The following is a 144,179-nucleotide window of genomic DNA, read 5'->3' as shown; positions in this document are numbered from 1 at the left end:
GACACGATGGCCCCTTGAGGAGGGTTGCCGTGGAGAGGATTTTGTTTAAATGAGATCACCTCCATGCCTTCGAGCTCCGGGACTCTAAGGGTTAGTTCTATCTCTGTTTTGGGGCCCCTTCCGCATACACACGCCAGTCATGATGCAGAGTTGAGCTCTCCCTGCTGAGAAGCCTCAGGGCTGTTGTGAAGCAGGGCACAGCCCCAGCTAGGATGGAAAATCTGTCACCATTCTGGAGAAGCATATTTGTATCTTTGGGAAGGCAATGAGATGGAGGTTTGGCCATCAGCCCACAGGCCCCTAGAAACAGATGGCCTCTTCTCCACCCCAAAACCTATAGGGCCAGCACTTGGCTCTCACCCTCTCCTGGAGAACCAAGCATTGTGTTCCTGCCCAGAGCTGGGACTGGGGCGGGTGAGGGGTGGGGGGAGGGTGGTCTCTGACATCAGATCCAAGCCAGGTGCAGCAGGGGAGGGGAAGTGACCTCAGCTCAGCCAGCGAGGCTCCTTGGCCTCAGCTGGGCTGTCCTCCCTCACCAGCAAGGTCACTGTTATCTACTCTGTGAACGCGCTCGTGGGGCCTGGATGCCCTCCAAATATGTGGAGGGAGTTTTAACCTAACCCAAGACTAGAAGGCCTCCCACGCCTGACATTTTCCAAGTGCTGTAAACTGCAGGCAAGGACAAGAAAGAAAGGCACTTGAAAGCACTTCTGCAGCCAGAGGCTGTCCATTTTACCTACACACATGTACGTGTGAGTGGCACTGTGTGTGCCTATGTGTCACTGCGTGCAAGTACATCACTATGTGCCTTGTGTCTATCTGAACATGCGTGCATGTGTGTGTGTGCATGTGTATTGAAAAGGTACAGAGAATCCATCTGCCTTGACTTCAAGACTGGAGTTACAGAAGCATTTTGTCCAGAGACCTCTCCAAAGCTGGGAAGACAGAGAAAAATGGCAATTCTCAGTCTCCAAGTGCTTTTTGGCCGTGGCCGCCTGCAGTCCCCTTAAGCCCTTTTTAAATCTTGAGCTGTGAATGGTCTTCATCTTCCATAGGAACTTCCGCTTCCCCATTGCTGTCAGAGGGGCCATCACTTCTGGAGGGTCTAATCCTCTGAGCCCCAGGGAAAGAGTGAAATATAACATGTAACATGGGACAGTCCTGAACCCCCACCATCCCATTGCCAATTGTGTGACTCAGGGGAGTTAGCCTCTCTGTGCCTCAGTCTCCCCAGCTCCCCAGTTTGGAAATGGTCTGATAAGCTCATACATGGGCAACACTAATACTTGTGGCTTCCCACACCCCTGTGAACCTTCTCTCCATTTTTTGTGGTTCCTCACATTGTAAAGCCACTTTTGCAAAACAAAAACCAACAGAGCTGTTGCCCAACTTCCCTTCTTGTAAGGGCACAGGCCCATGACTCAGGTGGCACCAAGCAATGCCCCTGCAGGCAACTTTGAGCTGTTCACAGAGAGGCAGGCTGAGTGGGACAGCTGCCATGGGGCGAGAGGAGCTGTTGAAAGAGGCCACTGAACAGCGGCTCCCTAACCCGGCCCTTTCCGAGTGGTACTGGGAGTTGTTACCAGAGAACAGCCTAGAGCCCGAAGCTCATGCACATTCTCAATTTCTTTCCTGCCCTAATTACTAGCCAGTACTCATTCTGTGGTCTGCAGCTAAGCACCCACCAACCTCTGAGAATTCACTACCTCCTGAGAGCATCAGAGTGGGAGCAATTATGACTAGGTTAAATGAGATTGGATGTACGGAGTGCCTAGCTCTGGCATCCAGCCCTCAGAAGACAGCCAGGCTCTTTCCTGAAGCACGTGCCCTTTTCTGAACTTTGCCGTAAAGCCTGATGGACCAAGCCCCAGACATGTGTGCAAAGTCTCATGCCCCATATCTTTTGCTGTTGGTGTTTGGGGAAAGAATCCAGAGGTGTGCGTTATGGACACAGAGCCTCAACCAGACCCTGGAAACCATCCTAACCTTACTGTATTGCTTTGAGATTTTCCTCCATAGCTAATGAAGACCCACCAAGCATCGGGTTCTAAGTTAAGTAGTTTGGGGAATATAAAAAATAAAATAAAAAAAGGAAGACAAGACAATCCAGTATCTAGTCCTAAAGAAGTTAGTTGCATTGGGGAGACATCCCAAACGTGTGGGAGAAAAGAATGACCAATTTAAGAAAGGTAGATTTGATCTTTTATTATTGAAAGGAGCAGGTTGTACCCCTGCTCCATGTTGAGGGGGATGAGATGGGTCTTCTTGGAGGGGTCAGAGAGGTTTCCCAAGTGAAGCTAGACAGAGCTTGGGCCCTAAAGGGTAGGCAGGATCTGGAGGGACGCAAAGTCAAGGCAGGGGTCCCAGGATGAGGAATAGCATAGCAGAAGTGCAGAGTGTGGGGAGAGTCCGTCCCTGTTCAGGGCTAATCAGTTAGAAGAGAATGGCTAATCAGATAGAATGGAGGCTTATGGGGAAATAGAGAGAAATCTAGTCTGGAATTCCTGGGACCATCAAGGCCTGGATTAAGAGCTTGGATTTCAGTCCAGGATGAATTTGTGGTTGGATTGGATCAGAGGTGACATTGACTATGCCGGTTTGGTCCCACTGTTTTGACCCAGAGTATTTTAAGTACTTCATTTTGATCTCATCAGCTTCTCTCCTGGAGTCCAAATATCCTGGACCCATTTTTGGAAGATTACTTTCCTTTACTCCTTCTACTTAACTAAAAGTGCCTTGGCAAGAACACTCACGATGGCCTTCCTGCTCCCAAATTTAAGGCACCTCTTGCAGACTTTGTCTTACTGGACCTCTAGTGTTGACCGCCATGAATCTCTTCTTTGTTCTTTCAACTCTCCTCTCATGGCTTCTGTCCAGCATGCTCCTTGTCTCTCTTTTCCTTGCTCTGACCATTCTGCCACCCCTGGCCCACCACACTTCTCCCTCTGTGACCTGGGTGATGTCATTCGTTCTCATGATTCCAACTGCCCTCTATGTGCCATGACATATCACCACCCGGGGCTCTCCCAGAGCTTCAAGCCTGCATTTGACCAGCTCCTGATGAGGGGAACAAAATACTGTCATTCCAGACTCTCTCAGTTCAACATTTCTAAGAACAAAGTCAGGATTCCCAATCTCCCATCACCCATAGCTCTTCATCAAACTGTTTTCCTTCCCTCTGTTAATGAGCACTAACATCACCTAGTGCTCCAGGCCAGAAACGAGGGAATCATCCTTTTCTTCCTCCCTCAGCCTCAGCCCCTACTAATCAGCGTCCCTCCAGACTCCCCCTCCATCTCTGCCCTGTTCTCCCACATGGCCCCACCTCAGTCAAGGCTCCCAGCATTTCTCACCAGCTCTGCGCTAGCCCCTCCCTGGGTGCTCAGCCCCCGTGTCACCCCTTCCCACCCATGCTCACTCCACTAGCGTGAGCTCTTGGACATAACAGATGTGGCCATGTCACCTCCCTTCCTGCATCTTTCAGTGAGTCCCCATTGCTCAAAATAAAGTCCTAGCTTTTTTTTTTTAATATTTTATTTATTTATTTGACAGAGAGAGATCACAAGTAGTCAGAGAGGCAGGCAGAGAGAGAGAAGGAAGCAGGCTCCCCGCTGAGCAGAGAGCCCCACGCGGGACTCGATCCCAGGACCCTGAGATCACGACCTGAGCCGAAGGCAGCTGCTTAACCCACTGAGCCACCCAAGCGCCCCAAGTCCTAGCTTTTTAATGGAGAACATCTGCCCCTCTGTGACATTGGCCCTGCCTCCTTCTCCACCTTTACCTTTCACTCTTCACTGCACACTCTGTACTCACAACCATTATCTGCTTGTGGTTCCCCAAGACCGACATGCTGTTTTCTGTCCCAGTGCCTTTACCTGAACCGTTTCCTCAATCTGCCTTATGGACTGAATATTTTTGCCCACCCCCCCAAAAATATTTGTGTGTTGAAATCCTAACCCTCAGTATGATGGTATGAGGCAGCAGGGCCTTTGGGAGATGATTAGGTCCTAAGGGTGACGCCCTCATTAGTGCAACTAATGCCTTTACAGAAGGGACCCCAGAGAGCTCCCTCCTCCTTTCCACCATCTGAAGACACAGTGAGGAAACAGCTGTCTAAGAACCAGGAAGGAGGTACTCGCTAAACACTGAATCTGCTAGACCTTGATCTTGGACTTCCCAGCCTCCAGAACTTTAAGAAATAAATTTATAATTTTTATATGTAAGCTACTAGTTTATGGTATTCTGGAATGGACTACCATGCCTGGAGTACCGTTCCTTCCCCATTTACCTACAGAATAGCTATCTACCTTGCAGGATGCATCTCAAGAAACATCTCTTCCAGGAAGTTTTCTTACCCCAGACTGGATTGAGTGCTCTCCTCCATGCCTCAATGTGCCCCATACAAAAACACAGCCATGTGAATGTTCTTCTTACTACGGAACCATGCACTTAGGTAAGATAATGAGTTTTAGATTATGTATATTTTACCACAACTAAAAATAAAGAACATTTGCTGTACTGATTTTATCTGATTATAGCCATATATTCCCCACTAATCTTTGAGGTAAGGGCCTGGGACTATGTCTTATCCAGCTTTGCAAACCTGTCCCCTAGCACTCTGTCTGGCATGAAGTGGGAGCTCCATTCATTTTGTCAAATGGAATCAAACTAAACTGCAGAATGCTTTGGAAGCAGGGATGGCCAGGGAACAAGGAGGACAGAGCAGAGCCTGGTACAGAAGCCATAGTATAGGGATCAAGTTCAATCATGAGCACTTGCCTTCTTTCTCTGAGGAAATCTTCTGAAACCAGGAGGGATCTCTGAGGTAGGTGATTAAGCAAGTCAAGGGACAGATAGATTTCCTTCTGCTCGCTGGGACTGCTTCTCACCAGGGTTTTTTTGTTTTGTTTTGTTTTGTTGTTGTTTTTTTTAAAGGATTTTATTTATTTGACTGAGAGAAACACAGCAAGAAAGGGAACCCAAGCAAGGGGAGTGGGAGAGTGAGAAGCAGGCTTCCCGCCGAGCAGGGAGCCCCATGCAGGGCTGCATCCCAGGACCCCGGGATCATGACCTGAGCTGAAGGCAGATGCCTAACTACTGAGCCACCCAGGCATCCCTCTCACCAGGGTTCTTTGCCCTTTGGGGAGGTGTTCAGCCTAGGTCAGAACGGCAAGGTCAAGGTGGGGAAAAGGAAGGCATCTGGAACCCTTAGGCCACAGGACTTTCTGCTTAAAGGATAAGCAGAGGATAGAGCAACAAGCTAAAAGACATCATGGGCGAAGCAAGGAGACAAATCCAGAAGATGGGAGACTGTGTACAACTGTTATCTCCAGTCTCACCAGCACACCGGCTCCACTAGATAAAAGAGCATTAAGGGGGAGATGCCTGGGTGATTCAGTCAGTTAAGCCTCTGCCTTCGGCTCAGGTTATGATCCCAGGATCCTGGGATCGAGTCCCGCATCACATCGGGCTCCCCGCTCAGATGGGAGCCTGCTTCTCCCTCTGCCCCTCCCCAAGCTCATGCTCTCTCTTGCTGTCTATCTCTGACAAAGAAATAAAATCTTTTTTTTTTTAAAGAGTATTAAGGGGTTAAACAACTAGGTGCAGTGCATGATCACAGATTAGAGTCTAGATAGGATATCTACAGAAATTTGAATACAAAAATGGGTATGTAGAGGAAAATAAACAACTCATTAATTTTGTATTATAATGTTACTTCGACTATGTAAGAAAATGGTCTTTTTTAAAGTGATACATTGTGAAATACCTGGAGGCAATATGTTATGATAGCTGTAATTCACATTAAAATGCTCCATCAAAGATGGTGAGTTTGGAAGGGAAATGCTGTTTTCTCAACTTCAAGTTAGAGATGCTATGAGTTCATAGCAATTATCTTCTGAAAGTAATAACTGTTGAGTTTATGCTGGTAATAGATTTATATCATGTTGTCTGTGGTATACAACAAGTGAAATCACTTATAACTTTGTCATACAAAGAGCAGCATAGGTGTGCGTTATGGACTGAACGTTTCTGTCCCGGCCCCCCATATTCACATGTTGAAATTCTAAACTCCAATGTGATAGTTAATTGGAGAAGGGGTCTTTGGAAGCTAATTAGGGTTTGATGAGGTAAGGAGGGTGGGGTTAGTTCCCTTATAAGAAGAGGAGGGGCGCCTGGGTGGTTCATCGGGTTAAGCCACTGCCTTCGGTTCAGGTCATGATCCCGGGGTCCCGGGATCAAGTTCCGCATCAGGCTCCTTGCTCAGTGGGGAGCCTGCTTCTCTCTCTGCCTCTCCCCACCACTCTGCCTGGTTGTGTGCGCTCTCTCTCTCTCTCTCTCTCTGACAAATAAATAAGTAAAATCTTTAAAAAATGAAAAAATTAAAAATTAAAAAAAATAAGAAGAGGAAAAGGGGTGGTGCCTCGGTGAGTCAGTTGGTTAAGTGTCTGCCTTTGGCTCAAGGGCTGAGGTCATGATCTCAGGGTCATGGGATCAAGATCCGCATGGAGCTCCCTGCTCAGCGGGAGCCTGCTTCCCCTCTCCCTCTGACTACTGCTCCCTGTGATCCTCCCTCTCCTACTCCGGTTGCTTGTGTTCCCTCTCCCACTGTGTCTCTCTCTGACAAATAAATAAATAAAAGCTTAGGGGAAACAAAAGAAGAAGAATAGGAGGGGATAAGAAGCTCCTGGTCTCCTTCATCCATGTGAGAAACAAGGAATAGGGCCCTCACCAGACCTGACCAAGATGGTACCCTGATCTCGGACTTCCCATTCTCCAGAACTGTGAGAAGTAAGTGTTTGTGGTTTAAGGCCCTCACTCTATAATATTCCCGTTACAGTAGCCCAAACAAAACAAGTCAGTGTGAGTGAAGTCAATGTATCCAGTCAAAATTATTTTAATGACAAAAGGAGAGCCTTGGATGTCTGGGACTGTGTGTGTGCAATTAATGGGGAGTCTGAGAGCTAGTTGGGAAGGAGATCAAATGCCTGAGAAGTGACTCAGAGAATGAATGAAACAATACTTGGCAATGGCCAAGACCATTTAGCTCCAAAGAGCAACAGATCCCAGAAGAGCAACTCACGAATCAGAAGCTGTTTCTGGGCTGGGCTGAAAATCCAGGAGCCAAAACCAGGGAAAGCTTGAGCAGATGTTGCGGAAGCAAAGATGAGGAGCCTAGAGGAAGGGCTTTGGCAACACACAGAAACTATGTTTTGTATGTGCTGTGGTCCTCTTCTGCATGTGGCCCGTGTGACACCAGTTCAGTTAGGATCACAAGTATCAAACCAACTCTACAGCCTAAGGGTGGTCATGCTGGAGAGAGTGAGTGTCTGTGCTAGTGTGTATGCATGCCCATACGTGTTAACCTTGGTGTCTGGCCCACAGCAAGCAGAAAGGGTTCCTTGGAGAGCCACACACATTAACACTAGTGAAATCTGAATTGATAGTCTAAAAGTGAGTTTATTAAAACTTAAACCATGAAAAACAGACCAATATGGTAATTTAGCTTAAGGGCAAAGAGCTGTCCCTTTGACACATCAAAACACATCTCAATGGTCGTGGGGACATTATTGTGTTACTATGAAGCATTATGATGCCTCTTTATCATCAAGACAAAGTTATATAAAGTAGTACCCTTCATTTAGAGCACCATGGAGTTCTATACCAGTTTTGGGGTCATCAAATGTTATTGACATATTTTAAAGTGATATTTTCAAGAAGTGTCATTTATCAGAATACTAGAGCTACAAATACTTCTTGTACACACAAATGCCATGTCATTGAAGTGACTGTAGTAGAATTGGCCTGAATGAGTTTATTTCCAGGGTAGCTCAAAACTTTCAAAAAATACTGTTTCTTTCCTTTTCTACAACCCAAAACTCAACAGTTCTTGGGCCATAGAAAACCAGGAGAGTACAAAATGTTCTTTATCATGATCAAACATTATTAATGACTACTCAAGTCCTGAGAGATGTGTTTAGTTGGCATCCAAAAGAGCCCACCCCAAGACACATTCGAAAACTAACTTGTGTGTGTGGACTGAAATACATTTTTCTTGCAAAGAACATGTGTGTATATAATCTGTGTTATTAGAATAAGGAGTGAGAGAAGATAAGATGCCATCTATCCCATTTGTACTGAATGAGATTTTGTGTCCATCCTGCCTTGCCCAAATACCCAATGCCTCTTACAACGAGGGACACAGTCCCTTCCAAAGCAGTCCTCTCCAGATTTGCAATGCTGTTTTTAACACTTCTTCCCTGGGGCACCTGGGTGGCTTAGTCCATTACATGTACAAAACCCAGCTGAAGTTAACTTATGCTAAGGAGAATTTAGATTAACCATGCAGGATGTCTTTTGGAATCTCAGGGCAGAAGTGCAGAGAAAACAAAGCCAAGCATAAGAAAGACCCTGAGCATCTCTCCATATTACTGCCAAGCTCTTTTGGATGGATCCAATTCAAAGAAAGTCCAATTCAAGAAAAGAGTCCAATTTATGTCTCAGCAAAACACCTTTCTCTGTTATGGTGTCCCAAAAGTTTTGGGGGATGAGGGAGGTGACTGTCCATTTTTCCCAAGGTCACAGTTCAAGATATGGAGAAAAATGGACTCCCAATCCCGCAGAACTAAAAGGTGTCCCCTGAAAAGTCCAGCCATCCTTCTTCAGAGGAGCCTTTCAAATACCCAAGTCCAGGGTCATGTCTCCTTTGGATCTCCTGCCAAAAACTCTTCAGTCATTTGTCACATGACTTGACTGTATGTCCTTTCCCCATCCTGACAGTTACCCAACAAAATTGTTATGCAAGGCTTCATTGTAGACATTTATGGATATTGAAAAAAATCTAACTTTTCCAACATAATTACTATTCTCTATGGTTCTAGCTAGAAAAAGTGAGCTGGTCTCTGGATTTCCATAGCATCTGAGAGATACTTCCTACCAAGTGATATGAGCCCTGAGAAGAAAGAAACACACAAGTCATGAGAACAATACAAATGGCTCAAATGTTCACCCTAGGAAAACAATTGTTCCAACATTCTCATATTTTAGGAAGGAAACAAGTCAGCCAGAGATTGGAAAAGATTTGCCATATACAGAAGTTACTTTAGGAATAAAACAAAGGATATTCCCTGATTCCTACTCTTCAGCTCAAATAATGTCCAGGGGCCAGAGTCTTGGCTTCTCATACTACTATGTGAGTTTATACACATACTACTATGTGAGTTTATGTTCCCCTAATATATTTGTTCCACCTACACCTTCAAGGCACAAAAAGGCTTCATGTGCCTGTTTCCTCATCTGTAATGTGAGGATAATTTCAGATTTCACAGGGTGGTTGCAAGGGTAAAACTAAACATTCTACATATTCTCACATCAAACATGATCAATGAATAAGTCATCACCATCATCATTACTATCATTGTCATTATGAGATGCAACTTCATAGAGTGGAAGAGGTCCAAAGCCACAGAGCAACAAGATCATCTAATTATTCAACAATGGAGCATTTTCCACACACAAGTCCTTGTCCACCTACCTTCCTTTGGGAACTCCAGTTAAATGTAGACAGGCATACTTTGTTTTATGGTGCTTCTGCACTTTGCAGATATTGTGTTTTTTACAAATGGATAGTTTGCAGCAACTCTGCCTTGAGCAAGTGTCTAGGTATCATTTTTCCAACAGTATTGGCCCATTTTGTGTCTCTGTGTCACATTTTGGTCCTTCTCACAATATTTCAAAATTTTCATTATTAGTGCATGTGTTATGGTGATCTGTGATCAGTGATTTTTGTTATTCTTGTTGTCATTGTTTAGGGGCACCATGAACCACACCCATGTAAGGTGACAAACTTAAGCAATAAATGATGTGTGTACTCTGACTACTTTACCAACTAGCTGTTACTCCATTTCCCTCCCTTTCATAGGCCTCCCCATTTGCTGAGACACAACAATATTGAAATTAGACCAATTAATAACCCTACAAGTGTCTCTAAGAGTTCGAGAGGAAGAGTCTCGCATCTCTCACTTTAAATCAAAAGCTAGAAATGATTAAGCTTAGTGAGGAAGGCATGTTGAAACACAAGATAGGCTGAAAGCTAGGACTTTTGCACCAAAAAATTAGTTAACTTGTGAATGCAAAGGAAATGTTATTGAAGGAAATTAAAAGTGTTACTCTGGTGAACACACAAATGATAAGAAAGTGAGACACCCTTACTGCTGATGTGGAGAGTTTGAGTGGTCTGGATAGAATAACAAACCAGCCACCCATTCCCTTCAGCCAAAGGCGGATCCAGAGCAAGGCCCTAACTCTCTTCAATTCCATGAAACCATTCTAGATGCCCTTCAAAACATTTGTGATTCATGGGAAGAGATCAAAATATCAGCATTAACAGGAGTTTGGAAGAAGTTGATTCCAACCTTCATGGATGACTTAGAGGGGTTCAAGACTTCATGGGGAAAGTGATGGCAGATGTGGTAGAAATAGCAAGAGAACTAGAATGAGAAGTGGAGCCCAAAGATATGACTGAATTGCTGCAATGTCAGGCTCAAACTTGAAGAAATGAGGAGGTGCTTCATATGGATGAGCAAAAGAAGTGGCTTCTTAAGAGAGAATCTATGCCTGGTGAAGATGCTATAAAGACTACTGAAATGACAATGAAGGGTTTAGAGTATTACATAAACTTATTTGATAAAACAGTAGCAGGGTTTGAGAAGACTGACCTCAGTTTTGAAGGAAATTCTAATGGGGGTAAAAATGTTATATAAAACAGCATTTCATGCTAAAGGGAAATTGTTTATGGGGGGAAAAAGGGTCCATCAAGCAGTAAATGTCATCATAGTCTTATTTTAAGAAATTGCCACAGCCACCCTAGCCTTCAGCAGCCACCACCATGATCAGTAAGCAGCCATCAACATCGAGGTAAGACCCTCCATCAACAACAACAGCAACAACAAAAAAAACTGTAACTTGTTGAAAGCGGAGATGATGCAGATTAGTTTTACCTTCCAGGGTCCTGGATATTTTTGTATTCCTTGCAATGTTCTTGAGTTTTTTTCTGGGATTGAGTTAAGTTGCTGGGAAACAACTTGCTCCTTTCAGGGCATGTGTGCAAGATCTGTTAGGACCAGCGCATCTGTTAATTCTTGGGCTAGTCAGACTTATTGCCATTATGAAGGCCATAACCTCTGAGTCCTCTACCCAATGCCCCAGATATTACCAGGTGTTCTAATCTCTTTTATGGGAACATGAACTATCACTAATCTGTGTGAACTCTGGGGATGGTTATGCCTATTTCTTGAAAGAGTTCTTTTCCTGGCCTCCAGGAGTTTCCTTGCATGATGCATCTGTCAGTGCTCTTCTGACTACTTGAGGGGACCCTCGGAAGACCTCCAAAGCTAGCTCTCTGGGTACCTGTCTCCTCTCCACTACTCTATTCTGTGAACCCTAGCCTCCCCAAGGAAACTGCCCATCTCCACCTGCATCTCCCCTCCCAGTGTTATAGCCTAGAGACTTTCTCCTCTTTCCCTTCTCTCAGGGATCCCTGCCCTGCACTGTCTGCTATTTGTCATCTACAAGCCATTGTTTCATATACTGTGTCCTGTTTCTCAATTTTTCAAGGTGAAGTTGAATGTTGAATCTGATGTCTGTCCCTCCACCTCGGGTGAACATGAAGGTTCTGCTTCAGCTTTTAGAAGACATGGCTCTTCTTCCTCACTGAGCACAAAGCCTGGGAGATGCAGGGGTGGGTGTTGCTGCTGCCATTTTACCTCTTCAAGGAGCCTGAGTCCAAAGCCAACACAGCAGAAAGCAGAGCCAAGAGATGGAGAGAAACAGAGTCTTGGTGTTGTCTGAGCCCTACATCAAACTGGTTTGTTAGACATCCTAGCTAGATGACTTGGAGGGAGTGGGAGCGGAGAGCATAGGAAATCCTTTTGTTCAGGCCAGTTGGGGCCAGGGTTTCCTAGCATTTGAAGTGAATGAGGCTTACATGATTTGCTTTTCTATTTAAAAACACATATGAATACTAGCACATGTCTTTTAGAACTGGGACAAAGGTTGAAGAAAATATCCTGTCTAAAAGTGCCTGTCATCCTGTATAGGGCAGGTGCTCAGTAAATGCTATCTCTCTCTCTTGCCCTTGGGTCTCTGCTTCTTCTTTCATAGTATTGATCTGGCCTTCAAAATGGATCAGATGTTCTCTCCTGCCACTTCTCCAACTCCCTTTCTTTCCACTTAGTAGCAGGTCTGTTCCTTGGTTTCCCTCAAAGCAGAGGGCGGGCTTTATAGTTAATATCCTGCCGCCTCTGATTGCAGCTTTAAGAGGTGTAACATTTGATAAGCTCCATTTAGCTTGGCTGTGCTGCATTGTTTAAATTATTCAAAGACAGATTGCTCCCCTGCCCTTCCCTCCCCCTCCCCCAAGGATTTCTGCTCTACTGAGCCTGCCTCCTGCAAGTTACCAGGAAATAAGGAAAGGGAGTCAGCAGGGCAGTTTCTCACTGTAAGGTTGAAAATCAGTTCCAGCCGTTGTTCTACACCCATCACACCCCATTATTCCTTGCTAATTGCAAGCCTGGTATGCAGGTTAACTCTTTGAGAACAATGCTGGCTTTGATTGCTAAAGAGGCATGGGGCTGCCCCTTCATTCTCCCCCTAGCCAGCCCTGAGGCCTCACCCCCCATCCTCAGCTGACTCTGCCTGTCTGGGATTCCAAGGGTCTCACTCCGGGAAAGAGGAAATCTGTTGCCCAGGCATTCTGTGGGCAGGGTGGAACAGAGCCTTAGCTGCCACGGACCTCAATGATGACGGAGACAGACAACCCAGGCTTCACATCTACCCCACAGCCTCTGCTGTCAGATTCTGAAAACACTCACTCTTCCTGGCCCAAAACTGGGATGAAAAGCACTCAGCCATAGCCTGGAGACATGTCTCCCATTCATCCCTCATCAGAGCAGTTTGCTTAGAATTCATGGAATAAATGAGGATGGTGGTCAGGCACTTTGAACGGGGAAATATTATTTCGGGGACCATGTATTACATTGGCCTAGATTTGACAGCTATTCACTTGGAGCAAATAATAATAATAATAGTAAGAGAGGCTGTACAGCCTGCAAAGCCTAAAAGATTTACCATCTGCTCTTTAAAGAAAATGTTTGCTGATCCCAGACCTAGAATTCTGATTAAAAGAGACTAAGGACTGACATGCAACTAATGAACCATTGAACACTAAATCAAAAACAAATGATATGCTGGCTAACTGGACATAATAAAAAAATACATAAATAAATAGAGACTAAGGAGATCTGGGTACTGACTACAAGACATGAGCCTGTCCTGAACTGGATCCTGGGCCAGAAAAAGGGCATTAGTAGAACAACTGGCAAAATTTGAATAAACCCTGCAGATTAGATGACAAAGGGCATCGATGTCAATTTCTTCATTTTGATCATTGTACTGTGGGTCTGTAGGATGTCAACATTTTAGGAATCTGGGTATGTGGGAGATCTTTGTACCTTTTTTGCTCCTCTTCTTGAGTTTCAAATTGTTGTGGAAAAAAAAAAAAAAAGAAGAAAGAAAAAGACATACCAAAAAATGGTAAGGAGAAGGTGAATCTTCTCCCCAGAATTACAGGGAGCTGGGGAAGGCAGCTTTAGGATAAGGAGTCACGTTCACAACAGTGGAGGCTAAACCCGCCTGGGGGAGGTGGCTGAGTGTGCGCTAGGGGACCCAGATACTGCAGAAAACATAGGGTTTTTGAAAGACCTGGAGCAAGGAGGAAGGAGGAAACAAGATGATAGAAGGATGTCCACGTGCTGATTCCTAGGCATAAAACCTAAAGTCTCAGTAAATTCACTAGCCTCATGAAGTCCGAGTGTGATTAGATTTCTTGTTTAAGAAGAGAAGGGTCCAAAGAGATGCTAGCTGCAGGAGGCAGAAGGGACCTGGCACACCTGGATGTAGCAGTGGATCGGAGCACCATGGGGAAGAGAGGGTGGCCCTTCACACACCTCTCAGGTGTGTGGGCTTACCCAGCCTGGGATGCGGGATTGGAGCCAAGTTCACCCAAATCGCCAGGGGGTAGAGCGATCTCAAAAGCTGGGTTACTCTCTCCAGCCCACTTCGTACTCTGAAACGCAAAATGTGCTTGAGGTCCCTGCAAAGGAGGGGACCCCGATCTGCTGCCTTGAGAACACGCAGCCCAGACCGGCATCAAGATGATAAATGAGGCAAGGGTGAAGTCATCCCATCCTAACCCAGTAATGCACTGGTCACACATAGCTGCTCCCCAGGCGGTTTGCTTTCTCCGGCTACCAGAACCTGCTAACCAAACTCTGGAGGAGGTCCATTTGCTGTGTTGCAAGCAAGGCAGTGGATCTGCGGGTTCCCTGCAGTTAGAAGTTCCTAACTAAGAGCAAGACAGAAAGGCCCTGCGACCGTCAAAGTATCTTTAAGAAGAGAGGGTGTGAAGAGGCAGATTTTTATCGGGTAGGTACAAAAATGGCCAGATCAGGTAGCAAGGCCATGGGAATGGACTCTGCAGTCCTTCAACTACAGAAAGCATCACTGACCAGGAACCCCAGCCTCTGTGCTCTGAAACCCATGGCCACAGTTCCAACCTAAAGGGGGCTGCTCCCAGCCAGGGACTGAGCACTGGGCAGTATTCCTGGGACCGCAGGACCCCACTGATGGCCAGTGTGAGCTCACAGACTCCTCTCCTGCTGTCTCAAACTGGCCTTCAACTGCATCACAGTCGAGAAACTCCCACCCAATTTCTCTCCCTCTCCTTCACTCCATTTACACTTGCTTTGCAGACTGACAGCTCCCCCAGCTTTTCCGATTCCCTCCCCATTTTCCCTCCACAGACATTAAACCCATTTTGGCATCTGTTTTTTGGAGGACTGGGGCTAACCCAATCCTCCAAAACACCCTTTGAGGTGCCAACACCCAACCTAATACAGAAGGAAGGGAGGTGGGGTGCAAAAAGACTTAAGGCAGGAAGATATTTTAATACCAATTCATTAATAAAGTGTAAAATTTTGGGAATACAGTCTTTTTTTTTTTTCCAAGTTTGTACTTGGAAAAACAAGTTTGTAATTTTTTCTAATTTTGGGGAATGTAATCTTCACTGGAATTATAAGGAGGTATTCGTTCTAAAAAAAAAAAAAAAAATCATGGGACGCCTGGGTGGCTCAGTTGGTTGGACGACTGCCTTCGGCTCAGGTCATGATCCTGGAGTCCCGGGATCGAGTCCCTCATCGGGCTCCCAGCTCCATGGGGAGTCTGCTTCTCTCTCTGACCTTCTCCTCGTTCATGCTCTCTCTCACTGTCTCTCTCTCAAGTAAATAAATAAAATCTTTAAAAAAAAAAATCCATGAAGCTATTGATTTCTGACTACTACCATTTGAGGTGTTTATCACTTTTGAACTATCTAGTGGCTATGTCTTGAAATGTTTTGTTAGACAGTTACTGAGGGCATTTTATAAGGACAGGAAAAGCACCATTGCCCACCTCAAAACCAGGGAGAAACTATTCCAGATGAACAGGTTTCAGATTCAGGGGACATAAAGAGTCAAAAAGCCCAGGGGAGGGGCTCCCTGGTGGCTCAGTCCATTAAATATCTGCCTTGGGATCAGGTCATGATCTCAGGGTCCTGAGATTGAGTCCTGCCTTGGGCTCCCTGCTTAGCAGGGAGTCTGCTTCCCTCTCCCTCTGCTGCTCTCCCTGCTTGTGTGTGCTCTCTCTCAAATAAATAAAATCTTAAAAATAAAAGTCCCAGTGGAAGAACATGAGGTTGATGTACCCTCTATGTCAACAATTACATAATATTTGCAATTTGCCACTGTAAAGTGATGCAGCCTCACAGATTGGCTTTACTTACCCCTCTACAAATGTTTTCTCCAAAATAAAAATAGACCCGCTAAGTCGATTGACAATGCAGGAAGCTCCCTCAGAGATAGCACGACTTCGATGGAAAGGGGACATGAAAAATAAGGGAAAGAGGAGGGAGGAAAGTCAAAGGGGAAGACAGAGGAGAGCGTGAGGAAAGAGTCCCCTCTCCACCAAGCTCAGCTCTGTCAGGGGGAATTCAAGTGGCCTGCAGCTGGGACGTGGAAGGCTGTTAACCTTGTGGCTGGAGAACCCCCACAGAGGACAAAGCCAGGAAATGTCTGGGTTTGCCAATCCTGCTACTGACAATAGTCCCAGCCAAAACTGTCCAAAATGTCCCTCACATTATCCAAATGGGTGAAAAAAGTCAGTGTAAAGGGAGAATCTTCTTTCTCTGAGAAGTGGAGGGAACTGTTTGGAAAATATCTCCATCTTCAAACACTCCAAGGACGTTGAAGAGCTGTCTGAGAACCCGGGAGGAGGAAGTGGTCCTGAGGTGTGAGAAGACAAACATGGCATTGGGCTCAGCTCCTTCGCACACTGAGGAAAGGAAGCCAGGAAGCCCGAGGGTTCCCTAAGAACAAAGATATAGCACCCCCCAAAATGTTAGCACTGCAAAGGCCTTGGAGCTCACAGAAGTCAGCCTGTCCTGTTGAGGGTTAGGCAATGAGCTTCAGAGAAACTCAGAGCTACAAAGTTAAGAACTGGGGTTAGAACCTGCTTCATGTCACAATATTGGCGTCATGACACCATCCCATGACTCAAATCTAGAAGGCATTTCTGGGCTCCTCGCCTCAGTGACTCTGTCAGCACTCACTTCCTTGGCTGGATTTTGGACTCAAAGCTGCCCCAGTGAAGCAATCGTATTTGTCTTTGCTTAAAGCAGCATTTTTTGTTTTTTTAAAACACAACTCACAGGAAGAAATATCTTTTTAATTACAGTCTGATATAATACACATAAGGATATGTATAAAATATCTGAAACAAAAGTTTCATAAACCAACATCCACCCTATTTGCAATACATTCTAGTATTTTCTCTTCTGTCCTTTCTCATCTCTTTTCTCCATCACTAAAAAGAAATGCTGCATGTAGTTGAACAAACATTGGCTGAAGGGAGGATCACGGTGACCTGAGGATACTTTTGATCCCCAAAGGGGTCCTGGAAAAGACAGCAGGTCATTAGTGAGGCTCTATTCACAGGTGTGGCTGGACGTCATCATCGGGTCTTTCTGAGAAGACTGGAATTACGTCCCGGTGAGGTCCCCATGACTGTGATTTCCATGGGTCATGCCACTACGCTAGGTCCAATCGAAGTGCCTCAATTCAGATGCCCATACAGTTTTAACCATAATAACAATAATTTTTACTTCCCCTACATTATCTCACTAGAAATTACCTTGGAACAACCAAGCAGGATAGACAATGTTATTCCCTTGTTTAACAGATGAGAAGGGCCCCTGAGTGGCTCAGTTGGTTAAGCGTCTGCCGTCAGCTCAGGTCATGATCCCAGGGTTCGGGGATTGAGAACTGCATGTGGTGTGGGGGGGGGTCCCTGCTCAATGGGGAGTCTGCTTCTCCCTCTACCTCTACCTGCTGTTCCCCTTGGTTGTGCTCTCGAGCGCACTTTCACTCTCTCTCTCTATGGCAAATAAATAAATAAAATACTTTTTAAAATGAGAAGAGTGAAGGTTAGACTACCTAAGTGACTTGCCCAAGGTCTCCTGTGGCCAAGGCTAAGACCTGAATCTTCTGATACTCTTTCTACCATGATGCCTCCACCGTCCCAGTGCCTTGCTGATCTTCTGCTAGGAGTGGAGGAATCCTCTGATTCTGGAAATTCTCAGTCCTTCCTGCTCCTCCCTTTGGAAGTCCCTTCTGATTTTCAAGCTCTCACAGGACTAGGAAGGTCCCCAAGTAGGAGAAATTTCTAGTAGTCAGCTTACAGCAGTCTCTGCAACTGACAGCCCCTCCAACAGGGGCTTCCATCAAAGTCAGCTTCCACAAAGCGCCTGAGCAAATGTTCAGGAGTAATGGAGGGAGTGGATGGCTCAAGAAGAAATAAGAAAAAGCCACAGTATTCCCAGCTCCACCTACACTCTAAGCTGCAGCGGTCAGGGACAATTTGCAAACAAGCCCTCCAAGAAACTTGACCGAAAGACACTGTGTGTTAGGGGTTAATGTTTTTGTTAATTGATTGTGTTTGCAACTTCTTAAAATACTGTATACCCATTGGCATCCGCCTCCAGTCTCACTGTGACAACCTCAGCCCAGCTCCATTTATCAACACAACTGCATCGAGGGATCGCCTCCTGGCCTCATCCATCAAACAGGCCACTGTCTGCAGACATTCCGGGATTTGTTGTATTTGGGATTAAACGCAGAGGTGGGGGGTAAAATTAACGGGGTTTCTATAAATATAACTTCTCTGGCTCTTGTTAAAACTCTAGGGGTCACAGGAAATCTCTGGTTTCAAACAAGGCTATGCAGAGTGATCCTGTTTACTTGAAATGTCTAGCCAAGATCTAACTTAGCTCCATTAATACTAAATAAATAATTTCCACAGAAGCTATTTTTTGGTCACCTTTGCCAAAAATCTTGAGAAGAAGGGCCAGCACAGAAGCTTTACATGCATGTTTCATGTAAAACCAACAGGATCAGTGGGAACTAGTCTTTCTTATATTTTTTAAAGCTGTTTCATGACAGATAAAACTCAGCTGGTGAACCGATCTATATACAATGACCCATCAGGACTACTGCACTGGTAGGAAAAAAATCAGTGACACTTGTTGAAGATGGTGAGGCAGACTTTATCCAAGACCATAAGGATAGGTGTAGGGACCACTCTAAGGAGATTTATGGTGGGAGAGAGAGACTGGGCTCAACTCTGACTATAGCCTTGGAAGGTGGGCGTTTGTAGTCAAGATGTGAATCAGCAAACAGAAAATGAAGAGGAAACATCATGGGCGAGAGGGGTTCTGTCCAAAATCAACCTAATGGGATTCCTGCTGAAGGCAGACCAGGGTCTTCAGACATCACCTGGAGTTGTGGAGCCCCAGGATCCTGATCTGGTATGGAGGATGAGGGTGTTCTGGTTAAACTGACTTAGTAGGGTTCTTGCTAAAACTAGATTTTACAAAGAAGTGCACAGATGGGCCTAGGAAAAGTGTCAGGTGCCTAACTGAAGTTCTGTCAAGCAAAGAATCTTTTGTCACTGGTTACCACCAAGAGGTCATTCCATGAGCCTCCTGTTCTCTTCCTAACCAAACCTCTCTGAAAAGGGTCTAACAAACATACTTACCCAAGATGTCAATGTCCAGTACAGATTCAGCATGAAAAAATAGAGAATGCCCAGTTAAATTTAAATTTCAGATGACCCATGAATTTATTTTATTTTATTTATTATTTTTTTTAATTTTTAATTTTTTATAAACATATATTTTTATCCCCAGGGGTACAGGTCTGTGAATCACCAGGTTTACACACTTCACAGCCCTCACCATAGCACATACCCTCCCCAATGTCCATAACCCCACCCCCCTCTCCCAATCTCCCTCCCCCTCCCCCCAGCAACCCTCAGTTTGTTTTGTGAGATTAAGAGTCACTTATGGTTTGTCTCCTTCCCAATCCCACCTTGTTTCATTGATTCTTCTCCTACCCACTTAAGCCCCCATGTTGCACCACCACTTCCTCATATCAGGGAGATCATATGATAGTTGTCTTTCTCTGCTTGACTTATTTCACTAAGCATGATACGCTCTAGTTCCATCCATGTTGTCGCAAATGGCAAGATTTCATTTCTTTTGATGGCTGCATAGTATTCCATTGTGTATATATACCACATCTTCTTGATCCATTCATCTGTTGATGGACATCTAGGTTCTTTCCATAGTTTGACTATTGTAGACATTGCTGCTGTAAATATTCAGGTGCACGTGCCCCTTCGGACCACTACGTTTGTATCTTTAGGGTAAATACCCAGTAGTGCAATTGCTGGGTCATAGGGCAGTTCTATTTTCAACATTTTGAGGAACCTCCATGCTGTTTTCCAGAGTGGTTGCACCAGCTTGCATTCCCACCAACGGTGTAGGAGGGTTCCCCTTTCTCCGCATCCTCGCCAGCATCTGTCATTTCCTGACTTGTTAATTTTAGCCATTCTGACTGGTGTAAGGTGATATCTCATTGTGACCATGAATAATTTTTATTATAAGTATGCCCCAAACAGTATTTGAAACATACTTACACAGAAAGTTATTCATCACCTAACTGAAAGTCAAATTTAATTGACTGTCTTATATTTTATCTTGTAACTCTACTGGTAAGACTCCATAGACTACTCTTTCAGTGGACTTGGCTTATTAACATGGATAAGAGTAGATAATGATGTGGTTGGAAAGGAGGACCCCAGGGCTGTGCTACTTTGCCATGTTAAGAGGTCTTCCTTGCTTTGTATAGAAAAGGCAGCTTATGGGGTACCTGGATAGCTAGGTCAGTTAAGTGTCTGACTCTTGGTTTCAGCTCAGGTCATGATCTCATGGTTGTGGGATCAAGCTCCATGTCAGGCTCTGTACTCAGTGCAGAGTCTGCTTCAAACTCTCTCTCCCTCTCACTCTTTCTCTCTCAAATAAATAAATCTTTTTTTAAATTAACATATAAAGTAATATTTGATTCAGGGGTACAGGTCTATGTTCATCAGGCTTACACAATTCACAGCATTCACCAGGGAATAAATAAACTCTTAAAAAAAAAAAATGGGGTAACTTATCCAGCCATCTCCTACCTTGTCATTAAATAATTAAGCTTTGTGCCTTGACCTGTAGGACTGCTAAGAGCTGACATGATTGAGTCTTATCACTCTACACTCACGGTGAGGTGGATATTATGACCCTGTTTTTACAAAAGAGGAAACAGAGTGCAGGGAGATCAGAAAATATGCCCAGTTCACCCCCAGGAGAGGTCGCTAGAGCAGGCCAAGGTCAACATAGGAACATGTTCTTCCTCAGGCCACCACGCTGGGCAGGATGGGGACAGAGATGGACAGCAGGGAGACAGAGGGACATCCAGATGCTGGTGGATACATCCAATAAAATGACACTTACTGGGGGAGTTGAGGAAGCTTCAGGGCCAAAGGAATTTTGGAGAAAATCAGTAAGGTAAAAAGAGAGGATTTAATCGGAGGGAGGTGGAATGGGTGTCAATCTGATTTCTGAAAACTGTGATCCCGACTGCTGTCAGACCCTCTGCTTGGTAAACGTGTAGCCTCTCCCATTGGGTTTACACCCAATCTATAGGAAACTCAAGCTAAAATTTTAGAAACTCAATCTCCTCAACCTTATTACTGGAAAAGGACTCCCCATCACCCCTCCATTTTCTCACAGGCCCCCTTCAGCACAAAGCCTCCAAAATGGCTGTTCATCTCTGATTCTGTTCTAACATCAACATTGGTGTCATGATAACCTACAATGCACCAACAGGGGCGCCTGGATGGCTCAGTTGTTAAGCGTCTGCCTTCGGCTTGGGCCATGATCCCGGGGTCCTGGAACTGAAACCCACATCCCCATCAGGCTCGCTGCTCAGCAGTGTGTGCTTCACACCAAGCACATCAGACAGGGGGTGAGATGCTTGGAATGTGAGATAAATAAGGCAAGGTCCTTGATTTCATCAGCACAGAACCAGGAAGGCACAGAACCAGAGCATCTGCAAATGCTAGCTAGTGGTTGTGCACAGGACTGGGGAGGCAGAGAGAAGGGGAAGGACAATCATGTTCCTGGAACGTCTAGGAGGCCTTGCAAGAAGGGAGCACTGCAAAGGGGCTGTAAAGAATGAATAGGAGTTTGACAGCAGGAAAAAGAGGAAAATACTGAGGGAATGGGCCCACATCAGGGGCCCGGCGGCGTAAGAGTAACATGGCACATTCCAGAAACTGTGAAGGGTTCCATGCGGCTAGAACATAGCCTGCAGCGAAGCACAGGGGTTGGGCCAAGCAGGTGGGGAAGGGCTCGGTCATGTGATCACATTTGAACTTGAAAAATTAACTTGAGTATAGAGGATGTTCTGGAGCAGAGACAAGCACGAGAGGACACTGGGACTATAATGCAGAGGGAGAAGGTGGCCGGGGAGGTTAGGACAATGAGGGGAAAAGCTGGGAGATTTCAGAACTTAGTGACTGATGCTCTGGGAGGGTAGGGGGGTGGGGAGTCCTGCATTTAGAAGTTGGAAGAAGAGGGCAAAGGTTGATGTGGTTGGTGATGAGGGGTGTCTGGAGCAGCTTTGCTATGGGAATGTACATGAGTTGGCTAGGCCTGCCATAAGGAAGTACCACACACGGGAAGGCTTAAACTTCAACAATTTATTTTCTCATCGTTCTGGAGGCTGGAAGTCCAGAAGGAAGTCAGGAGGGTTGGTTTCTCCTGAGGCCTCTTTCTCTTGGCCTGCAGACAGCCATCTTCCCCCTGGTTCTCTTGTAGTTTTCCTCTGTACGTGTCTGTGTTCTAATCTCCTCTTCTTATAAAAACACTAGTCATATTGGATCAGGGCCCACCCCAATTACCTCATTTTAATGCAATTGCCTCTCCAAGGCCCTATCTCCAAACATAGCCACATTCTGAGGTACTGAGAGTTAGAACTTCAAAATAGGAGTTTGGTGATGGAAAGTCACAAATTAGCCCATAGCAGGACGGGAATGAGCTCTGTCTCCTTCAGCCCAGGGGCCATCAGCTTCTCACTGGGCAACATACCCACCTGATGACAGGAGGACTGCAGCAACTTCCCACAGACCATGCTAGCTAGTTCTCTAGTCCAGAAGGGGGGGGGAAAAAACCACATTTATTGAGCAACTACTGTGTGACAGGCATGTTATGTGCAGCATGCTTTTTTATCCTCACAGTAATTCCATGGGGAGCTACTGCTATCCTTGTTGTACAGATGGAGAGACTGAGATTCAGACAGCTTCAAACACTTGCCAAAGTGCTCATCGCTCAGATGAGCCACAGTAGCCTGACCACTGCCTGGTCTTCCCCTGCACATCGACGTGCCTGCCCCCCAACCCCAGTCTCCACTGGAGGACCTGGCACCCAGTTCCTCAGGGACATGCTTGACCTCTGTGTTGCCCATCTCTTGGCTGGCAGAGCCCAAGCCTAAGGTGTCCCCACTGCACCAGAGATGTGGCCGTGAAAACAACAGGTAGCTCCTGGGACACCAGAGCCTCGGGTCAATATTTACCCAGTAATTCAAGCAGGCAATAAACAGCTTACAGGTAGCCTCCCTCACACACCACACAGCCCTTGGAGTAGGCCCAGACCAGCAAGCCTGGGCTGGGGCCTCCTCGCTGTGGCCCCGAAACAGTGGCTTTCTAGCGGCTCCCAAGGGAGCTTTGAAAAATCCGAGGGCCCAGGCCATCCACAGACAGTTGAACTCAGAGCCTTGGGAGAGAGACTCAGGCGCCAGTAATCTTGTAAGCCTCCCCAGTGTGCAAGCAAGGCTGGAAAAATGCCGCCATCTACAATGTGGTAAGGGCTCCTCTTCTCTTTTGTCCCTGAGGGTCATGACATTCAGCACAGCGCCCCCTCCCCTCTGCATTCCCAGCTCGTATGGACAACACACTGATGTGTGGATGACCCACCCCACTGCACTGATGTGTGCAGCCTGCATACACCAGGACCACTTGTCAGAAGCCCATAGGAGAAAGGGCCATCGAACACGAGCTCCTCTGGGGCTTCCCCAAGTGGGGGATCATGAATCACACACCCTGGCTTACCCCACATCACTCCAGCATTGACAGTCTCAGCAGAGCAGTCCCAGCCCTCACTGCCAGCAGAAGGAAGGGTCCAGCCTGCCCCTGAGATGTCAGTTCCAGGGTCTGGGAGGGTGATTCCCATGGGTGGCTGGCGGGGAACATCACAGTTCGGGGAGGACAGGGACCTTGGCAATGATCCCAGCCCCTATTTTCTGTGTGGGAAAACTGCGGCCCAGAGATGTGCAGAGATGTGCTAAAGGTCACCCACAAAAGGGCTGACCATCCCCAGGCACCAGTACATAAGATGAAACTAACAACCCTGGCTGCTTTTCTCAGCTGTTAGACATGTTGACACATTCAACCCTCATGTCCTTGAAGGTAAGGAGAGGTTTTGCCCAATTTTAGAAAGGAAGAAGTTGAAACTTGGGAGTTTTTCCCCCTCTCTCTTCTTTTAACTACAAAATAACATATAACACGAAATTTACCACCTTAACCATTTCAAAGTATATAGCTCAGAGACATGAAGTATCTTCACACTGCTGTGCAACCATCATGCCCACCCAGCTCCAGAACATTTTTTTAAGTGAGGGCAGTGGGGGAGGGGCAGAAGGAGAGAGAGAATCTGAAGCAGACTCCCTGCTGAGCAGGGAGCCCGATGCGGGACCTGATCTTACAACCCTGAGATCGAGACCTGAGCTGAAATCAAGAGTTGGACACTTAACCGACTGAGCCACCCAGGTGCCCCCAAAACATTTTCATCTTCCCAAACTGACATTGAATGATAATCCCCCCTCACCACCTTCCCCCAGCCCCTGGCAACTACCTTTCTTTTTTTTTTTTTTTTTTAAGATTCTACCTATTTGACAGAGAGAGAGAGATCACAGGCAGAAAGGCAGGCAGAGAGAGGGGAGGAAGCAGGCTCCCCACTGAGCAGAGAGCCCGATGCGGGGCTCAACCCCAGGACCCTGAGACCATGACCTGGGCCAAAGGCAGAGGCCCAACCCACCGAGCCACCGACGCGCCCCGGCAACTACCTTTCTATTCTGCCTCTATGAGTCTGACTACTCTAGGTACCTCATTTATGTGGAATCATACAGTCTTCTTGGCGACTGGCTTATTTCAACTCACATAACTTCGTCAAGGTTCAGCATGCTGTAGCCTATGTCACAATGTCCTTCCTTGTGAAGGCTGAGTAGTAGAATTCCATCGTACGTATATATCACATTTTGTTTATATCATCAACTAACACTTGAATTGCTTCCATCTTTGGCCATTTTGGATTTTGCTGTGAACACGTTATACAATAGCCATTTGAGTCTCTGCTTTCCGTTCTTTTGTGTTTATTCCCAGAAATGGGACTAATGGTGATTTTATGTTCAATTCTTTGAGGATCCTTCACCCTGTTCTCCACAATGGCAGCCCCAGCCATTCCCACCAACAGTGCACAAGGGCTCCGATTTCTCCACATTCTCCCCAACACTGAGTTTCTGTATTTCGGATAACAGCCATCCGGGCGGGTGTGAGTGGGGTGGCATCTCAGTGTCACTTTCACCTGCATTTCCCTAATGGCTATTGATGTTGAGCGTCTTTCCAAGTGCTTGTTGACCATCTGTGTATCTTCTTTGGAGACACATGAAACTTAATACTTTTAAGTTAACTTGCCCAAGGCTGCAGAACTAGTGGCGGGAAGGTGGAGTCCACACTGAAACATCTAACTGTGGGAACTTGCTCTTAACCATTAACGCTGGGAGAACACACAGAGAGGTCTTGAACCAGTGCCTTGGATACGTTAGCTCGATAAATGCTAGCTATTGCTACCATTGATTCCTACTATTATTGCTACCATTAACATTGCCACTACTATTGTAACCATTAGTATTAGCGCTTCTATTAGTACCATTAATATTAGCATTACTACTGGGGCACTTGGGTGGCATAGTCTACGGAGTGAATGACTCTTGGTTTCAGCTCAGGTTACGACCTTGGGGTTGTGAGATTGAACCCTGTATCAGGATCCATGCCTGGGGGGGGAGTCTGCTTGAGATTCTCTCTCTTTTCCACTTGTGCTCTCTCTCTCTCTCATAAATAAATCTTTATTTTTTAAATTTTCTTTTTATTTTTTATAAGATTTTATTTATTCATTTAATTGACAGAGAGAGAGACAGCAAGAGAGGGAACCAAGTAGGGGAAGTGGGAGAGGGAGAAGTAGGCTTCCCACGGAGCAGGGAGCCCCATGCAGGGCTCCATCCCAGGACCCCGGGACCATGACCTCAGCCAAAGGCAGACACTTAACAACTAATCCACCCAGGCACCCCCAGGATAAATAAATCTTTAAACAAATATTAGCACTGCTGCCATTAATATTGCCATTACTATTACTACCATTAATAGTACTATTGCTGCTACTACAAGGCCCCTTAAGACTAGAATCAGCTAGTTCACTCTCACCACACAGCTGTGACCCCATCACAGTATCCGAGGTATTGCTAGCATGGTTGGCACTAAAAGAGAATAGATGGAGGACTATCAGGGATTTGTGATGCACTCTTTATTTTAGCATTTCTCAAAAAGTTGGCTGTGGACTGCCTGGATCAGAGTTTCCTGGGAATATGGTGTTCTATTCTTCCCCAAGATTTTACTTCTGAGAGAAAGAGAGGGAGGGTGCACGTATGTGTGCAAGAGTGCCTGAGCAAGGGGAGTGGGAGGGCCAGGGGGAGAGGGAAAAGCAGGCTCCCTGCTGAGCAGGGAGCCCAATATGGGGCTCGATCCCAGGCCCCCAGGATCATGACCTGAGCCAAAGTCAGATGCTTAACTGACTTTTTTGCCACCCAGACGTCCCCTGGTTTTAAACTCAGCTTCCAGATCTCTGTCTCAGACTTCCTGGGCCAGAATTTCCGGGTCGGGGAGCAGCTGGACATCTGCAGGACACTGGTGCCAGGGGATCCTGCACTCAGTATGACTGAGCATCTTGGTCCAGTGATGCTGGGCAAGATCCCCGCTCACCAGTGAGCCTCAGGCAACAGATGTGGGTTTGGTAATAATGATCCCACCACTAAGAAACAAAAACAGATTGTGATTTGCTTTTTTTTCCTGCTTTCATGAATTTCTAAATTTCTCTGGTGATCCTGTATTAGTTTTACACTGAAAAAATAAACATGTTAAAAAAGCAACCCCAAATTTTGAGTTACTGATAAACTCTTTTTTAACAGCTTTATGGAAACATAACTCCTGTATAATAAAGCTGCACCATTTAAGTATACAATTTGATGACGTTTTTTAAGATTTTATTTATTTATTTGAGAGAGAGAGAGCACAAGCTTGGTGGGGATGGGCAGAAGGAGGTGCAGGTGCCCCGCTGATCGAACCCATGGGGTTCGATCCCAGAACCCTGAGATCTTGACTTGAGCCAAAGGCAGATGCTCAACCAGCCAAGCCACACAGGTACCCCTACAATCTGATGGGTTCTGAAACATGTATGAGACCATCATCAGACTTGCAATAGCATATTCAACACCCCAAAAAGTCTCCTCGTGTCCCTTTGTAGAAGCACTTGTATTCATATTGTATGCTTTCCTTCCTTTCTGCCCACCGACCGACCCGCCCACAGACCGACCCCCTCTCCCGCTCCTCCCTAAGACTTCAGCATCAGAATGCATAGACTATATGGGGAAGCGATGTTGGTACCCTTTTCTAGGGATCACTGCCATTGAAACAATCCTGGTAACACCAATGGGAACAACAGACCAGGTCTCAGCAGCTGGCAGTAAAGCGGCAGGCCTAGGCTAACATGGGTTGCAGCGCTCAGTGGCTTGGTAACAGGAGCAGAAGCAAGGGGCTAAATCACCAAACACATTAGCAGGCACTGGTCTCTGCGTCCAGGGTACCCTCCTCTGGCATCGCCAACTTTCAAATTTCTATCCATCCTTCAGAACCCACCTCTTCTTCTGGGATGTCTCTCTTGGCCCACATCCCCACAACTCCCTTGTCTCAGGGATGGTGCCCAATGGCAAGGAGTATCTTTTGCTGAGCATTAAACAATGCTGAAGGACATCAACCTGGCCACCTCACAACAATGGGAACTGTGATTTCTGAACCTACACCCAAAGGCACACATCTCTCTCTCCTTTTGCTTCAACTTTCCAAGGAGGATTCACAAATGCCCATCTCACAAATGCCCATCACAAATGCCCATCTCAGTGCCTAATAGTGTCTTCATTTCACTCCAGCTCCTTGCAGTGACAGCGTAACACCTGGTCATGCTCACCCACCCCAGATCACCTGCCTGGCTGGCTCCACTGCCTACCCAACCCCAACTCTTGAACAGTGTCCCTGGAACCAAGACTGGAGCCTCTCCAGCCACCCTACCCTCACTTCAGCCTCCTATGGGGAGAAAGCAGAGGGGAGGGAGGGGGGGCAGGGCTGCAGAGGAGGCCAATCTGTATCCTGTGTGTTCTCAGTAACAGGACAGAAGTGGTGCGGGACCAATGGGCTGGATTTCCCTAGTGACATGACCTCTCTGGCCTCCCTACTAGGCTGCACCTTCTTCAACCCAGCCACTTGGGCACAATTCCGTGATAACCATCATCATGCCTACATCTGAGTTTTGCTGAGCACTTCCTGTATACCAAAGGCTTTTGTCCACAGTATGTCACCGCCTCCTCACAAACAGCCCCATGACGTAGACCATTATATCTCTATGCTTCACAGAAGACACAGAAGAGCTAACTCACCCAGTAACCTAGCTGAGATGGGGCAGAACCAGGATTCATGTGTCTACTTGAGACCTGACCTCCTCACCCCAAGGCTATGGCACCTCCCTCACCTTGAATCCCAGAACCGACAAGAAACAGGTGCAGAATCAGCATCCTTCTGCACACGTGGCAGCTGAGCTCTCCATCTGGGCCTTCAGCTTCCACCCCAGGAACCCAGCCCCAGGCTTCGGGGCAGAGCGCATCTTCTGTGCTGCCTCAGAGTCCAGGCCCGCTGGGAGGGCATGGGGGCTGTCCTGACCCTGTCACCCATGCATGTGCCCTGCAGCTATGGCCCCAGGGCCCCACTCATCAGGGAAGCAGCCCCCCAGTCAGGGCCAATGAGGAGGCTCATTGCTTGTGTCTGAACCTCATTCCATGCCTACATCACCTCCCTACCTTCTCAGGAGACACCAGACGGGGGCGTCTCAGAAGAGAAAGGTGTGTAGCACCTCCCACATCCCCAACCCCAGCCCTCGGGAAGTATGGCAGCTAGACACAAAGCTGCCCAACCGGTCAGCCGCGCATGGTAAGGTCAGAGGAAATTCGCGTTTCTGTGCCATCTGACAAGGAGGAAACAAAGACTCTGGGCAGAAGGAAAGGTGAGAGCAGGAGGAGGGTCTAGGGAGAGGCGGTACAACATGGCAGTTGGTGTTAAATTCCCTAGTGAGAGAAAATTCTCTCATGAGGGAGCTACAGAACCCCAGAACCATACTGCCCACTGTCACATTGAAGTGTGTCTGCTATGCTACCCTGTGAGAACTTCCCCTCCATGGCACCCAGGCCTTCAGGAAAAGTCAGTCTCACACAAAAGGGGGATTTCTCTGGTGCTCTGGGGCATGAAGGAAGAGGAACTGCATCCAGCAGGGGACAGCTGACAAGGGTGGCAGACACAAAGCTGAGAGGAGCAACACAGAAGGTGGGCCAGTGAATGAGATGACGAAGAGTTCTGAGGGACACCAGAGAGAATCTAGACCAACGATGGCACCATCTGCCCCGGGGCTCAGCCCACATCTTCCCCCAGCGCCCAAAGTCCTACTGAGGATCGCATGGGTGAACTCCTCCCTGGACTGGAGCCAAGAGATGACCCACACACCAAAAGTCTAGAGGACCTGTGTCTTAAGGACCATGGTTAGGAAGAGGGCTTGCAAACCCCATCCTCCAGATGAGGGAACTGATTCTTCTGCCCCTTTGCTCCCTCCACTCAACTACAACCCCCTCCCTCTACTTCTCTAAAACAAAGAAGTGGAACTTCAGGTCCCTCCCCACCCTGCCTCTGGCAAACCTCACCGACTCGCTCCCTGCCTGTTTCTACCTGCACCTTCTCTGGGGAGAAGACCCCCATCAGCCTTTCCTTAAGAACAGAGGCCTCAGAACCTCCTGAGTAAATTCTGCACCAATCCATGGCCACAGCTCTATTTTATTTTTAATTAACTGTGGTAAAATATATACATAACAAAAACCTACCCTTTTAACCCCTTGTAAGCATACAGTTCAGTGGCATTCACTGTTGGGCAACCATCATCAGGATCCATCTCCAGACATCTTTTTTTTTTTTTTTTTTTAAGATTTTGTCTATTTATTTGACAGAGAGAAAGAGACGGCGACAGAGGGAGCACAAGCGGGGGGAAAGGGAGAGGGAGAAGAAGGCTTCCCGCAGAGCAGGGACCCTGATGTGGGTCTCGAGCCCAGGACCCTGGGATCATGACCTGAGCAGACACCTAACCACTGAGTCACCCAGGCGCCCCTCCAGACTTCTTTTTATCTTTCTGAACTGAAACTCTCTATCCATTAAACAACATCCTCTCACTGACTCCTCCCTGCAGCCCTGGCACTCACCATTCTATTTTCCGAATTCTATGAACTTGACCATTCTCGAAATGTCAAGCAAATGGAATCACACTATTTGTCTTTTCGTGGCCAGCTTATTTCACTCAGCATCATGTCTTTGAATTTCATCCACATCAGAGCCTGTGTCAGAACGTCCTTCCTCTTCAAGGCTGAATAATATGCCAGGGTATGGCTGGACCACATTTCTTTACCTGTTCATCCACTGATGGACATACAGGTTCCTTCCACCTTTTCGCAATTGTGAGTGACGTTACTCTGAACATGAACACGTGAATATTTCTTTGAACCCCTGTTTTCAATTTTTTTTTTTATATATGCCCCAAAGCATAATTTCTGGATCAAATGGCAACTCCATGTTTAACTGTTTTTGAGGGACTTTCCACAGTGGTCGTCCCGTTTTACATTCCCACCAATAATGCACAAGAGCAGGAATTCTTCCACGTCCTTTCATTATTTTTTATTCCCTCAGCTCTTTTCACCTTAGTGGAAAAGCATAAGCAAAACACTTATGCTCCCTACTTATGCTGGTGAAAAGTGGGAATGTTCAGCCTTCCCATGTATTTTTCTGCTGGATTCCCAAGTTCTGGATGGTTCCTAGTGCTTCGATGTTTTACATCATATAAAACAAAGTCTGGATGACAATACTTCCTGCTTCACCTCGTTTGGCTTTTGGCCTGGAGCTGGTTGGAGGTCACTTTGCCCTGACTGTGGGAAGGTCAGGACACCTGTTCTGATGGCCGCCAACTCTGGGCCTCAGCGGCTAAGGGCTGGCGGTGAGCCCGGGGCTATTGCAAGGTCTTCCCCTCAACAGCCAATTGGCTAAAAAATAAACTCGCTGCTCATTGGTGGAACGTGAGGTTTTCATAGAGACAACCATAAACTCAATCAGAAAAAGACAGTCCTGAAGAAGCCCTCATACACAGAAAAGCCACACCTGTGAAAATCGGATTTTAGAGTCAGAGGATCCACAGAAGATATCCTGTCCTTGACCCCCCCTCCAAAACTCCATAGCAGAAAGACATCTGCCCTCTTCTTAAAAATCTCAAGGGAAAGGAAGGTGCTTTCTGTGTAGTTCTTAAATTATATTGTAACGATATGCGTGTTTGTAGTCCCTCAAAATTCATATGTTGAAATCCTAAGCCCCAAAGTGAAGGTATGCCGAGGTGAGGCCTTTGGGGAGTGATAAGCAGGATTAATACCCTTGTAAAAGGGACCCCACAGAGCTCCCTAACCCCTTCAGCCATATGAAGACAAAACAAGAAGATAGCTGTCTATGAGAAAGTGGGTCTTCGCCAGACATGGAACCTGCTGGCACAATGATCTTGGACTTCCCAGCCTCCAGAACTGAGAGAAAGAAACCCCTTTTGTTTAAGACACTCAGTCTATGTTATTCTGTTACAGCAGCCTGAACCCCCTAAGACATACTCCATTAAAAAGTAGGGGAGGTGGCTAAGGGAGGTAAGGTGTTTGCCTCCCTCCGTGTTTTATATATTTTATACTACAGAACTCTCCAGATCCTGAGGGATTTATAATACAGAGACCATTTTACAGATTAGGAAGCTAAGGCTTACGGGGTTAGCAGCTTTCCCATTAATGATGGCGATGCAAACCCAGACATGTCAGACTCCACCTCCAGCTGCTTCTCACCAATACTCTCTACTTCCGTTTCTCGCCTCCTTGCTGCGGTGGGGGTAGGGGAAAGGGGGGGAGGTGCTGTGGCTTCAGACCCTGGGCCTCTACTTTGCAGGTTCAGGCCTGGACTTCCACATTTCCCCCAGAGGTGAGCAGGCTCCAGAGGTTTGCCCGCACCCCCCACCCCCACCCCAACAGAGGAGATCGACTTGAAAACAGGGTCAGGTTTATCCACGTATTATGACCAGATGGAGACAGTTTGCCTGACTCCCCATCAGCCACCGTCCACTGGCTCAGAGAGCAAATAAGGTCAGAACCAGATCGGGAGGAAGAAAGTCAATGCTGAGTGATTTTCGGATTTTTTAAATGCATTTTAAAATGTAAGCGGGATGGCTGGTGGCTCCATCAGTTAAGTGTCTGCCTCCAGGCTCAGGTCATGATCCAGGGTCCTGGGATCGAACCCTGCATTGGGGGGGTCCCTGCTCAGCGGGGAGTTTGCTTCTCCCTCTGCCTCTGCCTGTCACTCCCCTGCTTATGCTCTCGCTCACTCGCTCTCTCTGTCAAATAAATAAATGAAATATTTTTTTAAATCCAATAAATAAAAATGTAAGCTCCCCATAAGATGTACTATCTTAACTATTTTTAAGTGTACTATTCAATAGCATTAGGTACACTGTCATCATGGTACAACCCTCAGCGCCATCCATCTCTAGAACTTCCTAGTCTTCCCAAACTGAAACTCTGTCCACAGGAAACGCGAACTCCCCACTCCACCTCCCACCAGTCCCGGCAGCCCCCATTCTACTTCCTGCCTCTGGGGATTTGACTGCTCCAGGAACCTCATGAAAGTGGGATCATGCAGCCTTTGTCCTTTTATGGTTGGCTTATTTCACTCAGCATGATGTCTTCAAGGTGGAACATACGGATTATAAGACCCTTCACACACCGTGTTGAGGCCTGGTAAGTCACCCCTCTCGGCTGGGAAATCCAACACCAACCGGCCTGCACTAGAAAACCACTAACAAACCCACGCCACACCTCCAACAGATCTGTGAGGGGGACATCCTCTTCTCCGCTTCTATACTTCCAGATCTTGCTAAAGTCCCTACATGTCCAGATCACTTCTCACTAATTTGTTTTAGTGGGCGGGGAGGGAAGACTGAAGGGTGAGGAGGGGGGATGGTTCCCTGTCACGCCTGCACGGGCCCTTCTTCTCCTCAGGGTTCAGCACATCCTCCAATTCCCCAGGGGCCGTCCCCGGGGGAAGGCATCCAGAATCGGCAGCCACCTCTCAGGAGTAGGGGCACTTGGCAGCTTCTGCCATACAGCTGGGCACCTGCTGGCCTTATTTGAGTCTTCTGCCCCCTGGTCCTGTCCACTCAACTACAGCCCCCAAACTAAAGCTCCTCCCAAATAAAGACGACCTCTGGGTCCCTCCCATTCTGCTTCATTCCAGCCACTCCACCGTCCTGCTCCCTGCCCGTGCCCACCTGTGCCGACGTGCCATTTGTCCCCTCACCGCTCCAGTCATTCCTTGTGGGCTGAGGCCACCTGTCCCTCCCAGTGACATCCTGGCTGCCCCAGACTGCCCAGGACGGCTTCTCCCTGACCTCCTGGAACACACACGGCCATGAGATTGCATCAGGCACACCTTTAGACTGCAAGTGCCACATGGGCAAGGACTCTGCTATTTGTCTTGGCTACACCTTTTTCTTTAATTCCCTGCTGCCCTCATTTACGGCCCCATAAAACTACAGGATTAGAAAGAAATAAATAACCAATTGGCCGTTGGCGCTCCCTTTTCAGGGAAGAGGTTGGGAGGGGTCCTACTTTCCAAGTTCAGAAGTGAAAATATCACCTTTCACCTAAACAAAGAGAGGAATCCAAGAGGCCTTGCAGAACTCGACAGCTCCCCTCCGAGCCCTTCTTGTCTGCTTGCAAAAGGACTTCTCCCGAGTGAGATCTTCTGGACTCTTCTCTGTCTCCCACCTCATCCTGCCTCCTCACTCCCAGCTGCCCGGTTACTCGTAAGTGTCCAGAGCTGCCCCCAATCCCTACCATAAACCTCCCCACCATTCATTTTCCCTCCTGGAGACTTCTTCCTCCACCAAGACCTCTTTCCTGTTTCCCCAACAAATCCCTTCCGTGGGACCTCTCTCACCTTGTTTGTAAGTGAAGGAGAATCAAACTGAGGGCCCTTCCCCTGAAGCATCCTCCCCACTTCCTCAGCACCTTGCGTCACCATATCCCACCTGCCCCCTCCATGGGAGGATGTCCCACTGGTGGAAGGGCAGGACCAGTCCCTGGTGCCCAGAGAACCTCTCACCCACCTTCAGTCACTCTAGCTGACCCTTGGAAAGGCCCAGTTGACAAAACCCTTATCACTTCTCTCCCTGGTGGGAACATTCCAGAATCCGCTTCCCACCTCCACATTTTAGAAACCACCTGTCTTTTCATCTTCCTCTCAGGCCTACTTTTAAGAAGTGAGAGCACCCCATTTTCATAAATATTTCATCCCACTGTTGGAGGTGTCTTTTACCCCTCACTCCTTCTCCACTCATCTCCAACCTACTTTTGTGACTTAAAAATTTGTAATAGATCAGGTCTCTTGCAGAGCATTTCTGCTGCGTTCCACAGCTACCTCCGCCACTGGGGACCTGGTCCTCTCTGGCCGTGGCTAGGGCACCAACCAGCCAACAGCTCTCCTGACCCCCTCCCCACTGCTGCTAACTAACCTCAGCAAGCCAACACAGGGACCCTCCATGCCCCTCTTCCTCAAAAACCCGAAGTGATTCCCCATCTTTTCTGGAATAAAGCTCGCGAAGCCAGCCTGCCCTTCCAGAATCACCTCCCACAACCTCAGTGCATTACAGCTGAATGTACCTACTTCTCCTTCATAGAATGTGCATGGTTTATCTTCTGCTTTCAGTGGACTGGACAAGTAAGAGAGAATTTAGTTTTGAAAGAAGGTAGCTCTTCTACCATGGCTGATGGCAGCAGGAATGAATCAGAAGGAGAGAAAGAATGCGTAAGTCAAAGGAGAGAAGGGAGGTTTTGTACGAGCCACCCTTGAGCATCGGGAAGGAATGGGGTCCAGTCCACAGGGGAGGAGAGAGAGGCCTTCCAGAAGAGCAAGAGCAGTGAGGCCACATGCAGATGGGAAGAAGGGTCACAGGCAGGCCCTGAGAGAAGTAGGTGGGTGGATGTGGAGGTAGGAGCACGTGGATGTCTTCTGTTTTCTGGATGAGATAAGAAGCTGAGAGGTGTGGAGTTCTGGGGAGAGACAGAATGAAATATAGGATGACATCAACTATGAAAATATGTACCCCTTATGCAGCTATGTCTGTCTGCCTAACTGTCTTTCTGCATACCAGCCCACCCCTCCCTCTACCAAACCTGGAGAGAAAAACATTGGAATGCAATGTGAGGCTACATCCCAACAGAGGTTGTACTGCTGGCTTCTGCTCTCTTCCTTGTATGTTTCTATTTTCCACCATTTGTCCTGTGCATGGAATTAATTTCATTGTTAAAACAGAATTTTTCAGAGTAAAAACAAAATGAGTTACAAGCTTGTATCTGAAGCTGAACCACAGTCAGAGAGTTCTCAAACAGAGTCAGCCTTGAAGGGAAAAGGCAGATTCTGGCCCAAATATGAACAGAAGGGTCTGCCTTCTCCCTGGGGAAGGAACAAAGTAGCTACAATCTTTCCCTTTCTCTCTCTCTCTCTCTCTCTCTCTCTCTCACACACACACACACACACACACACACATATGCCAGGACCCACAGGGCCAGAGGAGTACAGGGCTATGATGCTTTGTTCTCCCTCACCATCTGGGGCCCCATGTTCATGAAAATTCCTGCATCCCTGGCTCTCTGAGTCCAGCCCACGTCTCAAAATCCTTCCATTTGACACTGTAAGGACCCTGAAGTTGTCTCTGAAGTTGTGGTCTCTATGATGTGTCTTAAGAGTCAAAAAATCCAGAAAATAGTGGCTTTGGGATGAAAGATGACACCATCGTTGAAATAAGGCTGAGCTGGCTGAGCAGAAAGGAAATTAAACACCAAGAATGAATCTCAAATTTTGCCCGTGGCTTCGGAGAGAAGACAGTCCTGGATTGTCACCATCTGTCCCTCCAAGTACAGGACAGTAAATGTTGTGGAGATACAGGACAGAATCCTTCTCTCTCCAAGCTGGGCCAATGTTCGGAGCCCTGACTGCCTTCCCAGGACCAAAAAGAATGGCTTTAAACTAAGAAAGGATGGCACTAAAGGCACAGGCAACGAGAGAGAAAAAGAAATTGGACTACATCAAACTTTAAAACTTTTGTGTGCCCAAGGACACAATCCACAGACTGGGAAGGGAACCTACAGAATGGGAAAAATATTTGCAAATCCTGTATCTCATAAGAGGTTAACATCTGGAATCTCTAAAGAATTTTGACAACTAAGGGCACCTGGTTGGCAGAGTCGGTGGTAGAGTTTGCGAATCTTGATCTCAGGGTAGTGAGTTCAAGCCCTACTTTGGGCATAGAGCTTACTTTAAAACAAAATCTTAAAAAAAAAAAAAAAGATTTCTGCAACTCAGTAATAACAGAGAAAAAACAAATAACCCCATTAAAAACTGAACAAAGGACTTGAATGGACATTTCTCTAAAGAAGACATAGAGGGGCACGTGGGTGGCTCAGTCGTTAAGCGTCTACCTTCGGCTCAGGTCATGATTCCGGGGTCCTGGAATCGAGTCCCATGTCGGGCTCTGTGCTCTGAGCTAAGCCTGCTTCTCCCTCTCCCAATTCCCCTGCTTGTGTTCCCTCTCTGGCTCGCTCTTTCTCTGTGTCAAATAAATAAAATCTTTTAAAAAGAAGAAGAAGAAGACATAAGAAAGGTCAATAAGCACCTGAAAAGATGTTTTGCATCACTAACTATTAAGAAAATGCAAATTAAAACTAAGGAGGGAAACCATATTTAGACCAAGTGGCTGGAGGGAAGATTCAGACCAGCCAGCCTAGTACTGAAGTGGTTTCCCCAAGAAGAGAGAGGCATCTGTGTCACTGGGTCATCTGAAGCACGAGATTAGACGCCCCTCTTTGGGGGAAGGGTGGGGGTGCTGTGTAGTTCTCATAGGGTGCTCCTGGGTCATTCCAGGCTGCCCCAGGGTTTTCACTGTGACAAGCTCATTACTTGTATTCAAAAAACAAGTGCGCCTAGAAGCCAGAGAAAAGGCCAAGTCAAGTTGGATCAGTGGAAAAGACTCAAGGGGGAACAGCATTCCCCTGGCTCCCTGCATGCCCTGTGTGAGCTCTGGGGCCATCTACCTCAAGCCCGAGCCATGCAGACATGGGTTGCTGCCTTCCTGCACCTCAGGACATGGGGCACCATGGAGCATGGTCCTAAAAGACCAGTTCAGGAACCGAGAGTGGGAGAGATCCTTGTTCAAGGCTCCCAGCAGGTCAGGGGCAAAGCTTCACGCAGGTCTTTGACGCCTCCACCTGAAGTCCGCCCGCCACCCCCAGTGACTGCCTGTCACCAAGCCTGAGAGGCCACCAGCTTCTTTGAGCAGGGGCCCCAACATCTCAGCAACTTCGTCTTATCTAATGCACGTGGCTCTCCCCACTTGAACCCTCTTCCCTTTTCTGAGTCTGTTCCCAACCCTAATGTCTTACCACCCAAAGCCTGCCCTGCCCGGGGCTCCCCATCTCATCATTGTTGCAGGCATTCTCATTTCTGGGTGCGTTGGTGGCAGTGGCGACCCATGGCCTCCTCTCCTCCTCGGAGCTGTGCTCTCTCCCGCCGTGGCCCTTGAACGTCACAGAGCAAGTCTGCAGATCTTCTCCCATCAGGCGAGATTCTACCTGTTCTTTACCCCTGGGGTAGTCTAAACAAGCATCTTAAGAAAAAGACATTTATGGTCCGGACAATTGGAGATAAGCCAAGATCATCCGTCTGCCCGAATGGCCCGAGCTGAGCCTGAGCTGCGGCGTTGTCAGAGTGATTTTAGCACAGACCCCGCTAGACGTTAGGCTCTTACAAACTCGAGATAAGGCCCTCGTTTTTATAAGGCTTGGAGGAGTAGAAGGGAGACGGGGAGTTTCATGATAGTTGCCACTGTAGATAAGGAGAATATATATTTTGTTTAACCAAACCTGTCCTTTGGCTGGAGACTCCAATGAAGTAGTATCCATCAAATCCTTTTCTGATTTACACAAATACCTGATTCCCCCGATAAGGAAAAGTGTAAGTCAACACTGCTCTGTTGTAATTGGGTGTTACCTGCCCAGATACCGGACTTTTTATCTCCAGATCCTTCTGCAGGCTCCCTTCAGCTTTATCTGCCTCGTAGGTGTGACCAAATTGCTGTGTGTCTGTGTGTGTGTGTGTGTATTGGTTCCAAGGGTCCATTCATGAATATATCCCAAAGAAATGCCACAGAAAAAGAGTGACTTGAAATCTAAAGAGGAGAAAAAAGGGAGCTGACAGGACCATGATAGATCTATTTAATAATGACGCTTAAGCCGCCTGGTATTGTCTGCTTTTTGGAGATCTCGTCTGGGATCCATCACCCATAACACAAGCAACCGAATCCCAGGGCTGCCCTGATAAGAGACCGACACTGTGGAAAGTCATCCCACACCTCCGGACTCAGTTTCTCCTTCTACAAAAGCGAAAATTCTATCTACCACCACGTGTCTATTATGAGGATAGATGAGCCGCGTTACGCCAAACAATCTTACAACAGAAAGGTTGGTGGATTAAATAAAGATTTACAAAGAATTATGTCCAAAGGATCATTATTTATGACATGCTTCGTGGAGGTAATAGATGACACCTGGAAGGGACTCCAGAGAAAACCTACTTCCGATGCCTCATTTACCAGATGAAAAAAGGGAGGGGGGAGAACCCCCCCCCATCCCTCCCACTCCCACTGCTGGTCAAGGAAGACAAGTTGGTGATGCAAGTCACTGGTAACTCAAAGTCCATCCTTCCAGTGACTCTTAGGATTTATAGCAATATAGAGAAACAGCTGTGATAAAATTTTGAGCACCATAGCAGAATACAAAGTAGCACACATTTTATGACTATAGCTGGGCCATGTGTGAGCATGGGAAATGCAGTATTTCAAAATGAATGAAAATAATTGTGTTTGGGAGTGGCTTCTAGTTTAGAATTTGGCCTCTAATTTTACCGCTTAGTTACTGGCCTATCAAAAAATCATTACATTCTCTTTGTAAAAAGATTTTTTTTTTTTTGGCATGCAATAAAAACGTGTATAAGGTATAAAAAGTACAAGTGCCTACCCCACTCTCACACCCCAATCTCTTAATCCCATCTGCCCAGGTTCCCTAGCTTTGAATCTGCAATGCCTTTCCAGACCTTTCTTAGATAGAAACCTAAAGCTCAATGCTTGTATTTATGGGTTGTTTTTTTTTTTTTAATTTTAATGAAAAGGGCATGCCCTTTGAGATGCTGACTCTCAACTGCCACACTATTTAACAACTGGGAACAAATCATCCTGTGACAATAGGCTGTCAGAGGGTGCACTCTCCACCAAGTGACCAGGAAAAGGTGACTTGTAGAGCAGGGCAAGAAAAGAGTTCGTTCACCTTCCTAAGAGGAGACTTTACTCCCAGAAAAATACCAACTCAGCATGGCTCCTCCTGGCCCAGCTCCTTCCCTTTCAGCCTGAAAGCAGCACCAAGTGAGTTAGTCTATGGACTCGATCCCCCTCGGCTTAGTCACAGACCAGCTTGAAAGAGGGAGGCTCTGAGGCATTGGTGAATCAGTGTGCATGAGTGACTTGAGAAAAACAAATCATAAAACAGGAATTATGGGAACAGTAGGTGGAGCAGGCAGGGATTATGTCCAACATTTTATGTTATGTACTTGGATAATATTCCTGAGAAATCCACCATCTTTCATGACTCAATTCATAGGCCACTTTCATTAAATATTAATTTGTTCTTAACTCTGGGTTGTCATAATGTACTAATCCAAATTCTGGAACTGGGTACTTCCATAATGCAGTGCCCTAAGTACCCTCTAACTATAAAGACACCCCCATTTACACACCATGCCCATCAACACATGGCCCCATCTACAGACCCCAAAACAGTGGTAGTGGGTTCTCCATATTTAGAGTTGCCAGATTTAGCAAATAAAAGCACAGGATACCCAGTTAAATTGGAATTTCAGACAAACAAATCATATTTTAGTCTATGTCCCATATAGCCTGAATTTTACCTGACATCTCTCTCCAAATGCTATAGTCTCTGCTGCCCAGATGATTTGGTAATTTTATCTGATAACTTTAGTTTTTCAGAAAGCACAATCTGCGGGTACTTTGGTGGTTCAGTCAGTTAAGTGTTCAACTCTTGGTTTTGGCTCAGGTCATGATATTAGGATCATGAGATCGAGCCCCCACATTGGTCTCTGCCAGGTAATTAAAACTCTGTATGGCAATTTTTATTCCTTTTTTGTGTGAGATGTCTATTCATATCTTTCATCTAATTTTATATCAAAGCCTTGTCTTGTTCTTACTAATTTGTGAGAACTTTTAATTTATCTGTCATGCATAGAATAGTCTTTCCTTCCCTGAGTTTACATAAATGTTCAGACCTTTCTTAGATAGAAAGATAGATGTTTTCTACAACTTTTGTGGTTTTATTTATTTATATATTCCATCCAACTAAATTTTATATATACAGTGTGAGACAGCACTTGTCTCAAATGTTTACATTTGTTTACAAATTTGTTTACATTTGTTTACAAATGGTTAGCAGTTTTCCAAACACTTTTATTGCATAATCTGTTCTTTCTGAAATGCCACATTTATAATGAAATGCCATATTATAATATAGCAAACACCCATGTATATTTCTGGACTACCTATTTCTATTCCATTGATCTTTCTGCAAATTATTACATCAACGCCACATTGCTTTCATTTTTATAATACCTTTTTATAATACTTTTATAATGCTTTATAATACATTTTATAATGTTTCATAATACATTTTAACATTTAGTGGTCCCCTATGATTACTCTTCTTTCATCGCTATTTTTATTCCTTTAATGTTTTGAATAAATGTCAATATAAATTTGTGAAGTTCTAAAATATCAGTGTATCTTTCAATATTGAGTTTTCTCATCTAAGAGAATAGTATATTTCTCCATTTATTCCACCTATTCCTAGTAAGAGAGGATAATAGAGCAAGGCTAAAAAGGTATTTAAAAAAAATATGAAAATTTCCAAATTTGGCAAAAGACATAAACTTATATATTTGAAAAAACTGAGTGAACCTCAAAACAAGATAAATTTCGAAAAATTCATGTCAAATTTCATTATAGTTAAACTTTGGAAAAATAAAGACAAAGAATAAAATCTTGAGAACTGTGAGAGAAAAATGACACTCACCTGTGGGGAAAAACAACTGAAATGACAGGATATTTCTCAGCAGAAACCATGGGAGCCAGAAGAAAGTGGCATATTTTCTAAATGCTAAGAGAAACATATTGTTAACTCAGAATTCCATATTCAGCAAAAATATCCAATAAGAATAAGAGTAAATCAAAGCATTCTCAAATGAAAGAAAACTAATAGAATTTTTTGCCAAAGACCTACATTAAAAGAATGGCTAAAGGAAGTCCTTTAAATAAGATAACAGAGGAAGAAAAAAATTTTGGAACCCAGGAAGGGAGAAAGAACACCACAAATAAGGGTAAATACAACAAATTTTTCTTCTCTTTGAATATTTAGAATTCTTTTTTTTTTAATCACTCTTTTTTTTTTAAAGATTTTATTTATTTGATACACAGAGAGAGAAATCACAAGTAGACAGAGAGGCAGGCAGAGAGAGAGAGGAGGAAGCAGGCTCCCTGCTGAGCAGAGAGCCCGATGTGCAGCTCGATCCCAGGTCCTTGAGATCATGACCTGAGCCGAAGGTAGAGGTTTAACCCACTGAGGCACCCAGGTGCCCTGAATATTTAGAATTCTATTTGGCAAAAAATAAAAAAAAAAAGAATTCTATTTGGCAGTTGAAGCTGCAATTGTAACAGTGATATGATTGGTTCTCAATGTATGTAGAGGAAATACTTAAGAAAATACTATAAATGGGAGACAGTAAAGTAAGGTTTCTACATTTCACTCAAACTGGTAAAATGTTGATACCAGTAGATAGTGGTAAATTATGTACATATAATGCAATACCTATGCAACTACTAAAAAAGTTGTACAAAGAGATCCTTTTAAAAACACAGTAAGGGGAACACGGGTGGCTTAGTGGGTTAAGCCTCTGCCTTCAGCTCAGGTCATGATCTCAGAGTCCTGGGATCAAGCCCCACATCAGGCTCTCTGCTTGGCGGGGAGCCTGCTTCCCCTTCTCTCTCTGCCTGCCTCTCTGCCTACTTGCGATTTCTCTCTCTTTGTGTCAGATAAATAAAATCTTAAAAAAAAAAAAACACAGTAAGAACACCATTAACCAACAGGATATAATCAACACTTACACAGCATCAAAATACACATTTTATTCAAATGTCCATGGAACTGATATAGGCCATATCCTGACTCATAAGACAAACTTCAACAAATTTAATAGAATTGAAATCATACAGAATGTGTTCTTTGACCATCATGAAATAAAAACAAGAAATCAATAGCAGAAAAATAACTGGAAAATCTCCATATACTTGGAAACTTGGCAACATTCTTCTAAATAATCCATGGTTCAAAGTGGATGTTTCAAGAAAAATCATAAAATATACAAAACTGAATGAAAATGCAACATAAAAAATTTGAAGGATAAAAATACTAATTCAAAGAGATAAATGCAATCCCATCTTCACTGCAGAATCATTTTTAATAGCCAAAACAGGGAAACAATCTGTGTCCACCAACCGAAGAGTGGATAAAGGGGCGCCTGGGTGGCTCAGTGGGTTAAGCCTCTGCCTTCCGCTCAGGTCATGATCTCAGGGTCCTGGGATCAAGCCCTGCATCAGGCTCTCTGTTCAGCAGGAAGCCTGCTCCGCACCTCCCCAAACGCCTGCCTCTCTGCCTACCTGTGATCTCTCTCTCTCTCTCTCTCTTTCTATCAAATAAATAAATAAATAAAATCTTAAAAAAAAAAAAAAAGAATGGACAAAGAAAGTATTGTACATGCATAATGGAATATTACTCAGCCATTAAAAAAAGAATGAAATCTTACCATTTATGATAACATAGATGGAGCCTGAGGGCATTACTTAAGCAAAATAAGTCAGACAAAGAAAGATAAATGCCATATAATCTTACTTATATGTGGAATTTTTTTTTTAATGAACTCATAGATACAGAGAACAGATTGGTGGTTGTCAGAGGTGGGGGATGAGGGGTGGGCAAAATGAGTTGAAGACGGTCAAAAGGTACTAACTTTTAGTTACAAGATAAGTAAGTCATGGGATGTAATGTATGGCATGGTGACTATCATTAATAATACTGGATTGTTTATTTGAAAATTGCTAGGAGTCTTAAAAGTTGTCATCACAAGAAATGAATTGTAGCTATGTAACGTGATGGATGTTAATTAGACTTACTTATAGTGATCACTTCACAATATAAACAAATACCAAGTCCCTACATTGTTCACCTGAAACTAATATATTTTATCTCAATTATATCTCCATGTTTTTAAAAAAAAGCACTGAGAGGGAGGCAAACCATAAGAGACATTGAATTCTAGGAAATAAACTGAGGGTTGCTAGAAGGGTGGGGGGTGGAAAGGATAATTGGGTGATGGACATTAAGGAGGGCACTTGATGTAATGAGCACTGGATGTTATATGCAACTGATGAATCACTAAATTCTACCTCTGAAACTAACAACAACAAAAAAAAGAGTACACTTAACTTGATGATCACTAATTAACATAGAGAATTGTGAATCACTATATTGTTCACCTTAAACTAATGTAACACTGTATGCTAATTATACTTCAATTTAAAAAAACAATTAAAAAGAATAAAAGTATATAGCTGGGTGGCTCAGTTGGTTAAGCCACTGCCTTCACCTCAGGTCATGATCTCAGGGTCCTGGGATCCAGCCCCACTTCAAGCTCCTTTCTCGGCAGGGAGCCTGCTTCTCTCTCCTCCTTTGCTTGCCTGCTTATGCATGTGCGCTCTCTCTCTCTCTCTCTCTCTCTCTCTCTGATAAATAAATAAAATCCTTTTTTAAATAAATAAATAAATGATAAAAAGAAAAAAAGGCACTGTGGTAAAGTAAAATAAAATAACAAGGTAAGCTGTAGAATACAGGAGAAATAACTAGTCCTGGAGTCAGAGGTTTCTCTGCCACTGGCTAGTTGTGTGCCTTGAATTGCAATCTTGTTGTGACTTAGTTCTTCAATTTGTAAAGGAGGATACAATTTTTTAAGAAAAATTTTGAGGGGCATAGCCTAAGTAGTGCTAAGAAAGAAATTTATAACACTAAACATTTGTATTTGAAAAGAGAAAAAGTTCTCAAATAAATAATCTAAGCTCCCACCTCCAGAAACTAGAAAAATCAGAGTGAAATAAATACAATGCAGGTTAAAGAAAGAAATTATGAAGGCAAGAATAGACTTCAATGGAATTTGAAAATAAAAAAATAACAGAGAAAAAATCAATGGAATAAAAACCTGATTCTTCAAAAAAGTCAGTAAAATTGACAAAACTCTAGCAAAATTGAAAATTTTAAAAGGAGGTGAAGAGACAAATTGCCAAGATCAGAAATGAAACAACGAATATTATTTCAGACCCTACAGACATCATAAGACAAAAAGTGAATACTACAATCCATTCTACACACGTAAGTTTGATGACTTAGATGAAATGGACCAATTCCCAAAAAAACAAACTACCACAACTTACTTACTATTAAATATATCATTTAAGTAGCCCTATAACTCTTAAGAATATTACCTTTGTAATTTAAATACCCAAAAAGGAAATATCCAGACCCAGATTATTTTATTGGATAATTCTACCAAATATTATGAATATGAAGAAATGACACCAATTCTACACAATCTCTTCCTAAAAACAGAAGTGAAGGAGACATTTCCCAGTGTATTTTCTTTTTTTTTTTTTTTTTTTAAATATTTTATTTATTTATTTGACAGAGAGAAATCACAAGTAGATGGAGAGACAGGCAGAGAGAGAGAGAGAGGGAAGCAGGCTCTCTGCCGAGCAGAGAGCCCGACGCGGGACCCGATCCCAGGACCCTGAGAGGCTAGTATTACCCTGATACCAAAACAACACTAAGAAAGACACAAAAAGAACATTACAGACTAATATCCTTCATTTGTATAAAAGCAAAGTCCTAAAAAAAATAAATAAAAGCAAAATCTTTAACAAAATATTAGTAAATAGAATAGAGCAATATATAAAAAGAATTACACATCATGACCAGTGAGATTTATTCCAAGGATGCACAGCTGGTTCAATATTTGAAAATCAAAGCATAATCCACCACATTAATAAACACAAAAAGATAAATAATATGATCATATCAATTGGTACAGAAAAAGGCTTTTGACGAAATTTGACCCCATTCACAAAGAAAACTCTCTGCAAACCAAGAGTAGGGGAGAATCCTCACTTTGATAAAGATCATTTATAAAAGACCTATAGTTAACATTATACTTAATGGTGAAAGACTGAATCCTTTCTCCTTAAGATAGAATAAGACAAGTATGTCCACTCTCACCACTTCTGTTCAACATAGTACGAGGTCTATCCAGAACAGTAAGTCAAATAAAGAAAACAAAAGGAATGCAGATCAGAAAGGAAGAAACAAAGTATACCTATTTGCAGGTGACATGATCATCTACATAGAAAACCCCAAGGAATCTACAAAAATAATTTTCTAGAATTAAGAAATGAGTTCAGCAAGGTTATAGGATACAAGATCAACAATTATATTTTTATATGTGTTACAACGAACATGAGAACACTGAAATTAAAAGTACAGTATTATATACAGTTGCTCAAAAAATACTTAAAAGTCTAACAAAACATGTATAGACTATATATTAAAAATTGCAAAACACTGGTGAAAGAAATAAGAAAGATTTAAATAAATGGAGAGATATACCATGTTCATGGACTGAAAGACTCAACATAGCAAAGATGCCAATTCTCTCAAAATTCATATTTAGGTTTAATGTAATTCTTGCAAAAATCTCAGTAAGACTTTTTTGTGACTACAGACAAGATTATTTTAAAATTTATGTAGGTAGGCAAAAGAATTAGAATAGTTAAAATAATTTTGAAAAAGTGGACAAACATAGGAGAAATCACTTTACTTGATTCTCCCACTTTCTCTGCCCCTCCCCCTCACCTCTATGCACATACTCTCTCACTCTCTCTTTCTCAAAACAAATAAATAAACTCTTTTTAAATAAATAAATAAAATAAGAGATAAGTTAGAGACAGGAAAAACTTATTTGCAAGCCATATATCTGACAAAAGATTAATATCTAGAATATATAAAGAACACTCAAACTCAACAGGGAAAAAATGAAACTACCCAATTAGAAAATGGGCAAAAGACATGAAGAGACATTTCACTGAGGAGAATATACAACTGTAAATAAGCACATGGAAAGATTTTTGAGAAACATCACTAGCCATCAGGAAAGTGCAAATTAAGACCTTGGTAAATATCACTACACACCTATCAGAATAGCTAAAATCAACAATAGTGTGATACCAAATACTGATAAGGCTGTGAAAAAACTGGATCTCTCACACATTGATGGTGGAATATAAAATGGTACTGCCACCCAGGAAGACAGTTTAGCAGTTTCTTACAAAACTAAACATACAATTACCATGTGATGGAACAATCACCCTCCTGGGCATTCATCCCAGAGAAATAAAAACTTATGTTCACACAAAAACATGTACACAATTACTTTAGCAGCTCCATTTGTAATGCCAAGAAGTTAAAACAGCCAAAATTTTCTTCAGCTGGTCAAATAAACAGTGGTGAATCCATACTATGAGATTCTACTCAACAATGAAAAGAAATGAACTAATGATATATGCAACAACTTGGATGGATCTCAAGGATATTATGAAGATTTTAAAAAGCCCATCTCAGGGGCACCTGGGTGGCTCAGTGGGTTAAGCCTCTGCCTTCAGCTCAGATCATGATCCCAGGGTCCTGGGATCAAGCCCTGTATAGGGCATCAGGCTGTCTGCTCGGCAGGGAGCCTACTTTCCCCTCTCTCTCTGCCTGCTTCTCTTCCTGCTTGTGATCTCTCTCTCTCTGTCAAATAAATAAATAAAATCTTTAAAAAAATAAAATAGAAAGCTAATCTCAGAAGGCCATATACTGTATGATTTTATTTATATAACATTCTCAAAATAACTGAATTACGGAGATGGAGAAAACTGGTGGTTGCCAGGGGTTGGGGAGGGGGTTGGGTGTGAGTAGAAAGGAGTAGTAGTACAAGGAGCAGGGGGTCTTTGTGGTGATGCTATAGTTCCTTATCCTAACTGTAGCAAGGGTTATGTGATAGGATACATAGGATAAAATGACACAGAACAGTACACACACAACTGTCCAGTTTCATGGTTTTGATATTGTACTATATCTATGTGAGACATAATCAATGAAGGAAACTATAAAGTATAAGGAACATCTCTGTACTGTCTTTCAATCTTTCCGTGAATATATATAATATTATTAAATCAAACATTAATATATTTATTATATTAATTAATTGTTAATATATGTACATATAATGTTTATATATTAAACTTATTAGTTATATAAACTTATTATATTAAACATTATTGTATGTACTCCGTGGTGTATTAGCAGCCAAGAGACTTTCCTATGACCAAGGCCTATAAAAGGAAGAACATTTGGGTTATAATGAGTCCTTTCCTCTATTTTCTTTTCTTTTTTTTAAGATTTCATTTATTTATTTGAGACAGAAAGTGAGAGAAAAGATCATGAGCAGGGGGGAAGGGTAGAGGGAGAGGCAGACCTCCTGCTGAGCAGGAACCCCCCCCCCCCCAATGTAGGACTTGATCCCAGGACCCTGAGATCATGACCGGAGCCTAAGGCAGATGCTTAATTGACTGAGCCCCCCAGGTGCCCCTCCTCTATTTTAATTGTATACATCTCTTTTAATAAACTACAGAGGATGGCCAAAGATGAGAACAATGATGGCACTATCTTCCTTTTAAAGTATATAATGTCAAATGAGGCTTGATCACTTAGAATTTGATAGAAATTGTCATACAATGAAAAGAAAGGAAATTCAGTTTCTTCAATTCCACAACCTCCTCATTCATACAGCCTAGCCAGTTAATGAAATTCTAAATTATTCTGTGTGTGCAGCCCTATGTTGGTACTCATCCCATTTCAAGTGTCTAAAAAAATTCCAATCTGCTTAGTAAAGGTGTAGTTGCATTAAGGGGTTCAAAATGAGTCATCAAGGTCCTCATTACCTAGCAGACCCTCTTCCATGTGTGGATCTTGAAGATGCACATTCCACCAACTCTGGAAGCCCAAGAGACAGATGGCTTTTTCATCATTCACCCTGGCTGGAAATTCTCAGGAAAACTCTGAGTGCATCTTCAAATTGGCCAACTTGGGACACTTGTTCCAACTAAGCCAGTAAAAATAGATGTCCCATAGGAAAGAGGATTCTGCCACTTGAGGAAGGGAAGAGAGAGGCCAAGTGCTGGGACTAGTCCTCCATAAAAGTCCTCTCCACTCTTAAAAAGGAAATTTTCAGACAGTCCCTAACCCTGCAGACTTTATGTTCCACAAGGAGAAACAAGCAAACCCAAACATGCAATTTATATAATAGAGGAGCTTGCAAATATGTACACATTGAACCCCGGCTTTATGAAAAGACTGATCTGAGTAAGATGTCGGTTACGTGAGAATAACAAAATGTTGCCTTGGTCTTGGACACGACTGAAATGCCTGGAATCTGATGGATCTAGTCGGGGAGGGGGCATCTAGTTTCCAAGGAGGGAAAGAATTTTGGCTCTTGTACATACAAGGTTAATGGGTCACATGAGAGAACAGAGGTGAGTGCTTGCCAAACTGTAAACTGCTACACAAGTATTACCTAGCAGAGAGCACGAGGAGAACATCCTTGAGGAAGGGCCCAATGAGGTTCAGAGTCTGCTGGCACGGCAAGAAGAATATCAGGGTTGAGGCTAGCAGTCCCGAGTTCAAGGCCCTTCCGTGGAGTTAGATAAAAGGGTAAGAGAAAATGCACACGAAGTGCTCAGCCTCATGCTTGGTACATGATGAGAACCCAAGGAACTGTCGCCATTCGTAGGGACCTGGCTCGTCAAGTCAAAGTGCAGGACAAGAGGGAGGGAGACTGGGGGTACAGACACAGAAGATCAAGCTGCAATGAAATGAGACTAACAAAACCCCAAGGACTGCTCTAACTAGAGAGCCTGGGATTGTACTGAAGAAACTTTCAGTAAACATCTAGTGAATCCAGTTGAATTGCAGTAGGGTGATGGAAATGTTCTGGATTTAGATAGTGGTGATGATTGCACAGCCTGTGGGTACACTAAAAATCACTGAACGGTACATTTTATAAGAGTGAATTTTAAGAGATGTGAATTGTATCTTAATTTTTAAAAAATTGGAAATGGAGAGGCTAGAGAAGAGAGAGAAGTCAGAACAGGGTGGAAATGCAATTAAGTCAGAACCTGGCCCCGCAGACCATTGTTTTCCCATTGTCCTCCCCTCTGCTCAGGCCACGGAGACTGCAGGTGCTACTAGAGTCAAGGAGATCTTCTAAAGACCCAGGCCCAAATAAGGTACCCACCCTTACCAAAAGCTAGTCACCTTAGGGCCTCCTGGTCCCAAGGAGATACTTAGCAACAGTAATGTCATCACAGTAGGAGGAACTGCCTGGTAAGCACAGAGCAGCCATTAGCTCTCGAGCCTGGAAGGGTTCTTGGACAACTGGTCAGCACTTACCAGACAACTGTTCACAGATTTCCTGCCTGGACACAGGTTGGCACATGTGGCCAGAGCAGGGTCACTGGGCTAAAGGCAAGCCTCCTCTTCTGCCCACAGTTAATAATATATATAATATTAATAACAATTCATTCACTCGTTTGTTCATTCATCCATCCATTCATTCATTCATTTAATGCCAGGCTTCACACTAAATGCTTCCCATCTCATTTAACCTTCATAGGAACCCTGGGGCACCTGGGTGGCTCAGTCATTAAGCATCTGCCTTTGGCTCAGGTCATGGTTCCAGGGTCATGGGATTGAGCCCCACATTGGGCTCCTTGCTCGGAGGGAAGCCTGCTTCTCCTTCTCCCACTCCCCCTGCTTATGTTCCCTCTCTCACTGTGACTCTGTCATATAAATAAATAAAATCTTTTTTTTAAAAAAAGAAAATATTTTTTGAAACCCTCATAGAAACCCTACAAGATAAGAACTGTTATCATGCCCATTGTATAGATTTGAAAACAGAGGCTTAAAGATGTTAATTAATTTACTCATGCAAGAGGAAGAAATGTAATTTCTGGAGATTGTCTCTTCATCATAAGTTCACTGTCAAATACCCCAGAGAAAGAACAGTCTTCAGAAGGGAAGTCAGAATTTAAGAGTTATTTGGTGAGAAAAGAGGGGCAGGTGGTAAGAAAGACTATCGCTTTCCACCTTCTAGAGTACTTTTATTTTTTTTAAGATTTTATTTCTTTATTTGTCAAAAAGAGGAAGAGAACAAGCAGGGCAAGCAGCAGGAAGAAGGAGAAGCAGACTCCTCGCTGAGCAGGGACTCTGATGCACGGCTCCATCCCAGGACCTGAGCCGAAGACAGACGCTTAACTGACTGAGCCACTCAGGCGTCCCTACCGTCTATAGTACTTTCAATTTTAGCAGTAAATATGTAACACTGATAATAAAAAGCTAATGAAAACTCTGTGTGTGTGTTTGCTTGTGTGTGTGTTTTAAAGAATAGGGAAAGCAGATCTAAAAACAGGTGTTCCTGAGATCCTCGGAAAGTCTGTCTCAGGCTCTCTCCCTGGTGTAGGTCTTGAGTGATTTTTAGAGAGTTCTGGCTGCTCTTATTAGTTGTTCTGTCATCTTCTTCTCTGGGGTTACCTTCTGACTGAATAGGACAAGCACATGAACATGTCTGATACTCTGCTTTTTTCCAGATGTGCACACTGAGTAGTAGCTGGCAGGAGGCTTTGCTAATTCTGAGCCCAAAGCATAGCTGACTTCCCTGGTCCTGTCTCACCACGTCACCCTTCACCATTCTGGTCAGTGAGGGGCCAAGGACTCCTACCTCTTCCAGGAAAGGCCTGTGGTAGCCTGGACAGAGCCCCAAAGCAAGTCTCAGGACGGTGAAGTTTCAGGTTCCCCCAAATACATAAAAACCTTTGGAAAGTTTGAAACCACAGGGGACCAAAATGGGCTTTCCTCCACCTCACACACACACACACAGGAAAAAAATCAGAAATGGAGGGAGAAATGAAAACATGTGAAGTTTCATGTACTATCCCATGATTGTTTTTATTTTTAAAATTTCTGAACACACACAAAAATGTGCAGTCTATAGCTTGCATTTCCTGGGCATTGCTGGCCCCAGCGGTTATGCTGGGAGGCTCCTGGGTTCTTGTGGTCACATGTAGAAAATCGAGGCAAAAAGATGTCAGAGCTGGAATTCAAGCCCAGATGCTGTGGTCACTGCACCTTGATGTCAGAAGGCACGTCCCTTAATCTTTTAATAAAGAGGTAAGTGTTCTCTCTGCTGCAGTGTAATTCACAAGAGAATCTCATGCGCTACCTCCTTCTGTACTGCAAAATCCTTCCCTTTGACAAACTTCTGAGCAAGCAGGGCAGTCTGCCCCCGGACAGAACCCTAACTAGGATAAGTGGAAGTTGCTGCTTCCAGGTCTTTGCTGCTTAAAAGGATGGATAGCTCCTCTCCAAATTTTAGATCAGAACTCCATAAGGAGTGGGAAACAGTATAGCAGTTCCTCCAGAAATTAAACATAGCCTGTTTTATGGTCCAGCAATTCCACTTCTGATGATATGCCCATAAGAATTGAAAACAGGTATTTGCATACCCATGCTCAGAGCGGCATTATTCACAACAGCCAAAATGTCCATCCATGGATGAATGGGTCAACAAAAGCCATCTATTCATATGATGGAATTTTCTTCAGTCTTTAAAAAGGAAGAAAATTCTGGCACATGCTACAACACGATGAACCTTGAAGACATTATACTAAATGAAATAAGCCAGTTATAAAAGGATAAATTCTTTATGATTTCACTTATCTTCCACCTAGAATACTCAAATTCATAGAGACACACAGGAGAATGGGGGTTATGGGAGGGGCTGGGGGAAGGGGAATGGGGAGTTAAATGTTCCATGAAGACAGAGTTTCAGCTTGGGAAGAGGATACATACTTAAAAATGGTTCTGATGGTAAATTCTATGTTATGTATATTTTACCATGATGATTTTTTGAAAGTCCATTAAGGGAAGTCACGTGGGAACAAGGCAGTCCTCTCGCACAGACACCCTGCCCCAGGAGAAAGAAGGTGGACCCAAGCTTCTGCATCTCAGCCTTATACTGTTCAGCTCACTCTTTAGGAATTTTAATGATCTGACACCACAGAGAGTTTTACACTAAAATCTTCCTGTGGCGTAGTTTCTACAAGCTATTTGGCGAGGGAAGAGTGTAAAGACAGATAACAATAATAGACACCTTATTCATCACTTACGGAAACATTCATAACTGAAAATTCTTAGAAGAGAAAAATATTCATTTTCCCCTTATGTTTTCCCTTTTTTTCCCAGGCGTTCATCTCCCTTATTTCTTTTCCACCGTACACGTGCTTTTTAACTTCTGACAGTTCACTTCCCTTTTCTGTTTCAGGTTCCCTGGTCTCCATGTGGAAAAAAAAATCATTGCTTGCACGTTCTCTCCTCACTTTGCAGAGGATTGTTGTAAAGATTCTGAGAGTCTGGGAAGTGGGAAATAGGCTAAAATATAAAGGTGCTGTGTTTCTCCTTCTTATTAAGAATTGCCTTTGGGGGCGCCTGGGTGGCTCCGTGGGTTAAGCCTCTGTCTTGGGCTCAGGTCATGATCCCAGGGTCCTGGGGGTCCTGGGGGTCCTGAGATGGAGCCCCGCATCAGGTTCTCTGCTCAGCAGGAAGTCTGTTTCCCCCTCTCTCTCTGCCTACCTCTCTGCCTACTTGTGACCTCTCTCTGTCAAATAAATAAATAAAATCTTTTTTTTTTTTTTAAGAATTCTTAAAAAAAAAAAAGAACTGCCTTTGGGAGATACCAACTCCACAGATGAAACTCACTCTAACTCATGCAAGGCCTGAGTGGGTAGAATTCTCACCTGGTTGCCTGATGTCTCCAATCAGGCCACAGCCACCACCTCATTTCTTTTTGTGTGACTGGCACAGCCCTGCAATCCTGCATCATTTGGGGGACTGGGAAGTGTGGCAGCCAATAGAGCTGTACCTCCATGCAATGTAGAGTGATGAGCTCCCCATACCGGGAGTATTCAAACAGAGTACAGATAATCACCTCACTGGGGATTCCTGCTCTGGATAGGAGACTGGAATTCTGAGGATTCTTCCAACTCTAAAAACATAGTGAGTTCTTTATGGCCAGGTGAGGAATCAATGAATCACATACCCCTTCCTTGCTGGGTGACTGGGCCACGGTCCCATTTCTAACCTCTCTGAGTTCAATTGTCTCAATTCTCTCTTACTGTTACATGATCTGCCCACCTGCTCCTGTTGTGAGGAGCTCTGGAAATTCTACAGGAACTAGTGCTTTGAAAATCTGTTATTTTGGATTGCCATACTAGCAAGAGCAGTACTGCCTTTACTGTGATTTTGACCCTCAGGGGTCGGTGGCACCAAAGCTGGCCATGGGAAGCAGCCAGCATATACCTCAGGAAGGCAGGAGAAGCCTCTGAGAGAGACTTGGGGTGAAGAAGCCTCCTGCTGTGCAGCCAGCACTTTTCCCCACAAATGGTGTTTCCTTAAGTTTGTTTCCTGCCCATCTCAGTCCTTCTGAGTGACCTTCTGGAAGCATCTCTGGAACCTTGTGAACATTGACTTTTTAAAAAATGTCCTACTAGGAACATGTTCCCTAACAGGGTTTCCTTCCACTTGTATACAAACCACCCCTCCCCCCACCCAAAAAAAATGCTTGCTGAATTAATGAACCACTTCTCTTATCTATTTTTCCTGTTATCTAATTCCGAGGGGAAAGCTGGGAGCTCCGAGGGAGCTGGGAGACGCAGCTCACAACGCCTCCCTCCCACCCGGCTGAGAGCAGCCTGGAATCCCTGAGACTGAGGGAGGGAGACCGTTCCTGAGAATCTGCCTTGCACTCGGCGGCGGGGAGCCTCTCCCACCGTGGGTAAGTCCTTTCCTGGCCTTCCTGGGGGGACCCTCCATCGGGGGAGAGAAGGAGATGCAGGCTACCAGGAGGGCCCAGAGCCGCTGGAATAGATGGTCGGAGGGAGCGCTGAGTCGGAGAAATGTGGGGAAAGGGGAGGTGGAGGAAAGGGGGAGAGAAAGGACCTACCAGTGCGTGCCTGAGGATGAGCAAGAAGCCCTCAGACTTTCGAGGACAGGAAAAAAGGAGGAGAATATTGGCGGGCCAGGCCGCGGAGGCAAGGCTTCCTTTCCCACTTTTTCTCTTTCTCTTTCTCACAACCTGGTAGCATTTTAGTTTCTCCATTTCCGGGTTCAGCCTCCCACTCCAACAACCAGAAATCGATGGGAATGGTCCATCTCCTAAGAAAAAGTAAACAAATACATACCACACAATTAAACACATTTGACCAGGTGCTGGGGGGGTGGGGGGCTCTTGCCTTTGCTTCCCCGGACACACCCAGATCACTAGGCTTCCCCCTCACCCAGGGGGCTGTGCTGCTGATGCTCGGTCTTGAGAACCCCTGAGAAAACTAAGGCAAACCTTCCTGACCCATGTCAGACCTGTCCGGTATGCTTTCAGGGCAGAAAGTCTCACCAGTGTTTCCTGTTGGCTTCATTGGCTAGATCGTGAATAGGCCTCAGAAGTTGACACTTTGCTTTGCCTCTTTACAGGCCAAGGGTCAGCCAGGATAGGTGTAGGGTTTAATTTTTCATTTATCCTGGAGCCAGGTATGTAATGGGGAGGAGGAGGAGTGGTGGGTTTTGCAAGTGAACCGCAATGATTGTACAAAGCCCACATCATGCTTTGAAGAGCTTGGCTGCATATGCTTTTGCTCCCAAGTCAAAATTACCTCTGCTTCCTCTAAATCCAGAGCTGGGGCAAAGGAGCTTTGAATTCTATCTGTAGCAGAGGAAAGGGCTGAGTCCAAAAGAAAAGGACAGATGAGGGTAAAGACAAGAGGAGCAGCTTTGAGAAGACACAGTGGAGAAGGAGAAGACTGGGAGTCACAGTGAAGCATTACCTGACAGCTAAGGCTCTGGCAGAGTTCAAAATCAACTGCTTGTCTGATAGTCCTCCCCTTGCCCAAAGACTATGGCATATTTTAACTCTATAGGACTAAGCAAATGCTATTTTGGAATTGGATAGGATTTAGTGCAAAGCTTCTTGGTGTCTGTGCACTGACTACAAATACTAGCAGAGAATGGATAATTGTTCCTTCATGTTTCCCTCTCCCGAAGCCTTGCTTCCAGCAGGGTGAATTAAAAAGCTGTTTCAAAATTTACACTCATCTGCTTTACTTATCTTCCCCCGACATAGCTCCTGTTCCCCCTCTCTCTCCCCCCAACTTCTCTTTTCTTCCTGTGCAGACATTCTCACTCTTTTGCATATTCGCCAAAATTAAAGGAAATTGAAAGGTCTTTAGCTGTGCAAGATTAAGGAAGTGCTGATCTGAAAATAAGGGAAAACCTTACTGTGAAAGGCTGCTAGAATCTCACACTCTATCATCACAAAATCGGTTAGGTTTGTTTATTAGTAGTAGTGATAATTGTTTTGTTTCTATTAGTCTTATTTTGATAAATCGGCCTGTAGTAAATGGATATTTTTAAATCCCAGTTTATGAATTTTTTACAGAATACATTGCAGGTCATTTTTAGTGACATAGACATTCCCTCTGTCTTCTAAAGAATTTGTCTGTAAAAGTGATTTTGCATTGGCCCGTTCAATGCAGGGGGGAGGTAAGAGTTTTGTGGGGTTGGTATTGAGGAAATGGTAGTACATTGCTCTTTATCCTTGTTCTATTTTTCAAGCCCAATAAAATATCCATTTCAAATGACTTTCTAATGCCTAGTTATATTTGCCAAGCGATTTATAAGACGTAAACTTACAGTCTGTATGTCTAAGCCCAGAGATGTTTTAGGGCTGGGGACAGTAGAGAAGAGGGTGTTGAGGGCTGAGGTAGGACAGATACTGAAGAAATTCAAACCATCAATCTCCAACTGTCTAAACACAGCACCAAGTGGAGATTCGAGACAATTATCCGAATAATTGGGAGGGAGGGAGGCACTTTCACCTGCCTTATCTAGATAAAAGGGCGACACGGGAAAATGTCCGTGGCCCTCAAAGCTCTGCCTCGCTTCTCTTCAGAATCACAAGAATCAGGCGATTTTTCTGTGGGTTCTGGGAACGGAGTCGGGATGGGGCGGCAAGGACAGGTTTCTAGAAAAACTTAAGAAGGTCTCCCACCGTGCCTCTGGGGGTTGGGGGGTAGAGGGTGGTGGGTCGTGCGCCGCGGGACGCTCGGCCGAGGTTGATAAGCCCCGCAGCCGATCTAAGGTCAATAAACCCGGCGGCGTCAGGCTCTGGCGGAGGGTAGGAAAGGGAACAGCCCTCTTAAGGCTGCCGGCGGAATGAAAAGCAACCCCGGACTGCTGAGTTCCAAGTCTGGGCGCCAGCATCGGGCGCGCAAGGCAGGAGCCCTGGGCCACAGTACGGGAGGCAGCCGGAGCTGGGGAGAGGGACCCGGTCCAGCGGACTGGGTGGGGTCCTCGTGGCGCGGCCTAGAGGGAATAACGACCTTGAAAATGTCCCGAGCAGGCCTTAATGGGCCGGGTCTGGGACGACCAGTCCTAACCGCGTCGAGAGTTTGGAGAGGAATTGAAAAATAACCTTTTTTAAGGGACAGAAGAGCGGGGAGTGGGTAATGGACACTCCCAAATAAGGTGAACTCAATAAAGCTTCAGGGACCCCTCAGAGAGGCGGAGAATTGCCCCTAAAGCCAAAAAAAAAAAAAAGAAAGAAAGAAAGAAAGAAAGAAAGGCGATGGCCGTATTAATCAGTGATCAGCTTTAAGCCCTTTTGGATGGTGCTTCAAAGTTTACAAATTCATTTCACATCGAGGTGGTGTTTCTCCCACACCTCGTTTGACGGGAGAAATTACTCTGCCCAAAGTTACATTGCTGGGGTGTCCCGCAAAGGGCCTCAAATCAAGGACCCCTGATCAGAGACGACCTTGCCAAGGGCAAGCCCCAATGAGAAGTATGCAGCCTGGGATGGAAGCCCCAAAGAACGCTACTGTCCGGTCGGGTGCGTTTAACTTCCCTGAGCCTCTGGTCCCTCCGGCTGAGCCTTCCGTACAAAGCCCGAGTGACCAGATGGAGAAAAAGGCGGTGGTGGTGGAGAGGCCTCTTGGAACAACAGGAGGCTCAGAGGAAACCCTGAGCGCGCGACACTACCTTCTTGAACCAGCGGATCTTTGCAAATAAACAACTAGACCGTTTGAGTTCTTTGCCACTTAGCAGCGGAACTTCCTCTTATCATTTCTATTCCTGGCGAGGCCGAGGTTACATTGGTTTGAATGCCTTCAACCATTATGGCGCCGCATAGGTCAGGTCACCTCGGACGGGGATCGCTCCAGCTGTCTCCAGGGTCTCCTCTCCAGCCCCAGGATCCAAGCGGGATCCAACGTCCCCGAACAGGGCTAATGGCTGAGAAAGCCCAGGCCGCAGACTGCAGAGTCCAGGTCTCGATCAGTCTTGTGACCTCGGGCCTGGCCCTGGTACTGCTCAAAACGCGTCCGGGATCGCCCTATCCGCGGGAGCCCTTTGGCGGAGCTCAGAGCCCGGGGGATGCTCAACGCGGAGAGGGACCCGGGAGCTGCGGAGAAGGGGGACAGAGCATCCACCCGCCGCCTGCACGCGCCTTTCCAAGTGCGGGGGCTGGCGCGACCCTGGACCCGCTCGCCCCAACGTTGTTGCCCCCATTCGGTCAGGGCAGCAAGGAGGGAGCGAAGCCGCGTCCCTCTGCTGTCTTTCCAGGCGCTACCGCCCACGTAAGGTTCCAGAAGAGGCCAAGAATTACAACAGGAGTTTCATCTAAACGGGAATTCCTTACACACGCGCGCGCACACACACACACACACACACACTCCCCACGACTTAGGCTGCTCTACATCTCAGCATCCCTGTGCAGAGAGACAGCTCCTTCCCACCCTAGTCGAGGGTCACAGCGAATCCGACTCCAGTCCGCAAGGCACTGGTTCAGTCCTTTCTCGGAGGACTACTAAGGGGCATGGATGGCACCCCGAGCAAGAGGGCTTAGTGGCTACAGACACAGAGTTCAGAGATTCTCCCTCAGCCCGGTTCAAAGAGCCTTAATATTTTCGGTTCGTCCCCGGCCGGCGCGGAGGCCGGAAGTAGCGATTCTCGACGCTTCGGGACCTGGGGCTTGTGCAGAAGCCACTGCATTCCCAGGCCCGGGCAAGCTGGAGTTCTGGGGAAGGACACTGTCTTTTTTATCATTTCTCGGCCGCAAACTCGACAGTTCTCCAGCACCCGTCCTCCCGGTCTTAGAAAAGACTGCCCGCAGACCCTTCCCAAACCACACAGTTCGCTAAGCCCAGGGGCAGGGGCAGGGGCGGCAATCCCTGGAGCAGATGCCCGCGCTGGGGGCCGGGTGTCCAGGCGCCGGGTGAGGCGTTCGCAGGGGTCGGTGTTCGGCAGCGCGGAGTGTGGAATGGCTGCGGCTTTTTTTTTTTTTAGATACTGTGTTGTGTTGTTCTCTCTCATCCAGCCTACGCAAGGGTCTTAGGGATTTTCTTGATTCGTTTAGTATTGTCTTAACTTTCCTTGTTTTCTCCTTTCCTTCGTTCATCCTCACCCACCCCCGCCTCCCTCTAAGATTCTCGTTCTTCTCCCTCTAATTCAATTCCTGCGTTTCCTTTCCTAGCTTAATCAAAATCCTTCCCCTTCACTTTGTTCTTTATCTATAAAATTTGCCTTTTCTTTCTTTCTTTCTTTCTTTCTTTCTACCTGAGTGCCTTTCAGTTTCGCCCGGTCCTTGTCGGCTGCAGACCCTGCTGATTTTAGCGACTGCGGGATGATCCCGGACACACGTTCCACCTTTAAAATTTCCAGTGTCTCGTTTGTTCTTTTCTCATCCTAATTCTAGATCATTACTCCTCATGGTAAATTCGTTTTTATTAATTTGGATGTGCTGCTTCCATGTAGAACTTACTGGATATAGATGTCTTGTTGGGTGAATGAGAAGCCGTCCTGTTGGCGAGTTATTTTAATTTCTGGATATTGAATTAAACAGTAGCTGCGTGTTTGCCCTTAAGAAATTTCTTAAATTTCCACCTCTAAATAAATAGCACACTATAAAATCATTTTCCTATGACTAGGTGGGTGTCTAACACCACTGATTCACAAAAAAAAAAAAAAAAAAAAAAAAAAACCACCCACGATGCAGGTTTTTTTCTTTTAATGTAGAAACATTACATACTGAGCCAGCTGATTTGTCCTGCCACACCATTTATTATGGCTTTTCACTAACTGCAAGATTTAACAGGAAATTGATATGGTATAAATAGATAACTTTCCCTTGTTCACCAGCTAAGATTTTATTTGCTTTCTGTTATATCACAGTAATTCTATCTTAATAACGATAGAACAATTAGTATATCCTTGTAGATAAATAATGATTTTGAGCATTTGTCATTGTTTTATGTAGAATTTGTTGTTAGAGCATACATGAAATTTTCTTTTTATAAGTGTTAATAAATAGATTTTTTTTTTACTTTTAGATAATAACTGGAGACAGAAAAAAAATAACTCATAAGAAAAAAAACTTAAGGTTTCTTTAAGACACTTAAAACTCTAAAGAAACTTTTCCTTAAGAAACAGTCATTAACAGGTAAAAACTTGAGCACAGAGAATTAGGAAGGGAGATCAGAAAGGCAGCTATGCTTCCTCTGGGGTAACTTAAAAACAACAAAAAATTTAGGAGAGATACAGCCCTCCCGATGTAGTAGTCGCTGTGCAAATGTGCCTCTCTGATATCAAGGTGGGGGGGTGTCTTCCAAGTGTTCCTAGCTTCTTGAAAGTTGACAAGCAGAATTCAGGAGTTACTGTCTTAGTACTCCCTAGAATTCAGATAGTAACTACTGACCACATCAGATATCTGCTTCCTTAAATGCTATGGGAGTGGGTACAGGATCGAGGGTCCTGGGCAAGTTCTGAGAAGAGGCTCTATGTGGAAACAGCCTTGGGGCCCCAGGATTTGTCAGCAGCTCTCTGCTCTCCCTTGGCCTTTGGATTCCCCCAGGCTTCTCAGGGCTGCCTTAGAAAGCTCTCATCGTAGTGGCCGCCGGGGTTTGCTCCAGCCACGATAACGAAGGGGCTCGCTATCTAATCTGGACAGCGGCTTGAACAATCCATTAGACCTCGGCATTTATCGGGGCGGGGGTAGAGGGAGGGATGCGGTCTGGCTGCCCCACCCTGTTCTAGGAGGCTTTGAGTTGCCCCATTTGGCGACAGAAAGGATTAATGAAGTAGAGAATTTTGTGTGGACTCAAAACTGACCGCTTCATGGTATGCTTCTTGACACTGGTAAATAAAATTCTACCCATTGTCAGTATAAAGATGAATTAGAATCCCTTTGGGTTCAGGGGATCGCGTTTCCTTTTAAGAAGTTCAATATATTTTATATTGTCTCTTTCAAACTCCACACCAGTCAAGGGGCACTGGAAGAATCCAATATTCACCAGTATTCCTCGGGACTTGAGAGACTTAAATCCATCCACCATTCTTTCGTTCATTCATTCAGCAAACATTTACAGAGCTTTCCTCTGCGCCAGGCATTGTGCCTTGTACTGACAGGTTAAATTATTTGCCCAAGATGAGAACTCCACTGGCGACTGGGGTGGGACCCTAAATCAACTATTCCAGTCCCGTGACTGCTCACTTCTTTACTCCAACACATACAAATCAGAGACGTCGGGAGCTAGAAGGGCCCCAGAGGTTATCTGCTTCAGCCTTCCATTCAATGCAGGAATCCCCTCCCCAGAAGGCCAGCAACAGTCTCTACCCTCAACTGGCTCAGTAATAATCACTCCTGCCTGGGTTTTCCACTTGAAAGTGACTCACTGGACTGGCAGGTCTTTCCCTGAGAGAAGACCATCACTGCCTGCCCACACCTAAGCTCACAGTGCTAAGTCTCTCAAGCTGCTGCAACCCACAATACCCCAAGAACCCAGCTGTGCTACTTCCCCTTCAGACTTCTCTTGGGAAGGGAGATCCCAGGTTCTGGACACCATCCCCGTGAAACTTTAAGGCTCTATGGGCCTTAGTTAATCCTCATTTGTCCAATAGAGGATATCTGTTAGCATGGAAAACACTATAGGCAGTAGCCAAAGAATCACCAGAGTCTGTTTCTGGTCCCGATGCAACCACCTGCAAACTGGGTGGCATCAAGAGAGTTATTTCTCTTCTATTTCTGGCATATGCAAGAAATAAGATGTATGAATGTGCTTTTCAAAGTTGAGAGCCACCTTCTTCAAAGATAAACTTTCCCTTTGTAGATAATCCGAGATTATTCTCATTTGCTGGTTAAAAACATAAAGGCTATAAAAGGCAATTTCTGGACAATACGATCATGACAAAGAATGTCCTGGAAACTTTAGATCTGATGAAACACTAAGTGCAAATTGTCCCTGGGTCAGAGGTAAAAGTTTGGACTCCAGTGTTACAATAATATGATTTGAATCCCATCTGTACTACTTACTGGCTGTGTTATCTTCGGTAAATTTCTTAACATTTCTTTTTCATTTATGAATTCCTCATAAACTTTACAGTACAGGGCATGTGGGTGGCTCAGTCCTTTAACATCTGCCTTCAGCTCAGTCTGTCCTGGGACCAAGCCCTTGATCAGACCCCCTGCTCAGCAGAGATTCTGCTTCTCCCTCTCCCTCTGCTCTTCCTCCACTCAGGCATGCTCTTGCTCTCTTAGTCTCTCTCTCTCTCTCTCAAATAAGTAAATAAAGTCTTAAAACAACAACAACAACAAAAAAAACTTCACAGGACAGGCAGAACCTCTCCCTGGTCCCTGAAATAATCTTCATAGTGGGATTTATTCGTCTAGGCACCACTATCCCCCTTGGTTTCATGTGGTTTTGTTTGTTTTGTTTCTTGCACATAGTTTCAAAGCCCTTCAGAAATTAAATTTGTCTGGTAAAGGATAGAAATTTGCCTGACAAATTGATAAGTATATTTTTAAGTTATCTTACACAAAATTGATGCTGCTGGTGGTACTGGAAATTTTGGAAGCAACATTTCTAGAAGGCAAGTTTGCAATATGGATCCAAAACCTAATAAGTGTTCATATTCTTTGACCCACTTTTCCAGTAATAGAAATTTACCCCAAGGAAATAATCAGAGGCTTATAAGGTGCTCTACTTACCAAAATTTATATCAGTTTGACAAGGATACCTCAAACTTCTATTTATTATAGCAAAAAGCAGAAAATAACATGAACTCTAAACAGTAAGAGCTTGTTTACATAAGGCAAAACCCATAGTTAGCCATCACAATGTTTCCTTAAAATACTTAATGACATAAAGGGACACTTGGGTGCCTCAGTCAGTTGAACCAGCCTTGGGCTCTCAGTTTCAGCTCAGGTCATGATGTCACGGTTGTGAGATTGAGTCCTTCATGGCAGTGGGCTCCATGTTCAGTGCCCAGTCTGCTTGTGCCTCTCCCCCTGTATTCCTGAGCACAATCTCTCTCAATCTCTCTCTCTCAAATAAATAAGTAAACAAAATCTATAAAAAATAGTTAACGATATAGAAATGTTACATATTTTAAAAAAATAAAGGGGCGCCTGGGTGGTTCAGTGGGTTAAGCCGCTGCCTTCGGCTCAGGTCATGATCTCAGGGTCCTGGGATCGAGTCCCGCATCGGGCTCTCTGCACAGAAGGGAGCCTGCTTCCCTCTCTCTCTCTCTCTCTCTGCCTGCCTCTCCATCTACTTGTGATCTCTCTCTGTCAAATAAATAAATAGAATCTTTAAAAAAATAAAAATAAAAAAATAAAAAGAAGATTGCAAAAACACTATGCAGTGTGAAACTGGTGGAGAGAGGTGGGGGAAGGGAAAACACTATTGTCAGTGGGTGAGTGGTGAGGGATAGTTTTTCTTGTTCTTAATATGCTTTCCTGTATTTTCCAAATGAACTACAATGAGTTCCTGTTTCTTTGAAATTAGAGAAAGAAATGTTTTGAGAGGGGTGGGGAGGATTGATCAGATTCAACATATGTCTCTTCCTAAGATTTCATGACTATTGTGCTTACAACATAAGTGTATCTATTTTAGAAAATTCAGGGTTCACTTCCCTGAAACTCAATGGACTCAAACTCCAAAAATAGTTCTCCACACTTGATTCCTGGCTGGACATTTACAGTTGGTAGGAGTGATTTTTCCCTCCCCCCTTTAGAAAATGTTTTCACAGCCATCCAGATTGTCTCAGAATTTCACTTGTAACCTTGAGTGTTTCTGAAATTGAAAACATAGTCTAAGTTCTTGTAACTTTTTGTCTTCTCAAAACTCCCTTTGCTGGCAGAAGGATGTGCAGGAATGTAAGGCCAGGTGCTGGTCCAGCTGCAAATAAAAGCTGATTATTCTGGAAGAAAGGGAGGAGAGTTTGAACAGGGGAGGAAAGTCCGACCTTTAGGGGTGGCCCAAAAGCTGGAGAGGGTATTCAAAAAGAAGACCTTTGTGGAAGCAAAGTTAGCCGCTAAGAATGAGACTGAAGACCAAATGAGTTACAAGACAGGTTTTAATGAATGTCAGGTGCCTCTATTGCACTGAAATAGTTTTAATTTGTAGGTAAAGGAGTAGGAGTTTATAAAGATGAAGGCTGCTTTCCTCCTGCTTTATAAGCAGAGTGTGAAATGGAGTTGGGGGAAGAATGGTAACAAAATAAATTTAAACTTAAGGAACCATAAACTTAAGGAACCTTTTGGATGTCTGGGAGGCTCAGTGGATGGAGCATGGAACTCTAGATCTTGGGGTAGTAAGTTTGAGCCCCATGCTGGGTATATAGAGTTTCCTTAAAAATAGTAATTATAAAAAACTTCAAAAGATCTTTTACTGAGACTTTTAATTGAATGTAACACATTTGGTCAACAGAAGATAAACGTAACATCAAACTAGAGGTCTGTTTCATTGTTGTTAGTTAGCCAATAAACATTTAGCAACTAAAAATTGTAGTCTGAATACAGCAGGAAATATAGACTTGAAATACCACTCCTATTCTCTTTCTCCACACTTTTTTTTTTTTTTTTTTTAACATCAATGTCAGCCTTTGTGTGTAGGTTTAGTTGGCTGGTTGGTGGTAAGGGAATATGAATAGAATTTTGGTGGAACCACCAAAATTAGTTTTTGTAGAATTACACTTTCATAGACTATTCATCTCTTCCCTTCTCCTCTACAAGGCAGCAGAACCCAGTCAGTCACCATATTTATCTTCATGTCACATTTGCTAGCCCCTGCACATTACAGACATGGTGGTAGTTCTGTCTTGAAGAATAATTCTCAGAGGAGGGATGTTCCAGGCACTTTTGCTGACTGAATTCACTATGACAAAAATCTTCCACAGTTACTGTCTTCTCCACACTTGTCTCTGAAGGAAATCAAACCCAAATCCTTGGGTAGAACTTATGTACTCTTGACATGGCCAGGGTGCATCCCAGACCAAAGGGTAGGAGATGTGAGGAGAACCAGAGCTGGGAAGGGCACATATTTTCAAAACCTTTGGAAAATGCTTTATTTTCTACTAGCTGGGAGTTCCTAAGTCTCTAGGCCAGTAAGATATTGACTGATTTTCTTACCACTATCACTATCCCAGAAATTTCCCATCAGACACCAGTTTTTCTTGAAGACTCAACCTTTCTATATTTTTTATATAAAGATTACATAATCTCCATATAATTTTTAAATAATTTCAATATGTAATCAAAGTAGAATAAAAGAAGTCAAACAATTTTTCCCTTGACCCTGCTACAGACCAAACGGTACCTCAAATGGTTCTCTCATATGTAAATTTGGGGAGAGTGAATAACATCTATCAAAGTGCTTTCACACACAGGTCACACTTATCTTCACAGTTGATTGCTCTCTGGAGTAATCCATGTGTTATTGGAGTATTGTGTCCGTTTTATAGATGAGGTCACTGAGACTCAGAAGTGTTGCATTGCCAAAGGTCACAGCACTAATAAGTAACAGAATGCAACTGAAAATGCCCTGCTTTAACTACCAAGCGCTGCCTCCCCCACCCGCCAGGGATATGCCAAGGATTCATGGGATAGTCCATATAAACTGATTTGTAATTGCTCTAATAGGTGTTCCCAGGATCCCTTAATTCCCTCATTTGAAAATCATGGAATAAAGGAATAAGAGAGCTGCACGTCTCCTAAAGCTGATCTAGCACACTGTCCCCCCTTGCCGCCGCACCCCCCTCCTCTGCCTTCATTCTGCAGGTGAGCCCCAAGGAGGTTAAGTGATTTGCCAAAGGTCATCCCATGAGTTAGTGGAAAATGACCAATGTAATTTTTAAAAATTAGTTTAAAAAACTGCCTACCAAGCCCATTTTTATGGCTTATTTTAAGCAGGTTAATAAGTATACCAGACATAGCTTTAAACCCAACTGAGTAAATGCTGACACTAGTTTATAGATTTAGCAGATAAGTAGCAATAAGGAATTATTCATCTCTCATTTATCATCCAGCCTCTCCAAGGTGCAAGGTTTAAAGTGAAGCAAATAGCACTTTAAGAGCCCCCACACACGTGAGATCAAAACAGTAAAAAATAAAGTGGTTTACAAAGTCATATGTTTACAATGTGGCTCTGCCTGAAATGTGAAAAAAAAAAAAAAAGAAAGAAATTGAGGCAAATTTTTGCATTTCACAAATAGGCAATTTCTTATACAGAACTCCAGATTCGGACTCTAGATTTCCTCAAGCATTAATTCCTTCTTTTACGCATGTACTGAGTACCTACTATGTGCAGGGCATTGTGGGAGATCTGGAGAATTACTATATACTCTTCCAGCCATCAAGGACTTCTTAAGCTTAATGAAGTGACAAAATAAAGCACACACGCACTTGAATTTCGAAGGGAAGAGTCAGTGGCTGTAAGGGGAATGTTTATATGGGAAAAGGAGGAAAGGGGAGACTGCTGACTGCTGGGGTAGCCACAACAAGGAGCACACTGAGGTGGCCTTGCCACAATCTTGTCCCCAACACCATTTCTTTATCATGAAAACGAGGTTGTGAAACCACATGGGCAGGGAAAAACAAAACAAAACAAAACAAACAAAAAAAAACCCAAAAAACAAAATATGAGACAGTGAATTGACTACCCCAATTAAGAACCAAATCAGAAAATCCTGTCTCTTCCCTTTAGTTGGATATTAAATACAAACAAACTGGTAGGGCAATGGAAGAAGGACTCACAGGGGGCCGAGAACAATTTTAATATTTGTAACATATGCCAAAAATGAATGAAATTAACATGATTTATTCCTTCAGGAAGTGAGCTCTAATGAATTCTCACAAATTATTCAGAAGAGCTGGTTTATTTTATTATTTTTAGTCAATCCCAGGTTGTCAATGGTGAACCTGAAGCCCAAAGTTCAATGTCAATAACAGCAATCACCAATCCATAGGTGACTTTGCTCTCAGCTGCCCAGACAAAAGAAGCTAGGAGGGTTCTTTTGAGCTCCACATTCATACAATTGAAGCATTTTCCAATGAAAAGAAAACAAAAGATATTTACTCAAAACCCTTTACTTTGTAGATGGGGAACTGAGGCTCAGAGAGTTCAAGTGACAAACTGATTATGTATGCTACTAATAACTGCTCAGGATAGCTGGCATAAAGTGGAACATAGGATCACTCTGTGAAATGATGAGACTCAAAACTTGATTGTTGGATCAAGTCCAGAACCCTGCCCATTACATGGCCTCCAACATTGCTGTCTTATTTTCTTTATTGTGAAGCCTGGAATATTTGTAAGTCCACAGGGTATTTGGAAGATACTCAGTTTGGAAATGTAATATGTATTGAGAGCCCCTTTTGTCTTGATTTATCCTCAGTCAAAAAGAGGTTTGGAATGACTGGAGCTTGAATGTCTATGATTCCTTGAGACCCTGGACCACATCCTCATACCCCCTCCTCTCCCCACTGCAGCTGGGCCAGACTCACTCCCCCTTCCTGCAAAGGGCAGGCCCAGCAGTGCTACCCCAGAGCTCAGGGCTGCCTTATCGCTAATCTTCTCACCCAGGTGATTGTATCAGGATGAGGACAGTGTGGCCTTGGGGTTCAGATTTATAGAAAGGGCAGACAGCAATTCCTGCAGCAGCATGTTGAAATGGAAGAACAGGGCACACGACCTGGGTTTCAGAACTCCTGTTTCCAGCCCTGCCATGAAATACCTGTGTGACTTTGGATAAGTCTGTAGCCCTTTCTGAGTCCTTACTGCCTCATATATTGAATGAGTGGTTTAGACCAGAATCCCTGAGGTCGCCTGCAACTCCAGCACACCACCTCAATGTTAGTGTCAGAGAGAGGCTGTCCTGTGACCAATAAGTGAACCAAAGGTATACACGTGGAGCTATATAGTCACCCCACCAACAGGTACACTGGGCATCTCCTGCACGTGAACTTTTTTAATGTTTTCACTCAGTTGCTCTTCTTCAGTCATAAAGGAGAGGGATTTTACACTATGGAACAACAGTTTTCCCAGTTTAACTCAACAGACCTCTTAAAACATCAGCTACCTGTTAGGAACTATGGAAAATACAAAGATATCAAATATAAGCTTTCTGTCCTCAAGAAGAGTGAAATTTGGGAGAGAAGGGATGTGGAGGCAGGCCAACAAGTGGAGATAGTAAACTGAAATGCAGTATGTAAAAGGTTGTGAGACCAGAGGGAAGAAAGGGATTGATTCTGGGAATAGACGTTTAAACTATTTAGAAAAAAAAAATTTTTTTTAAAGATTTTATTTATTTATTTATTTGACAGAGATCACAAGTAGACAGAGAGGCAGGTGGGGGGTGGGAAGCAGGCTCCCCACCGAGCAGAGAGCCTGATGCGGGGCTCGATCCCAGGACCCTGAGATCATGACATGAGCCGAAGGCAGAGGCTCAACCCACTGAACCACCCAGGCGCCCCATAGAAAAAAATTTTAAGAAGGATATATAAGGAGGAAGCCCTTGCTTTTTGCCTTCTGTGTCGCTCACAGTACCAGTGCCTTGTTCATTTTGACGGTGTTTGAATTCTGAAGGCAAATTACTTGCCTTTGAATCTTGGCTCTGTTATCTATCAAGCAGGATGAGTTAATAGCTTTGTGCCTCAGTTTCTTCATCTATAAAATGGGGGAAATAGAGTGATTGTGTGGATAAAAGAGCTAATCAATCCATGCAACAGACTTGGCACCATGCCTGGCATATAGTAACAGCACAGTGTTAGCTGTTACTCAATAAATGTCTGCCTAGTAAATGGATTGAAGTTTTCCTCTGCAGTCCAAGCGTTTTATCATACACACTCAGACGGGTCTCATATTTTGGGTTCCTTGCTCAACATGCTCATTATCTGTGGCTAAGATTAGGTTTAGCCTTAGAGGCCTGGCATACTCACCCTTCTCCTGTGCAGGATCAGGAATGAGCCTCCTGGTATCAAATCTTTGGGGGGCACAGAAGGGAATGTTTTGGTGATCTCTACTCCAGAAGCCTTTTATGTTACAAATGTTGATGTAGGAAGGGGTTCAGTCTCTTCATCTTACAGACAGGAAATTAAAGCTTGGACAAGTTATGTGATTTGCCTGCAGTCTGGCTGCTCACTAGGTGGCAGTTGCCCTATTTGAGCTCAAACCTCAGGACTCCCAGAGTAATGAGCTTCCACTACCTGCTGCCTCGACTTTGCTTGACCCTGGCCTAAGGGGCATACTCCAGTGAGTTTGTTGGGCCACATCAACCTCTGCTCTCTCTACTCTCCCGCAGAGAAAAGACTACCAGTTTTCCAGTTCTTAGGTCACATCTAATCTGGAATTCGGGCCATTCACCTGTTAGCCTAGTCCTGCCTCAAGGTGGGGAAGACAACAACTTGTGCCCTTTAGTTCTTCAGGTTAAGTTGTCTTCAGTGTTGACTGACTTCTTTAATTCCCATTAGCTGAAGGTGCTTTGCAGGTAGCCTGTCCATGATCCTCACCTTCCAGACAGAGAAGGTGGCCTTGGGCGCTTTCACTAGAAGGCCAAGGGGCTAGGGCAACCTGCCCCTGTTCTGCAGCCTGTCAGGCGCCCACCCAAGAGCCTGGCAGCCTTTCTTCTCTTCTGAAAGGGCAGTGGGAAGAAAAGGAGGCAGAGCAAGATGGAATAAGGAGGAACTGGGAGAAATGAAGCCGTTGGCCTGAGAATGAACGAAGCTCGGTCGTATCACAAGGAGAGCCAGGGAAACGTCTTTGCTATTGTAAAAGAATACTTGCTCAATTAGAAAATAAGTGTACAAAACATGGGGGGGGGTGCCATGTGGGAACATTACCGTCTTTACGTGTAGATGTACTTACTTTTATTTATCTCCGTATCTTCTTATCTATCACTGTATGAGTGTCTAATGAGCTCTTGGAATATTCGCCGGCGTCCTGACTTCTCTCCACCCACGCACGGCTTCATTGCCATGAAACTGACTACTCGCCTCCTAAATTGTGTCGCCTTTGAGACGTGTGGCGGCGGCCGAGTCCCGCCTCGCTGGGCGCGGCCCCTCCGCTTAGGGAAAGCACTCTTCTCCCCGGGCCGCGCCGGCGGTAACCGCGGCCTCGGACGCCAGCACCGGCCTCGCCGCCCGGGGTAAGAGCGGAGGTCCGGGCGCGGGCCGAGCCGGAGAGGGGGCCCCGCCCGGGAGGTGCCGGCTCCCCGACGAGGCTGCGGCCGCGGCCCCCGAAGGCAGGCTCGCGGGCGAGCGGGGGGCGGGAAGCGAGGCGACCGCGGGGAGGAAGCGGGCCCCGCGCACCGGGGCGCCAGGCCCCGGGAGGCGCTTCCGCACTGGCCGCCCCCTCCGCGGAGCCGGGCCGGGGCGCGCCGGAGGGGCGGGCGCGGCCGGCCGGGGGCTGACCCCGAGCGCCGCCGAGTCTGCGGCCGCCGGCCGCCCCGCGCTCGCCTCCTGCCGCCTCGGGTTACGCGGCGGCCGTCAGCGCGCACCTCATCAATAAGGCCTGACAGGCCGCCGGCTCCGCGGCCATCCATCACGCCGGCCCCGCGCGGGCTGCGCGGGCGGAGGCGCAGGGCACCCCGCGCGGGGGGAGGGGGCGGGGAGGCGGTGCGCGCGGCCCGGGAGCTGGCGACCCCCTTGGAAGAGCGAGACCCGGGAGAGGCCTGCGTTCACCAGGGGGCCGGGCGACTCTCTGTGCGCCCCCGAACAGCCCCGCGTGGCTCGGAGGAAGCATTTTTCTATCAATCAACAAATATTGGACTTTATTCCACCTCTTAATCCTAGTGTCTTTTAAGGATGTGTTCATTTGTTTTTAAAGAGCTGCAAGGGAGCTTAGAAATGATCTAGCACAACATAGGACATTTCACAGATGAGGAAACTGAGAGCCAGATGGGAAGTGGGGGGGGGGGGGGGGCTGGGCATGTCTGAGGTCACACTACCAGGTGGTGATGGAACCTAGAGCCCACATCGTGGGACCCCGACTCCCAGCCTTTGCGCTGGGGACACTGGCACTGTGCAGGAACCATGTCGATAAGCATGTTTGACGTCAAATGTATGAAATGGGCGAAGTCATGCACCTTGGAAGTTTTGGATGTGCCTGTCAGTGCATGAATTGTGCTGGGTCCTCATAATTCCTACTCCCAATTCAGGACACCGCGTCCCTAGGTCTGGAAAGACATAAGGAAATGTATGGGGGGAGGGGAGAGACACCTACACAGACAAATAATACAGTTCCTTGATTCATTCACTTCCTCCTCCCACCTCCTTTCCTCCCACCTACAAAGAGTTTACATGGTTTCTCTCCATGCACTTATCTGTTTCAGAACTTTCTCCCGTGCCTGTTTGCTGGACTGTTTCTCACTGATCTGAATAGTTCAAATATAGAGGCTTGTGTTCATCCTTCCATCTCTGCAAAGTTTGCAGGGTGCCTGGCACATAGTAAGTATTCAATAAATGTTTGCTCTATGAATTGCAACATTTGTAAGAAAATTCAAATAATTCAGATGCAGAAAACATCGAAGCTGAATGCACTGTCAGATCATGGTGTCCAATTTCATTTCATAAGAGGAAGACTGTGACCCACAGCCCTGTCCTTGATTTACCCAAGGCCTTCCAGGGGGTAAGGTCAGATCCTTGGTGGTCCCCAGGGTTCCTTTCCTTGTTTCCCAGGATGCTGCCTGCCCTCATGCTCTTCTAGTTGTGATTCCTGCATCCATTTCACATCTGTCTTTCCCTTCCCACCTTTTGGTTCTTCCACTGATTAATTAGCAAGCTCTGCAAGGTCGGGGATGAGAGTAACAGGGAAATCGACAAAGCCAAACTGTTTGCTTTGTTTCTAACAGGAAACACGGTATTTTGTGGGGTTTTGTTCTGTTTTTGTTTATGATGGTATTTTGTTAGTGTTGGTATTTTGGTTTTTTAATTCAAGTGAAAAGGATAAGATTAAAGCTAATGACCAATGGGTGCCTGTTAACCTTAACATTCATTTTCCTTCCATGACCACAGTGGTTTAGGAATTGGAAACAATGATATTATCAACAACTCTGGGAAAGGGTAGAAATCAACCCACACGCACACACACACACACACTCTCTCTCTCTCTCTCTCTCTCTCTCTCTTATATTGAGCAGGAAAGGTAGCAGAGCCATCCTATGGCCCAGGCAATCAGTGGCTTTTGGGCTCCCCTGTGATGACCACTAGACTATGATTTCTATAAAATACATGTCCAAAGTGTGGTTTTATCTGCCACAGGCCACACTGTCTTCCCATCACCACCCACTCAATGGTTGCCCATCCCTGCGCACTTCCTAAACTGCAGCTGGGTGTAATGACAATGGATGTAAGAATCAGAGTCAGTATCACTTACTTCGCAGAACTGTTGTGTGGGTTGGGTAGAATCGTGTACCAGAAAGGCCATGTTTCAGCAAATACTTTTTCTTTAGTCCATTCAGAAATATAGTCCCACTCTCAGGGGTAAATTCATTTTTTTTCCAAGGCCATGCCTTGGCTTATTCTTGCCTCATGGGAACAGCTGGACAAAACCCAGTCTCCCTAGAAAGACTGGGTTCTGGCCAGCTGGGTCTTTTGCTCTCCATCCTCCACGTCTGCAGGTTCCCTGGGGAATGGTGGTGTTGTTGAAAGTGACTTAGCAGTTTCTGAGCTTCTGATACCTAGCTCCAGGACTCTCCAGATGAGAGAACAGAATAACCCTCCCTCACATATCACCCTCCCTGCAGCCCATGGTGAAACATGAATGCTCGCGTGGGACATGTGTGAAACAGGCCCCGGAGCTGTGTCCAGGAGAGACTGCTGTAGAATTTCCTGCTGGCCTCCAGGAAGGATGAGCAATAGGGAGAACCAGCCTTGGAAACTGGATCCTTCTGAAAAAGATGCAAAGCTTTCTTTTGTATATAAATCACTCTTCTGAAGTATTTTAGGTGGGAGTTGAACATGTACCAGGGATGCAGAGTCTCGCTAAGGACTGGGGATGGGTGCATGCACAAGGGTGGGTGGGGGGTGGGGAGAGAGAGAGAGAGTATAGGGCTGAACAATCTTATCCTACCCCAGCAATACTCGATTTTGCCTCTGCTTTTGAAAAATCTGATTTATTGAGATGAACTTTCCTTACAGTAAAATCACCCTTTTTAGTGTACAGTTCTTTGAGTTTTGACACACACGCAAATGATGTAACTACCTTCACAATCCAAATATAGAATAGCTCTAGCATGCCCCCACGTTCCCTCCTCCTCCTTTGTAGTCACCCTTCCCCCCCACCCCCTGCCCCTGGCAACAACCTCTGATCTGTTTTCCATCCCTATGGTTTTACCTTTGTGGCAATGTCATATAAATGGATTCATTTAGTCTTTTGAGTCTGATCTCTTTCGCACAGCCCTAGTGTGTTTGAGATTCATGTGTTTGCTGTGTGCATTGGCATTTCATTATCTTCTGTTCCTGAGTAGTATTCTGTTGTATGGACGTATACCCTTTTATCTATTTCTTAGTTGAGGATCGAAGGTCCTGAGATCAGTCTCATATTTCCCAGTTGAGAATCATTTGTGTGGTTGCAAGTTTGGGTCAGTTTTTGTAGGTTTTGAAGATACCAGCAATCCTCTTTTATAGATTAAAACACAACTTATGTTGAGCTTTTTCTTATCCTGAAGCAAACTGCAAAGAATACATCTCCTGAGCAACCACATTCAAAGAGTTTGGGGTGAAGATATCGGAGTCCCTGACAATAGTCGTATATGGAGGTTGGGGGGAAAAAGGGGGGGGGGAGGTATGAATGAATGAATCTGGGGAAGAATGAGTGTGTGCTAGCTGCTGAACCAGAGAGGGGTAGAGAGAAAGGTGGTGGGGGGAGATGATAATTTAGGGCTTTTGAAGTGGAGTGAAGACACTTCTCACATAGGGATTGAGAAATTGATCACTCTTGACTGATGAGGCTCTGTCTTATACTATCTGCTCTCAGCCCTCCAAGCAGAGTGTGGGCTTCTCTGCAGACTTTCTGGAGGGTGAGTGGGAGATTCTTCCCCTGCCCAGGGAAAGGCTCCAGCTCTGGAGGCGAGGTGGCATGAGATGGGCGGAGGGAGGGTAGGAGAAGGTTAGCAGAAACTCCTGGAGTTAGCTCCACACCTTCATGAGTGAAAAGCTCCCCTTTATCTAGGTGCTGATTATTCATTACATTTCATTCAGACCTTGGCTTCTGGCTTTGTCTCCCAGTATTTCCTTGCCATGTGGCAATTTGCTGTTTATTAGCACCTCTGCAGAAGAGGCCCTGGGGTTTTGGAAGAAAGCAAACTTTAAAGATAGAGCACCCCTGTCTTTCAAACACACAGATACCCAGCTGAAGACGCAGGAAAGTTGAAACTGGTGGGAAAGAAATGGAATGCCAGGGATCTTTCGTTCTTCTTTTTCTCTCAGGTCAGGGTTTAGAACATACCCTTGGAGAGAAATATGTCCCTCTAGTTGTTGCAAGCTCCATGCCCTCCTTTCCTCCAGCTGGTGCAAGAAACCAATTATTCCCAAACAATAAATACCTCCAAGCCAGGATGGGTGTTAGAATGAACAAGCCACTCTCTTTGGGCACCTGCTACAACTGTGGGGTGGTGGCGTGTGAAGCGAACTTTTGTCCGTTACAGGAAAACCCAGGCCTGTGTGGAGTGGGTCCTCACAGGCGTTAAGGACCTCAAGGCCTCCAGCCGCCAGCACCCCCTGCCGTCCCTGCCCCCTCCCGGTACCCGCCCCCCTCCCCGCGCTGTTTTCGCACTTGGGCTTCTGCTTCCTTGACACTTTCCTGTCTCTCGCTCTGCCGCGCCAGGTCGCGGCGCCTGCCTGGGCGTCTTCTCCAGCTCCGGGTCACCTCGGGCTCCGTGGCCAGGGGAAGGGTGCCGGGGCTGGCGGAGGAGGGGGCAGCCTGGGCGGAAACGCGCGGGAGCTGGCGATGGGAACATCATGTGTCCTGGTGGCCCCACAAGTCCCCCGATATGTGTGTCGGGGTCTGACGACTGGAAGCGCTCCAGCCGCTGGTGTCCTCGTCACCACCACCGCCCGCCCCGGGAACTGGGCGGTGTGGGGGTGGGGGAGCCCTCGACTCCGGATTGACCTCGTCCCTATCTGGTCCCTCCCCCCCACCTCCAATCGAGCTCTGGCGCTTTCCTGCCCCTTTCTCTTGCTGGCTTTCTCCTCTCCCTGGGGGTCTCGATCTCTTTCTGTTTCTGTTGCCATGTCTCCTGACTCCTATCTTAATTCTTTCTCTGAATTTGTGTTTTTCTCTCCTATCTTCCCCTCTTTCTTTCCTCTGGTCTCCGTCCCTAATTTCTCTCTCTGCATGTCCATTCCCTGCTGTGTTTTTCCCATAAGACTTCACCATTTAACACTACAGATTTGACTTTTTTTATTGTCTGGCTTCCGCTTATAGAATGGAATCTCCTGGAGACAGAATTTTCTCTATTTTGTTCCATGCCAAATCCAAACTCCTGGAAAGTTCGAGGGCACAGAGTAGGTGCTCAATAAATAGAGAAGGAACGAAGGAAGGAACACATGAATGATTCCGTCCCTCTCCGGCTTTCTCAGGCCTGTCTCACTCTCTACCTGCTCCCTAGGTTTTTCTCTGTCCTCGTTTCTGCCTGCCTTCCTCTGTCTCTCCCTTCTTCCCCTCCTTCTTCTTGTTTCTGTCTCTCTCCATAAACCGTCTCCTTCGTTTTTTTTCTCAGTCCTAGTGTTTGGCTGACTTCCTCCATCTTTTCAGAATTTATGGGTCTGGGCTTTCCGTGCTTCGGGAGACGCCGCACCTGGCGTCCTTTGTCAGTCCTTGGTCTCTGTTCTGGGGAGCCCCGTGTCTCCCTTGCCAGCTGCCGCAGTCTCAGTGCCTAATCCGGGTTGTCTAGGCCAATTTACCTTCCAAAATCCTGACTGCATGCCCGCGCCCGGAAATCCCTTCTTCTGCACACTCCAGAGTCCGGGGACTCCGGGGTCTCCTTAGAAGCAACCTAGATTTGGACAGGAGATTTGCAGTCCGCCACGGTGGGGCTGAGCCTTGCAGATAAACGCTCTTGAGTGGCCCAAATCTTGGTGTCTAGCCCAAACCTCCGTGTCCTGGTGGTGACCCTGGGCACCCACTGTGTGCCAGGAGACCTATTCCCCTTGGAGGGGAGTGTTCCATTCTCCAACTCCCATTACCCTTGAGAAATGCCGTTAGCAATCCCTTTTGTAATTTTAATCCTTCAACAAACATTTATTGAGTCTCTACTAAGTGCCAGTCACAGTTGCTGCCCTTCTGGAGCTTACCTTCTGGGGTGCGTGTGGGGAGTGAAGTGTATAACCAACCACAGATAAACGAATTTATAATTCCAGGGAACATAAGGACTATGGATAAAGCAAATTAACATCTTATGGATGCCCAGAACATTTATCGAGTTCTTGCTCTAGACCCAGCATGGCCAGAGCTGCAACTTCTAAAAGTCCCTGACAGGGAAGGAGGAGGGAGGACCCACAAGTGAACATACTCCGGCCCCGGGTCACCAAGAGATATCCCGGAGGTGACAGTTTTTGTCCCCAAAGAGTAGGTGCCCTCGTGACACTTCGCAAAGTCTGCAGTCCAGGAGTCAGTCTCCCCACAGCTTGGAGAGCAGCGGCAGGAAGCTCCCGTTTGCTGCGGTTTTCTTAAGGTTCTTGGGTGAGGAGAGAGAGAGGGAGCCAGGCTGGGAAGGGGGAAAGGGGCATGTACTAGAGTGTCAGTATGGCCACAGCAAGCTGACGTTTCCCTGCTCCGCACCCGCTGGCCCAAGTGTCCGGACTTGCGGGCGCCGAGGCCGGGTTTCAGTTCTGTCCTCTGCTGCCCTGGGACTGAGGAGCGTGCTCCCCATTTAAAAAGCCTCTGGCATCCTTCCCAAATTTAATGAAAATGTGGAGCCTCCTTTTTGCTTTTCTTTTTTTTCTCTTGAGCTCTTAGATTATGAGACACGACCTGCATTATTTTAAATGGATTTTAATTTTTTAAAAATAGGGAACAGAATAGCTTTGGGATGTATTTTTTTTAATATTTTATTTATTTTGACAGAGAGAGATCCCAAGTAGGCAGAGAGGCAGGCAGAAAGGGGGGGGGGGAGCAGGCTTCCTGCCTAGCACAGAGCCCGATGCAGGGCTCCATCCCAGCACCCTGAGATCATGACCTGAGCCGAAGGCAGAGTCTTAACCCACTGAGCCACCCAGGCACCCCATATATGGGCTTAAAAAAAAAAAAGATTTTATTTATTTATTTGACAGAGAGAGACTAGGAAAGAGGGAACACTAGCAGTTCTGTTAGGCATCCTCATTAAAGGAAATTTAGAGATATTTGAAAAACAAAAGGCAGGTTTAAAAAAGTGTTTCAGGGGCCCCTGGGTGGCTCAGTTGGTTAAGCTCTTGATCTCAGCTCAGGTCTTGAGTTCGAGCCTCACACTGGGCTCCATGCTAGGCATGGAACCTACTTTTTTTTTTTTTTTAAGATTTTATTTATTTATTTGACAGACAGAGATCACAAGTAGGCAGAGGCAGGCAGAGAGAGAAGGGGAAGCAGGCTCCCCGCTGAGCAGAGAGCCCGACGTGGGGCTCCATCCCAGGACTGGAGATCATGACCTGAGCTGAAGGCAGAAGCTTTAACCCACTGAGCCACCTAGGTGCCCCGGAACCTACTTTTAAAAAAATTAAAGAGGCGCCTGTGTGGCTCAGCCATTAAGCTTCTGCCTTTGGCTCAGGTCATGATCTCAGGGTCCTGGGATCCAGCCCCGAATCAGGCTCCCTGCTCAGGGAGCCTGCTTCTCCCTCTCCCACTTTTCCTGCTGTGTTCCTGCTCTCACCATCTCTTTCTCTGTCAAATAAATAAACAAAATCTTTAAAACAAAATAAAATTTAAAAAATAGAAAAGCATTTCATTATAGAAACTCAATATTAAATAAGAATGGAAAAAAGAACTAAGACTCAGGAATCTAAATCTGAGACCTACTGTCCAATGCACTGGATTTGCCACCTCAGAAAACTGTCTTAACCTTTCTGGGTCTCTGAGTTCTTGTTCCTGTGAGATGGTAACGCCTCTCTTCCTTCTTCTAGCTCCCCAATGTTATTGTTTCCTCAAAAAAAAAAATGTAGTTTGAGAGTGGTAATTTGGAAATGACTATAAAATATTAAGGGGTGTGCCAAAAACTCGGATCCTTAGGGCCAGAAGCACCGAGGAGGCTTTAAAGGAGGTCTGTGAGCAAGACTTTGGCTTCACTTTGCAACCCCGAATAGTATTTTTAAATTATTTTTAGAGAGGAGGAGGGGCGGAGGGACGGGGAGCGAGAGAATATTTAGTGGGCTCCACGCCCAGCCCGAAGCGGAAGAGGGACTCAATCTCAGGACCCTGTGATCAAGACCTGAGCCGAAATCACGAGTCCCAGGCTTAACCAACTGAGCCACCCAGGCGCCCTATGGAATAGTATTTTTAAAAACAAGACGGAGTAAAAGAGCGTTACTGCCTTCTCTCCTCACATCTGCCAGCGGGAGGCTGATTATCACTTCCTGGGGTGCTGAGCTCATTTGGGTGGTAGGGGGAGGGTGTTTCTATGTCCTCGATACCCCCAGCCCCACGCCACAAAAAATTCTGGGTGTTGAAACGCCAGGCACAAGGAGGGAAAAAAGGTCTACGTAGTCGAGCCGCTCAATTCATTCTCCAACTTTGCGTCAGCGGGGACTAGCCCGGCTCCGCAATTTGGTTCTCCCAGCTCCGCCCAAGGCGGGGGTGGCACAGGGGGCAGGATGGGTCACGCGAGTGAGGATTAGGAGTGGCAGAGAAGGAAAGCCCAGGCCCGGTGGGGAAATTCGAGGGCCGTGCGGGGGCCAGACCCAGCCTACGTTCAGCGCGGGTCACTCTGCATGTCTGTCATGAGCCCTTGCGCTCAAGTCCACAGAGAAGCGTCTACATCTCGGAGAATTCGTTACGAAAGACTTCCTAGTCCCTAGGAGAGACTTCCTAGTCCCCTCTCTGGTTCTCCCTCTCTCTCTCCGGGGGTCTCTTGTTCCGATTATAAGACTGAGCGAGCCCCATGTTTTTCCAGGCGTTGTTGGCTTTTGTAAGGCGGCCACGGAGGCTGATTTCCGCGTGGTGCTGAATGGCTTTACCAACCCAGATCTGAGATTCTGACACCTAAGGTTGCGCTGCGTTTACAATAAGCTGGCTCGGGTCCCGCCAGGAAATCCGGTTACCCCGCGAGGGGAGACCCTGGCTGGTGTCTTCGTGGTTTCCATCGTCCACAGTTTATTAACTCTTTTGTTCAGGGAACTAGAGTTCAGATTCCTCTGTACACCAATTCCAGTCTACAGTTGGGATTTTACTAGGGTATGGACCAGCTCAAGTCCCCGAGCCTTAAGGGACCAAGAAAATGCAGTTTATTCTTGTATCCTGGGGAGTTTTTTAAAAAGTGTGCAATGCATCTATGTAATTCTTATTTGTCTAAAATTTCATGCCATGACTCTTCATTAGACCAGGCCCTTAGTAAAAAGAGATCAAAGATTTTTACAGTATTAAAATTTCCCTGTTGACTATGGGAAAGAAAAGAGGAAAGAGGACGTGAGTGGGGTTGGGCCACCATCCCAGGCCAGCCCAGGGACACGTCCTTAAAAATAGCCAAGAATCCGAACCTAAAAGCACCCCCCCCCCCCCCCCGGTTTCCCAGCGGCCTCCTGAGCGAGAGAGAAGCCTGGGAACTTAGCGGCAGCCGATAAACCTCCTCCAGCCGGCGGGCCAGGGAGGCCTTGAAATGCTCCGTGCTCCTGGCAACAGCGCGGCAGACGCGGGGGCTACTGCCTTGCCCGAGCGAGGGAGGGAGCGAGGGAAAATCAAACACCCGAAGAGAACAGACCGCTCGCCAATCACCTTCTGGACAGTCTTTGAGCTAAACGCTTTGGGAAGAAAGTTGGGGCGCTGGGCCCAGAGAAAAGAGCCGCAAGAAAGAAGACACAAATTTCTCTATCCCAGGCGCATTCCTAGAAGGAGCGAATCTCTCAAGGCTCCCAGGCCTCAGCCCACCTGAACTGCTCCAGAGTGGGGCGTGGATAAAAGGGCTCTGTCGCGTCCCTTGCCAGAAGAGGACTCCCGGTGAATACGGGGTTCCTAGCAAGCGAGCTCATAGAAAAACCAGGCTCTTCCATCTGGGGTCTCACAACATCCACTTAGAGCAGGCAGGGCCCGTTCTGCGCCCCCCCCCCAACCCCCTTCCACGGAGGAGGAGACTAAGGTTCCGGGAGGCCTTGTGGGGGAGCAGTAGACGGGGGAGGCTCGTCCCAGGGCACCCAGCTAAAGCGAACCTCAGCACACGCGCTCTCGCGCCGCGGGCCATCCAGCACTGCTAATAGAAGCCCGCCTGGGAGTGGTCTGTGTCCTTGGCTTTGGTGAGGACACTTGGATGGCCACTCCATCAGATGCTAAGCCCCAAGCCCTTGGCGTGTTGCTAAGAACATCCTCAGGGCACAGGCTCAGCTCTGAGGGTCTCGGGTGCAAGGCGGATCTGAGACCTAGGGCTTCGCTGGAGCCACAAATCCCCACCGAAAACAGAGAGGCTACAACATCTTGCCGCTTGTCCAAGCCCACACGTTTAATTCTCCAGAAAGTCCTCATAGGCCAATGGGGATGTCCTTTTAGACCAAGCAGGGGTCGCGTACTCTTAGCCGCCATTCCTCTGAAAGTGCGCCAGCTGAGTGTCCTCCACAAACCTCTCCAGTCTCCCGGGTCCCCAGGACACCTTCCCTCTTAAGTTCCCAGACTTCTGGGATCTGCCAGGGCTAAAATCTGCAGAGGCGCTGGCGAGGAGTTGAAGGAAGCTGGAGCAGGGTCCCTAAACAGACCGTTCCAAGTTTCCGGGGCGCGAAGGGGCCTAGGTGAGCAGGTGCCTGGGGGCCTGGTGGGGGAGGCGAGGGTGCGTCCAGCCCCGACGCAGACCTTCGGCAGCTCCGCGGGGCGCGCCTCAGTTTTCTCTCCTGCCCTCGGGCCCCTCTGATCCTCCGCACATTTCGCTCAGGAAAAAGAACTCCCCGCGCAGCCGCGATCAGTCCTTCCTCCGGGATTTTCCTGAGAATCCCCACGAGTTGGCCACGATCCCTTTGGGGTTTTCCTTCCAATCAGCCCCGCGTACTAGTCTTGTCCTCTGCGCCCGGGTTGCCCTCGAGCAGGCCAGGAATACACTGCTGATTACCAAAAGCGGAAGCTGGCGTAACCCCTTACCCTTCCTTCGCAGCTGCACCGGTTTCGTGTAGGGTGGTATCCCGGCCCCCTCCCGACCCCTCTAATCCGGTATGAAAAACCTGCTCTTGAGAGAAAATTCGGCTTTAGGAGAGGGAAAAAAGGTTTAACCGAAAGCGTGAGAGCCACCGGCCGGCTGTTATCTGGGGCTGAAGGCTGCGGTAATCGATGGGTTATTTTTACGCGGTAATAGGGCCCTGTGATTGCTCTATTAACCTTTAGACCTGTCTGAGGGACTCTCCGGCTCGCAGCCCCGCTGCGCGGGGGCCTCTAGGCACTGACGCTGACTCCAGACTCAGGCCTACCACCCTTGCCGCCCCCAACTCTGGGTGTGTTGGGGCGGGGGGGGGGGTTGCTGAGCTGCCTGGAAGACTCCTGGTTTCCTGGGGCACTGCCAAGCTCCCCCAGCCCCTGCCACGTCCTTTGGATTGGTGCAGCTGCGCGGCAGGCTGCAGGGAAAACGGAAAGGTCTGAAACTTAGAGGCCATACGAGATGGGAAGCGTCGACAGGAAATTTTATGTATCTATGCACGTTTTGCATAGATACATAAAATTGAGGGCTGCAGAGGCCGCCTCGCGGACTCCCCAGGCTGCTGAGAAGGCGAAAGGGAAGCTTCCTTCACTGCGTTCTGACTTCAGTGGGCCAGTCCCAGGTTTTGTGTCTTTTCCCCTAGCAGTCCGAGGCTAGCAGGATCCCGGCTGTCCACTACCTCCCGGAGACTCGCAGCCAGCCGGGTTCTCCTGGTGACCCGGTGCTCCACAGCCGATTAGGTGTCTCTCTCAAGAGGTCGCCTTTCCTTCTATCAGCCCCGCCCCTTGTCCCGCGAGTCCAGGGCTGCGGCAAGACCCGGACCACCCGGAGGCGCGGGTGGGGGATGGGGTGGAGGGAGGAGGTAGGAGAAGGGAGCTCCTGAATAAAGCTGACCCTGAGCAAAACTGCAAACCGAATCGACCTCAGGCACGGCGGTGGGTGAAGCCCCGCGCCCCGGCAGTGGCGCTTTAGCATTTTCCGAGATCCGTGCGCCTGGACTTTGCCTGCTGGGGGAGTTTTTTGTACAGCCCCGCAGTCCGGCGCCGAGCGGAGGTGCAGCCTCTGCGGCGCACCCCCGCCCCTCGCCCTTGCACGTGACTCCCACAGGCCAGTCAGCGCCCGGGAACGCGAGCGCAGGGGCGAGGGGACCCGCGCTGGGAGCTGGGGGAAGCGGAGGCGGCCGGCACAGTGGCTGCGAGAAGCACCGCTGCTGCGGTAGCTCCCGGGGCGCCCAGGGGAGCGAGCGCCCGCCCTCCAGGAGGCCCAGGTCCCGGCAGGTACGGCTTTTTCTTCCGTCGCCATGCTCTCTCCCGCAGTCCGCGAATCCAGGGCTCCTCTACGCTGTTTGCCTAGGAGTAGAGAGGTAACTGGTGGATGGAAAGGAGACATTGGTCACCCCCTCCGCCCCCCAATTGGTCAAAGACTGCTCAACTTCGGGCATTGGCTTAATAGCGTCTTTAAATCAAAGATTTGGAGGGAAAGCGAAGAGGGATGTTCGAAGTGCTTTTGGGTGTGTGTGTGTGTGTGAACTTGAACGTTTTTAATCCCCGCCACCGCGTGTATACTCCAGCCCTTGTTTCTGCACCTCTCAGGCAGGTCCTGGATGGGGATGATGGCCGGGCGAAATCACACTGACCACCTGATCCGGGACAGGCCTCACGGAGGGGCTCAGACGGAGCTGCGTGGCCCGTCGGGACTCCCGGGACTCTAGAGTGGTGGTGGGAGGCAGCGCGACTGGGCCTCGGGCCCCAGGGAGGCGCTTCCAAGTCGGGAACGGCTGCTGAGCGCCTGGACCTTTTTTGCCCTTCTGGTCAGCCTCCTAGCCCTCCCGACTGGGGTCCAGGGAGTCAAACACCACCCACGAAGCTAACAACCCCACCCACTCACATTACTGCTGGGCGAAAGTAGCGGAGGGCCGGAACCCGAGAGGAAAGCAGTGACGTCCCTCCTCCAGCCACGGCTAGCTGCCGAGTCGCTTGGCTTTGAGCTGGGAGTCAGGGGGTCCTTCAGGGAGAGCAGGATGCCTGGGTGGTAAACTGCCACCAGGCTGAGGGAAAGAAGAGACCTTTCGTTTGGGAAACGGTGGAGAGGGACCGAGGGCTGGTAGGATTTGGGGCAGCGCTGTGACCCTGAGGGGAAGGTTGGGGAAGCGCTGCAGGAGAGTATTTCCTGGGTTCCTCAGAAGAGGAATAGACAGCCAGGAGCAGGTTTCAGGCTTTTAAAGAAAGGTTCCATTGGGATACCACCCCCCCAACTTCTGAGTCTCCACCTTCCCCAGCAGCGGCCAATTTTATTATTGCTGGCGAGTGTGTTGCGTTGGTGTGTGACAGTTTTCTGCACAACAGGCCGAGAACCGAGACGCGAGCTGAGCTGAAAGAGCTGGAGTGACTTGTATATAGACGGGGATATTAGGGCAAGCTTTCAGTCCTCCCGCAATCAGAAATAAATCGGAAAAGGGCTGTCAGCTAAATCACTAAGAAAGCATTTCCTGTTTGGTCTGTGAATTTGAGGTGAACTGGAATGCGTGGCCAGAAAGGGAAGAAAAACCGGGGAGCAGGCCTGAGCCCCCATGGCGAGGCCCGACCTGCCATTCTCAGTGGCAGGCGCTGCTACCTCTGTGGATGCCTGAACCGAGGCTTAATAATAGAAACAGGCAGAATGATTTCTTGTCTTTCTAGAAAGATATTGAAGGGTATTTTCTCCACCTTCTGTTGTTCAGTAATCCAACGCCCAGGTAATGTACCAGCCATTTAAAAAAGGCAGAGCATGTAATAAAGACAAATGCTAGATTTATGGCATTTTTAGCATTTACATTTTAAAGCTTGTAAATTAGCGTCTGTATGTATATTGGAAGTTGTCTTACAAAATTATAAATCTTCCTTTCCTGCAGTTATGTGAGAAACAATTATGATGTTATGTTTTAGAACTGCAGAAGTTGAATACTAGAGAAAATACAATGAAATAGAAAAACTATTTGATGTAAAAATTAAATACTGAATATTTTATCAAAATAAACCTATGTATTTACTTATTGAAGCCCAGAGATTTTTATAAGTTACTATTTTTTATCTTCATTTTCAAAGAGTGAAGTTACTTAAAAAAGTTAGTTAGTTAAAAAAAATTTTTTTTAAACATTTTATTTTTAAGTAATCTCTACACCCAACCGTGGGACTTGAACTCACAAACAGGAGATCAAGAGTCACATCCACGGGAGCACCTGGGTGGCTCAGTTGGTTAAAGCCTCTGCCTTCGACTCAGATCATGATCCCAGGGTCCTGAGATCCAGCCCGGCGTCGGGCTCTCTGCTGGGCAGGGAGCCTGCTTCCTCCTCTCTGCCTGCCTCTCTGCCTACTTGTGATCTCTGTCAAATAAGTAAATAAAATTAAAAAAAAAAAAGAGTCATATCCACGGACTAATACGGTACTCCTCAGATCAAATTTTTTTGTATCCACTGTCTAGCCAGACTTCTTACTGGAAAGAAATGTCCAACAAACCAATAATTTGTTGTATAGTTTTGAAAGCAAATAACAAACCATCTCGGAGTTAACATGTGACTATAGAATACAGTGCTATTAACTCCATTATCATTAGTGATGTTGCAAAAATGGTTAAAAACATTATATAGTGTGTATTAGAAATTCCATTTTCAGAATTTTTTACAATAATTAAGATGCCCATTTATTATAGTATGATTATATCTGAGGCACTGTCTTCTGGCACACTAGAAATCTGTAATAATAATAGCCAACAATTGTATAGAACTTTGTGCCTGTTATAACTTTTATAAAAACCCTGTTATAAGTGCTTTATATATAATAATCCTCACAATCCTCAAGTGACTCTACAAGATAGATGCCTTTAACATTTGCATTTTTGCAAATGAGGAAACTGAGGCACAGAGGTTAACTAATGTGTCTAAAGTCATCCATTCAGTAAGTGATGGAGCCTGGATTTAGTGTAATAAAGGTCAATTAATATCTTTAATTCTACTATTGCAATGAAAAAGAAACTACTGCTAAAAGTGACTACCTCATCTTAAGGAGAAAAGTGGGAGTGTCTCAGTCAGGCTCAAACCCTGGAGGCCCACACATTCTGTCCCTCACCCCCCTTAATTGTATTTTGATCTTTTGACAAGTTTCAAAACTCTCTAATGATGCTTCAGTTCTATCTTTTGTAAATAGAGACGACACACTTTTCCTTAGTGAAGCTGTGACAATAAGGACCTGGAACAAAGCAGGTGCTTCAGAAAGTAAAGCCCTTATTTTATCAGAAAAAAATGGCCTGGGAAAATAAAAACACAGGATACAAGGATATAACCAAGTCCCATGAATGGTTCTTCCCCCTCAAGCAGTGTCATTGGTGTTCTGATTCCCTATGTGGGTGAACCAGGGATTCTATGTGGAAAAACCCATTCAGTAAATCCAGATGACCAGGGAGTAGTTCTGTAAAGTGAACTTGGACATTCCTTTCACTTTTCTAGTTTGGAAACCCAATCTGCAACATCGCTAAAATATTGTTTGCAGGAAAAATATCTTGTCTGATTTGACTTCCTCATGGTAAAGTGTGTGGATGGATAAGAATTTTCACAATCCTTTTCACAGAAATTCACCAGACACTGTGCTCATATATAAACATTTAGACTCTACCTCTACTTAAGGAAAAAAAAAAAAAAGAAGATTACAAAGAAAATTTTCCTCGGTTGCTGGTTTTTATAGAGTTTGTCTTTGTCTTTCACGGGCAATCTAAAGTTTTTTTTCACGCCCGGGACACTTGGGGTTAGGTGGGACAGAGATATTTCTTGGGTCCCAGGCACTGCCCTGGAAACCTAAAACCCTTGAACTTATAAAATACAGTGACTAGAATATGCTTGAAAAATAAGGCAAAATTAAAGACGTTCCTGACAAGCAATACAAAAAAAAAAAAAAATGACCTGGGTCACTACCCATAATTACAGGTCCAATAACCATGAAGCCCCATGTCCCTAAAACTGCCCTCCCTAGGCTTCCACGAAGCAGCCAGATTCCCGGGCCTCCGCACAACGAAGACCGCAGCTTCCTTGGGAGCCTTTGAGAGAGAGTGATGTTTTCTTGGGTTAGCAGTTCGAAAGAAGCAACCTCGAGCATAACGAGGCTCCTAATGAACTTCCTCTTTTTGTTGTTCCCCTTTTAGGACCTGTAGAAGGACGCAGCCGGTCCCTCTGCATTGGAACCAGACTATTGCACCCAACGCCGGAGTCTGCGGTGTCCTGAGGACTGTGCGCGGCGACAGCCGCCGGCGTGACCCGAAGGCCCGTGCCCCACGCAGGCGCCCAGGCACCACCCCGCGTCTTCTGCCACTCGTAGGCGCTCGGGACCTCTAGGCCCAGGGGTAGATTCAGCCTCTCCTCTAGCACCTCCAGGAAGAACCAAAATTTCAATTTGGGATTTTCCTATAAACAAGAGCCTAGAGTCGGTTTTGCTCGATGCTGGATTTAATACGTGAATGTTTTTGAGAGATTGGTTTTTCTTTACTTTTGATTTTTGATCTGCGTTTATGTGACAGACTCTCACCTGTACCTTATTATTATTTTTTCTATCATTATTATTATTGTGTCTTGCTGCATCGCGCCTTGACTCGCGAGTGACGGGACTCCGAAGCGTAGAGCTCGCGGGGGCGATGTACCAGAGCTTGGCCATGGCGGCCAACCACGGCCCCCCTCCCGGGGCCTACGAGGCGGGCGGCCCCGGCGCCTTCATGCACAGCGCGGGCGCTGCGTCCTCGCCAGTCTACGTGCCTACGCCGCGGGTGCCCTCATCTGTGCTGGGCCTGTCTTATCTCCAGGGCGGAGGCGGGGGCGCCGCGTCCGGAGCCACCTCTGGCGGCAGCTCCGGTGGGGCCCCGTCGGGTGCCGGGCCCGGAACCCAGCAGGGCAGTCCGGGCTGGAGCCAGGCGGGAGCCGAGGGAGCCGCCTACACGCCCCCGCCGGTGTCGCCGCGCTTCTCCTTCCCGGGAACCACTGGGTCCCTGGCGGCCGCCGCCGCCGCCGCCGCGGCCCGGGAAGCCGCGGCCTACAGCAGTGGTAGCGGAGCTGCGGGTGCGGGCCTGACGGGCCGCGAGCAGTACGGGCGTGCGGGCTTCGCAGGCTCCTACTCAAGCCCCTACCCCGCCTACATGGCCGACGTGGGCGCGTCCTGGGCCGCGGCCGCCGCCGCCTCCGCCGGTCCCTTCGACAGCCCGGTCCTGCACAGCTTGCCCGGGAGGGCCAACCCCGCTGCCCGACACCCCAATCTCGGTGAGTACTGAGCGCAAGCACCCGGGCTGGGTACTGGAGCAGGCTGTCGTGAGCACTGTTGGAAACATTTAATTTTTCACAAGTGTGCGTGTAGGGTGGCGGGCGGTAGGGAAGGGACAGACGCGTGAGTTTCCAAGGAAGACCCAAGCTGGAGGCTCCGAACGCTGGCGGCAGTGAAAGTCACAGCCCCTGAGAGCCCAGATTCTGTTAAGCGGGAGCGAGCCTACTCTCTGGTGCTTTTCTGAAAGAGAGAGGACTGCAGGGTGGCAGGGTCTGAGTGTGTCCCCGTTAAGCCCCAGACGTCGGGTTCGTGTGACCCCGCCATGCCCATCTATAGGTGACTGCGGGAGGGTGACAGGCTCACTGGAGAGCTGGGAGGGGCAGCTCCGGGAGCCCTTGGTGGACAGCGTTCGCGATCGCGGGGTTTCTGCTCCCATTTCCTCTCGGCCCTCCCTTGGAGTCCCCAGCAGGGAACTGATTACATTGGCGAGGGCCCAAGATCTTTTGGGCCATTTGGCGGCCCAGTTGGAGGATCCTTCCGAGTGGCAGATGATTCTCCTTTCGGGATTTCACACCTGGTACAAAGGAGGGACTGGAGCAATGGAGATGGGTTGAACTGAGGCTGGCACCTTGTGGGTGCCCCGGGGCCAGCGCGCACTGCGCCCTGCGCGGGTCTGCGGGGGCACGTGTGCTGGGTGTATCGAAAGCGCATACCTGATCAGCGTCCAAGGGAGCCACGGGAAGCCCAGAAGGGCTTCTCTATAATATCTGACTTAAATGGAGATTTTGCAGCAGTTTCCCTAAGTTGAGCGTCCTCTTGTCCTGAGGGCTGAGGTTCGAAATAACAATCCTAATGGGCACCATTGAATATTTTCTGTGAAATGGCAAAACTGGGAATTATGGCAAACGTGGGCACTGTGGCTCCGATTTACAGACTGAACAAAATGAAATCTGAGAAAGGGTCTGCTTGCTTTGGAAAGGCAAGTAAGGGGAGTGGGAACCACTAGTTCAAAATGCAGACGACCTATGGCCTGTGGAATTTCAGGAAGGGCCAGTATTGGGTTTGGTTGGAGATGGTTTTTGCGGGGGAGGGGAAGCCCAGACCTGAGAAACAAAGTTAACATTTATTGACTACCTACTAAGTGCTAAATCCTTTCACATTTGTTCTCACTTTGAAGAGTAAAGCTTGTCCCTCCCAGGTTTCCAGTCTTAGGCTGGCTCTGAGAAGGGCCCTGGCTTTGAAGAGCTTTTAAATTATCCTCTGACCCTGGGTGGCCAGGGAAGGTCCCCAGGGGGGTCCAGCCAAATACACATCCCAGGTAAACTGATTAACCATGGAAGTGGCGCCGGGGCTGGGTCTGTGGCTCGTAGTTTCCCCCTCCCCTTCTCAGGGGAGCCAGACGGCACCCCCCAGGGGAGGAGGGGCAACTGGCTCCGGAGCCTCTCTTAGGGCCTGAGCCAGATAGCTTGCTTGAAGCATCTCCATACAATGGCAGCTGGGAGTGGGTAGTTGGGTGTGTATGTGTTGGGGTTGGGGGTGGGGCGTGAGTTTTGGCTCTGTTTTCTCAGAACTCCCCGTTGCCTCTAGAACTCTCTCCCTGGACATTACGTTTTAAAATAGGGAGAAATGGCCCCAGAGTTCCATTTCTTGTAACTTGTGGTGGGAGTGGAAAGGTTGCTTTCTAACCCCTGTAACCTGGAATGAGAATTTGGTGTTTGGTTAGGGAAAAAAAAGTTCAAAGTCCAAAAATGGAGCATATGCTTTTCTGGTCATCAGAATTACAACCACAACAATGTTTAAAAAAAAAAAAAGTGCTGGGTGAGTGCACACAGTATTTAAATTCTAACATGTAACCCATACTATTTAAGAGGATGCTGGAGTAAGTAATGTTTCCCAGATTTCAGGGTCAGCAGATGACAAGCTAAACTCCAAGGGGCATCTCCTTGCTGAGAAGTGTGGCCTGTCTTCCCAGTACTCTGCTCTGTTCCACTAGTTCAGGAAGTCCCACCTGGCGTAGCAGCTGGATTATCTCCTCTGTAGAGAGCCAAGTGTGTTAAATGGTCTTCATGAAAGCTTCCATGTTATCTTTGTGAGAGAACGTGAGACATGTGGAACCTGCTGGCGTTCCCATCCTCAGCATGTTCTGTAGGTGGCACTTACCTAAAAGCAAGTTAATTACAAAAACAGTGCATGTAAATAAATATATATTTTTTAATCTTTTCATCCTATCCCTTGACCCCTCCTCTAAATGCCTGCTAACTTTATCGAGGACCAGCTCCGACATATTAGCTGATGCTGAGGGATAGAAACATGATGACAAGTGATTACTGATTCCATGATATTTACTGAGACCCTGTTGTTTGGAGTGGCCACTGGGCCCCCAGATGGCAAGAGAGCATGGTAGAATGACAGGCAAATGTTCATTCAATCTCAGTAACCCTGTGATCTTGGGCAAATTACTTACCTCTCAGTCTTCCCTCTTTTTCTGTGAAATGGTATAATCCTAACTACCTTCAGTGTTGTCTTATATTAGAAAAATAAGGCAGTGTTTGTGAAGTAGTTGGTTTGGGCCCATAAAAGATGGCTATTTTGTTAAGCAGCTACTCATGGTCATGTAGAGTGATCTATTTTTTTCTGATTTTCTCAGGACTGAGGGGTTTCCCAGGACTTGGGATTTTTAGTGCTAAACCTAGGGCAATCCCCAATACACAGGGATGGTTGGTGACCCTAAACAGACATGAAAATGGGTAGATGACCCAGTAGCATGCTGCAGTAATGAGCTGAGAGGAAAAGAGAGAAAACAGAAGTGGTTCTTTCTTCTGCCTAGGAATCTGGAAGTTTTCACCTAAGTGGTGTCATCTGCATTTGGTCTGGAAGGGTAAGTAGCAGGAGTTGGCCAGGGAAAGCATAGCACCTACAATTTTAAAAAAAGGAAAAAAAAGAAAGAAAGAAAAAAGACAGGAAAAGTTAAACTCTCATTTGCCATCACATTTTGTGGTACTGTGAAATGGTACAACACAGCTTGGCTTTCGTGTAAATAATATATTTACAGCCATAGGTAAAACCACACAGACTAACACACTTTTCATCTCAGAAACTAGTTTCAATTTCAGTGAGAAGAAAGAAGAGAACAGCTTTATTTTTTTATGAAGTATTAACTACCTTGTTTTTAACAATAGTTAATATCTTGCCAGAGTTCTTATGTTGGTTATTGGAAAAGACAAAAATCAAAGTACGGGAAGCTAACAAGGGCCTCTGTAAGGCCGTGCACTTAGGTTGGAAGGAGTTATTCCACCTTGACTACAATGTATATGAACTTAAGTTCATTCCAAGTTCAATATGAGCCTGACCCTGAAACAACCATTGACATCATTAATTAGGCTGCATTAATGGAATTATGTGACCTTACTGAGGGCAGGTAGAGTCTTAGTCATATTTAAGTGCCAGGCACATGCTGGGCACTTGGCAAATATTTGAGTAGAGATCTAGGAGGTAATTGCCACAGTACTCTGCCCAGGTCAAAACACACAGAGTGGCTGCTTTAAAGGCCCACTGGGGAGCCTGGGGACAGAGGGAGCAGGGTGGGAGAGCATTCTGGAACCCTTGAGAAACCACCGAAGTTGTTTTATGTCGGTTAAGAAGGAGAGAGAGAATGACTGTGTAAAAATAACTGATGGGGTGTCTGGGTGGCTCAGTAGGTTAAGCATCCAACTCTTGGTTTTGGCTCAGATCATGGTATCAGGGTCATGAGATTGAGCCCCATGTCCAGCTCTGAGCTCAGTGGGGCGTCTGATGGAAACTCCCTCTACCTCTCCTTCTGCCCTTTTCTCTTAAATCAATCAATCAATCAATCAATCAATCAGTCTTTAAAAAAACATCTGAAAGGCAAAAGCCTACGTCCTTTCAACATTGTGTTGCTCCAGGTGAGCGAATATTAGGTTTGGCAAGAACGCTTTCTCATACATGATTGTAGTTGTTGAGTTGGAATATGGAATATGGCTTCTCTTAATAATAACCTCCTGGGCACTGAGAGTGCTTAAGGGGATGTGGGTTACCCTCTGCCCGAGGAGCTGGGCAGGGGATTCTTGCATTTCAAGGGCTAGAGCCCTTGTTTGTATGCCCAGGAGATAGCTAGAGGGGGGTAGGAGAGCTGTGTCTCCTTGTGAAGGAACCAATCAGAATGGTTACAAAGGTATATCAGTTTGTCAAAACTCATGGAAATGTACTTTTAAAACAGGAGTCTTTGACTGTATGTATGTATAGCACGATAAAGTTGATTTTTGTTTTAATTAGTGCCTGCAAGTACTTAAAGCAGAAAAGGAGGCAGTGGAAATGATGTGTACATATGCCACGAAGGAAATAGTATTGTAACAGATGTGACTGGAAAAGCAAAGAAAATATGCTTTATGATGCAATAACAATTCTTTTTAGGTAACAGAGAAACAAGCAATTATAATGCTGTCAAAGGATCTCAAATTTTTAAAATAATTTTAAAGGTTGATTAAAAAAAATAACGCAGTCAAATACATGTATATTATCCAGGGTCAGCGGGGTGATCTCTTTAAAAGCTTTGCTTCATTCGTGGGGTCATGGGAGTTTGTTTATGGTACAGGTCAGTGGAAAACTCTCTCAAGTGTTTTCTGGATCTTTGGGGAACTGCTTATCAATGAAGCCGTTTTCTTTCAGAGCCAGTTCATTTATATAGGGAACTTTGCGAGATCAGCTCTGAAGTAGCTTGTTTGGCTAGAGAATGATTTGTCAGTCTCCGAGAAAACCAAAGTTGTTTGACTTTCCGGTTACCACCCTAAGCAGGTCAGTCAGAGCTGGGGCTGGTCTGTGGTGCTAGATTGAGAACCAATGAAGTGGGGCAGGCGTGTGCGGGGTGGCCAGGGGTGTGTCACTGCTTCCAGTGAAATCTGTCACCAGCCCAATTGTGTCCCATCAAAAGGTCAGGCTACATTTGCTAGGCACTTTCTAAGCACTCAGGTAGAATGATGCACAGGAGACAGTTTTAGATAACACTTTCTTCTGTATCCCTTTCCTTTTTTTTTTTTTTTTGTTTTCTAACTTAAATGAGCTAAGAAAACAAACATACTCTGAAATGTGGGGAAACAGGAACTTTGATACCTGTTGGGGGGAGTGTAAATTGTTACAAACTTTACAGACGGCCCTCAGTGATATCCAACAAATTATAAAATGGCTATCCTTGATCCAGAAATTTAACTTCTAGGAATTAATTCTAGCCCAGTTGTGGCCCAGTTTGTAATAACAAAAATTGGGAATAATCTAAATGTTTATTATCAGGGGACTGTTTGTATACACATCAGACATACAATAGGATATCACATAGGCTTAAAAAATCGGGAAATTCAGGGGCTCCGGGGTGGCCCAGTCATTAAGCATCTACCTTCAGCTTAGGTCATGATCACAGGGTCCTGGGAATGAGTCTCTCATCAGGCTCCTTACTAAGTGGGGAGTCTGCTTCTCCCTCTCCCACTCCCCCTGCTTGTGTTCTCTCTCTGTCAAATAAAGAAATAAAATCCTTAGGAAATTCATTATATGATGGTATAGAGTCCTCTCCAAAGATACTTATAAGTACAGGATATGTATATTGCAAGTTACTTGTGTTGAAAGAAAGAAAGAAAGGAAGGAAGGAAGGAATGAGCAGGGCACGTGGGTGGCTCATTTGGTTAGGGGTGTGACTCTTGATCTCAGGGTCCTGAGTTCAAGTTCTGTGTTGGGTTGTATGCTGGAGCCTACTTAAAAAAAAAAAAAGAGAGAGAGAGAGAGAAGCGTATATGTATTTGAAAATGTTTAATTTATCTCTGGAAATACAAGGAATTTGTATTGTCAGTTACCCATGGAGAGGATAACTGGGTAGGTGAGAATAAGGATGGGGAAATGCCTTGGAACCTTTTGATTTTTTTTTTTTTTAAAGATTTATGTATTTTCATTTAGAGGGAGAGCAAACAGCGGGAGGGGCAGAGGCTGAGAGAGAATCTCAAAGGGGAGGGGCAGAGGGAGAGAGAATTTCTTTTTTTAAAAGATTTTATTTCTTTATTAATTTGTCAGAGAGACAGAGAGCACACAAGCAAGCAGAGTGGCCGGCAGAGGCAGAGAGAGAAGCAGGCTCTCTGCCAAGCAAGGAGCCTGATTCCGGACTTGATCCCAGAACTCCGGGATCATGACCTGAGCTTAAGGCATTGGCTTAACCAACTGAGCCACCCAGGTGTCCTGGGAAAGAGAATTTCAAGCAGACTTTATGCAGAGCTGGGAGCCTGGTATGGGGCTTAATCCCATGAACCTGAGATCATGACCTGAGCCAAAACCAAGAGTCAGACGCTCAACCACCTATGCCACCCAGGAGGCCCTGTAGAACCTTTTGAATTTTTAAGCAACTCAGCATTTTTAATTTTAATTTTTTAAAAAGATTATTTATGTATTTATTTATTTGAGAGAGAGTGCAAGCACAGGAGAGCACAAACAGTGGAGAGGGAGAAGCAGGCTGCCCATCCAGTAGGGAGCCGGATGCGGGACTCGATCCCAGAACACTGGGATCATGACCCAAGCTGAAGGCAGCTGCTTAATGGACTGAGCCACCGAGGCACCCCTTAACCATTTTTTTTCCCCCTTAACCATTTTTTAAATAGTCACTTCTATGCTTCTTTATTAGCCCATTAAACCATAAAATACTTTTAAAATATAAGGAGGTTAAGGTTAAGTTTTATTCAATTTTACTCTTTACCATCTTAGCCATTTTTAAGTGTATAGTTCAATAGTGTTAAATATATTCATATCAGGGGCGTCTGGGTGGCTCAGTGGGTGAAAGCCTCTGCCTTTGGCTCAGGTCATGATCCCAGAGTCCTGCTCAGCAGGGAGCCTGCTTCCCTTCCTCTCTCTCTGCCTGCCTCTCTGCCTACTTGTGATCTCTGTCAAATAAATAATAAATAAATAAATAAAGATTTTAAAGATTTTATGTATAATATATATATAAATAAAGTATAATAAATAATATATAGTATAATAAATAAATAAAATAAAATAATATGTATTTTCATATCATTGTGAAACAGGTTTCCAGAACTTTTCATTTTGCAAAACTGAAACTCTGTACCAATCAAACAATAGCTATTTCCTCCTCCCCAACCCGTGGTAACTGCCATTTTAATTTCTGTCTGTGTGAATTTGACTACTTAGGTACCTCAGGTAGGTGAAATCGTATAGTAGTTATCTTTTTGTGACCGGCTTATTTCACTTAGTATAATGTTCTCAAGGTTCATCCATCTGAACCTTGAGGTAATATGTCATATGACTTCCTTCCTTTCTAACACTGAGTAATATTCCATTGTATGTATATATCATATTTTTAAAATCCATGCATCCATCATGAATAGTTGAGTTGTTTCCACCTCTTGTGAATAATGTTGCTGAGAAAATTGGTGTGCAAAGGGAACCTTTTGAATTTTGAACCGTATGAATATATTACCAATTAAAAAAAACATATTGAACCAATTAAGTTATTAAAGAGACATACAGCACTCATGAAGTAACTTCCTGAGATTCTCTGTCCCTCTTTTTGCTTAGAACAGGGTTCTATATTTAGAGTTACGGATGCACAGGAAAAGTACTTTGTAGTATAAATTGTTGTTTATTGAATTTAGCTTTTGGTTTTTGCTATTTAACAGGAGATTGCTTTACCAAGGGGACAAAAAACCCTTATCCTGTGCTCAGTAATGTCTGTGGGTAGCACATCTCAGCAATTGTCAAATTGCTGGTGTTGGGGGCACAGACACAGGTGCCCTTTCCTGGTGTGGCTGTTGTCCCTCAGGTTATACTGGGGCTAGAACCAGAAAAAAAGGCAGTGAAAGGATGACGTTAGAAAAACAAATTATCTTCCGCCAAGGCAAAGTAAGTCTTTTAACCAATTTTTTTCAGCCTGTCCTTTTTTTGTTGTTGTTTTGTTTTTTAAGTTTTTATTTGTTTATTTGAGAAGAGAGAGTGCGAGCAGGAGCAGGGGGAGAGGGAGAAGCAGGCTCTCTCCACTGAGCAAAGAGCCCCATGTGGGGCTTAGTGTGGGGCTAAATCCTGGGAGGATGAGATCTGGACCTGAGCCAAAGGCGGCCCTTTATCCACTGAGCCCCCCAGGAGCCCCTCAGCCTGTCCTTTTAAGGCAATTGAGTTGTACCGAATTTAGAGCTGAAGCCTGTTGCAAATATTGCTGCTTTTGTTTGCATACGAAAGAGGAAGGACTGCGGGTTTTTCCATTGCCTTGCTCTAGAGCAATTCTTGGAGGCCCCTGGATGCTGCTGCTTTAAGAACTTGAAGGACAAGGGGAGTTAGAGAGGAGAAGGGAGTTGGGGGAAATTGGAAGGGGAGGTGAATCATGAGAGACTATGGAGTCTGAAAAACAATCTGAGGGGTTTGAAGTGGGGGGGCGGCGGGGAGAGTTTGGAGGAACCAGGTGTTGGGAATTAGAGAGGGCATGGATTGCATGGAGCACTGGGTATGGTGCAAAAATAATGAATACTGTTATGCTGAAAAAAAAAATTAAAAAAAAAAAAGAACTTGAAGGAGCCTTTTTGCCATCTGAAAGTATTTGTCTGCTGGTGACTTTTTTGATCTGCACATCCTGAATAAGGTGCAGGTGACAAAGCCCTCTCATGGTTTGGGAATAGGTATTCCATTCTACTGACTTTCTATGGTTGATGACATGGTCTCATGTAGCACAGTCCCTGAAGGATAATTTTTTTTTTTTAAAGATTATTTCTTTATTTGACAGAGATCACAAGTAGGCAGAGAGGCAGGCAGAGAGAGGAAGGGAAGCAGGCTCCCAGCTGAGCAGAGAGCCCAACGCAGGGCTCGATCCCAGGACCCTGAGATCATGACCTGAGCCGAAGGCAGAGGCTTAACCCACTGAGCCACCCAGGCGCCCCCCTGAAGGATAATTTAAACATTTTATTGGCTATCTGTAGAGCTATTTCTTTGTCTCCTTCTAAAAAACGTAGGAATGATAATATGGGTGGGATTATAATAGGAGTAACTTCTGATCTGTTTTAGTTTGCACAAGATATATTTACAAGTTTGGATACATTCGTGTTGGGAAACTAGCTAACAACTTTTTAGGGACATGAGCTTCTATCTTGTGCTATATATGTGCCTGTATCTTGCTCTCTGTAATGTAATTTATATATAGTAAGTTAGATCCTTTATCAAGGGTCAATGGGGAAGTTGTCAGGTGATAGGGACTTTTAAGTCCTTCTGGAGAGGCAGATATGATCTCCATTTTGCCGAAGACGTAACTGAGCCTCAGAAAGATTAAGTAGTCTGCCCAAGTTCCCAGTAAGCAACAGCTCTGGCTTAGAACTCAGGTTAAGTTCAATTTCCAGGACTTCCATGCTTTTCTTTCATTTACCTCCTTTTGCCTTTGCCAAGCTTAAGATGAGGACGCTTATCCCTTTAGGACCATAAGGTGCAGGGTGTTTGAAAGATTCAAACTTTAGGATTTTTTTTTTAAGATTTTATTTATTTATTTGACAGACAGAGATCACAAGTAGGCAGAGAGGCAGGCAGAGAGAGAGGGAAGCAGGCTCCCCGCTGAGCAGAGATTCCGATGTGGGGCTCCATCCTAGGACCTCAAGATCATGACCTGAGCCGAAGGCAGAGGCTTAAACCCACTAAGCCACCCAGGTGCCCCAAGGATTTTTTTTTTTTTTTTAAGATTTTATTTACTTGAGAGAGAGCATGGGGCAGAGGCAGAAGGAGAGGGAGAAGTGCACAGCCTGGTGAGCAGGGGGCCTGCTGCTGGCTCCATCCCAGGACCCTGGGATCATGACCTGAGCCTAGGGCAGATGCTTAATGTCTGAGCCACCCAGGTGCCCCTTAAGCTTTAGGATTTTCTATTACTTGGTCTCCACCCGCTCCTTCTCCCCAGTGGAGTTTTCCCTCTGTGTTCCTACTTCCCACCAATGCTTCTTCAGGTGCCCTATTCTCTCTAGTGGTCTTCCATCTCATTCTGATTTGCCCTCCCTGTACTCCGTGAGTAGGACATTAGGAATCCCTGCCTTGCTTCAGCTTCCTTTTCAGCCTCCGGATTCTGCTGTGCAGAGAATTAAAGAGAGGCTTCCCAGAATTCAGACCCTCCAAGCTAGAGGATTCTTTCATTCTGGGGGGATTGCTGGCTGCAAAAGAAGGGCAAAACCATATGGCTCTATCAAAAAATCCTTTTCCTCTGAAAATCCTTTCCTCTGAAAACTCGTATGTATCTGAGGTAGGAGCCGAGAAAGGAGGGGAGAAAAGCATTGTAGTAATTATGGTTTTAATGAAGTTGAGACTAGGGGTGTGGATGTGTGTAATGAGGATAGTGACTGAGCCCCATGGAGTTGAGCTGAGCTGAACACAGAAGCCATGGATGGAAGCTTTCTTGTTTCTGGCAGGGGGCCTATGGTTTTATCTATTACTGCTCTGTAATCAGAATTGAGCCAGGATATTCAAACCTCTTATCTGAATGAAGGGAATTTGGTTTTCTGGCCTTCGGCATTTTGCAGAAGTCTCCAGACTGACTTCATGGCTCCAAGTATCTTTTTTTCCACCAAAGGAGGAATATAATCGAGACAGGTAAGCCATTCCATACCTTTAAAATCATGGAAAAGCCTCTGCAAGTGGAACGTGAGGCTGTCTTTCACTCTGCATCGAGTAGTCACAGATGTGCTTTGTTTCGGGAGGATGAGAAATGAAGGCGAAACCACCACAGTTTGGTAGATTATTTAAACCAGAGGCTTTGGGATTCCCTCATTGCAGATCTTCAAATGGAATTTGATTCCTAAATTACTTTTGCAGCCTTCCTTTTTCCCTTCCGGTTTAAAGCTCCATTTTTACTTCTAGAAATCCAGTCAAACTTTATCACCTCTATTCAGAATTGATCAATAGCAACTGGTGAGCAGGTTAATTATAATCGCAGAATAAACGCCGAAGTCTCAAAGTTCACCGCTTCTGCAGTGTTTCCAAACCCCTCGGGGACCGTGCCAAGAGACTCTCATTGACCCATTCAGAGCAGGTGTGGGAGTTTGAACCAGGGGCAGACAATCGGATCTGATTCAAGACAACTCACTTTGGTTTCTTATCTGCAGCTTTTCCTATCTTACGATGTCTGTCATTTCAGATAAAAAAAGTTCAGTCAATTGAGCTGGGAAATGGCAAGTTACGTGTTCTTCTGATAAAAGTTTTCAAGTTGTTGTTTTATCAGATTGGGTTGAAATTGTATGTTTCTGTCAAGGTCTGCAATGACCTTTTCAGATATTTTATCAGGTATTAGGTGGGGAGACCTTTTTTTTTTTTTCGTTCTCTCTTCGACCTAGCAAAGAATGACCTGACTTCCAAGATCATAAATCAAACCAGGTAAAGAGAGGCAATAATACAAGTTACCCCTTGAAATTGACTAGGTGGGGGGAAAACAAACAACAAATAAAACCTTTCCCTAGCCCATAGAAAGAACTTAACTTGACCCTAAATAAAGAATGTGGTTCTCATAGAGTACACACTTAATAGGAAAATAGTGCTTATTTGAAAAAAGAAAATGTTTTCCAGGTCAAAGATGGCTTCAGAAAAGCAAATAGTATTTTTTTTTTCAAATAGTATCAGTAACACTTAATTATCCTTCTTTTATTAAACTCCACGTATGTTTAATATGGAAAAAATAAAACTCATATACACCAGTACACAAATAGTTGGTAATCTTACCACCAAAGATAACCACGGTTAGGCATTAATCCTTGACTTCTTGGTTACCATACATATAGAGGCATGCATATATGTATATATTTAAACAGTGGTAAAAGATTGTTTAGTTATTTCAGCACCGAAGAAAGTTTTTAAAGATCAGTGACCCAGGCTGGCTCCTGAAGTTAGATCCCTTAAGTAGAGCAATGATGGGGAATTGGCAGGAGGAACTGCCCATAATAAATAGCCAATCAGATGGGAGAGTTGTATATAAAAACTCAGTTTTCCTGCCTTTCAGTTTATTGTGTATATAGCCAATTTAAAGCTAGAACATATGTGTGTTTGACGTGGTTCCCCCTCAAAGTGAGGCAGCCAGTTGCAGGGTATGTTGGTTTGTGAGCCCTGAGCAGTAGCTTTCAGCCCACTTTTCAGAAAGGGAAGTCAATGAGGTGAAGGACCCTGTGCTCTCCTTTTCCTGCTGCCTGACTTTGGACACCTTAGCATGCCTCTCTTGGGTCCAGGGCAAGCATTTGTAAGGTTCAGATGCCCATCCAGGAGCAGAAATGGTAAGAAGGGGAAGGGCTGCTCCCTATAGGGCCCTTTGGGGTATTTAAAATCCAGGGTATTATACATCTTCCAGGATAATAGTTCATGTTGGCCTTGTCTTCCCTCATACCAAAGCTATCATAGTAACTTATAACCTTTCTGGGCTTGCCTGAGTATCAGACTCAAATTCGTGCAGTCTCTGTAATGTTGGTTTCCATGGCCACCTGCCTCATTTGAAGCAATGGTGTCTGTGAGATTTGGGGTTTGATGGGCAGTTTTATTTTTTATTAGACATAATAAATTACTTAGCTCCTAATATGTAAGAACAACTTTTGGAAACCTTGGGTTGTGTTACCTCAGAGCTGATCTCAGTTTATTGTTCCTTTGGTTTTGCTTTTCTGTTATTACCAAATCCATTTGGTGTCTGAGTTTCTAGGAGCCCGTGGAGCTCCATTCCAAACACCAGACCCAGACACCATTTGTTTTGTCAGTCAACCAGCCAACAGGTATTTTTGCCTGCCTCCTGTGAGTTGTGTACTTGTTAGGCTTTGGAGATCAAAAATGAACAAGATGGCCTCTCTATCCCAGCAGCTTACAGCGTGGGAGGGGAGATAAAAAGTGAATGTGCCCTCTTGGTGCAGGGAGGGCGCTGGCAGGGTAAATCTGGGTTCCACGGGAGCCCTTAGCATACTTACACCGGCCTGCCACCCCAGACCAGGCTTCCCGGTGGAGGAAATTCCTATGTTGTGTCCACAAGGTGATGCCTGCCTCCCCGCTGTATTTTCACACCCATTTTCCCCAGTCAGAGAAAGAACTTGGATGGAAAGGAGGCCGCATGCTAGAAGGATATTTGGGAGGAGTTAGCGTAAGGAGTTAGCAGTAAGGAGTTATATCCGCATGCTAGAAGGATATTTGGGAGGAGTTAGCGTAAGGAGTTAGCAGTAAGGCACCACATGGCTGTGTGGTTTGCCTCTAGGCTGAGGTGGAAAGAAGATGCAAAATTCTAGGCCAACCCTAGTTCCCACACCAGATCTCTGCCCTAGGAAGAAGAGAGACCTGGTTAATCCAGGAGGTGGGGTCCTACCCTGTTTTGTAATCCCACCTGCTTCTGGCACTGCCTCTCAAGGTGAGGTGGGTGTTGGGAGTGGCCTCGATGAGGAATATAGATAATTATGGGGGGAATTATGGGGGGAAAATACTGTTTATGCAGGTGTGTATCCCTAGACCCAGAAAATGGATTAGCCAGAGCATCTACCTCCCAGGAAGTTTAGAGGTGAAAATAAAGATTTTAAGGTCAATACTCTTCATTCCCTAGCTTCAACAAATAGCAACTCATGACAAGCTGTTTTCATCTATATGCTCCCCTTCCGCCATACTAAGTTATTTTGAAGGAAATTCCAGAGAACTTATCATTTCATCTATAAATATTTCTGTATGAAAAGATACAAGGACACTTAAAAATATATATAGCTTCAATGCCAATGTCACTCTGTTATGAATTATCACTCCTTAATATCATTAAATGTCCTCAGTGTTCAGATTTTCTACTTGTCTAATTTTCTTAGATTGTTTGTCTAAACCAGGTCCATATTTTGCCTCTGTGGAGTCATATTTGCCTCTGTTAACGTGTCTCTCAATTTTTTTTTTTAATCTATAGGTTACCTTTTTACCCTTCTTTTTTTGTTGCAATATATTTGCTAAAGATAAACTAGGCTTCTCCTGTAGACTTTTCCTACCCTTCAGCCTAGATTCTGTTGATTGCATTTCCTGCATGATATTTAACATGTTCTTCTGCCCTATTTTTTTTTAATGTAAATCTGTATTTGGAAAAATAGAATTAATCACATTGAGCAGTCAATGATGGACGTTGCCCAGATCTATTCTTCCATTAGGGGTTGCAAATAGTGGTATTCTAATGATCTCATTTATTAGCTGAAATATATCCATAGCAGTAAAAAATACTTCAGTTACCAAATATTTGGTTACCCTGAGATACAGTTTGTAAAGGAAAGGCAAGGTGAATGCTTGCTGCCTTCACCTTACTTTCCAAAATAATGAATTCGTTCCCTGACATCCTTCAGATATTACCAATGACATTTTTTTTAGTATTGTTAAGAACTCAGAGATTTAAACATATATGATGTGTTATAATCCATGTAGCTATTATCCTGTTTGAAGCTCAGATTGTTCTGTCTTTGCCAGTAGGAACCTGTCCAAGTTGGCTCCTGTGTTCTTTTGACAAAAATCTAAGTCTGATCCTTTCCGGCTTTCCACATGACAAAATATTCCAAGCTCTTCTTAGCATCTTCTCCTCCCAGAAGATAACTCTGCTAGCTGTGCCTTTTGCTCTTGGGTTAGTCATTCCATGTAGAGTGAGGGAAAACTTCCCCATCCCACCCAAAGATAAGATAAAAGACTTCATGTGACGATACCACACTTCCCATTGAAATTTAGGACTCAAATGCTTTTACTTTCCTTTATGCATCTTTTTCTTTTTAACTGTGCTAAGATATACACAACAGAAGATTGACCAAATAACTATTTTAAGTGTATAGCTCAATGGCATTGAGTGTGTCCGTATTATTGTACAACCATCACCCACCATTCCTCTCCAGAACTTCTTCCCCATCTGAAACTGGGTATCCATTCCCCCTCTCCCTAGCCTCTGTCAGCTACCCTTCTCTTCTCTGTCTCCATGAATTTGATACTATTTACTTCATGTAAGTGAAGTCATACAGTATCTGTCCTTTTGTGTCTGGATTATTTCATTTAGCGTAGTGTTCTCCAGGTTCATCCGTGTTGTGGAGTGTGCCAGAATGTTCTTCCTGTAAAGGCTGAATGATATCCCATTGTATATGTAGACCAAATTTTGTTGATCCATTCATCTGTGATGGACCCTTGGGTTGCTTCTGCCTTTTGGCAATTGTAAACAAGGCTGCTGTGAACAGGGGTCTCCTCAAAATCTGTTTGAGCCCCTGCTTTTTGTTCTTTGGGGCATATACCTGCAAGTGGAAGTGGAACTGGATCATATGGTGATTTTGTGTGGTTTTGAGGAACCACTTTACTGTTTTCCGTGGAAGCTGCACCTTTTTACATCTTTCATGCATCTTTGCAGCTATAAATCTTTCATCCACACCCAAAATTACATTCTCAACAACCCCATCATAATTTCACATTTGCTATATGCCATAACATCCATAGAGTCTCCAAGAAACAACATCAACACTTTGACAAACAATCTGTTCCTGAAACCAGTTTTGTGTGTTTGTTTTGGTCATTCCTTGCCTTTTGATTTTGGGGTTACTGCCAATGTTTCTGGCTCTTGGCTTTGTACTCCTCTTTATACTCCTCTTCTACGACATGAGCTGGGCTACTCCTAGTGGACAACCCCTGCCTCTTGCCTCTTGATGTGGTGCTCCCCCTCTGACGGCCACATTGGGCATTTTAGATGTTATCACCCGTTTCTCAAAACTTTTCCCAGCACACCAGCAGCCTTGGTCCATTTCAGGGATTGACAAAATTGACATGGCTGGGGACAGATATGCAGGGCGTTGAAATCGGGCAGAGGAGTTTGGGGCTTTATGAATAAAGGGCAAACATATTGAATCAGTAAGTTGGGAATATGTACACCCAGAGAGGTAGGGGTGTGTGTGTGTGTGTGTTTTGGCTGCCTGGCATAGAGACAGAAAGCAGTGGCTCAGCGATAGGCTGTCAGAAGTATTTTCTAGTCTGGAGAATGAGTAAATAAAGTAAAAGGCATGGAAGGAAAGGCAAGAGAAAATCACCAGGACAGATTGGCCAAAGAAGGGCATGGGTGAAAACCATGGTCATTACCTTTCTTTTGAGTCTCTACAGCCTTCATTTGAGGACAAAGTGGTGTGGGAGGTATGTGGATGACTACTTTCATACACCTCTTATTCCCCCAGTTTACACAGGCTTCATTCTGAAGCTGCCCACCAGGAAATTGCATTCAATTTGCTTCATCTTTTTTGGATTTTCAGCTGTTCTTCCATGTTGTCATGGAGAGTGAGTCCTATTGTATAGCTCTCCTGCTTACCTGATAATCTCCTGGTGGCAGTGGAGGTGGGAAGAGGGGACACACAGTAGCAAATGGGACACAAGATCAAGGCAGGAACCCAGGGTTGGAGGCCTCACATCACCGTCCACTCACGTGGACCAAAGCAAGTCATTTCTTCATTCTGTGGGATTCCACTTCCTATCAGGAGCTCATAACCGCCCCCCCTTTTTTCCTTTTGGTCCACTACCTTAATTTCTTGGATTGAAAGAATCTGGAGTAACTTTTGAATATGGAATTGAGTAAATTGGAAAGTCATATACTTACCCCACATTCCCTCCATGGCCTAGGGATTAGGGAATTTGATTAATCACTTTCCCCTTCTGCCTGGCAGCCTCTGACTGCTGGGTCAGCCTGGAAAATAAATGGCACTTCTAGGAAGGGCACCAGGCAGGAACTGGGAGTCTCTTATTTGACTGCTTTCCTATGGAGGGAAGAGCACATTCTGTATTTCTGGAAAGTCCCTTGGGTTTTACCGTTTAGGCTCAGTGGGTCTTGGTCTTTGACAGGAAGGCCAGGATAATTGGAGCTTCCGAATCTAGCTCTTGACTCCAGAGGGGAGAGTTGTTACTGTCTGTTATGGTGGTGAGGAGCGTGGACCCTGGAACCTGCACACTGAGTACCTCCTGATTATTACCCAGCACCTTGGCAAACTATCTAATATCTGATAGTCTCAGTTTTTTTCTTAATACCTTGATAATTCCATAATGGCCTTTTTATGCAGATAGCTTTTTTCCTCTTGTTCTCACTCACTTGACTGTAGAAGAATTGGAAACAGACAAGAAAGAATCAAAGAATACATGATCACACTGCCTCTTGGTATCAAAGAGGGAGCAGAAGGTGGATCTTGTGAAAGCAGGAAATTTGGAAATGGGATCTTTCATTGGAATCTCTGTGGTGGGCTTATCTCTGTAGGCAGCCTTTGACATAACTCCAGGCAGAACTCCTGAGAATCAAACAGGGCCAATGTTCTCACTGTATCTTAAGGTGCTATCTTTTTCTTGTAGTTCCAGTAGACTGGAAGTGTTTTCAGGGTATACCTCATTCATTTTGGGGTTCAAGATACGCTTACATGGTAAATACTAAATAGATGTTCATTATCTGAAAAGATAAGGCCTGGAGTTCATCCTAAAGTATATGTATGGGTCCTTGGGCTCCTGTACTCATACCTGCGGTCTGGCCCTGCGGTCTGGCCGTGCTGAGACATTGAGGGGGAGGAGAGGATGCATCCTTGTAAGAGGAGGAACCAAGAGACAGAAGTCGAGGGATGACTGTGTCCCTATCCGTGACTGGTTGTACAGGGAGAGGGACCCAGCATGGGTTGGGGGGAGAAATGAGGAGATTGAGGGGTTGTAAGAATCTCGAAAAGGCAGCCCAAACTTAGAAGGCAGGAGGAGAGAGAAGAGCATGGAAGACCCCAGGGGTCTTCTCAAAGGTGACGACAAGGGAAGAGGCAGCTAAGGGTGAGGGACATGCAGGTGAAGTTTCCAGGGCACAGGTGGCATGGGCATGAGTCTGTAGGCTCATCACCCTGATAGAAGCCTTGGGAACAGGAGAGAGCCCCTGGTGTATGGGGGAGAGTGATAGGGGCAGAGGAACTCTGCAGAGCTGGCCTCTGCTGAAGGTGGAGGGGTGGGTGTGGGGCAGTCCAGGTAATAGAAGCTGGGTAAGAGGAGCCAGGAGAGGAAGCTAAAAAAAATGGTTAGGTGCCCTCCAAGTTCTACCTTGTGAAAATCACCTGGGCTCATTCCATGATCCTATGGTGCTCTGCTGGGCCCTGATGACGCACCCTTGGGCTTCCTAAGCACCACCCACAAAGTCTTCACATCCTATCAATGTTCTGGCCTCAGAGCCAGATCGATTATAATCTTTCCCTACTAGTTTACAGAAATTTGTGGAATTTTGCTCATCGAGTTTGTCCTTTCCTACCTATGGAGTTCCCAAATCCACTGTTTTCCTTCCTCCACACTTTGAACAGATTCCCAAGATCCATCTTAGAGAGCCTCTTGAGGCACCAGGGAGAGTTTTGTGTATGCGAGTTACTGCCTCTCAACCTCATCATAACAGACAGGCTCAGGAACTCCAAGAGTCTCTGTAGAAACAAACTCTCCCGTCAGACTCTGTTTAAAGGGTGTAAGTGCCTTTTGATTTGGGTAGGAGGCTGGTCTCCCCCTGCCTGAAGTGCTTCACAGAGGTGACAAGACACTCTCCTTCAGGGAATGTTGATATTAAGTTTCCTGCCCTGTGTAAACACAGCTCCAGGAATGGCATTAATAAAGGGGACCCTTTCCCCAGGGCTAGGCAGAAGGGGCCGTCAGGGGGAGAAGGACGAAGAAGACGGATCTGCTGGGGAGGGGAGAGCTGGCCATCTCACCAGCTGTTCATGGTGAAGGCAGAGCGCATTAGCCAGACTTTCTTCCATCATTTTCAAAACTTTTGCTTCTGTTCCTTGTTGGGACCTCCAACTTTTTACTATCAGGCAGCTGATAGTCGGAGGCGCAGAAGAATCTCATGGTTGAGGTCTGGAGTCAGCACCTGATTTATACTTCTAGCTCTTCTTGTGGTGTTCCCCAGTTACCACGTGCACATGGTTGACCAGAGCCTACTTCATAGCATTAGTGTGAGTAATAGGAAATAATGTTCATCAACCATCGTATTTGACATGCTTGGAGTATCTTTAAATATTAGCCATTAGTCCCGGGTTGATAAATGTTCGCTATTACCATTAAAGGGATCAAGTAGGATCTGTTTGGTCCCACTAATAAAGGGTTAGCTTGCACAGGGTTAGGTTGCTACCAAGTTGAATTGAATGAGGGTTTTAGAATTTGCCCTCATTCCAGTATCAATCTACATTTAAGGACAGAGACCCCACATCCAACTTAGGTGTGTCTATAATTCCTTCCACGTAGGGGGGCGTTTTACATAAACAGAGGCTAATTAGGGTTGTAGATACGCAAAGAGTGACTTTTGTCATAACTTTGGAATATTTAAAAAATCTTCGTAAGGGGGTTGGAAGCAGTTGTCTGCCTCCAGTGAGATCCAAACAAAATGAAAAAATGAAACAAAACAAAACAAAACAACAACAACATTGAGTTGTGCTCAGAAATAAAAGGTTGTGTGTGGCTATAGCCACGGAGGGGAGTGTGTGTCCTCTGGGAAAGCCGTCATGGAGTCTGTCTCTGGGAATCTCCAAGAATAAGTGAGACTCCCCCCCTTCCACCGTGAACTGCCTCCTGGAGTCTCTTCTAGGGTCTGAATCAGATAGTATTATGGTTAATGTGACCATGGAGCTACTCTGTGTTTGCTGAGAAGCAGGGGGGCCAGTCGCTTGGATTGTGGATTTCTGCCAGGAAATGCATCGAACCCATGGGGGCTGCCAGACTGTGAGGGTTTGGAGAAAGATATGAAGAAAAGGAGGAGTTGCTTATTCTTTCATTTTGCAATTGCGCTAATAACCCAGTGTATACCCCTGCCTGGGCATTCGTCTCTGATGGATACTATGGGCTGGAGTCGGGACCTCAGTCTCTTTGTGCCTTTGCCTCTCCGAGAGGAGTGATGTGGACTTGGTGTCCCATCCTGCCTGTCTTCCCAGGAGTGCTGGTGGAAGCTGCACACTGTCCAAATGAGCTTTCTGGGCTTCCAGTTCTTTGGCAAAAATGAATGAATGGAAACAGGAGGGTGAAGACTTGTGGGAGTGTTTTAATGACTCTGCTGAAAACAGAAGAAGTTGAAAAATAGGAACAAGTGAATTACTTGTGCTATAGTAATCAGGAGCAGGGCCTTTTGTCTGGCCCTCCGTTTTGGACTGAGGACAGCAACTGGTTAGAAGCACAGGCCACGAAGAGGAGCATGGAGCCTGGGTCTGCACTCACAGCCATGCTCAGCCCGGCTAGTTGCCAGGCACTTTGGAGAGATTTGGTGGCAGCATTGAACCCAGCAGGCACTCTGAGAGTGTACAGTGTCACTGCTCTCTTCTGTCATTGTTTCATTGTTTCATTATTCCCAATGCCTGTCCTGCGGGCAGGAGTTGCAGTGTCCGTTAGCAGGGGAGGAGACTGAGGCTGCAGGATGCCCAAGGCCACAAAGGGGCTGAGGCTGGCGGCCCTTGGGGGCCCTCCGGGGCCACTGCCTATCCATTCCTGGTGGTGTTGGCCGCACTGATGGCGCACGCCCTCCCATTTCAAGGAATTGTCCATGCTGAGGCCACCACAAGTGCTCCCAAGCCCCTCTAGCAGGGCTGAGCCACTTGGGTGGTCTTCCTTTCCTCAGGATCTCACTGCCACAGGATCTTCCTCTCATCCTGGCTTTTCTGTGGCTACTGCTGCCTCTGAGTTTCTTCCTGGAAGAGTTAGGGAGACCCTGCCATGAGGACTGTCTCTCCCCAGCGGGTTCCTCTTTTTTGTAAAGATGAATACATTACTGACTAAAAAGAGTGAGACACAGTAGCCAAAAGGTGGGAGCAACTCAGGTGTCCCTAGATGGGTAAATGGGTGAACAGAACGTGGTATAGACATACAGTGGAATATTTGTTCAGAAAGGAAGAGGATTCTGACATAGTCTACAACATAGGTGAACCGTGAGAACATTATGCCAAGTGAAATAATCCAGCCACAGAAAGACAAGTTCTGGGGCACCTGCGTGGCTCAGTTGGTTAAGTGTCTGATTCTTGATTTCGGCTCAGGTCATGATCCCAGGGTCATGAGATTGAGCCTCATGTCGAACTCCACACTCAGCACCGAAGTCGGCGTGAGATTGTCTCCCTCGGCCCCTCCCCACCCCAGCTCACACACTCCCTCTTTCTAAAATAAGAAAAAAAAAAAAAAAGACAAATTCCATATGATTCCACTTATATGAAGTGCCTAGAGTAGTCAAATTCGAAGAGACAAGAGGTAGAATGGGGGCTACTGGGGCTACTAGAGGGAAGGGAGTTCTCTAATGGGTACAGTTTCAGTTTAGTAAGATTAAAGAGTTCTGGAGGTGGGCTGCACAGCAGTATGAATATACTTAACACTATTGAACTGTACACTTAAAAATGGTTAAGTGGTACTTCTACGTATGTTTTACTGTAATTGAAAATAAAAAATAAAGAGACGATGTGTAAGCTTAGCAAGTAGAGAATAAACTGTAGAACTTCTCTCTCCTCAAGACCACATTCTGTGTCCTTCTCCAAAGGCGTGAGCAGTATGAATGTCTTAGTTTGTAGTCCTTCCTGAGTTTGCTGTATCATACTGCTGCTCCGTAGCAGCTTCACACTTTCCCCTAGATGTCTGCCAAGTACGTGAAAGTTGTGAAAGGACGCATTGAACGACTAGGTCTTTGTCATCAAATATGCTTCCGGAGTGCTGGGACTCAGCCGTGATGTTTTGGATGGGAGGAAAAAAGGCCTAGAGCTGAGGTCTCCACAGCCTCCATGCAAGGAATCTCCACTTCTAGACTAGAGTACAAAAGGAGAGAGAAGATAAAACCTACCCAGTAAACAAGGTGTGAAATATATCCTGATCTCTATGTGCTTATAATCTGGCTTAGGATCAAAATGTAGTTTGGTAGAAAAGAATAAAATAATGCTGAATGATCTAGACGATACTCCATGACAAGGATAAAATAGGTAATCCAGTATCAATGTGATTAATGGTCATGTAAACCCATGGAAACCCTGGGTTAGTCTAGGAAGTCTAGTGAGTGGAAGAGAGCCAGTGATAGGATTTGAGAAGGATGTATTGTGAAAAAAGGAGTGGACACTTCATGTGAAAGAAGCTGAGGAAAGGTTTCCCAGGCCTCCCTGAACACCAATAAATCAGGTTAAAAAAAAAAACAAACTGAACCCCCAAAAGTAAAAATTTCATCCCCATTGAAAGTAGGAAACAACAACTACCCCATCTACAGAAATACTGTCAAATACAATGGAAATTCAGACCCCTTTGAGGATCCATACCTCTCAGCTCTCCAGCAGCTTGTAAATTTCCCAGGTAAGAAATTTCCCAGGTAAGCGGGATTGGAAGGAAAGAGCCAAAGTTTTCATTATCTGCAAATGAGAGAATGGTCAGCTTTGGTAAACAGATCTGCAAGATTGCTATGGAGAAAGCTATCAAAACTTTGATAAAGGATGTCAAAGAAGACATGACAGAATGGAAAAAGACACTTTGTTCTTGGATGGAAAATATAGCAGTTTTCTTTCTTCCAAATGCCGCTAGCAAATCCAAGAATTTAATGCAGTCTCAGCAAACATCCCAACAGGATTTGATTTCTTTCTTTCTTTCTTTCCTTCCTTCCTTCTTTCTTTCTTTTTTTAATTTTATGTATTTATTTGAGAGAGAGCAATAGAGCAAGCAGGAGTAGGAGAAAGGGGCAGAGGGAGAAGCAGACTCCTCGAGTAGCAGGACACCCTACCAGGGCTTGATCCCAGGACCCCAAGATCACGACCTGAGATCATAACCTGAGCCTAAAGCAGCTGCTTAACCAACTGAGCCACCCAGGTGCTCCCCAGCAGGATTTCTTAAATGCAGCCTGTCAAGCTGATTGTCAGATTTATATGGAAAAGTTATTGTACAAGAATAGGCAAGATAATTAAAAAAAAAAAAAGATTAGTTATTTATGACAGAGATCACAAGTAGGCAGAGAGACAGGCAGAGAGAGAGGAGAAAGCAGGCTCCCTGCCGAGCAGAGAGCCCAATGCGGGGCTCGATCCCAGGACCCCGGGACCATGACACGAGCTGAAGGCAGAGGCCCCAACCCACTGAGCTACCCAGGTGCCCCTAGCCAACATAATTTTTATAAAAAAGACAAGAAGCTAGAAGTTGCCTTATCAGAAATCAACAGGTGAATATATCCTGGAGCAGGAATTGATGCAGGGATGTTCATTACAGCCCTCTGTGTGCAGTAGTGAAAAACTACCTGCCAAAATAGGCCAAGCATAAGAAATGGGGAAGCTGTGGCATAAAAAAACGGCCATTGATCACTGGATCCTTTCAGATACCAAAAGTACAGTGAAACAACTGTGGGAAGTAGGGAATAGAATTTAAGCGGCATGTACCTTGTTTTGTTGTATTTTTTAAGTGAAGTCTACACCCAGCATGAGGCTCTAACTCACAATCACAAGATTAAGAGTTGCATGCATCACTGACTGAGCCAGCCCTGTAAGCATCATTCACTTTAAAATGTAACTAATAAATCTTCTTAAAAGAGTGGGGTAGATCTGTTTGATATGGGAGGATGTCTAAATGTGCTTCCCTGAAGAAACTAAGCTGCAGAAGAGTTCTTATGGTATGATCTTATTTGTGTTTAGGCAAATAACACTGTTCTTCTTAGAAGTCCCTTCCTGGGGGAGGGTTATATCCTCCACCCTGATCACACAAGCTTGCCTATGGTACCTGCTTTGATTAATGACATGGGACTAGAAGTCACTTGTACAGCATCCAAGCAGAGGTTTCAAAAGCCATCATGACATAACTTTTTTGCCCCCTGCCATGAGGCTGGCAAGACCCAGATAGAGGTTGGACCTTTAGCCTGGATCTCAGGGTGAAGCACACACATCTGATAGAACTTCAGCCAATTTGCAGCTGACCTGTCCTGTGGAACAGCAAAATGTAAATCTTTAATATAGTAAGACAGTGAGATTTGCAGGGTAATTTGTTTTAGCATAACTTACCAGAAGCTGACAGATATGTTGTTAAACAGAACCAAAACCAAACATAAGTGTTTTGTAAATTTTAAAGATTTTATTTATTTACTTGACACACAGAGAGAGAGAGACACACAGCGAGAGAGAGAGAGAGAGAGCAAGCACAAGCATGGGGAGTGGGAGAGGGAGAAGCAGACTCTCCACTTAGCAGGGAGCCCGATGAGGGGTTTGATCCCAGGACCCTGGGATCATGACCTGAGCCGAAGGCAGATGCTTAACAACTGAGCCTCCCAGGCACCCTGTAAATGTATTTTTGAGCATGTCTATAGCATGTCTAATATATCCTAGAGAAACTTTTCTTAAGTATATAAACAGATATGAACAGGGATGCCTACTAAAGCATTTACTGCAACAAAAATTGAAATCAACCTGAAAATACATCAATAAGGAAATGAAAAATTAAATGATGTTTAATGGAAACATTAGTGGAAAACTATAAAAGCAACTCAAAGTACCTCCCATGTTTATCAACATAATTAAAACTCAGAAACATAATAATAGGCAAAAATAAAACTTGCATGTTATTTCTATGAAGTTTAAAACACAAAAATATTACATATTGTTTGAAAAATACATATATTGCAAGAGTAAAAACGTTCACATGAATCATAAACATGACATTCAAAATAGAGGTTATTTCCACTGAAGGAAGGAAGAGGCTGGGTTGATGGGATGCACAGAGGAATGAACTGTATTCGCAATGTTTTTTGTTTTTTTTCTTTAAAAAAATCTGAAGCAAGTGTGGTAAAATATTAAGATTGACAGAGCTAGGTGGTGAGTTTAAGAGTTTTATTATTTTTTTTCTGAGTTACTGACACACTTCATAATTTTTAAAAAGTGAATTTGTAAATGTGATGGACAAGTGTGAAGGCATTCAAGTAAACTTAAAAAACACAAAATCAGACTTGCGATGTTCAGAGGTGCAGATAAATGTGTGTAAAAATACAAAAATGAATTGGAAGGATATAGTCTAAGTTCAAAATAGTGACTGGATAAGAGATGGTGACAGAATGCAATGGATAATTATTTTATTCTTGGTACTTTTATGTAATTTCTAAATTTCTAAAATACAAATTATAATTAATAAGATACAAAATGTCTGAAAAGATAGAAAAATTATTAGCCACCATTGCCTATAAGGGAGTGTGATATTGGAGTGCCTGGGTGGCTCAGTGGGTTAAAGCTTCTGCCTTCGGCTCAGACCATGATCCCAGGGTCCTGGAATGGAGCCCCACATCCCGCTCTCTGCTCAGCGGGGAGCCTGCTTCCCCCTCTCTCTCTGTCTGCCTCTCTGCCTACTTGTGATCTCTCTGTCCGTCAAATAAATAAATAAAATCTTAAAAAAAAAAGGGGGGGGGCGCCTGGGTGGCTCAGTGGGTTAAGCCTCTGCCTTTGGCTCAGGTCATGATCTCAGGGTCCTGGGAGCGAGCCCTGCATCGGGCTCTCTGCTCAGTGGGGAGCCTGCTTACCCCGCCCTCTCTGTCTGCCTCTCTACCTACTTCTGATCTCTGTCTGTCAAATAAATAAATAAAATCTTAAAAAAAAAAAAAAGGGAGTGTGATATTAGTAATGGGGAGACTTTTTATTTTTCATGTGACATCCTTCTGTACTGCTTCAATTTTCATAGCAGTTAAACTTAAGGGGGAAATTTTTTTAAATACATAAATGAGAAGGGTGACAGTGTAGTGCCAAATTGGATGATTTCAAAAGTAGGGAGCTGGAAATCATCTTTTCCAAATACTCCTCTTTTGAGTTGTGGAGACCAGAGCAAGAGAGGTAGGATTACTATTGGTAAACATTTCCACTGCTGCGCGCTTGTGGAATTGGTTCTCACTGTTCCCAGCCTTTATATTTGGTAAATGTGATATTGAAGAAATGGATGGACCCCAGTCACATCACTGGTAAGTCCTGAGTGACGCTCCAGCAGCTATGCTCCTGCGCCCTCTGGTGGTTGGAGGACTTTCCTCAGGGCCATTAGGTGTGCGACTAACAGTATGCAGAGGGGCATTTGAGAAGAGTCTGGGACTTCGTTTCACCTCATTCGCTTAATTCTTCCGTTGTTTTATGTCAGACTTCCTCAAATAAAATTTTCTTTGAAGAAAGGGTTCCACAGCTCAAAAAAGCAACTGACAGAAAAATCACTGGAGCAGAGTAATTCATACATTTGATCTGACATTAATCTGGGTAATTTTCAAACTAGGAAGGACCTAGATTATCTGGTCTCACACCCTCATTTACAAAGCCGATCCTAGGCATAGACAGGTAAAATGAAGATAGCCCAGGCCGGTTGCTAGGGAGGCATAGGTTCCTAGCATGGCTCTACGCGGTCTTCATCCTGGTTTTCTGTTGTTTGTCTTAACTGAATTCAAAGCAGATCCCTCCTGATTCTCCTTCGACTCCACACTTCATGCAAAAAGCTTGTAGGAAAACTAGGTGGATTAGCAGAAGATGTAAAGTGGTGGTGACTAAATTGAACATTGGTTTGATCAAGTAATCCTCAAGAAACCCCCAGAGGGGAAAATAGCCCTCTGTATATGTTTCTACACCTTGGCTCCCCTCCCCTTCTAAAAGGCGTAAATCTCCCCTGAAATGCCTCCCTAGCATTCAGAGCAATAAAGAGGTCACATTATAACTCCATAAATCTCCCTGGCTGGCTGGCTGGCTGGCTGCTGCCATTCCAGGAGGCGAAGGGGAAGTTGTTTCCTCTTGACAGCCGCTGGGCTGGAAGGAAAAGCCTTTTCCCTCCAGACCCATTGTCTTGGTCCCTGAGGGAGCTCGTCTGGCAATTTGTTCAGTGTTTCCTTTTTATCCTGCCAGCGTATAACAAGCCAGAGAGGGGTTTCAGAGTCCACCGGGCCCAGACTGGCCTGGTTTAAGTCTACTCAAATGGCCCTGAGAGAGGGTCTGGCCAAAGCCCCTGCTCAGTCTTCCTAATTATAATAAAAGGAACGAGGTCTAAATGGGTGGTGTACATGTGTATAATTGAGCTTTAGAAGCCAAGCCAGATCCAGTGGGGCCTGGAACCTGAGCCTGCCTGTGGAAGACTGTCTGGGGAACCCCTGAGACAGGAACCAGGGCGCAGTGTGGGACGACAGTGGGTGGTGAGACTGAGAACCCACTTGGAAAATGGGAGGCTACCGCTTTTATGGGAAATCAGAAAATGGAAACTGGCCTAAATAGAACCTGCTCTACATTAAAAATAATGCTTCATGAAACAGTTGTGATATTATGGCATATTGATTTACTTAACAATTTTACATACAAAAGAATTATTTATTGCAAATAGAAAATAAATGAACATAGTTCAGTATTCAAAAGAGTCACAAGAATGTAAGAATAAAAGCATCCCTAAGCCACCTGGAGGTTCCCCTTAAAGTATTATCAGGGAAGTATTATCAACATTATCAGTTTTTTTGTCTGTCCTTCTATAGGTATTATTATATATGCAAACAGTGTGTGTATAGACTCCTCTTTTGTAAGAGGGTATCATATGTACTGTTCTGTACCTCGCCTCTCATATTTCAAAGCATATTTTGGAAAAGATTCCATATTAATACATGACAGATCTTTATTCTTTATGGCTACATAGTGTACTTTGAGTAAAACAGTTCCATGTTGATTAACATATAAGTTGTTTCCCAATTCTCTGCTATTGCAAAAACAAAACAAAACAAAACCCACAATAGATATTCTCATATATGAGCCATTTTACACAAATGCAAGTGCATCTGTAGGATAAATTCGGAATGAATATCCATCTGAAAATGGAGTTTCTAGATCACATGGCCCATGCTTTTGCTAAGATATTATCCAGTTGCTACTTCCTCTGCCCCCCAAAACCAGGCTATACTATGTCACACTCACCATCAATGTGGGGACTGCTTGTTTCCCTACAACCCCACTCCCAGGGCACATTTCAATGACTGACTGATGCAGGTTGGCAGGAGGCCTAGAGAGGGACATTGACGCACCCCAGGAACCTGGAGGATGCAGGACCAGTGTTGGCCAGGCAGCTTTTGATTAGCTCTTTATATACATCCCACACTTCCTCGTCCTGTACCTTGGAAAGAGCCTTTCTCTTTCCTTCTGTGGGGTGGAATGAATAGCTGGTGCCGGACTGAACACTTGAGCCCAGAGGGGGCTGATCCTGTGCGGGGGAGGCACTTGAGCCCAAGATAGAGAAGGCGTTTTGTCTTTGGAATGAGAGGATCCCAGGAAATTGAAGACATTAAGTAGACATCTCCAATCCTCCCATTCCTAGGCAGAGATGCTTTTTTAAAATTTAATTTAAATTTTTGTTAGTCATTTTCTAGGCACTTTATGTTCTGTAAAGTTCACTCATTTAAAGTGTATTCTTCACTTTAAAGTGAAGTGGGGGGTGGGCTGCCTGGCTCAGTAGGTAGAGCCTGTGACTCTGTCTGTCTCTCTCTCTCTTTTAAAGGATTTTATTTATTTATTTAACAGAGAAAGACAGGGAGAGAGGGAACACAAGCAGGGAAGGGAGTAGGGAGAAGCAGGTTTCCCGCTGAGCAGGGAGCCCTATGTGGGGCTCGATTTCAGGACCCCAGGATCATGCTCTGAGCCAAGGGCAGATGCTTAATGGCTGAGCCACCTACGCGCCCCTGAACATGGGACTCTGGATTGTGGGGTCATGAGTTCAAGCCCCATATTGGGCATGGGGCGTACTTAAAAAATAAAATGAAAAGTGTACTATGCAGGGGATTTTAGTATATTCAAGAGTTGTGCATTTATCTCCCAAGCAATTGTAGACCATTTTCAACAGTCCAAAGAGAACCTAGTACCTAGTAACAGTTACTGCCATTCCCTCTCCCCACTGCCCCTGGCAACCACTATCTGTGTCCTGTGTGTGGATTTGCCCATTCTGGATATTTCGTAGAAATGGAACCACACACTCAGTGGTCTCTTGGTGTTATTGTTAACTGTCCATTTCCCCCCAGGCTCTGGATCTTTGCCCTGCTGTTCCAAGTGCCTCCTGTGCTCCCCCCTAGATACACAGATGCTTATTTATTAATTGCTTCATTAATGAATTTAAACTGTGTTATGGGAAGAGAAAATCTTATGTATTGTCATTTTAAAAATCAACTCAAATTTTCCTATTTTTTTTACTTTTTACTGCATCTCAGTTTTCTTACTCACTTCCCTATCCATGGACCTTGGGGTTGTTACCAGTTTTGTGCCATGAACATCTTAAAAATAAACATTTCCCTCTGTCTTTTGTTGGGGGGTGCCTTTGGTGTGATCCAGGGTATTATTAGAACAGTTTCACGGAGTTCTTTTCTGTATCTACCCATCCATCTGTTTTATAATTATATAGACACACATTATATACATATGAGAACCTCTGACCCTGTGTATTTACCTCAGTTGAGTTATTACGTGTGTGCAGGAGTACGGCCAGACTGTCAGGCAGAGCCTTAGATTTATAGCATTATTGCTGTCTTGTTAGAGACTTCAGGATGCTGGATTTTCTTGAAATCTGATCGGTCAATGTGCACTGGTTTCTGCTGTATGCCCAGTGCTGCAGATAGAGTGAATCAGCGTAAGAGTGGTGTGGTGCTGGGGAGGGCAAGGATCAGGTCACAGAATGTTCTGGAATCTCAATCTCACGTGAGTCACTCACCTTCTCTGGACCTTGGTTTTTTCCCTTGAATGTTCATGAAATCACCCAAACATCACTTCCAGTTTTTAAGACCCTGGGCCACCTGCCCTCCAGGAGACTTAGAGTTTAATGGAGATGAGTCAGCCCAAGGGGACCAATGATTAGGGGATGTTCAGAGCTAACCGATGGCCATAGCCAATGAAGAAGGGAAGGGAGGGTACAGTTTGGGCTCAGTACCCAGATTCCAAAAAGTGGCAGACGTTTTCAATTGCTGATGCCCACTCAGCCCACTCTTGGCTGGAGCTGAGCCTAAGGCCAGACCCAGGGAGCTGAAGCAAACCAGAGCCCTTGGAGCTGTGAGATATCAGCAGCCAACTAGGGAGCCCAGCATTTTGAGTATTTTACACAGCTCTTTCCTTGCATTCTGCATGCACCCTTTGTGGGAGGCAGTAAATCAGCCCAGTGATAAGTCACTCGGTGACACTGGGGAGAAATGAGTGCAGGGACTACAGAGGGAATAAGTGAGATGGTCTCACAGCCAGCAATCTGCTGAGAGGGGCCACACATCCTGATTTTAAATTTGTTGTCCCAGAGTAATTACGTATCAGCTCCTCTCCCTCAGAAGTGTCCCATTCTGGAGGACGAATGATGTGGCATCCTAGTCAGACCTGGCAGAAAAGAGGCAAGCCAGTGGTTCCAGATTTAAGAGGGTTGGTGTGTGGGGCGGGCATCAGGACTGGGTACCCACTGGACACAGCAGCCTGTGGAGACTCAGGCTCTTGCACGCTAACTGGCCTTAGCTCACACTCCATGGGCCTCTTCCCGAGGTCCCACAGGGAGGACTCTAGACTTCTCATCCACTGGATGGCAATGGGCAGGAAGCAGGGAGAGTGAAGCCCAGAGAGAGAAGCCCAGAGGAGACAACTGGGCAAAACAGTGTTAGAAGGACAAAGTAACAACATTAGGGAAAGTTTTACAAATAGGAATTACAACACAATCTTTGAGTATTCCCTTCTTTGCTTTGTTCATTGGGCTCCTTTAAAGATGGTATCCCACCTCATGGATCACAATGAGAAGGGACCATGGAGACCCTCTCCTGGGAGTGTATGAGGGTTTAATTTCCAGATCTGGCAAATGAAGTCATATGTCAGTCCCTAGCACCATAGAGATTTTTTTTTTTAAAGATTTTATTTATTTATTTGACAGACAGAGATCACAAGCAGGCAGAGAGAGAGAGAGAGAGAGAGAGAGAGAGAGAGAGAAGGAAGCAGGCTCCCCGCTGAGCAGAGAGCCTAATGTGGGGCTGGATCCCAGGACCCTGGGATCAGGGCCCGAGCCAAAGGCAGAGGCTTTAACCCACTGAGCCACCCAGGCGCCCCACCATAGGACTTTCAATAGCAATGTGGCAGTCTCTGTCATGAATGGATTTAATTTTGAACAATGCCAAAGGCCCAGGACCCAGTCATCACTGAGGATCAACTTCAAATAGTACAACACCAAGAAATTTCTTCTGGGGCTAGAGAGTGACCCTGCACTTTGTGGGGAAATCTTTATGCTATAATTCTAGTCTCACATATAGGGATTCTTGAAGGTCTCAAAATCTAATCACAAAAATGAAGGCTAGGGAGCATTTCCTAATTTGGTGTGCTGAAGAGCATTGAAACAGATGTGCCTTCAGATGCTTCTGTGATCAGATGAGTTGGGAAAACAGAGCACCTGGTCCTGGACTTTTCGAGCCCCTGCTGCTAGCATGTGATATTGTGACCTTTAACTTTCTTCCACATTCCGATTTTTGGACTGTTCATGTTGACACTGCTGCTGGGGGAAAGGATTGGGTCCCCAACAGGATGGTGAAGTCAGGAGCTGGAGCTCGTGGGATTCTGGGCCCACGGTTAAGAACCAGTCAGTGAGTGTGGGTTTGCAATCCTAGCTGTGCTGTTGATTCAGCAGGATCTTCTCTGAGCCACGTTAACCACATTAACGTTCTTCATTGCCTGCTCTCTGGCCCAGGTTCCCACTCTGCCCCTGCTAGGAGTGTAGACCACATAGGACTGGGGACAGATAATCGGGGGCTTAGTAGATCTGCAAGGGAGGGGCAGTTGGTCACAGAAACGAAAGACAAATGGCTGACTCTTTCCATAGTCCCTTCAGGGATGGGGCTCTAGTCACAGATTGGAGCCTTCGTCTCATCGTTCCCTTATAATTTGTTAGTTCTCTTCCCGTGTTAGGGGCTATCGGTTCTTGGCAAGGGGCTGTAAATGTTTCTTTCCAGTCTCATTTGTTCTTTTACTTCCTCCTTTTGCTTTCTTTTTTTCTCTCTTCCTCCCTTCTTGGTTTTGGTGCTTTTTCCTTCCTCTCAAAATGTTCGTGCTTCTTTGTGGGTGGTTTTATTTTTTTTAAACCTGAGTCTCATGCTTTAACTTTCCTTCCAAGCTTGAAGCTGGGCTCCTAGATGAACGCCAGTATTTTTTGTTTGTGTGCATGCATGTGTGTGTGGGCATGCACATGTGTGTGTAAAGGTGAAAGTTTATTTCCATTACAATGACAATATTCACCTGGAGAAAAGTTTAAAGGTCTCTCGTATTATTCAGTGACTATTAAGAAATATAGCATGCTCCATGTTTCATATAGATCATTCTCTGTTTCTTGATTGTAAGATACTAAAAATGTTCTGCATCTCATGGCACCGCGGTCAGAATGGAATGGATAATCTCCATGAGGCGCTGCCATTTTGTCCCTTAGCACCTGGAAGCAGAGGCCATGGGCTCCGGGCTGGGCCACTCTGGCCAGGCCTGGCAGGAGCCGCTGCTGATCAGTGGCTGCAAGAGCTTTCAGATTAGGTGCACTGATCCTTGCCAGCCCAGACGCTGCCTGAGCTGTGTCCGCCTTCTCCTTGGCAGCCCCTGTCACAGCCCCTGACAAAGCCCAGAAGACCAAAGGCTCAGGCTGCCAGAAAAACCTCAGGATTTGTTTGCTCCTTGTGCCCCAGCCCCAGGCGCCGGCCTGAGGACAGAGCCAGGGTTGTCAGGAAATCCACGCACAATCTCTGGTGAACTTTGGATGGGACATGGGGCTGGGGTTCAGCAAGGAACATGTGGGTGGGGCTCGGGACTTTGATCCTGAAGCCCCTTTGGCTCTGGGGAGGTCTCTGGGCAGGTACCTCCCCTTTCACTGCCCAGGCCTTGCATCCCCTCTGGCCTCTGTTTCATAGCCTTGAATAGCTGCCCAGAGCATGGGCAGTTTCCATTGTGTTTATGTGTCTTCTCTCCCCAGATAGGTCGTAGCATGGTCTTGGGCAGCGGAAGGTGTGCAGTCAAGGGTGGAGGAGTGGGGGTACGTGGTGGACCCCAGGCGCCATTGCTGCTGTCCCATTTCATGTAATTCTTTGTTTTGAGTTGTGTATCCCAGCTAGACCAAAACAACTTGGAGCAGGGATGTTTGCCCCAGTTTTGTCTGATATATCTCTGTGCCCAGCCCCTGCTGCAGGGGCAAGGAGAGCAGACACATGACAGATGTTGGGGCTTCAGTGCCCCCACAGAAATAGTGAAGGGCCTGAGGTCAGGTAGTGTCAGGAGGGTGAAGGGTGAAGGTGGAGGAGAGGGCTCGACATGGGCTCCGGCTCGAGACCCAGCTTTCCCTAGTGAGAGCAAGCCCCTCAGAAGACAGAAGGCCCGAGGGGCGCCTCCGTGACTGAGCAGAGCTGGGCTCTGTGGCACCCACCCGGTGGGTTGGCACTCACATTGGCAAGGTCCAGCGGTTGAGAGACAAATCCAGCTTTCAGGCAGTGCCCAGCAGATGTTGCTAAGCATGACCCTGGCCTCTGACTCCTTTCCCTTCTTTCTGCTCCTTTTCTCCTCTCCCTCATCCTCCTTTCCTTCTCCCAGTGTAGCCGGGGCGCAGGGGTGCTCTTGTACCTTTGCTCTGGGCCCCCCCCGCACAGACCAGGTCCAGCCACGCCCCACAGACAGAATCCAAAGGCAGAGAGATGGAGTGGTGGTAAAACAGAAGGGCATTTATTTTGGTGAGGCTGACAGCAGGAAACAGTGGACTGGCATCTCAAAGACTGTCTCAAAGGCTCAGAAAATACTCTCAGGTTTAGGTAAGGAAAATGGGGAGGGGGGCAAACATGGGTGGGTGCGTGCATGGGGACAGGGAGAGTCAAAGCCATCATTGTCCTGGCATCCGTCAGGGTCAGGATCTTGCTGGCCTGGGGTAGTCCTCCTTATGAAAGGGGCTAGTTTTGATTCCCAGCATGGGATGCTTTGCCCTTCAGGTCTTCCGTCTGAGCCCAGAGACAGGCTGGAGAGAAGAACCCACCTGAAAAGTTTGAGGTCAAAATGGAGGCAGCCGAACTCCTCCTTCCCCTGCCCTGACTTGCTTGTTAGCCCTGCCTGTGGGTGGGTTCCCCAAGATGGATGGAGCAGGTCAGGGGAGAGGTCGGAGTCTTGCCTTTGATTGCGTCACTTCTCTGTGGGCAAGTCAGGGGTGGGATCCTTCAACCTCCTGGCCCACATTTTTCTTTTCAGGCACTTGGGTAGAAATAATCTGCCATAATTCTTAGGAACGTCCCTACGAAATCGGATGCCTCAGAAATCAGGCTGTGTTTGCTTCCTTCTTTAAAAACAGTGTTTTCCTAAGTGGCTCATGGATGGAGGTGAGGTGTTTGATCCCCATTTTCAGGGTTAGGGCCCAGTTCACTTTGTGTGTCTGATTGCTAAATGTCATACATTACAACTTCCCATGAGCAGCAGCCTTGTGGCCTCACAGGGATCCGCCATCAGCTGTGTGCTGCCATTCCTTCTCTTCTGCAAGTCTCCAAGTTGGCCAGGTCTGAGAGTGGTACACAATTTACATTCTGAGCCCGCATGGCCCCCACCCTGTGCTTTGCTTTGCGGGAAGGTCAGATTCCCCAATCTCCTAGCTCTTTTATCTATACCCTCCCCCTGCAAAAACCCAGCACCAAGATTTGTCCTGGGTCTTCCAACTCCCTCTCCACCCCTCCAAACCTAACAATAATCCATCACTGTTATCTCATTTGGTGTTTACAAAGCACTTTACAGCCATTGTTGCGAGTTTTTCCTCTTATTTGCAAAGTACTTTACAACTATTATTACAAGTCTGTCCTCGGAGATGGGGTAATGCTGACCCATTTCCGAGAGAGTCGGGTTCCCACTGCCTTCTAAGTGGCTGGACCCATTCCTATGATGCCCAGCACTGGAGAGGTAGGGCTTTCATAAGTGAAGGTCACAGCTGCACCCTTAGAAATCAGGCAGAGAAACTTGTTTCGGGGCCCCTGCCCACTTGCCCTTTGGGAAGTTCCACCCAGCATGTTTCTAATGAAGGCATAAGAGATGATGGTTACCAGGGTTCACACCGGGGGATGTTCCTGCCCCTGGGGCTCACTGCCTATTACCTCCCACTTCTGGCAGCCTGGCTGCTAAGCAGCAGGGTTTGTACTCCCCTTTCTTCTGTCCAGGGTAGGGGTGTATGTGTGTGATGCAAAAGAGGAAAATAGTCCCCCCATAGCGGACTGGGAGCTGCTTAAGGTGATCAAAAGTCTTTGTTTTTGTTTTAATTTTTTATCAGATTTTTTTTTTTTTTTAAAGAGGCAACTATGGCATTCCAGAATGGCATTTTTAAGAAAGAAAAGACCACTTTATAATAGCTAGTCTACCAAAAACTCCCTCCTCCCTGGGGGCTTTAGCTGCCATCAGGGTGGGCCTAGCAGTTTATGTGTTGCCCTTTTCATTTAAGGTGAGGGCTAAACATTTTCCTTGATTGTTACCGTGTCTTCGTAATAATCATTTAAACTTCTGTAACATGTTGTTGAGTAGGTTGGATGGCAAGCCTTTCTGATAGAAAACATGGAAACTTCTATAGATTTGGAGGGGTAGTTGACTGTAGAGAGACTGGGTACATCTGACAGGGTGCCTTGAGGAACCATGGCCTTGACCTCTTATCCCATTTTTTCCTTTGGCTACTGTCATTCACAGCAGACCCTTTAATATGGGTCTGACTTCTGCACTTCCCACCCTAGACAAGAAACATCTGCCATACAAATCCCAGCTTGGTTAAGGTGGGTTCTAAAAATGAGTTGAGCCTTATTATTAACTCATTATTGGTATTTTGGCCCAATTTGCCCAACTCGGTTATTAGCCTTCTGAGAATAAGTTTCCCTCTTAGCTTTTGGGACATCTATCAGAGTGCTTAAATAGCAGATGCTCAGTAAATATTTGTTAGTGACAAATACATATTTGCCAACCTCCAGGGCCTTTTCCTGGCCAGTAAAATAATTGCCTTGAATGTAACCTATTCTGTGAGGCAAGTGTGAAGGAGTTTCTAAGGCAAACCTTTGTGTCGGGGTTTCAATAAGGCCAGTAAGTAGCAGAGAAACCTGTAATTGCCAGGATGGCTTCTTCGATGAGATTCTGCCCCTGCATATAAAACCAGAAGTGTGAAGAGAAGAGGAGCTCTCCCCTCCAAAAGAGGACCAGATTATGAGGTTTTTGTCTCTAGGGTCTTCTTGAGATAAACCAGAACATGGGAAAGAAGCTGATTTGTCTCTCTCTTTTTTTAAAGGTATTTTCAAAAAGGTTTTATTAATTTATTTGAGACTTAAGAGAGAGCATGAGCAGGGAGGAGGGGCAGAGGGAGAAGCAGACTCCCCACTGAGCAGGGAGCTCAATGCGGGGCTTCATTCCAGGACCCTAAGAGGCAGATGCATGACCGGCTGAGCCACCCAGCGACCCCTGGTTTGCTATCTTTAAGAGGAGGAGAGTGTGATTCTTTTTCTGTGAGACCTACATACTGGAATATTTATGAATGAAATGGTAGAGCGTCTGGGGTTTCCTTCAGTTATTCAGGACGGAGGAAAGAGGGTGGAGAGATCCATGGGAAAAGACTGGGCACAAATTGTTGGAGACTGGATGATGATTAAATAAGAGTTCATCCTGTCCACTTTTGAGTGTGTTTAAACCTTTCCATAATTAAAAAAAACAGAAACAAAACCAACCAACCAACCAACCAAACAAACAAACAAAAACCCAATGGAACAGGAGGGTTGCATTAGCTTTGGCCTGGGAAAACGATCTGAAACAGTCCTCCATCCCCAAGCACGATTTAGGCTGGAAGACCATGTATTGTTTCAATTTTGAGGCTGGAGTGCCATCTAGTGTTCATTGCAAACACCCACCCAAAGGACGACCTTGCAAGTGCCTCTCCTTGCTCTAAGGTCCTTCTGTGAACTCCCGGTGAACAGGGTTGACTGGCTCCCGGCAAGGGCAGCACTTGCGGGTTTGGAGGTGGAGGTGGCTATGATGGTGGCGAGGGTGGTGTGCGGGCTCATTCCTTGCCTCACCCTGGCTCAGAGCAGCAAACTCGGACGGGACTTGTTGTTTTGTATGAGGCTCTGAAAGCAGGTGACCTTGCTGGAGGGTTCTCAGTGTGACCCAGGTGCAAAAATAGCCTCTCTTGTGACCGGTGTGTGCTCAGCTCCCTGGCCTGAACAAATAGCCCCTCACACCTGCACATTGTTGACTCGGTGTGGACACACAGCTACTTGTTTGCAGGTGCAAATGACTGTTTGTGTACCCAGAGTTGAGGGAGGGCCCCCCACCATCCATCCTCTTCTTCAGCCCACGTTCCCTTACGGCAAGTAACTGGGCCACAGTACTAGGAGAATGTGTGACCTTAAAATCCAGTGCTAGGTCCTGGTGGAGAGAGAGCTCTTAAAACCCCTCCTCTCCAAGTATCCCCCGCCCTGTTGTGAGAGAGGAATCCACTCTTGCCTCTGGTAGTAGGACAAGAACGGTCCAAATTCCAGGGTAGCTGCATTTAGGGACAGAAAATATGGGTGGAATATAAAATATTCTTCAAAATAGGAAGCGGTGTATATGGAGTCAGGGAGATTTCTGGAACTTCTGAGCCAGGCTTTGTACAGATCATACGGAATAAGAAACCTGGCCCAGCCTATCTCAGCAGGGCAACTACAATGGGCATGAGTGAAATTTGTCAATTGTAAAACTCAATAGACCTGGACAATAGAGTTGGGGGGGGTGAGTGAGTGTAGGAGACTGAGAGTGGTGGCAGTGTGCCCAGGGAAGTGAGTGACCCTAAGTCACTGTTGCTTGCAATATGGACCTATATTTTATGGACCAAGAAGCAGGAAAATCTGTCAAACTCTGATACAGCATATCATACAGATGCACTGAAATGACAAAATGAGTGAAAATGAATCACAGCCTTTTTTGCAGGGCAGTTTGATAATTTTGAAAACTTTCCAAAAATGTAGTCCCTTTGGTTAATTCCTTAGGAGACTCCCCTAGGAGTAGAATAGGCAGAAATGCTAAGAATTGTACACAAAAATGAGCAGAAACTGGGTAGAGATTAAATAAAAGTTTAATGATAATGAAGGATGCACATTGGTATGATGGGATTCCGTACTATGCTGAAATGAGTTGATGAAAAATTTCTAATTTGGGAAAAATACCTTGGTATCATGTGAAATAAATAGGCTCAAAATTATGTAGCTTGACCTCGACTAGGCAAAGTATATGTCAAGACATGAAGTATTGCAAAGGTTAGAATAGAACAAAAGGTTAATAACACTGGTGATCTTGGAATCAGAGGATTACATATCATTTATATTTTCTTTTTTTTATTTGACAGAGAGAAACACAGCAAGAGAGGGAACACAAGCAGGGGGAGTGGGAGAGGGAGAAGCAGCCTTCCCGCTGAGCACAGAGCCTGAGGTGGGGCTTGATCCCAGGGCCCTGGGATCATGACCTGAGCCCAAGGCAGAGGTTTAATGCCTGAGCCACCCAGGCACCCCCATTTGTATTTTCTTTACACATTTTAATTTCTAAATTTTATGGAGCAAATCTTTTGTTTGTTTTTTAATAATTAAAATAAAATAAAATATTTTTATTGAAAGCGAAAAGGAATCTGAATTTTGAAGGGAAAAAAGAGAGGAGAAAGGTTTGGGTGGAATTCAGCGTTGGGTGAGAACCTCAGGGCTGGGGGCTCTGAAGGAGAGAGAGGGACAAAAATGCAGGCTGCTGGTGGTCGCTGGCCGAGTCTTCCTTTCCTCGTGACCAGGGAGAGCCTTGCTGCGACTGCCTGCGATGCCCAGAGTACAACTGTCTACTTCCCCTGACAGTCCTATGAGCTGAGCCTCCAGTGCTTGAGGTCCGAGCCCAGTAAATGGAGCCCCCCCCCCCCCGAGCTGATCCTCCTTGTACTCCTTGCAAGGAGAGGGCATCATGTCCTTGGCCTCTGGATTCGCCGATGTTAAGTTTTCTGGGCACAAACAGAAAGAATTAATCCTCCATCTTCTTTTCCACCCAGTAGATATGTTTGATGACTTCTCGGAAGGCAGGGAGTGTGTCAACTGTGGGGCCATGTCCACCCCGCTCTGGAGGCGCGACGGGACGGGGCATTACCTCTGCAACGCCTGCGGCCTCTACCACAAGATGAATGGCATCAACCGGCCCCTGATCAAGCCCCAGCGCCGGCTGGTAAGCACGGACCCCAACTAGGCTCAAGTCCCCTAGTCATTCCCTCTCTCGGCACCTGGCATCAGGGCTCACGCTTGGTGGGAAATTCCCAGGGTCTGAACTTTGGACTTAAGTTTTTACAAAAGATTTTATTTATTTATTTGAGAGAGATTGAGCACAAGCAGGGGGAGGGGCAGAGGGAGAGGGAGGAGCAGGTACCCCGCTGAGCAGGGAGCCCCACAAGGCAGGGCTTGATCTTGGGATTCCGGGATCGTGACCTGAGCCATAGGCAGAAACTTAACCGACTGAGCCCCCCAGGTGCCCCTCAAGTCATCTTTAAAAAAGAAGGTGTGGGTGGGTGGCAACGCAGTAATTTCTGATATCTTTAGAGTTAGCTCCAGCAGCTAGGATGTTCCAAACCGTCTAGTTTAAGGCCTTCGTTATGCAGAAGTGAAAAGTGAGGCTCAGCACAGCCAACAGCCTCACCCACGGTCACAGGAATACCGAGTCTCCCATCTGGAACCAGAGTCCGGGCTTCCTGGTTCCCAGTCCAGCCTTGCCTTGGACATCTCCTGTTTTCACATCAACCCCACAAGGAAGGGGAACTCTTCCTTACCCTGTTTTCAGCTGATGAGTTAATAAAACCCAAAGCCCAGGGGGAGATTAAGCAGGGTGTGCTGGGCCTTACGGCTGGGAAGGTTTGTAATGGGGTTTTTGGTTCTTGGCTCTGTGGTCTTTTCTAGTATAATTTGATTTGGGCCAACACAAGCTAGGCTTCATGTATATTAGGGAGGGAGGAACAGAGGGGTTAAGCCCTGAGGGTTAACTTTCTTGGGGTCCCAAGGCCCATCCAGCCCCTGAGGACAACTTGAATGCAGTAATTCTTCCTCACGTTTATTCTACTTTTGAGGAAAGCTTTTCTGCCCCCAGGGCCCTGCCTGAGGAATGACTGATACGCCACTAATGCCAGTGAGGGTTAGAATTCACTGTCCTCCTGCCGCTGAAGTCCCTGTTCTCCCCCGCTCCCAGCCAGGAGGAGCTAATGTGAGGGGAGAAAACAGTCCTTCAGCTGCTCAGAGGTTCTTCAGGGCTCTGCTAGATGACCTCGCCACCCACTCAGGGCGGGACAGCCCCTCGGGGCTCCCCCTGACATAAAAGCAGCAGCGGGCCTTCCGCTTGGACATGAAGTGTCTGCTTCTCTGTTGCAGTCGGCTTCCCGCCGGGTGGGCCTGTCCTGTGCCAACTGCCAGACCACCACCACCACGCTGTGGCGCCGCAATGCCGAGGGTGAGCCGGTGTGCAATGCCTGCGGCCTCTACATGAAGCTCCACGGCGTGAGTAGCTCACCCCGCCCCCGCCCCCCAGCCGCACCGGGGGTCCCATCCCCTAGCTCTCACTGGTCCTCCCACTTGCAGACATGACGTCATTGTTGCCCTCTCTGCCAAGACACTGAGATTTGGAAGGAAACTTACAGGCTGTCTTGGACCATGTGGGCTGCCATAAAGCACCGCAGACCCAGTGGCCTGTATACAACAGACATTTATTCCCACATTCCTAGAAGCTGGGAGTCTGAGCTCTGGAGCCCGCGTGGTCAAAGGCTGGTGTAGATTTGGAGGATTGCTCTCTTATGGAATTGATTGGCATGTGACTCTTACTGCAAGTGTTCATGGGGAAATTTCCCTCAAAGTACCTTTTTTTTTTTTTTTTTTTTTAAGATTTTGCTTATTTGACGCACACACACACACACAGAGAACACTCAAGCAGGAGGAGTGGCAGAGACAGAGGGAGAGGGAGAAGCAGACTCTCCTGCTGAGCAAGGAGCCCAATGTGGCGCTTGATCCCAGGACCCTGAGATCATGACCTGAGCAGAAATCAGGAGTCTGATGCCCATGAACTGAGCCACCAAGGTGTTCCTGGCAGTACTTATTAAGGATAAAAAACACATGTATCTTTTGACCAGCAGCTCTGCCTTTGGGAAACTGGCCTGTAAAACAATAAAAGAATCAGTATGTAATGATGTTTGAACTGTTGATTGCTGCAGTATTTGTACTGGCAAAAACTAGAAACCATCTTAAAGCCTCATAAAGGAATGGTTGATTGAATTGCGGCAATACTATGTTGGGGAATATTGTACAGAAATTTAAAGAAATACCAAATTAGAGCCATGTATCTTGACTTGGAGTAACAAAAAAGCATACTGCAAAGTAATATACATACTATGCTCCCATACTATGGGGGTGTGGGTGTGTTAAACACAGACAGATACAGATGGATGCATGGATGAGCACACATGTACATACATGTGTAGATCTGTATGTGTGCGTACATGTTGGCAGATGTTTTCAAGTGTAAGAAACATAAGAGGCCGGTCCTTCAGTTGCCCCATAGGACAGGATTGATAACAGAGGGATGTTTTCTTTCTTTTTTTAAATTAGTTTTCTTTCTTTTTTTAAATTAGTTTTTTAGTTTTAATTCCAGTGTAGTTAACATATGGTACTATTTTAGTTTCAGGTGTGCAGTATAGTGATTCAACAGGTTTGGGTTTTTTTTTAGTTTATTTGAGGGAGAGGAGGGGTAGAGGGAAAGGGAGAGAGTATTAAAGCAGACCCTGTGCTGGGCAGGGAGCCTGCGCCAACACAGGGCTCGATCTCACAACCCTGAGGTCGTGACTTGAGCCAAAACCAAGAGTCAGACACTTAACCCACTGCACCACCCAGGTGCCCCAGTGATCCAACAATTCTGTACGTTATTCAGTGCTCATCATGAGATGTGTACCATGTTTTCTTGTTAGTGAGAAAGAAAAAAATAGCCAAAATATAGTTAAGACCAGTCATAAGAAAATATACTTCTTTCTGCAGAAAAGTTTATCAAGGATGTTTGTTGAGTCACTGTGATAGAGAGAATGGAGGGAAAAAACCTTCAGTAGGGAAATGGTTGAAGAAACTCATGTTCTTCAATAGGGAAATGGTGGAAGAAATGGGGAAAGGAATATTATGCAGGTATTAAAAAATTAAAAAATAGAATTAGCATATGACCCTACAATCCCACTTCTGGGTATAGATCCCAAAAGAATGGAAAGCAGAGCCTTGAACAGCTATGCATGTCCTCATGTCCACAGTAGCATTATTCACAATAGCCAAAGGTGAAAGCAACCCAAGGTGTCCACAGTTGGGTAAGCACAATGTGGTCTGTCCTTGCAATGGATTACCAGTCAGCCTTTAAAGGGACATATGTCCGAATACACAGTACCAGGTGGATGAACCTTGAAGTCATCATGCTAAGTGAAAGAAGTCAGTCACAAACGGACAAGTTTTATGTGATTCTACTTCCACGAGGTACCCAGACTAATCAAACTCATAGAGACAGAAAGTAGAATAAGGGCTGCCAGGGGCTGGCAGACGGGGAAATAGCAAGTTTGTGTTTAATGAGGACAGAGTTTCAGTTTTCAAGATGAGAAATGATCTGGAGAGAGACAGTGGTGATGGTTGTATAACATTGTGAATATCCTTAACACTACTAGAAAGGGTTGAGATGATAGATTTTATGTTATGTGTATTTTACACAATTTTTTTTTAAAGTATTGAGGTTGGTGGGGATAAACATGAGGGCTATATTCTTCTGAGGTCAGGATGGGCTTCAAGTGGGCCAAAGTCAGGGTGGCGGGCTAGAGAGAAGAGAGGACACTTTCCTCTAAAGGTGGGAATACTGTTGGATGCAGCTCTCAGTTGACCAGGAGGCAGGTTCAGGTTCACCTAACCGGCAGTATTTCTCTTAACCATTCCATTTTTTTTTTTTAAGATTATATTTATTTATTTGACAGAGATCACAAGTAGGAAGAGAGGCAGGCAGAAAGAGAGAGGAGGAAGCAGACTCCCTGCTGAGCAGAGAGCCCGATGTGGAGCTCCATCCCAGGACCCTGGGATCATGACCTGAGCCGAAGGCAGAGACTTTAACCCACTGAGCCACCCAGGCACCCCTTAACCATTCCATGTTTAATCTCTGAAGTGGGTAATTACTTTTCATTCAGTATTTCAGGCATAGCCTTTATGAGTCCCATCCAGGAGACAAGCACAGACCAGGAGTTAAAAGATTTTGTTGACCTGGCCTAAGAAACCAAATATGGGGAAGGCATGCTATTTAAAAATACTTGAAAGATGATCTAACAATTCTCTTCCCCAGACTGTTGTCTAGGCACCTGTGCGTGGTTCAAGAGCATGACACTTGACAGTCACTGCTTGTTTATGAGAAGTCAGTGCAATAAAAGTGTTGTCCATGGACAGTTTATCTCAGGACCTGGCCACAGGGCAGTCTCCCCAACATGATCTCTTGTTGCTCCCCACGGAAAGACCACATTTGGCCCCAACCAGACTTAATGCAGTGCTGAACTGCTCTAAGTAGAGTGACTTGAACTCTCAATTCACGGGGGCTGGCCCAGTGTCTGCCTATTTTCTCAGCATAATTATTAATAGCACCCCCTTGTCCTTTTCATCGTGTCCTGATTTTGCTGATAAACTAAAGGTTTTTGCAGAAACTGTTCCTGCTGCCTGAAATGCCTGCCCCTTGTCTACTTGCCGACCTCTCACAACTTAGGCATCACCTCCTGAGTGAAGCCTTCATTAATAGGGTCATGTACCACTTCCCCTCCTCCCCAGCTGGGAACACAGTTTAGTGTTTCTTCTCCATTCTCCCACACCACCTATGAGTTTGGTTGTTTCCTGCTTGTCTTTCCCAGTCAACTGAAACTCTGGAGGGAAGGAATGGTGTCTTTACGCCTCTATTTCTCTAGGTGAGTGGAACACAGCACATAGTATAGGAGCTCAGTACATATTTGATTTCTTTCTCCAGGTGTGCCGGGGGCTGACTTACCTAGTCCCAGCCCCAGGGTTTGTAGAGGAATTGCTTAGATGTTGCCTTCTCATAGTGTGTGTGCATGTTTAAATACTGTAGCAGATCATGTATAAGTGGAAAACCATATATATTGACTTGTAACCCTCTAGGTCCCAAGGCCTCTTGCAATGCGGAAAGAGGGGATTCAGACCAGAAAACGGAAGCCCAAGAATCTTAATAAATCTAAGACACCGGCAGGTGAGGAAAAGAATTGTGTGTAATTGTATGACTAACTCCATAGCCCCCGGAGTATGTGAAAACCAGGTTTTCTTGGCTGGGTGGGCCAGCCCAGGCTAGGGAGGCATGAGAGCATTGTGCAGCCCCCACTATTCAGGACAGAATGATAACCCAGGGAGAAGTAGCATCACCATGCAACATCTGGGGTGCTTTTAAAGCAGGCTCAATTCAAGGTGCGTGATGACTGCCAGTTGCAAAGGCACTAGTGGTCCAGCTGGACCAGTTGGGGGCCAGAAACAGAAAAGAACACTACTTTTCGCTCCATCTTCTGTGCTGCAGCTGGCCATTCAAGAGCTTGGTTCTTTTATGTTCTCCTTGAGATAACTGGGATCTAGGAAAACAGGTCCCCATTAGTAAGCCTTGATTTGTAAGCCAATGCACAGTTAACATCATGTAGTACCTAGCATTTTAGAAAGCTGTTTCACCATTAGTAGTTCATTGGTCCTTAAAGTTCCCCATATGACTCATTATCCCCATTTTACTCCTGAGCAAACTGAGGTGCAGAGAGGTTAGTAACTTAGCTAGAGTCACACAGCTGTGCGTGGGTAGACCTGGAATTAAACCCCAAGTTTTTACACTTCCGGGTCCATATTCTGTCGCAGGTACCACTTTACCATCTCAGTTTCTAGGTGAAGAGTGAGGACGACTCATGTTTCTATCAAGAGTGCTCCCTCTTCAACACTGCTACCCAATTAAAGTTTTCATGGGAAATACTGCCATAGAAAAGTAAATCAGTAAATACTGCCATAGAAAGTAAAATACTGCATAGAAAGTAAATCAGCTGATCCGATGGGAACTTTATCTTTTAATCTAAGGCATGACAAACAGATAGATTTCCCCTTTCCACTGCTGAGACCATAGCCAAAGTTCTCCTTTCCCAAATTCCACAGCACTTACCCCTTCGGGCAGTAAGTCTCGCTAGAATTTTCCATGTCTCACTCCAGTGGCCCTCTGCCTCTCTGCCTGTATCCGTACTGTCGTAGAAGTACAGCACCATGTCCTGGGGAACGTCATCACCTTATATGCCGCAGGGACAGGGAGAGCAAGCATTTAGTTCAGGGGGAACAGCCCCATCTTCGAAATTCCAGATCCAGGGAGCCAGGTTAGGCAGCAAAACCTCATGTGAACAGATTCCACTATTTATCGCCTTTATTTATCTCATGTGTGGAGATTCACATCTTTTGCTGCAGAACCGTGAATGTATTTCATTAAGGGATGTTGCCTCCGGCACCACTGGAAGCATTCTATAACATATAGTTATGTTATATTCTATATGTTATATATATTATATTCTATAACATAATTCTATATTATATATTATATTCTATAACATATTAAATTCTATAACATATAGAATATAACATATAGAACATACAGTTATGGATTTTAATACCAGACACTTTTGAATCCTGAGACACATGTGGTCTCAAGGGTTTGGAATCCAGGGTGGTGAGCCCGTCCCTTGAGAAAGTTCCTTTGACATTCCAGTATTTTCATGGGTCCCATTTTGACAACCGCTGCCCAGCACTCATGAAGGACCCTGCCTCCCTCCCTGGCAGCTATAAATAACGCCGTTAGCATGGACCTACCCTGGCTGTCTCCAAGGACTGCCATCCGTTTGCCCCTGCCCCTGGTCTGGGTGTCCTGACTCGGCCTTATTCTAGGTCCCTCGGGTGGTGAGAGCCTTCCTCCCGCCAGCAGCGCCTCCAGCAACTCCAGCAACGCAGCCACCAGCAGCAGCGAAGAGATGCGTCCCATCAAGACAGAGCCCGGGCTGTCGTCCCACTACGGGCACAGCAGCTCCATGTCCCAGGTACCCCCTTCCCCAGGCGTGGGGATAGGACCGCGGGTGGGACAGTGGTACACCGCCAAGGACCAGGTGGCTGGGTCAGCACTGGAACACGGGAGCTGTAGCTGGGCCCCAGCAGGTGGCAGCAGGAGCTGCTTGGTGGCCTTGGGGCCCCACTGAGGCTAGGGGTTGTCTGCATGAGGGTCTATTTTTTTTTTAATTTTCAATTTTTTTTTTTTATGAGGGTCTATTTTAACACATCTGGTCAAGTTAGGATGATTTGGGCACACAGCTATGACACACAAATGTTGAGTAGCTCCTCCATGCTGGGACCTTTGGATACAGGGAATGTGAAGGGACACATTGGGATACAACCCACAACCTGAGTCAGGCTGTGTGCCTTGAGGATGGCTGTATGACTGTAGCGGGCTGTATAAGGTGGCACATGGGCTTTCTGGGCAGGCTGTCTCCTAAGTGAGAGGTGGTTTGGCCTTCACCTTGAAGGATGGATAGATGTTTTTTAAAGATTTTATTTATTTATTTGAGAGAGCGAGAACAAGCGCAAGAGAGAGCACAAGTCTGGGGGAGGGGCAGAGAGAGAAGCAGACTCCCCACTGAGCAGGAATCCCAATGCCAATCCGGGACTTGATCCCAAGACTCTGGGATCATAACCTGAGTGGAAGGCAGATGCTTAATGACTGAGCCACCCAGGGGCCTCAGGATGGATAGATTTTAACAGGGGGAAAGGAAGGAAGATGACCCTCCTGGCATGGGCAAAGGTGTGGAAACTACAAGGGGCAGGGTGGGTGGGCACGGAGGGTTGGTGTGGAGGTCATGGGCAGGGTGCCATTTAATGAGGGTCAGCTACAGCTCTGGCCTCAAATGTGTGTCCTGAAGATGGGTCAGCAATACTGTCATTTCCCTCTTTCGAATATGATGGCATTCCTACTCCCCAACCCCTTCCCTCTTTGGTTCCCCTGTTTGGGATGAGGATAGTCCCACACTTGGTCACTGTTTCCTGTTAGTCCTGATCTGTTCTCTACGTGCACTTGAGGGAGGCTATATCCTAAAAAGCTTTTTACTGTCAAGGTAAAGGAGCTGGTCTCATAGAACCAGGAGAGCCAGGAGCCCCTTCTGGGTATGGAGATCCGATGGTGATAAAACCATGGAAAATGTCTCATGTAACTATTAGAGACTTCTGAGAAACCACAATATCCACACCTCTACTGGGTCCCAGTGCTCAGAAGCAGCAAATGAATCACACAGACCCTTCACATCCCATGGCACAGGGCTTTGGAAAAACGAGACACGTGCTGCTTGGTTTCTTATCCTGACCTTGTCCTCGGGTCCTCTCCCCTCATCCCTTTCCTGGTGGGGGAGCCAGCCTGGGGACATCTGTGTCATGGGGCTCCCCTCCCCAGCCCAGACCCTCCCCATCCTGAGTCCTGAGGAATGATCCCATTGAGCTCATCTTATACTTTTTGCTTACAGACGTTCTCAGTCAGTGCGATGTCCAGCCACGGGCCCTCCATCCACCCGGTCCTCTCGGCCCTGAAGCTCTCCCCACAAGGCTACGCATCTTCTGTCAGCCAGTCACCGCAGCCCAGCTCCAAGCAGGACCCTTGGAACAGTCTGGCCTTGGCTGACAGTCATGGGGACATAATCACTGCATAATGTCACCTCCTTCCCTCCTCAGATTCCTGCATGGACTTGGGACTTGGAGGACGGCAGAGATGAGGCTCTGGGGCCCCAGGAGCCAGCCCGTTCTGTTGGAGAATGACTCCAGAAGAACAACTGGGAAGAAACTTGAAATTGACAGTTTGGTTAGGGGAAGTGGGTGTTGGATTATATCAGATGCCTTTCAAGGGTGGACTCCTGGGAAGAGCCCAGACTCTGACCTGGAAGAACCCACCCTTTACCATGAGCACATTTAAGCCCCTTCTGTGGACTAAGAGACTTCTCTGTTGTTTTCCAGCCCACCCCTCCCCTGTAGGAGACTCGATGTCCTTTTGCCCTACCCTTTCACCACTGTGGCTGGAGATGGTGGTTTTTCCATGGTGTTCCCAGCACTGGGGTTCTGAGGGTTGGTGGAGGGGGCTAGGCGCTGGGACCTCTGGTCCAGCCTGAACCAGGACACCTGTTTGACATGTGTGTGGATGCAACAAGCCCCAGGCTGCTGCTGCCTCTGTCCAGCACTCCCCCTTGAGGCTTGGCACACCCCTGCATTCCTCAGTACCAAATCTTGACCCAGGAAGCGTCAGGTGTGGCTCTGATGCCACTGAATGCTTCATGGGGACACAGAGGAGAGGGCTGCTTCACCCACTGCAAGGTGTGCCTTGGCCGAATCACACCTTGGCAACTTCACCTCTCCCAAGTTCCTTTCCCTGGCTCTCGGCTCAAACTCCAGTCCCTTCTCCTCACCCCCCAAGGCCTCTGAAAATAAAAATCCCTCCACTGCTGAGTGATTCAGCTCTCCCTTCAGCTTGAACAGGTGTCTCGCTCTGCGAAACAGGAGCTCGGCAGTCTAGCCACAGCAGCCTCCCCCTCAGCTGTGCCCCAAATCCTTCTTCCCTGTCACCCACAGTCAGGGTCTGAGGAAGTACAAAAAGGTTCTGCTGCTAAAGCAAGTTTGACAAACACTCATCTAAGACTTGAGATCCTTCCGGAGAGCATGTCTGGTAGACACCGTCTCCCTGGGGCTGGGGCCGGCCCCTGGGCCGGGCAGGGGCTTTCCATGGATTCTGGCTCTCTTGTACTTGGATTTCGCCAGTGCCGCTCTTGTTCTGTGGAGATGTGCCTCTTGGTCAGACAGCAGGCCAAGTTCATCCGGGGGGTGTGGAGCTCCAGCACCCACTTCCTTTCCTCAGCAGGAAGTCTGAGTCTCTTGTCCGGGGATCAAACAGCTCGGGATGTTGCAACATCAAAGGAAACACAACAAAACCGAACTCAGATGGAAAGACGACAGAGAAGACACCGAGGGTGGGCCCTCTGGGAGCCTCCGGCCCTGTGCTCTTCTGGAATTGGCCTTCTTCTGTCCATGTTGCTGTTCCTGCCCGTGATGCTGGGGCTCACAGAGACTCCTCTCTGCTGGGCCTCCTCAGCAGCAGAGCTATAGCGGACTGTGGCCTTCCTACATTCTCCCCCCAGAGGCCCAGCTCCCAACCCCCAAATCCTCCTGGCTGTAGCAGAGAATATTTTTAAACCAAGATTCTGTTTTAATCATCATTTACGTCGCTTTCTTCCGTGAAGGCCACCCTCGTGTACCTTCCTAACCCACAAACCTGTTAACATTGTCTTAAGGTGGAATGGCTGTAAAATCAGTATTTAACTAATAAATTCATCTGTACTCCTCTTTTCCTTCTCCTCCCTCAGAGGTCATTACTGGGAGGCTCGATGCTGCCCTCTGCGAGGTAGTCCCGAGTCACAGAGGCCCCTTCGCCGATCTGCCCACAGACTGCACAAAATCGTGTTCTCTCTTCACTCATGTATGGCAGTTGGCCAGGACTTCTTTATGAGACGCTGGCTAGTGAAAAGAACCCTCGTCCCAGCCCTGCTACTGACTAGTTTGCCACCTTGCCCGGTAACCTCTAGGCTTTGGTTTCCTAACAGAGGGTCGGGCCAGCCATTAACTAAAGTTCCTTTCACCCAATGGTTGCTGCCTGATGAAGGGGGCCATTTCTAGAGCTTTCCTCAGGGCCAGCGGGGTTGGGGGTGGGGCGTGAGGCAGAGCACAGAGTGGTGGTCTGTCCAGCCCACCTGGCTTAAGATCACCCTAACTTGTTCTTGCCCTCGTCCACTTCTTTATGGTTTGATCCAAACCAGCTTCTAGAGGGGAGATGAAAACTTGTCCCTTATCCATTTGTCTTCACCTGCTTAGGCCGACAGAATGGCTTAATCACTTCATTGTAAAAGTGGGCTAGGAGTTGGGGTAGTGGGCCTGAGGCCACCCTCTGACTCAGTACCTGTGGGATGGAACCCACACAAGCAAACCCGTCCCCGTTCAGAGCTATTCGTGGTGGCCGCCTGCTGCTCTCACCTGGCTTTTGCCAAACCCATGGGCAACTGTGGCCTTGGCTTTTCAGAGCACTCCCATTATTTCTGAGCTGGTAAGGGGAAAAAAACTTAGGACAACCAAATTTTATGCAAAATTAGAAAAGCTTTTAAATTTGCTAAGGAACAGGGGCACCTGGGTGGCTCAGTGGGTTAAGCCTCTGCCTTCGGCTCAGGTCATGATCCCAGGGTCCTGGGATCGAGCCCCACATCGGGCTCTCTGCTCTGCAGGGAGCCTGCTTCCTCCTCTCCCTCTGCTTGCCTTTCTGCCTACTTGTGATCTCTGTCAGATAAATTAAAAAAAAAAAAAAAAAAAAATCTTTAAAAAAAAAAAATTTGCTAAGGAACAGTTAAACTTACTAAATAAACATAGGTATAATCCAGAAGAACGTGTAGTGGGTGACTGACAACTACGAGTAATAAGAGATTCAAAAACATAAACCCTAGCGGGATTTATGCTGGTTTTGGGAAGCACACGTTTTCTGATGACTAAGTCTTGGCTGAAGACATTTGCCACTTCCCTTTAGGAATGGCTTTTTTTTTTTTTAAGGTTTTATTTATTTGACAGAGACACAGCAAGAGAGGGAACACAAGCAGGGGGAGTGGGAGAGGGAGAAGCAGGCTTCTGGCCAAGCAGGGAACCCCATGCAGGGCTCAGTCCAGACCCTGGGATCATGACCTACGCCAAAGGCAGATGCTTAATGACTGAGCCACCCAGAGGCCCCTAGGAATGGCTTTCAGAACAACCTCATTCTTTATAGAAGCTCAGATGGTATCAGCAAGCTGGATTCAGCTTTCCTGCTCTCCAGACTTGGTTGCTTCCCCAGATCGCGTCCATCCTCAGAAGAGGTCAAGTTGCTATCAATCAGGATATTCTAAAGGATGCAATTCCCCGAGGGGCAGGAAGTGGCTGGTGTGGAAGGATTGGAGGTGGGGAGGCTCTCTCAACGACGGCATCATTACAGTGATGTGGTGAGTGAAGCAGACAAGGCATGTGTCCAGGTTAATCAGTCCTTCACATTCTCACCTCTTGCTAGGGCGAAACCTTTGGAAGTGCAATTTAAAGTAATAGTCGGAGAGCATTTTTGAATTTTTGTAGCATGTTTAGCTGTGATTATACCTGGCTTGGGATGGTAAGAGTGAAAATATGTTTGTATTCACTGGACATGCACCTCATGGAACTGGGTACGGGTTATTTGGAGGAACCTCCCACCCCTTGAGCTCCTAGAATTTGACACACCTGAATACTGAGTGCATAAGAAATAGCCATTTGGAAAGCTGCTTTTGGAGTGGAGGGGTTTTTTGTTGTTGCTGTTGTTGTTTGCTTTTTTTTTTTTTAATTTTTTTTAAAGATTTTTTATTTATTTATTTGACAGAGAGAGATCGCAAGTAGACAGAGAGGCAGGCAGAGAGAGAGAGAAGCAGACTCCCTGCTGAGCAGAGAGCCCGATGCGGGACTCGATCCCAGGACCCTGAGATCATGACCTGAGCCGAAGGCAGTGGCTTAATCCACTGAGCCACCCAGGCGCCCCTGTTGTTTGCTTTTTAATCATTTTCCGACATTGGAGACTACTCTTCAGATCGTGTCCTTGCCCTGCTTGAAGCTAGAACCAAATGCCATCTCCCGTAACAACCCAAATAGGTGTGTCATCCCATAACCAAGGACCAGCCTCAGAGCTTCAGAGTTTAGCCTGGGAGGTGGAACCTGGATTCCCAAGGTCTCTGCCCCCTGACGCTTCTTTCATTTCAGCCACTGAGGCCTCTGTCCTGAAGCCTCCTGGGGCATGCCGCTATTCTAAACCACACTGGGTCCAGGACGATTTTACTCTCCCATTTAGGGGCTGTGGCATGTCGCTCGCAAACAGACTGTTCAGTAACTGTGAGAACTAAACAATCCAAGTGCAGAGAACATGAAAACAGACCTCATTTTTCCAAGTCCGGTTCGATTTTGGTCTGAAGCCTGGGAGGGCATGAGTTCAGTTTTGCAGAGGTGATCTACAGTGGTGCTGGCAGTTACCAGGAACAGAGGAGTTCAGATAAAGCCTGCAAGGCGTCCAGCGCTCGGGCCCAGCCTCTAGAAGTGGTTGCAGGCTCTTTGTGGGGAGGTCTTCAGATGGACACAAAAAGGGAACTTCTCCTGCTGAGTGAAGGGTGATAAATGAGACCCCCTTGCCTACACTTCACACACACACACAGAGGCACGCACGCACGCACACTCACACACATACACACACTCCATCCCCTCCTCTTCCTGCTCTCTGGTGATTGCCTTCTGTCCTACAACTGCGGTGGCCCCCTTTCACCTGAGAAACGAGGATGGGCCCACCTTCACCTATTCTTTTATAAGGATTTTATAAGGTTTAGAAGAGGTTTTTAAATAGGGGCACCTGCTGTTCTAATCATGGAGCAGTGGCAGGTTTCTAACCAGTGAAACTCTGATTGCGAGGAGTTACTCAGAAGAAGCACAATACTGGTAAATAGACCATACTGCAGACCCTTTACCAGGGCTGCAGTCTCTCGTGCGGCCTCTTCTTTTTTTTTTTTTTTTTTTAAGATTTTATTTATTCATTTGACAGATCACAAGTAGGCAGAGAGGCAGGCAGAGAGAGAGGAAGGGAAGCAGACTCCCTGCTGAGCAGAGAGCCCGATGTGGGGCTCCATCCCAGGACCCTGAGATCATGACCTGAGCCGAAGGCAGAGGCTTAACCCACTGAGCCACCCAGGTGGCCCTCGTGCGGCCTCTTCTTTAAGGTAGAGTTGCTCAAATGAAATGGGTTCTAATGAGAGATGTAAACAATTTAAAGATTTTATTTATTTATTTGACAGAAATCACAAGTAGACGGAGAGGCAGGCAGAGAGAGAGAGAGGAGGAAGCAGGCTCCCTGCCAGAGCAGAGAGCCCGATGCGGGACTCGATCCCAGGACCCTGAGATCATGACCTGAGCCGAAGGCAGCGGCTTAACCCACTGAGCCACCCAGGCGCCCCGAGATGTAAACAATTTAGACTTCTCATTTCCTCCCTTGTTCTTTTCCTTTGGAACTCAAGAAAATAAAAAATTGGCAATATCTGTTATTTCTAGGGTTCTTGATTATCTGAGACGTTTGAGCTGGGATGGGGGACGGGTATGGTAAGAAAAGACTGAAGTAACAGAATCCTCAATAGGCCCAAGACCCGACCTCTGCCGAACAAAACAATAGGTAATGTGCTTTTCATCCTAAAGACAATGCTCTATTATTCAAAGAATCCCCCAGCACTGCTCTAGTCATATGGGTGGGAAACACTTCCAGGAGGTCAATACCACCCCCCACCTCCCCACCCCCGCCTTGACATCCTTGACAGCTGTTTCCTGGGGCAGCTTGCCTTGCAGATATCCTTAATATGGCTTCCAGCCTTATCACAGCCAAAATCCCCTTCACCCCATCCCACACCTGTCATAATTCTCATGATTTGAAACTGTTTTATTTACATGATTATTTAGGCTTTTCCTCATTTTTCACAGATCAAAGACAGAACCACATGTAAGTGACACCTCCATTTTCAAAAGAAGGAAGACATAACTGCTAATCCCTGCTAACAAGCGCCAGATAGCTGATACACTGAGCTGGTTGACCTCCCATCCATGGCAAGGACATCCAGTTTGGTTTGCTTTATGATCCCGGTGTGGCAATTAGATGGATGGTTACCTTGGGCCATTTTGACTATTTAAAAACGGCTTATGGGTTCTTACTGGGTGAATCACAGGGCCCCAGGGGTTCTAGAAGGGGACCACTGTTGTATACTCCTGCAATGAATTCCATACCCATCTCTATCCATGCTTCTTCCTCAAACACTGAGGGAGGAAGTCTACCAGAAAGAGCCAAAGATGGAACCTGCGATTTCAGAATTATAGTTCGGTTTGGCTGTCATCTAGCTGCAATAGTTGGGGGCAGTTCACCAAAAGGCTCTTCCCCTTAGCATCTTTATCTGTGAAATGCTTTGGATCTAGGAGATCTTTAAGGTCCCTTTGAGTTCTACGCAGTCATGATTGCTCCAATAACCTGAAAGCATCCTTGCCATGCTGCCATTCCTTTTTGTCATGTTGTGAGAATGGTCAGGAAAAGACATAAAGACATTATTCCCAGACACACACTGAACTTGGTTTAGCATCCAGGATTGGGCCAATGGCTCTGAAATTATAAGAAAGGGGCTCAAATATCAATCTTTTTTTTTTTAAGATTTTATGTATGTATTTATTTATGTATTTATGTATGTATTTATTTATTTATTTAGGAGAGAAAGCACAAGCAGGGGAAGGGGCAGAGGAAGAGGGAGAAGCTGAGTCCCCACTAAGCAGGGAGCCCAAAGTGGGGCTCAACCCGAGCATCCCAGGATCCCAGGATCATGACCTGAACTGAAGGCAGATACCCAACTGGGTCACCCAGACACCCCACCTCTCTCTCAATCTTAAGTGCTCTTGTTGATACAGATGAAACCTCAGCGTCCCAATATCTGAAAAGTTTCCTCTGGAGACTCCAGGCTGAGGTTCTTCAAATGGAAAACTGTACCTTTTCCTTGTGACCTAAGTAATGACTTAAAAATGTTTCAGTAGCTATATGTACAATAAGTATCATGTCACAAAGTAGCCATCCTGGAGACTACTTTTTCCAAAGTTGCAGCCATTTTATAAATACATGTTCAATTCCCTTTAGATTCCCTTTAGACAATTTGCTCATCTCAATCTAAGAGAACCAGGCTTCTTAGTCACATTTAGTTTGGGGCCCCAAGTAGAATTAAATCGCCTGACTGATTTTTGTCATCAGTCCTTTCTAAATGTCCCTCATAAGGATAGGAATTTGTCATCAGTGACAAGCTACTAAGGAATGTTCTGCAGACTCTGAAAGGGTCTGATGCCAGCAAAGGAGGCAGGGGAAGTGGGAAACATTTTTCGGGTCTTCTGCGGCAGCCACACTGCAGAGGAAAGCATGCTGTGTGTTAGTTCTGGTGCATTTTCTTAAATCCAGTGATGCAGGTGTCTTCCCTCACTACACAGATGCACTGAAGAGGTTTGAGAGGGACCACAGGTCATGGAACTGAACACACTTCTGAGGCTTCCTGCAGGGTCCTGCATAGAGAGCATTCTAAGTAAGTCATTTCTGCAATTTGGGGCAGTGGGTTTTTTTTTTTTTTTAAGATTTTGGGGGTCCAGACCTCTCTGAAAATATAATAAAAACCAGACCCACTTTCTAAGAAAGGTACCCATACCCTGAGATTTTGCACACTATTCACTATTTTAAGGGTTTTATGAACTCTGGAAACTTCTCCATACACCCCAGGTTAAGAACTCCTGCTCTCAAGGCTCTGGTTTAGTCTAGTGCTGCAAGACTCTGTTGGCCAAACTGACCGGGTCAGCTCCATCCAGGGTATCCTGGCCCTTGGTAGGACCTTTCTTTCTTTCTTTTTTTTTTTTTTTTTAAAGATTTTATTTATTTATTTGACAGAGAGAAATCACAAGTAGATGGAGAGGCAGGCAGAGAGAGAGAGAGGGAAGCAGGCTCCCTGCGGAGCAGAGAGCCCGATGCGGGACTCGATCCCAGGACCCTGAGATCATGACCTGAGCCAAAGGCAGCGGCTTACCCCACTGAGCCACCCAGGCGCCCTTGGTAGGACCTTTCTATTAAAGCTATGAAGTCAAGCAGTCAAACAATCTCAGGGCAGTTGTCAGGGGCCCTGGTGCTGCTTGGTGCCCAGGAGGCCCTGCAGCCTAAAATCTAGCTATTCCCATGAGGACACCCTCACTAGGAATTCCTGGGAGCTTCTGGGTCTGAGTCTGTGGGAATACAATGCGGCTACAAGACACAGGCTGCTAAGGATTTGGGGAAGTTAGTATTGCCAAGGTTTCCAGTAGATGGCCTGGGAGAGTCAAACTGAAAGAAAACTGGACCCCGCTAGAAGAATGGATACCTGCATTGGGAGACCAGGTCTGACTCATTTACAGATCATGAGGAGTCTCGGGGATCATCTGGTCCAAGCCCTCCTGTCCCATTGTTGAGGGAATTTGCCCAAAGCCATGGAGCTGGTGTGAGGAAGAGCCACTCTTAAGCACCTACCCGTCTAGGGAGGCTCCTAGGAGGCTCCTGAGACGGGCACTGAGGTCCCATCCATGCAGTTACTGCACTCACCATGTGGGGGCACCAGTGTTCTCCTCACCTGTGGTCACCAGACTATAAAAGCCTGATTTTCAAGCAGAGGTCAGCCCAGAAATCATGCTAAAAAAATGTATCTACTGCTTATTAAGCACCAGTGCAGGTCAGACTCTGCTAGTAGCTTTATATATCCACATAACACATGTATATCCCTCACAGTCATGTTTCCAGCACAAAGAAGATACGACCCCTGGATTTTAAGTAACTCACTGAAGGTCACAAAACTCATATGCCTCTAAACACAGGTAAAACCTCCTCTCTGTGGTTCAGAATCCCCAAACTCTTTCTTTGGTAGTCTGATTCCTCACCAGATTCTACTGTTTTTCTCCTATTCCTTTTTCACCGACTTTGAGGTGGCTGTATATTCGATTTTCATGTTCACTGTAACTTTAATCCTTTTGGAGAAATCAGAGGCACAAAGGAAGACAGAGAAGTTGGTTGCATGGCTCTTAGAAAGCTAGGTGCTGAGACCCAGGCTCCTGTGGGCTTTGGGGTTGCCCCAAATCCAGGAGGTGAATAATAATAACTAAAAC

General features: G+C 46.0%; 1 protein-coding gene across 6 annotated transcripts; it reads left to right on the top strand.

Moving 5' to 3' along the window:
* Positions 1 to 53,985: 53,985 nt before the first annotated feature.
* On the top strand, positions 53,986 to 136,760 carry GATA4 (GATA binding protein 4). 6 transcript variants are annotated; one of them, XM_032332254.1, is made up of 8 exons: positions 53,986 to 54,264; positions 71,142 to 71,256; positions 86,271 to 87,372; positions 126,353 to 126,522; positions 127,710 to 127,835; positions 131,499 to 131,586; positions 133,290 to 133,438; positions 134,906 to 136,760. In XM_032332254.1, the coding sequence occupies exons 3-8, from the start codon at positions 86,757 to 86,759 to the stop codon at positions 135,086 to 135,088; spliced, it is 1,332 nt and encodes a 443-aa protein (XP_032188145.1). In that variant the 5' UTR covers positions 53,986 to 54,264; positions 71,142 to 71,256; positions 86,271 to 86,756; the 3' UTR covers positions 135,089 to 136,760. The 6 variants fall into 6 exon arrangements, with proteins under 6 accessions (XP_032188145.1, XP_032188147.1, XP_032188146.1 ...); XM_032332255.1 differs by lacking the exon at positions 53,986 to 54,264 and adding an exon at positions 69,823 to 69,956; XM_032332256.1 differs by lacking the exon at positions 71,142 to 71,256.
* Positions 136,761 to 144,179: the final 7,419 nt, after the last annotated feature.

The sequence above is a fragment of the Mustela erminea genome, chromosome 2 (assembly GCF_009829155.1).
Source record: "Mustela erminea isolate mMusErm1 chromosome 2, mMusErm1.Pri, whole genome shotgun sequence".
Classification (NCBI taxonomy): domain Eukaryota; kingdom Metazoa; phylum Chordata; class Mammalia; order Carnivora; family Mustelidae; genus Mustela; species Mustela erminea.
Note: the sequence above shows the minus strand (reverse complement) of the source record. Positions and strands in the feature narration are given on the sequence as shown.

Coding starts and splice junctions, on each gene's coding strand:
- GATA4 (XM_032332256.1), top strand. CDS start 86,757: ATGTACCAGAGCTTGGCCATGGCGGCCAACCACGGCCCCCCTCCCGGG. Junction 87,373..126,352: donor TGCCCGACACCCCAATCTCG/GTGAGTACTGAG, acceptor TTTTCCACCCAG/TAGATATGTTTGATGACTTC. Junction 126,523..127,709: donor TCAAGCCCCAGCGCCGGCTG/GTAAGCACGGAC, acceptor TCTCTGTTGCAG/TCGGCTTCCCGCCGGGTGGG.